Here is a 140,071-nt window from a genome sequence, read left to right on the forward strand (position 1 = left end):
ATCATTGTGTAGATATATTAAAATAATAGAATTTTATAGAAATACTAATATTTTACTTTATAATATTTAAAGATGATGAATTACTTCTATTAACATACTCGGTATAATTTTACGAAACACAAATCTTTCTCTTATCTTATGAAAGTAGTGATATTATTGTCGATATATCCTCAATTCAATAAAACATTTCAAAGTAGATTTAAAAAGAAAATACGATAATGTAAAAAATAAACGATAATATTAAATAATACGATAATTAAAAAAAGGAATAAACATATATAATATTAATAAGTTATATGTGTGATCAAATATGACAAGCAGATTAGGTTTTTGCCAGAGTAGGTTTAATATTAAAGACCTATGTGGTCTAACGCAATTGGTTGTCAGATAATTAAGTGTTAAATATTTTTAATTTAATAAACTTTATGTGATAACCTGGAAAGGAAAAAAAAGAAAGATGGTTAGTGCCTCCAAGCTGGGATCAATCAGAACACAAATTAATCTTTGCTAATGATTTCATTAAAAACATATTCATGGAATATGCCCAAAAAGTTTTTAATTCATCATTTTATGTTTTAAAATTCTCTAAGTGCCTAAGTTTATATAAGTTAAAAAATTGCATTGAAATAATTCATATTTTACATTAAAGTCTTGATAAGTTAATTCTTTGATCTCGATGTTTATTGAAGTGGTCCTGAATTTTTTTACCGTAAAATTACATAATGTATAAGCAAAAAATATTGTTATATATAAATAGTTCAATTTTTAAAATTTTGTTTCCGACACTATTATTTAAAAAAGCCTTTTGTTGAAAATTATAAGAATGGTAAACTAGTTTTATATATTGTTTGGTATTCATACTTGTCAATTCAAGTTATTAAACCTTTGAAGCCTTTGTATTTGTAAGAAGAAAAAGCAAATTGAATAACTATTTACCATTTCTACAAGTTATTGATTTCTAGAAAAGCCTTATCTAACAAAATAGTTTTCTAATAAATGTAATCTATAAACTTAAAACTCTAATATTTATTTTTTTAAAAAAAATTGCTATGTTTTTAGTTGTTTGACTCAAATCTTGTCAAGTAGACCGTTATAAATTTCCACTTTGAATTTGTTGACCTACTTTATTTTGATTTATTTTATTAATTTTCTTTTGTTACATTGACCCTTTAAAGTTTGTAACTAATCGAATTGGCAACACTCAATTCAAAATTAATTAAGTTGATTATGGACAGAGATAAAGCTAAAATTTAAATTTAATAGATTCAACTTTACCACTCAATTTTTAGATTTTGAATTCAAGTTAATATATCGAACGAATTTTTAGTTGAGCTTTATATTTATATTAAGTAAGTCGTCTATGTGCGGGTTGTTCATGGTTATGGTTAAAAAACTAAATCGAACCGCAATTCGAACTAAATCGATTAAAAAAACTGATATTTAGTTTGATATTGTTATGTTTGATTTTACATTTGAAAAACCGATACTATTTGGTTTGGTTTTGGTTTTACTAAAAAAATAACTGCAAAAATAACCAAACTGAACCGATAAATTAGACATATAAATTTTATAAATTTTTATATATTATTCATAAATAAAATATAAATATTTTGTTAAATTTCAAGTAACTTAAGTTGTTATTTTTACCATTTTCTCAAGCCCAACACGTAAATTTTAATCCATCTATTACAATCATAAGTCCAAGTCCATCAAAATTCATTACTTTAGACTTTACCTACCATATCTTTCATAAGATAGTTACAACTTCTCTTAATTGAATCACTTTGTTCGTGTAATGATAACTTTAGTATTGTTTAATTGTTTAATTGCTTAATTGAACCAACAATAGCTTTTCAGTTGATTGTTCATGTACTAGGTGTTTGAGTCTATCAAAATATGTATGTCTTCAAAAATTTATTACTTTCAAACTGAAAAAACCAGAAAAATTGAACCAAACCGAACCAAACCGTCATTAACCAAACTGACGGTTATTTTTTTCGTTTAGTTTGGTTTGGGTTTAGAAATTTAAAAAGCCAACTAGATTAATTTGATTTTGGTTTTAACCAATAACCGATTCAAACCGAACCACAAACACTCCTAATGTGCATAGATAGATTTAAAATTTGGAACTTATGGATTTAATTTCAGAGCTAAATTTTAGTCAATTTTCATATTTATATCAACTAGTTATTTTCTCAACATATATATCGCACGTGTATGTTGAATCGTGTGAGTCACATAAATTTTTATAACATATTTAAGACTACAAATTTCCATAGAAATATAATCAATTTCATACTGGTTATTCATATTTAACTAATAAATACAATTTATATTTAATGAAATCTTATCGAATTTTTATGTTTACATTAACTAGTTTCTCGATATGCGTGTTACATGTGTATGTCGAACCACGTTAGTCACACAAAATTTATAGCACATTTTAAACTATAAATTTGAAACTAACTTCTTCAAATCGTGTGAAAGGAAAAATCATATAAGTTTGATGTAATTAAAATTAACTATTCAATTACGTGAAAGAAAAAAATAGATAAGTTCGATGTAATTGAAATTAACTATTCAACAGTGTGAAAGGTAAAATCATATAAGTTTGAAGTAATTGAAACTAACTAATCTAATCAATGACTGAAAAATAATTAGCTCAACCGTGTAAAAATATTATATTTTAATTAAATAAATATTTAGTAATTAAAAATTTATTAACTCAATCGTATGATATATACTTTCTCCATTTCTATTTACTTTTCAAATTGCGTGAAAATAAATTTGATGTAATTAAAATTTACCATTCAACGGCATGAGAATTAAAACGCAATAAATCATAAATTTTATGATCATCAGATAAGTTTAAAATAACTGAAAAACACTATTTTTCATTGCGTGAAAAATAAGTAGATAAATTCAACATAATTGAAATTGACTATTCAACCGCGTGAGCGATAAAATCCAAAATTTCATAAATGTGAATTTCAGTCAAATAAATTTACAGTAATTGAAAATTAATTAGCTCAACCGTATGAAAATATTATATTTTTATTAAATAAATATTAAGTAATTAAAAAATTATTAACTCAATCGTATGAGATATACTTTCTCTGTTTCTATTTACTGTCAAATCGCGGGAAAATAAATTTGATGTAATTAAAATTTACCATTCAACGGCATGAGAATTAAAACACAATAAATCATAAATTTGATCGATAAGTTTGAAATAACTGAAATCAAATATTTTACATTGCATGAAAAATAAGTAGATAAATTTGACATACTTGAAATTGACTATTTAACCGCGTGAGCGATAAAATTCAAAATTTCATAAATGTGAATTTTAGTCAAATAATTTAAAGTAATTGAAAATTAATTAGCTCAATCGTATAAAAATATTATATTTTTATTAAATAAATATTAAGTAATTAAAAATTTATTAACTCAATTGTATGAGATATACTTTTTCCGTTTCTATTTACTTATCAAATCGCGTGAAAATAAAATTAGTTAAATTTGATGTAATTAAAATTTACCATTCAACGGTGTGATAATTAAAACACAATAAATCATAAATTTTATGATCATCATATAAGTTTGAAATAACTGAAATCAACTATTTTACATTGCGTGTAAAATAGGTAGATAAATTCGACATAATTTAAATTGACTATTCAACCGTGTGAGCGATAAAATCCAGAATTTCATAAATGTGAATTTTAGTCAAATAAATTTACAGTAATTGAAAATTAATTAGCTCAATCGTATAAAAATATTATATGTTTATTAAATAAATATTAAGTAATTAAAATTTTATTAACTCAATCATATGAGATATACTCTCTACGTTTTTATTTACTTGTCAAATCGCATGAAAAATAAAATTAGTTAAATTTGATGTAATTAAAATTTACCATTCAACGATATGAGAATTAAAACGCAATAAATCATAAATTTTATGATCATCAGATAAGTTTGAAATAACTTAAATCAACTATTTTACATTGCGTGAAAAATAGGTCGATAAATTCAACATAATTGAAATTGACTATTCAACCGCGTGAGCGATAAAATCCAAAATTTCATAAATGTGAATTTTAGACAAATAAATTTACAGTAATTGAAAATTAATGCTCAACCGTATAAATAGTATTATATTTTTATTAAATAAATATTAAGTAATTATAAATTTATTAACTCAATCGCATGAGATATACTCTCTCCGTTTCTATTTACTTGTCAAATCGCGTAAAAAATAAAATTATATAAATTTGAAATAATTATAATTTACCATTCAATGGCATGCAAATTAAAACGCAACAAATCATAAATTTTATGATCATCAGATAAGTTTGAAATAACTTAAATCAACTATTTTACATTGCGTGAAAAATAAGTAGATAGATTCGACGTAATTGAAATTGACTATTCAACCGCGTGAGCGATAAAATCCAAAATTTCATAAATGTGAATTTTAGTCAAATAAATTTACAGTAATTGAATATTAATGCTCAACCGTATAAATATTACAATATTTTTATTAAATAAATATTAAATAATTTAAAATTTATTAACTCAATCGTATAAGATATACTCTCTCCGTTTCTATTTACTTGTCAAATCGTGTAAAAAATAAAATTAGATAAATTTGACATAATTATAATTTACCATTCAACGACATGAAAATTAAAACGCAACAAATCATAAATTTTATGATCATCAGATAAGTTTGAAATAACAGAAATCAACTATTTTACATTGCGTGAAAAATAAGCAGATAAATTCGACATAATTTAAATTGACTATTCAACCGCATGAGCGATAAAATCCAAAAATTCATAATTGCGAAGTTCAGTCAAATAAATTTACAATAATTGAAAATTAATGCTCAACCGTATAGATATTATTATATGTTTATTAAATAAATATTAAGTAATTAAAAATTTGTTAACTTAATCGTGTGAGATATACTCTCTCCCTTTCTATTTACTTGTCAAATCGCGTTAAAAATAAAATTAGATAAATTTGATGTTGTTATAATTTACCATTCAATGCATCAAAAACAAAACACAACAAATCATAAATTGTATGATCATCACATAAGTTTGAAATAACTGAAATCAACTATTTAAAATTTTGTGAAAAATAAGAGGATAAATTCGACGTAATTGAAATTGATTATTCAACCGCGTGAGCGATAAAATTAAAAAATTCATAAATGTGAAGTTCAGTCAGATAAATTTACAATAATTGAAAATTAATTAGCTCAACTGTATAAAAAAAATATTACATTTTTTATTAAATAAATATTAAGTAATAAAAAAATATTAACACAATTGTATGAGACATACTCTCTCTGTTTCTATTTACTTGTCAAATAGCGTGAAAAATAAAATTAGATAAGTTTGATGTAATAAAAATTTGCTATTCGTAATTAGAACGCAATAACTCATAAATTTCATAATCACTAGACAAGTTTGAAATAATTGAAATTAACTACTTCTAACCGCATAAAAGGTAAATTAGATAAGCTCAACTTAATTTAAATTGACTATCAACTGCGTGATTGATAATATTAAAAATTTTCATAAATGTTAAATTCAGTCAAATAAATTTGGAGTTACTGAAAATTAATTAGGTCAATCGTATAAAAAACAAACTCAATAATTTAGATTTTTTAATTAAATAAATATTAACTAATTAAAAATTAATTAACTCAATCGTATGAAATATACTTCCTCTGCTCCTATTTATTTATCAAATCACGTTAAAAATAAAATTAGATAAATTTGATGTAATTAAAATTTACCATTCAACAACATAAGAATTACATGCAATAAATTATAAATTTTATAATCATCAGATAAGTTTGAAATAATTGAAAATAATTACTTCAAACCGCGTAAAAAGTAAATCAGATAAGCTCGACATAATTGAAATTGACTATTCTATTGTTTGAGCGATAAAATCCAAAATTTCATAAATGTTAAATTCAGTGAAATAAATTTGGAGTTACTGAAAATTACTTTAACTCAACCGTAGAAAAAATAAACTCAATAATTAAAATTTTTTATTAAATAAATAATAACTAATTAATAATCAATTAACTCAATCGTGTGAAATATATTTAATAATTTATAAACTTCATATTTAAACAAATAAATTGTAAAAAATTGTAAACTAATCCAACCCAAGCAATCGTGTGTGAGTGATAAAACCCAACAAACAGTCAAATAGTTGTGTAAATTCAAGAAAAGTATTCTTTGCTTGGGAGTTGAGACCTTTGAAATCACCCTTATTTTTCCTATTTTTAATTTTTATACCATTCCCAATATATTTCAACCACGTGTTAAAGCTCACTAATTTTTGTAACTTTCACTTTTCTTTCTCCACTCCCAACTTGTCCCATCATCAAAGTAACAAAAGCTCACACAGTTAAAAAGGAGATCAAGTTTGTTCACCCATACATATCACACTTCTTCAGTTAAAGATAAAAACAATATGTTAACTAAAAACATAATCGAGTAAATTAAAAAAAAATTTCCTGTTTTGTTTCATCCCAAATGTTTGTTTAGTTAGATTTGATTAATCAGATTTCACGAAAAATCTCATTTTATTAGATAATAAAAGACCTTTAAGTCAAATCGACTCTCAAAACTCACATACAACATGATAAATATCGTTTACCTTCAATCTTACGATAATGAATTCGAGCCACTAAAAGAGAACATCACGTTATTCTAATGACTTTTACTTGGGCAAAAAAAAAACCTTACTGCTTTGCCTCCTCCTCTTCACGGTGTTCAAGATGGCACGAGTTCCTTCCGTCACCCCCCTGCAGTCTCGTCTTCCCAAAAAATATTTTTCTCATATCAACAAAAATATTTAGAGTTAGGAAATATAGATTGTTCCCTTGTTAGGAAACATATTGATATGCATTATTTTTGAGGAAATTTAACCATATCAAAAGAGTGAAAAGACAGTAATGATAATTTGTTTCTCTATTTTCTTCTTTTTTTTGGCATTTTGGAAAATTATTACAGCAATGGATAGTTCTAGATTTTCTTATTACAGATCCTTGCTAGGCAGAACTAAAATGGAAAGACGGTGAACGGAAAAAGGGAAAAAAGGGTTTCCGATCTAGAATCAGAAACTCCGATCATCCTTCTCTATATTTTTATATTTTTATATTTTGTACTACTACTACTAGATTTCTTTCTTTTCAAGTTAGAAAAAGAAAACAAAATTTCTTAGGGCTTTTCCCTGAGAAGGGAAGCCAATCCGGGGACAATGACTTTGTTTCCTCTCTCACAATTTTTGGGCTTCAATGCGGGAGGTTCCCATGTCATCATTACCGGCTGTACCGGCTTCTCTTCCTCGCTGCCGGAAAATTTCACCGGCGGCGGCGGTGATGAAAGCAACGTACACGAATTGGAATCGTAAGACGATTGCCCACCAAAGATCATCTCTAATTCTCCAAATTCAGAATCAGATAATTGTTTACTCTCAAATTCTTCAAGAAGCTTTTCCTTGACCTCACTCTTCACTGTGGCTTCGGCGGTTCGGATGTGTGGGCTAAGCCATTTGGCTTTTATATACTCAGCTTTACGCCATGGAGCGATATGCATGCCTTTCTTCTTCAAACTCTGCCGAGCGGCTTCTGAGGCAATTGACACAATTTGCAGCAGGCGGTCGGAATTTCCGACGAAGATGAAAGGCAGCAATTGAAGAACCGCCTTGTAACTGCTAGTTGATCGGGCAACTTCAAACTCCGATCGAAAATCTACATCAATCAACACTCTTTCTCCCTCCTCAATCACATCAATGTACTCATATTCACCTGAATATTTTCAATAATTTAAAAAATAAAATCAGTACAAAAGTTGACCAAAATTGAACACATCAATAATGTCTAAGGAAGATCATGTACCTGGAGGAACAGAAGGAGCCTTTTCCCATTTGGATTTGCAAATGGAAGCATTGTAGCCAAGTTTCAAGAGTTCATCGGTGACGATTTTTCTCAAATCGTTCTTACTCTTGCAAGCTTTGTTTTTCTCAACGATTTGTGAGATATCAGCTAACAGATTTCTCTCGACAACAGTTGCACACGGAATTAAGCTCTGAATTACAGTGAAAAAAAGAACAATCAGATTAAATTAACGGAAAATTCAAAGGAAATTGCTCAGAGTTAAAGCTGTGCTTTTTTACCTTGAGAGCATCAGCAGAATCGCTAAAGGAGGAGTGTGCTGAGTCAGCAAAATCAAACTCGTCATCGGAGCTATCATTGTTGGTTCCGTTGAAGCAATTGCAACGATTCCGACCACATTTAGCAGGTGAAGGCTTTTCATTGTTCTCCTCAATGAAATTCTGAACCATCTTAGCCAAACAAACAGAGCTAGGCTCGAATTCAGGCACTGCTCCATCTTTTCCATTTGCCAATTCATTACTGGCGCCGGCAGCATTCGGCTTCTCTGTCGCCGACGAAATCCGTAAGACGCTGGGGAACGGCCGGTCAAAAAACCTTTTGAGTCGCGATTTCACCACAGGCTTAGTGGTGTCGCTTTGGATCGATTCTCTGTCTGTCGGAGAATCGATCGGCTGAATTTTCGTCGGAGGCATCCTCTATCACAATCAAAACGGTGCGCACACACACAAACTCTCTCTCTATCTAAAGCCTAATTATACTCCCTCTGTCAGTTCTGCTCAATTTTCAGAGCTTTGAATACCTACTCGCTTAGCGTGATGATGTCAATAAAATCAGAATTCTGCATCTAAAATCACTCAACCAAAAGCAGCCCTAAATCCTCACAGACAACTTTGCCTTTTTCGCAGGAAAATCACGGAAAAAAACTCACAGATACCAAAAAATTAATATCAAAATTTACCTAAATCTATTATCAAAAAGTATGACTCTCTTCCTTTACCAAAAACAGTTGCACATAAATATCTCACCGAATCAATCAAAGAGTTGCTATATAGTTTTACTCAAAAACAAAGGAAAAATTAAAACCGATGGAACTTTGGATACCTTAACTCTCTTCAGAACTGAGGAAAAGAAACGAATGAGTGTGCTTTTGGGGAAGATTTTTCATGAAAAACGTGACGGTAATGAACTGAAACACAAACATTGCATTTGCGAAGAAAGGAACAAGTCGCCGGAATATTCATTTTCCGACGAGGTTATCGTTATCTCCGGAAAGGGAAAACTATGTGAGGAAGAAATATGAATGACTTTTTATTTTCTCTTTCTTTTCTTTTTCAAGTTTTAAGTTAATTAAAATGAGAAAATTTGAGCTGCCTTATATAGCAGTGAAACGTGGGTGAAGTGAAGAAGTGGGGTAGGGGGTGAGGGACCTGACTAGAATATGAATTTCCACGTCAGAAATTACGTGCACGGATAATTTTTAAAAATTTACGGGTTGTTTTGCTAAGTGACGACGTTTTAGGCGAGGTAAAGTTGAGTGTGTTAAGATCACGTAGTGCAAGGCTGTTACGTGGACGGTGGAGATTAAATGAAAATGCCTATGTGAAGTGTGTGATCCTGTTTTTGTGGAAATAATCTAATCATGGCACTATGTGAGTGACTAGAAATTAGAAACGGAAACATGATATAGAGAATATAATTTGGGAGTAAGGGAAGGAGAATTACAATTTAAATCTTCATCAACATCGTGAAAAAATTAATTTAGCTACTAAAACTATATATATTTTTTTGAGTAGAACTAATTTGTGTCTTGCTATTTTTAAAATTTATTTTAAATTTCGTCTCTGTTTTAGTTTTTATTTTAATTGCATATGAAAAATATGAAAAAATAAAAAGTATTAAGAGATGTTTCTACAATCAGTTTCGTAATTTTGTAGGTTATTTATAAAATAAAAAAAAAAATTCCTTTTTTATTTTATAAGATTTATTTTATTTTTATCGGTAAGAAAATTGAAGAAGTCGTTTTCTGGTAAGAGGTCAAATTTTTCTAATTTTATTCACCTTTTTCCTCTCATGATACTTATATATAATTTTATGGGTATACTATTTCTTGGTTTGACATTATTAAATTTCGATTTGATTTTCAATTAAGAAAAATAATATTATTCAATCATTTTTCCTTAACGACATTTATATGTGGAGTTATGCTAAGACTTTTCCATTCAATACATTTTAAGGAGCTAACCCATTTCATATGTTAATTAGTAATTAAAATTACGATTTTTATATGCGGAGTTATGATTTGTACGATCGTTAAAAAAATAGTTAATAACAGTATAATTATGACCTTTGACTGAAACAATAAACTCGTAAAAAATAATTAATTACATTAACTTCAATTACGACTTTTTACTAAAAGAATAAACTCGTAAAAAATAATTAATGTCTCATTAGTACGATATTTATTTCGACAAAATCTGTTAGTTCAATTCATTTTTTATTGATATTTTATTTTGCAATATATATTTGTTGATTATATCACAATCATAAAATTAATGATATTACGTTAATTAGTAATTATAATTACGACTTTTTATATGTTGAGTTATGATTTGTACGATCGTCAAAAAAATGGTTAATTACAGTAACAATAATTATGTCTTTTGACTGAAAGAATAAACTAGTAAAAAATAATTAATTACATTAACTTCAACTACGACTTTTTTACTGAAAAAATAAACTCATAAAAAATAATTAATTCCTCATTAGTATGATATTTATTTAAATTAAATCTGTTAGTTCAATTCATTTTTTATTGATATTTTATTTTACAATATATATTTGTTGATTATATCACAATCATAAAATAAATGATAGTATGTTAATTAGTAATTATAATTACGACTTTTTATATGTGGAGTTATAATTTGTACGATCGTCAAAAAGTTAGTTAATTACAGTAACTATAATTATGACTTTTGACTGAAATAATAAACTCTTAAAAAACAATTAATTACATTAACTTCAACTACGACTTTTTACTGAAAGAATAAACTCTTAAAAAATAATTAATGTCTCATTAGTACGATATTTATTTCGATTAAATCTGTTAGTTCAATTCATTTTTTATTGATATTTTATTTTACAATATATATTTGTTTATTATATCACAATCATAAAATAAATGATATTATGTTAATTAGTAGGTATAATTACAACTTTTTATATGTGAAGTTATAATTTGTACGATCGTTAAAAAGTTAGTTAATTACAGTAACTATAATTATGACTTTTGACTGAAATAATAAACTCGTAAAAACAATTAATTACATTAACTTCAACTACGACTTTTTACTGAAAGAATAAACTCTTAAAAACTAATTAGTGTCTCATTAGTACGATATTTATTTCAATTAAATCTGTTGGTTCAATTCATTTTTATTGATATTTTATTTTGCAATATATATTTGTCGATTACATCACAATCATAAAATAAATGATATTAACTTAGGTACAAGTTTTAATTAAAATTATAAAGTTATTTACAAGATAATCAATGTATCTTTCATACGATAAATTATTTGGATCGAATTTGTTACTTCAACTTCTCTTTTTATTCATATATTTTGCATTAGATGTTCGTTGATATTAGCACAATCATCAAAAAAAAAAAAACGATATCAACTATAAGTGCAATTTTTTTTATTGAAATGATAAATATATCTAAAAAGATTATAAATGCATTTTTAATACGATAAATTATTTGGGTCAAATTTTTAAGTTTAACTCCTTATTTGTTTTTGTTTTATGTTTTGCGATAGATGTTTATTGTTTTTAGCACGATCATTAAAATGTGTGTGTGCGCGCGTACATGCATGTGTGTGTGTGTTTTCCGATAGATATTTATTGATATACAAGTAACACGAGAATAGCACGACCTTTATTGAAATGATAGATTTATTAAAAAAGATAACTAATGCATTCTTAATATGATAAATTATTTGGGTTAATTTGTTTGTTTCACTCTTAATTTTCTTAGTTTGATTTTATTATTTTTCGCTAAATAACACAAGTGACACGAGAATAGCACATAAAAAGTTGCAATGTCATAATTTTAGATTTAAATTATAAGTAAATTATTGTGTTCACTCGTTTATTCAAATAAAATAAAGTTTATAAGTAAATGATTGTGTTCGCTAATTTCATATGTTAATTAGTAAATATAACTACGACTTTATACATGTAGAGTTATTATTTAGTAAGACCAAAAGATAGTTAATTACAATATTTAAATTACGACTTTTTATATGTAGAGTTATAATACGACCATAAAAAATAGTTATTCACAGAAACTATATTTATAATTACGATTTTTTATATGTGGAGTTGTGATTTGTACAATCGTAAAAAAATAGTTTACTACAGTAACTGTAATTATGAATTTTGATTGAAAGAATACACTCATAAAAAACAATTAATGACATTAACTTCAACTACGACTTTTTACTGAAAGAATAAACTCGTAAAAAATAAATAATGCCTCATTAATATGATATTTATTTCGATTAAATCAGTTAGTTCAATTAATATTTTATTTTGCAATATATACTTGTTGATTATTTACAATCATAAAATAAAGGGAAAATGGTCTGAAAAATACTCCAACTTTGGCCGATATTATTGTTACGATATCAAACTTTATAGAGGACCTTTTACCCCGCTGCACTATTTAATAGTGTATTTTAAAGGTATATATGTGCCACGTGGAAACATTACTATTTAAAATGATGCAATAGTTATGATGTCCACGTGAACATATATACCTTTAAAATACACTATTAAATAGTGCAGGGGGTAAAAGGTCCTTTCCAAAGTTCAGTATCGTTACAACAATTTCGATCAAAGTTCGAATATATTTCACACATTTTTCCCTAAAATAAATGATAATATGTTAATTAGTAATTATAATTACGACTTTTTATATGTGGAGTTATGATTTGTATGATCGTCAAAAAGTTAGTTAATTACAATAACTATAATTATGACTTTAGACTGAAAGAATAAACGCATAAAAATCAAATTAATTACTTTAACTTCAACTACGACTTTTTACTAAAGTATAAACTCGTAAAAAGTAATTAATGTTTCATTAGTACGATATTTAATTAGATTAAATCTATTAGTTCAATTCGTTTTTATTGATATTTTATTTTGCAATATATATTTGTTGATTAATTACAATCATAAAGTAAATGATGGTATGTTAATTAGTAATAATTATAATTACGACTTTTTATATGTGGAGTTATGATTTGTACAATCGTAAAAAAAATAGTTAACTACAGTAACTATAATTATGACTTTTGACTGAAAGAATAAATTCGTAAAAAAAATATTAATTACATTAACTTCAATTACGACTTTTTACTGAAAAAAATAAACTCATAAAAAATACTTAATGCCTCATTAGTATGATATTTATTTTGATTAAATCTGTTAGTTCAATTCGTTTTTTATTGACATTTTATTTTGCAATATATATTTGTTGATTATATCACAATCATAAAATAAGTGATAGTCTATTAATTAGTAATTATAATTACGACTTTTTATATGTGGAGTTATAATTTGTACGATCGTCAAAAAGTTAGTTAATTACAGTAACTATATTTATGACTTTTGACTGAAATAATAAACTCGTAAAAAATAATTAATTACATTAACTTCAACTGTGACCTTTTATTGAAAGAATAAACTCTTAAAAAATAATTAATGCCTCATTAGTACGATATTTATTTCGATTAAATCTGTTAGTTCAATTCATTTTTTATTGATATTTTATGTTGCAATATATAATTGTTGATTATATCACAATCATAAAGTAAAAGATATTATGTTAATAGTAATTATAATTACGACTTTTTATATGTGGAGTTATAATTTGTACGATCGTCAAAAAGTTAGATAATTTTAGTAACTATAATTATGACTTTTGACTGAAATAATAAACTCATAAAAAACAATTAATTACATTAACTTCAACTACGACTTTTTAATGAAAGATTAAAATAATTAATGTCTCATTAGTACGATATTTATTTCGATTAAATTTGTTGGTTCAATTCATTTTTATTGATATTTTATTTTGCAATATACATTTGTTGATTATAACACAATCATAAAATAAATGATATTAACTTAAGTACAAGTTTTAATTAAAATTATTAAGTTACAAGATAATCAATGTATCTTTCATAATATAAATTATTTGGATCAAATTTGTTACTTCAACTTCTTTTTTTATACATATATTTTGCATTAGATGTTTGTTGATATCACCATGATCATAAAAAAAATTAAAAAAATAACGACATCATCTATAAGTGCAATTTTTTTTATTGAAATGATAAATATATCTAAAAAGATTATAAATGCATTCTTAATACGATAAATTATTTGGGTCAAATTTGTAAGTTCAACTCCTTATTTATTTTTGTTTGATGTTTTATTTGGCGATAGATGTTTATTGTTTTTAGCACGATCATTAAAATGTGTGTGTGCGCGCGTGTGTGTTTTTTGATAGATATTTATTGATATACAAGTAACATGAGAATAGCGCGACCTTTATTGAAATAAGAGATTTATTAAAAAAGATAACTAATGCATTCTTAATACGATAAATTATTTGGGTTAATTTGTTTGTTCTACTCCTAATTTTCTTAGTTTGATGATATTATTTTTCGCTAAATAACACAAGTGACACGAGAATAGCACATAAAAAGTTGCAATGCCATTATTTTAGACTTAAATTATAAGTAAATTATTGTGTTCACTCGTTTATTCAAATAAAATAAAGTTTATAAGTAAATGATTGTGTTCGCTATTTTCATATGTTAATTAGTAAATATAACTACGACTTTATATATGTACATTTATGATTTAGTAAGATCGAAAAAATAGTTAATTACAACAATTACAATTATGACTTTTTATATGTAGAGTTATAATTCGACCGTCAAAAAAATAGTTATTCACAGAAACTATAATTATAATTACGATTTTTTATATGTGGAGTTATGATTTGTACGATCATAAAAAAAAATAGTTAACTACAGTAACTAAAATTATGACTTGAAAGAATAAACTCATAAAAAATAATTAATGACATTAACTTCAACTACGACTTTTTACTGAAATAATAAACTCGTAAAAAATAATTAATGCCTCATTAGTATGATATTTATTTTAATTAAATCGGTTAGTTCAATTCATTTTTTATTGATATTTTATTTTACAATATATATTTGTTGATTATTCACAATCATAAAATAAATGATAGTATGTTAATTAGTAATTATAATTATGTCTTTTTATATGTGGAGTTATGATTTGTATGATCGTCAAAAAGTTAGTTAATTACAGTAACTATAATTAATAAACGCGTAAAAAATAATTAATTACATTAACTTCAACTACGACTTTTTACTGAAAGAATAAACTCTTAAAAACTAATTAGTGTCTCATTAGTACGATATTTATTTCAATTAAATCTGTTGGTTCAATTCATTTTTATTGATATTTTATTTTGCAATATATATTTGTCGATTACATCACAATCATAAAATAAATGATATTAACTTAGGTACAAGTTTTAATTAAAATTATAAAGTTATTTACAAGATAATCAATGTATCTTTCATACGATAAATTATTTGGATCGAATTTGTTACTTCAACTTCTCTTTTTATTCATATATTTTGCATTAGATGTTCGTTGATATTAGCACAATCATAAAAAAAAAAAAAACGATATCAACTATAAGTGCAATTTTTTTTATTGAAATGATAAATATATCTAAAAAGATTATAAATGCATTTTTAATACGATAAATTATTTGGGTCAAATTTTTAAGTTTAACTCCTTATTTGTTTTTGTTTTATGTTTTGCGATAGATGTTTATTGTTTTTAGCACGATCATTAAAATGTGTGTGTGCGCGCGTACATGCATGTGTGTGTGTGTTTTCCGATAGATATTTATTGATATACAAGTAACACGAGAATAGCACGACCTTTATTGAAATGATAGATTTATTAAAAAAGATAACTAATGCATTCTTAATATGATAAATTATTTGGGTTAATTTGTTTGTTTCACTCTTAATTTTCTTAGTTTGATTTTATTATTTTTCGCTAAATAACACAAGTGACACGAGAATAGCACATAAAAAGTTGCAATGTCATTATTTTAGATTTAAATTATAAGTAAATTATTGTGTTCACTCGTTTATTCAAATAAAATAAAGTTTATAAGTAAATGATTGTGTTCGCTAATTTCATATGTTAATTAGTAAATATAACTACGACTTTATACATGTAGAGTTATTATTTAGTAAGACCAAAAGATAGTTAATTACAGTAATTACAATTACGACTTTTTATATGTAGAGTTATAATACGACCATAAAAAAATAGTTATTCACAGAAACTATATTTATAATTACGATTTTTTATATGTGGAGTTGTGATTTGTACAATCGTAAAAAAATAGTTTACTACAGTAACTGTAATTATGAATTTTGATTGAAAGAATACACTCATAAAAAACAATTAATGACATTAACTTCAACTACGACTTTTTACTGAAAGAATAAACTCGTAAAAAATAAATAATGCCTCATTAATATGATATTTATTTCGATTAAATCAGTTAGTTCAATTCATATTTTCTTCATATTTTATTTTGCAATATATACTTGTTGATTATTCACAATCATAAAATAAAGGGAAAATGGTCTGAAAAATACTCCAACTTTGGCCGATATTGTTGTTACGATATCAATATTTATAGAGGACCTTTTACCCCCCTGCACTATTTAATAGTGTATTTTAAAGGTATATATGTGTCACGTGGACACGTTACTATTTAAAATGATGCAATATTTATGATGTCCACATGACCATATATATACCTTTAAAATACACTATTAAATAGTGCAGGGGGTAAAAGGTCCTTTTCCAAAGTTCAGTATCATTACAACAATTTCGATCAAAGTTCGAATATATTTCACACCTTTTTCCCTAAAATAAATGATAATATGTTAATTAGTCATTATAATTACGACTTTTTATATGTGGAGTTATGATTTGTATGATCGTCAAAAAGTTAGTTAATTACAATAGCTATAATTATGACTTTAGACTGAAAGAATAAACGCGTAAAAATCAAATAATTACATTAATTTCAACTACGACCTTTTACTAAAGTATAAACTCGTAAAAACTAATTAATGTTTCATTAGTACGATATTTAATTAGATTAAATCTGTTAGTTCAATTCGTTTTTATTGATATTTTATTTTGCAATATGTATTTGTTGATTAATTACAATCATAAATTAAATGATAGTATGTTAATTAGTAATAATTATATTACGACTTTTTATATGTGGAGTTATGATTTGTACAATCGTAAAAAAAAAAGTTAACTGCAGTAACTATAATTATGACTTTTGATTGAAAGAATAAATTCGTAAAAAAAATATTAATTACATTACCTTCAATTGCGACTTTTTACTGAAAAAAATAAAATCGTAAAAAATACTTAATGCCTCATTAGTATGATATTTATTTCGATTAAATCGGTTAGTTCAATTCTTTTTTTATTGATATTTTATTTTGCAATATATATTTGTTGATTATATCACAATCATAAAATAAATGATAGTATATTAATTAGTAATTATAATTACGACTTTTTATATGTGGAGTTATAATTTGTACGATCGTCAAAAAGTTAGTCAATTACAATAACTATATTTATGACTTTTGACTGAAATAATAAACTCGTAAAAAATAATTAATTACATTAACTTCAACTGTGACTTTTTATTGAAAGAATAAACTCTTAAAAACTAATTAATGCCTCATTAGTACGACATTTATTTCGATTAAATCTGTTAGTTCAATTCAATTTTTATTGTTATTTTATTTTGCAATATATAATTGTTGATTATATCACAATCATAAAGTAAAAGATATTATGTTAATAGTAATTATAATTACGACTTTTTATATGTGGAGTTATAATTTGTACGATCGTCAAAAAGTTAGTTAATTACAGTATGGAAAATGCATAAGTACCCCTCAGCCTATGCCCGAAATCCCGAGACACACCTAACCTTTACTAAGGTCCTATTACCCCCCCCCCCCCGGCGAATTTAATTTATCTATAATATTCTATCCCTTTTCGGCCTACGTGGCACTGTCCTTGAAAAAATTGTCAACATGCACTGGACCCACAAGATAGTGCCACGTAGGCCAAAAATGGGTAGAATATTACATATAAAATAAGTTCGGGGGGTAATAGGACCTTAGTAAAGGTTAGGTGTGTCTCTGTGATTTCGGGCATAGGCTGGGGGGGTACTTATGCATTTTCCCATTACAGTAACTATAATTATGACTTTTGACTGAAATAATAAACTCATAAAAAACAATTAATTACATTAACTTCAACTACGACTTTTTAATGAAAGATTAAAATAATTAATGTCTCATTAGTACGATATTTATTTCGATTAAATTTGTTGGTTCAATTCATTTTTATTGATATTTTATTTTGCAATATACATTTGTTGATTATAACACAATCATAAAATAAATGATATTAACTTAAGTACAAGTTTTAATTAAAATTATTAAGTTACAAGATAATCAATGTATCTTTCATAAGATAAATTATTTGGATCGAATTTGTTACTTCAACTTCTTATTTTATACATATATTTTGCATTAGATGTTTGTTGATATCACCACGATCATAAAAAAAAAAATTAAAAAAAATGACATCAACTATAAGTGCAATTTTTTTTATAGAAGTGATAAATATATCAAAAAGATTATAAATGCATTCTTAATACGATAAATTATTTGGGTCAAATTTTTAAGTTCAACTCCTTATTTATATTTGTTTGATGTTTTATTTGGCGATAGATGTTTACTGTTTTTAGCACGATCATTAAAATGTGTGTGCGCACGTGAATGTTTTTTGATAGATATTTATTGATATACAAGTAACACGAGAATAGCACGACCTTTATTGAAATAAGAGATTTATTAAAAGAGATAACTAATGCATTCTTAATACGATAAATTATTTGGGTTAATTTGTTTGTTCTACTCCTAATTTTCTTAGTTTGATGATATTATTTTTCGCTAAATAACACAAGTGACACGAGAATAGCACATAAAAAGTTGCAATGCCATTATTTTAGACTTAAATTATAAGTAAATTATTGTGTTCACTCGTTTATTCAAATAAAATAAAGTTTATAAGTAAATGATTGTGTTCGCTATTTTCATATGTTAATTAGTAAATATAACTACGACTTTATATATGTACATTTATGATTTAGTAAGATCGAAAAAATAGTTAATTACAACAATTACAATTATGACTTTTTATATGTAGAGTTATAATTCGACCGTCAAAAAAATAGTTATTCACAGAAACTATAATTATAATTACGATTTTTTATATGTGGAGTTATGATTTGTACGATCATAAAAAAATAGTTAACTACAGTAACTAAAATTATGACTTTTGATTGAAAGAATAAACTCATAAAAAATAATTAATGACATTAACTTCAACTACGACTTTTTACTGAAATAATAAACTCGTAAAAAATAATTAATGCCTCATTAGTATGTATTTATTTTGATTAAATCGGTTAGTTCAATTCATTTTTTATTGATATTTTATTTTACAATATATATTTGTTGATTATTCACAATCATAAAATAAATGATAGTATGTTAATTAGTAATTATAATTACGTCTTTTTATATGTGGAGTTATGATTTGTATGATCGTCAAAAAGTTAGTTAATTACAGTAACTATAATTAATAAACGCGTAAAAAATAATTAATTACATTAACATCGACTACGACCTTTTACTAAAAGTATAAACTCGTCAAAAATAATTAATGTCTCATTAGTACGATATTTAATTCGATTAAATCTGTTAGGTCAATTCGTTTTTATTGATATTTAATTTTGCAATATATATTTGTTAATTAATCACAATCATAAAATAAATGATAGTATGTTAATTAGTAATTATAATAAAGAATTTTTATATGTGGAGTTATGAATTGTACAATCGTCAAAAAAATAGTTAACTATAGTAACTATAATTATGCCTTTTGACTAAAAGAATAAATTCGTAAAAACACAATTAATTACATTAACATCAATTACGACTTTTTACTTAAAGAATAAATTCATAAAAATAATTAATGCCTCACTAGTACGATATTTATTTCGATAAAATCTGTTAGATTTATTCGTTTTTATTGATATTTTATTTTGCAATATATATTTGTTGATTGTATCACAATCATAAAATCAATGATAGTATGTTAATTAGTAATTATAATTACGTCTTTTTATATGTGGAGTTATAATTTGTACGATCGTCAAAAAATTAGTTAATTACAGTAACTATAATTATGACTTTAGATTGAAATAATAAACTCGTAAAAAAATAATTAATTACATTAATTTAAACAATGACTTTTTATTGAAAGAATAAACTCTTAAAAACTAATTAATGCCTCAATAGTACGATATTTATTTCGATTAAATATGTTAGTTCAATTCATTTTTGATTGATATTTTATTTTGCAATATATATTTTTTGATTATATCACAATCATAAAACAAATGATACTATGTTAATTAGTAATTATAGTTACGACCTTTTATATGTGAAGTTATAATTTGTAGGATCGTCAAAAAATTAGTTAATTACAGTAAGTATAATTATGACTTTTGACTGAAAGAATAAACTCATAAAAAATAATTAATGTCTCATTAGTACGATATTTATTTCTATTAAATCTGTTGGTTCAATGCATTTTTATTGTAATTTTATTTTGCAATATATATTTGTTGATTATATCACAATAATAAAATAAATGATATTAACTTAAGTACAAGTTTTAATTAAAATTATAAAGTCAGTTACAAGATAATCAATGTATCTATCATACGATAAATTATTTGTATCGAATTTGTTACTTCAACTTCTTTTTTTTATACATATATTTTGCATTAAATGTTTGTTGATATCAGCCCGATCACCCAAAAAAAAAAAAAAAACTACATCAACTATAAGTGCAACTTCATTTTTATTGAAATGATAAATATATCTAAAAAGATTATAAATGAATTCTTAATACGATAAATTATTTGGGTCAAATTTGTAAGTTCAACTCCTTATTTGTTTTTGTTTGATGTTTTATTTTGCGATAGATGTATATTGTTTTTCGCACGATCATTCAAATGTGTGTGTGCGTGCGTGCGTGTATTTTTCGATAGATATTTATTGATATACACAAGTAACACGAGAATAGCATGACCTTTATTGAAATGATAGATTTATTAAAAAAGATAACTAATGCATTCTTAATACGATAAATTATTTGGTTTAATTTGTTTGTTCCACTCTTAATTTTCTTAGTTTGATGTTATAATTTTTCGCTAAATAACACAAGGGACACGAGAATAGCACATAAAAAGTTGAAATGTCATTATTTTAGATTTAAATTATAAGTAAATTATTGTGTTCGCTCGTTTATTCAAATAAAATAAAGTTTATAAGTAAATGATTGTGTTCGCTATTTTCACATGTTATTTAGTAACTATAACTACAACTTTATATATGTAGAGTTATGATTTAGTAAGACCGAAAAAATAGTTAATTACAATAATTATAATTACGACTTTTTATATGTAGAGTTATAATACGACCATAAAAAAATAGTTAGTCACAGTAAATAAAATTATAATTACGACTTTTTATATGTGGAGTTATGATTTGTACGATCGTAAAAAAATAGTTAATTACAATAACTATAATTATGACTTTTGATTGAAAGAAGAAACTCGTAAAAAATAATTAATGATATTAACTTCAACTACGAATTTTTACTGAAAGAATAAACTCGTAAAAAATAATTAATGTCTCATTAGTATGATATTTATTTCGATTAAATTGGTTAATTCAATTCATTTTTTATTAATATTTTATTTTGCAATATATATTTGTTGATTATTCACAATCATAAAATAAATGATAGTATGTTAGTTAGTAATTATAATTACGATTTTTTATATGTTGAGTTATGATTTGTATGATCGTTAAAAAGTTAGTTAATTACAGTAACTATAATTGTGACTTTTGACTGAAAGAATAAACGTGTAAAAAACAATTAATTACATTAACTTCAACTACCACTTTGTACTGAAAGTATAAACTCGTAAAAAATAATTAATGTCTCATTAGTACGATTTATTTTGATATTTTATTGATATTTTATTTTACAACATATATTTGTTGATTATATCACAATCATAAAATAAATGATATTATGTTAATTAGTAATAATAATTATGACGTTTTATATGCGGAGTTATAATTTATACAATCGTCAAAAAGTTAGTTAATTACAGTAACCATAATTATGACTTTTGACTGAAATAATAAACTCGTAAAACAATTAATCACATTAACTTCAACTACGATTTTTTACAGAAAGAATAAACTCTTAAAAAATAATTAATGTCTAATTAGTAAGATATTTATTTCGATTAAATCTGTTGGTTCAATTCATTTTTATTGATATTTTATTTTGCAACAATTTGTTGATTATATCACAATCATAAAATAAATTATATTAACTTAAGTACAAGTTTTAATTAAAATTATAAAGTTATTTACAAGATAATCAATGTATTTTTCATACGATAAATTATGGATCGAATTTGTTACTTTAACTTCTTTTTTTATATATATATTTTGCATTAGGTGTTCGTTGATATCAGCACGACCATAAAAAAAAAATAACGACATCAACTATAAGTGTAATTTTTTTTATTGAAATGACATATATATCTAAAAAGATTATAAATGCATTCTTAATACGATAAATTATTTTAATCAAATTTGTAAGTTCAACTCCTTATTTGTTTTTGTTTGATGTTTTATTTTGCGATAGATGTTTTTTTGTTTTTAGCACGATCATTAAAATGTGTGTGTGCGCGTGGGTGCGTGCATGCTTGCGTGTGTGTGTTTTTCGATAGATATTTATTGATATACATAAGTAACACGAGAATAGCACGACCTTTATGATAGATTTTTTTTAAAAGATAACTAATGCATTCTTAATACAATAAATTATTTGGGTTAATTTGTTTGTTCCACTCTGAATTTTCTTAGTTTAATGTAATTATTTTTCGCTAAATAACACACGTGACACAAGAATAGCACATAAAAAGTTGCAATGTCATTATTTTAAATTTGAATCATAAGTAAATTATTGTGTTTTCTCGTTTATTCAAATAAAATATAGTTTATAAGTAAATGATTGTGTTCGCTATTTTCATATGTTAATTAGTAACTATAACTACGACTTTATATATGTAGAGTTATGATTTAGTAAGACCGAAAAAATAGTTAATTACAGTAATTACAATTACGACTTTTTATATGTAGAGTTATAATACGATCGTCAAAAAAATAGTTATTCACAGTAAGTATAATTATAATTACGACTTTGTAACATCTCGCAATTTGAAATAATTAGGAAGAAGCTAATAATTGGAAACAGTCATTTTGGGAAAGAATGAAAATATGGAAATTTTAAGTTAGAATAAGTTGAGTTTTGGCCAACTTCAAATGGCCATAAATTCTATCGTAGGATGAGTTCGAGGTACTTACATATATGGTAGAAAAGCTATTGGAATGATCTTTCCAACGCCGTTGAGTTTGCGCGATTCCGAGTTCATATGAGTGAGTTATCCCCTTTCGAAGTTGGGTTGTTGGAATAAGGAAAGTCCAATCCTGATTTTAAAAGGGTAGTTTGGTCTTTTCCATGTCCAATTATTTTATTTTGTTTTTGGTAATTAAGTTAGGGTCTAATCATAAATAGATCAGTTTACGCTTTTACCAAAATACGCTAGGGTTTGGAGAAAAGAGAAAAGAAAAGGAGAAAGGAGAAGAGAAGCAAAATTCGTCAAAATCGTTGAGTTTAGCTTGCAGATTTCGTTGGGGGTGATCCCTACAAGGTATGTCAGATCACATAGTGTTTAGTTAGTTAACCCGCGCCCCAATCATGATTCAATTCAGCGAAATATATTTGATTTGAAAGTAAATCCTTTGAGTTCTTGATGAAATTCGTTTGAATTCTTCTGGGTTGTTTTGTTGAAGTTTCCTGGTGTAATTTCGGTTTGAATCTAGTATATATTGAGGGTATAAATGATTTTAAGTGTTTGGGGAAAGAACCATTGAAGTTTATAGGGTTTAGAGATGAAAAACGAGCAAGAAAAGTTGTCAAACACTTGGGGAAGAGGGTGGGGTGGGGCGTCGCGCCAGCGAGCGCCCCCCAAAAAGGTTTCTGAAGTTTCACCCTTAGGGCGCTGCGCCAGCCAGCGCGGCCCAACTTGTTCTCTGAAGTCTGAGGGCTAGCGCCCCGTGCCTATCAGAGCGCCAGGAACGCCAGATCTCCCCATTCGTTCCCCATCTTTTAGTACTTGTTCCTTAGCAATGTACTTATGTTTTCTAGTTGATTCCAACACTCTAAGATACATCTAAACATCATGAAATCATCTATAAACATGAGATCATGAACCTTGAATCCATAATCCAATTCAAGGAAAGTTAAGATCAAAGTCAAGAAAAGTAAGAGCCAAGTCAAGATAAGTTCTTAGAGTTTTCCAAAAGTCTTTTCCAAATGTTTTAACTTTGTTTTAAGACTTGAAGTTCAAGTTGAGTAAAGATTAAAGAGTAAAGTTTGAAGTTCATTTCTTCAAAAGTATACGGGGACTATTATTCCCAAAGGGTTTAAAACGTTTTCACATTTAAACAAGAAAGGAAACCTCGATTTCCAAAGAGCCTTAGGGCTAGTTTTCAGAAAAGAGTAATCGCTTTGTAAATAAAGCAAGAGAGGAAACTTTGATTTTCAAGATAACCTTTGAGATAAGTTTTTGAGCACTAATCTCAAATCATAGAAAGAAATATGTTTTTAAACATAAGAGCTAATATTATATTTTTGGGAGTAGTATTGAGCACCGATATGGGGGAGAGTTCAGACAACTCACAGCCCCCATAAACCATGTAACCATCATGGGTAGAAAAGGGTCATATTTTTTAGATGATTTTTTTAGTGTTTTTTAGCATAGACTAGTGGATCCACTTAGTAGTTCAGGTTCTATACCCTCGGCAAGGTATAGGATGGCCCTGGCAGCGTGAGGCAAGATGTTGTATCATCACAATAGCTCTTACGTGATAGTTGTCGGTTCGAGAAACTCCCACATAAGTAATTGTATTCTTAAATACACAATTTATTTGTATTTTTTACAAACATCTCAGAGTTATATGTATCTTTGCATACACACAGAGTTGACATCATGTTTTAAACAACTTTTCGTTATATTGCACTTGTTTTAAACTGCTTTATATTGATATGAGTTGAGCCAAGTAAGTTCTTCAGATTCCTTTCAAGCTTAAGTTGTGTTTAGCAATCCAACTCGTATACTCGTACATTCAATATACTGATGTCAGTTGCCTGCATCTTATTATGATGCAGACGTAGGTAACCATGATTAGCATCCAACGCCTCGTTGATCCAGTTTGAGCACCCAGAGTCTTGTGGTGAGCCTCCTTGCTTTCGGAGGATCCCTTTTGTTGCTTTCAGTTTTATTATTATTTCATTAGGATGTTATGGGCCTGTCTCGAGATCCATCTTAGTTGTTTAGAGGCTTCATAGACAGACAATCAGTTAGTTAAATTCATTTGTCATTACTTTATTATTGGCTTATGTTTTTGAGACTTGAGGTTACCATTTTGGCTAAGTTTGAATGTTTATTTAAAGACATTCTAAGTTATTTCACAAGTTCCTTTTTAGACTATTTCTTGTGTTTAAGTCTTCCACGGAGTAAGTAAGCCAGACCAAGGGTTCGCTTAGGGCCAGCAATGGTTCTCGAGTGCCGGCCATGTCCAAGGGGTAGGCTCGGGGCTTGACTGGCTTTTTATATGTGGAGTTATGATTTGTACGATTGTAAAAAAATAGTTAATTACAGTAACTATAATTATGATTTTTGATTGAAAGAATAAACTCGTAACAAACAATTAATGACATTAAGTTCAACTACGACTTTTTACCGAAAGAATAAACTCGTAAAAAATAATTAATGCCTCATTAGTATGATATTTATTTTGATTAAATCGGTTAGTTCAATTCATTTTTTATTGATATTTTGTTTTGCAATATATATTTGTTGATTATTCTTAATGATAAAATAAATGATAGTATGTTAATTAGTCATTATAATTACGACTTTTTATATGTGGAGTTACGATTTGTATGATCGTCAAAAAGTTAGTTAATTACAGTAACTATAACTATGACTTTTGACTGAAAGAATAAACGCGTAAAAAACAGTTAATTATATTAACTTCAACTACGACTTTTTACTGAAAGTATAAACTCGTAAAAAATAATTTATGTCTCATTAGTACGATATTTAATTCTATTAAATTTGTTAGTTCAATTCGTTTTTATTGATATTTTATTTTGCAATATATATTTGTTGATTATTCACAATCATAAAATAAATGATAGTATGTTAGTTAGTAATTATAATTACGATTTTTTATATGTTGAGTTATGATTTGTATGATCGTTAAAAAGTTAGTTAATTACAGTAACTATAATTGTGACTTTTGACTGAAAGAATAAACGTGTAAAAAACAATTAATTACATTAACTTCAACTACCACTTTGTACTGAAAGTATAAACTCGTAAAAAATAATTAATGTCTCATTAGTACGATATTTAATTTGATTAAATCTGTTAGTTCAATTTGTTTTTATTAATATTTTATTTTGCAATATATATTTGTTGATTAATCACAATCATAAAATAAATGATAGTATGTTAATTAGTAATTATAATTACGACTGTTTATATGTAGATTTATGATTTGTACAATCGTAAAAATATATACAACTACAGTAACTATAATTATGCCTTTTGACTGAAAGAATAAATTCGTAAAAAAATAATTGATTACATTAATTTCAATTACGACTTTTAAATTAAAGAATAAACTCGTAAAAAGTAATTAATGCCTCATTAGTATGATATTTATTTCAATTAAATCTGTTAGTTCAAATCATTTTTTATTGATATTTTATTTTGCAATATATATTTGTTGATTATATCACAATCATAAAATAAATGAATGTGAATTAGTAATTATAATTACTACTGTTTATATGTGGAGTTATAATTTGTACGATCGTCAAAAAGTTAGTTAATTACAGTAACTATAATTATGACTTTTTACTGAAATTATAAACTCGTAGAACAAAAATAAATTATATTTACTTCACCTACAACTTTTTACTGAAAGAATTAACTCTTAAAAAATAATTAATGTCACATTAGTACGATTTATTTTGATATTTTATTGATATTTTATTTTACAACATATATTTGTTGATTATATCACAATCATAAAATAAATGATATTATGTTAATTAGTAATAATAATTATGACGTTTTATATGCGGAGTTATAATTTATACAATCGTCAAAAAGTTAGTTAATTACAGTAACCATAATTATGACTTTTGACTGAAATAATAAACTCGTAAAACAATTAATCACATTAACTTCAACTACGATTTTTTACAGAAAGAATAAACTCTTAAAAAATAATTAATGTCTAATTAGTAAGATATTTATTTCGATTAAATCTATTGGTTCAATTCATTTTTATTGATATTTTATTTTGCAACAATTTGTTGATTATATCACAATCATAAAATAAATTATATTAACTTAAGTACAAGTTTTAATTAAAATTATAAAGTTATTTACAAGATAATCAATGTATTTTTCATACGATAAATTATGGATCGAATTTGTTACTTTAACTTCTTTTTTTATATATATATTTTGCATTAGGTGTTCGTTGATATCAGCACGATCATATAAAAAAAAATAACGACATCAACTATAAGTGTAATTTTTTTTTTATTGAAATGATAAATATATCTAAAAAGATTATAAATGCATTCTTAATACGATAAATTATTTTAGTCAAATTTGTAAGTTCAACTCCTTATTTGTTTTTGTTTGATGTTTTATTTTGCGATAGATGTTTTTTGTTTTTAGCACAATCATTAAAATGTGTATGTGCGTGTCGGTGCGTGCATGCGTGCGTGTGTGTGTTTTTCGATAGATATTTATTAATATACATAAGTAACACGAGAATAGCACGACCTTTATGATAGATTTTTTTAAAAAGATAACTAATGCATTCTTAATACAATAAATTATTTGGGTTAATTTGTTTGTTCCACTCTGAATTTTCTTAGTTTAATGTTATTATTTTTCGCTAAATAACACAAGTGACACAAGAATAGCACATAAAAAGTTGCAATGTCATTATTTCAAATTTGAATATAAGTAAATTATTGTGTTTTCTCGTTTATTCAAATAAAATATAGTTTATAAGTTAATGATTGTGTTCGCTATTTTCATATGTTAATTAGTAACTATAACTACAACTTTATATATGTAAAGTTATGATTTAGTAAGACCAAAAAAATAGTTAATTACAGTAATTACAATTACGACTTTTTATATGTAGAGTTATAATACGATCGTCAAAAAATAGTTATTCACAGTAAGTATAATTATAATTACGACTTTGTAACATCTCGCAATTTGAAATAATTAGGAAGAAGCTAATAATTGGAAACAGTCATTTTTGGAAAGAATGAAAATCTGGAAATTTTAAGTTAGAATAAGTTGAGTTTTGGCCAACTTCAAATGGCCATAAATTCTATCATAGGATGAGTTAGAGGTACTTCCATATATGGTAGGAAAGCTCTTGGAATGATCTTTCCAACGCCGTTGAGCTTGCGCGATTTCGAGTTCGTATGAGTGAGTTATCCCCTTTCGAAGTTGGGTTGTTGGAATAAAGAAAGTCCAATCATGATTTTAAAAGGGTAGTTTGGTCTTTTCCTTATCCAATTATTTTATTTCATTTTTGGTAATTAAGTTAGGGTCTAATCATAATTAGAACAGTTTACGCTTTTACCAAAATACGCTAGGGCTTGGAGAAAAGAGAAAAGAAAAGGAAAAAGGAGAAGAAAAGCAATATTCGTCAAGATCGTCGAGTTTAACTTGCAGATTTCGTCGGGGGTGATCCCTACAAGGTATGTGAGATCACATAGCATTGGGTTAGTTAGTCCACGCCCCAATCATGATTCAATTCAGCGAAATATATTTGATTTGAAAGTAAATCCTTTGAGTTCTTGATGAAATTCGTTTGAATTCTTCTGGGTTGTTTTGTTGAAGTTTCTTGCGCTTTGATTCATGTTTCCGGGTGTAATTTCGGTTTGAATCTAGTATATATTGAGGGTATAAATGATTTTAAGTGTTTGGGGAAAGAACCTTTGAAGTTTATAGGTTTTAGAGATGAAAACGAGCAAGTAAAGTCGTCAAACACTTGGGGAAGGGGGTGGGGCATCGCACCAGCCAGCCCCCCCCAAAAGGGTTTCTGAAGTTTCACCCTTAGGGCGCCGCGCCAGCCAGCGCGCCCCAACTTGTTCTCTGAAGTCTGAGGGCTAGTGCCCCGTGCCTATCAGAGCGCCATGAACGCCAGATCTCCTCATTCGTTCCCCACCTTTTAGTACTTGTTCCTTAGCAATGTACCTATGTTTTCTAGTTGATTCCAACATTCTAAGGTACATCTAAACATCATGAAATCATCCATAAACACGAGATCATGAACCTTGAATCCATAATCCAATTCAAGGAAAGTTAAGATCAAAGTCAAGAGAAGTAAGAGCCAAGTCAAGATAAGTTCTTAGAGTTTTCCAAAAGTCTTTTCCAAATGTTTTAACTTTGTTTTAAGACTTAAAGTTCAAGTTGAGTATAGCTTAAAGAGTAAAGTTTGAAGTTCATTTCTTCAAAAGTATATGGGACTACGTATTCCCTAAGGGTTTAAAATGTTTTCATATTTAAACAAGAAAGGAAACCTCGATTTCCAAAGAGCCTTAGGGCTAGTTTTCAGAAAAGAGTAGTCGCTTTCTAAATGAAGCAAGAGAGGAAACTTTGATTTCCAAGATAGCCTTTGAGCTAAGATTTTTAGCACTAATCTCAAATCACAGAAAGAAATATGTTTTTAAGCATAAAAGCTAATATTATATTTTTGGGAGTAGTATTGAGCACCGATATGGGGGAGAGTTCAGAGAACTCACAGCCCCCATAATCCATGTAGCCATCATGGGTAGAAAAGGGTCATACTTTTTAGATGATTTTTTTAGTGCTTTTTACCATAAACTAATGGATCGACTTAGTAGTTCAGGTTCTATACCCTCGACAAAGTATAGAACGGCCCTGGCAACGTGAGGCAAGATGTTATATCATCACAATAGCTCTTACGTGATGGTTGTCGGTTAGAGAAACTCCCACATAAGTAATTGTATTCTTAAATACACAATTTATATGTATTTTTTACATACATCTCATAGTTCTATGTATCTTTGCATACACACAGAGTTGACATCATGTTTTAAACAACTTTTCTTTATATTGCACTTGTTTTAAACTACTTTATATTGAAATGAGTTCAGTTATGTTGAGTTAAGTTGAGCTAGGTAAGTTCTTTTGATTCCTTTCAAGCTTAAGTTGTGTTTAGCAATCCAACTCGCATACTCGTACATTCAATGTACTGATGCCAGTTGTCTGCATCTTATTATGATGCAAACGCAGGTAACCATGATTAGCATCCAGCCCCTCGTTGATCCAGTTTGAGCACTCAGAGTCTTGTGGTGAGTCTTCTTACTTCCGGAGGATCCCTTTTGTTGCTTTCAATTTTATTATTGGTTCATTAGGATGTTGTGGGTCTGTCTCGAGATCCATCTTAGTTGTTTAGAGGCTTCATAGACAGACAATCAGTTAGTTAAATTCATTTGTCATTACTTTATTATTGGCTTATGTTTTTGAGACTTGAGGTTACCATTTTGGCTAAGTTTGAATGTTTATTTAAAGACATTCTAAGTTATTTCACAAGTTCCTTTTTAGACTATTTCTTGTGTTTAAGTCTTCCGCTGAGTAAGTAAGCCAGACCAAGGGTTCACTTAGGGCCAACAATGGTTCTCGAGTGCCGGCCAAGTCCAAGGGGGTAGGCTCAGGGTGTGACCGGCTTTTTATATGTGGAGTTATGATTTGTACGATCGTAAAAAAATAGTTAATTACAGTAACTATAATTATGATTTTTGATTGAAAGAATAAACTCGTAACAAACAATTAATGACATTAAGTTCAACTACGACTTTTTACTGAAAGTATAAACTCGTAAAAAATAATTTATGTCTCATTTGTACGATATTTAATTCGATTAAATTTGTTAGTTCAATTAGTTTTTATTGATATTTTATTTTGCAATGTATATTTGTTGATTAATCACAATCATAAAATAAATTATAGTATGTTAATTAGTAATTATAATTACGACTTTTTATATGTGGAGTTATGATTTGTACGATCGTAAAAAAGTAGTTACCTACAATAACTATAAATATGCCTTTTTGTCTGAAAGAATAAATTTGTAAAAAAAATAATTATCTACATTAACTTCTATTACGACTTTTTACTGAAAGAATAAACTCATAAAAAATAATTAATTCCTCATTAGTACAAATTTATTTCAATTAAATCTGTTAGTTCAATTCATATTTTATTGATATTTTATTTTGCAATATATATATTTGTTGATTATATCACAATCATAAAATAAATGATAGTATGTTAATTAGTAATTATAATTACGACCTTTTATATGTGGTGTTATAATTTGTACGATCGTCAAAAAAATAGTTAATTATAGTAACTATGATTATGACTTTTTACTAAAATAATAAACTCATAAAAGATAATTAATTACATTAACTTCAATTACGAATTTTTATTGAAAGAATAAACTCTTAAATGTCGCAGTCAACTGTCACATCAACATTTTCAAACAAATGATTTTGATCATATTTTTGCTGGAAATTAGCTTATTTTGTCAATTTTAAGTGCGTCATGGACATTACATTCTCTCTGTTTTTGTTATTAGTAACAAAAGAAGCCCTACAAAACCCTACACTCCTACTAGTATAATTATTGGGACCATATTCTATATAGAATTATTGCATTATAACCCCATCATTGTTAATGAACATTTAACTTGACCTTGACCAAATGGATAGAATTTTGTTCCTACACACACATGTACGTATAAAATACAACATATATATCTCTGTGTATGAATAATTGCGCGTGTATATGTTACATGTATACATTATATATATACTATTTTTTAATCCCGATAAGATTTAATGTCGAAATTATACAAAACCAAAGAAAGATATATATTTCTTTTATTTCAGACGTGAATCAAGAGTTATAGAATTATTTGGAAGTAGAATCACAAATAATATATATTGAGGTATGAACTAGTTTGTTTAAAAAGGCTCGTGGTTTGAGTATAGAGAGTTAAAAGTGAATTTCGACACAAAATTATTACGAAAAAAATGCATTTACTTTATTATTATTGATTTTTAAAACAAAGATTAAAACATCATAAGATTTCTCAATGTTTTGTTATGTTAAACCTTTTTTCACAAATTTATGTCAACAAAATAAAAAGAAAAATTAGTTGTAAATTGATATTCATCATATCGTTGATTGAAAAATATTAGCACAATAACATATCGAGTATGATCTCACAAGAGAAGTTTAAGGAAGATAAAATGATTGTTTTCGATGGACCTAGGCTGATGAGAAATTACTATTAGTGACATATTATATTTTTTTAAAAAAGTAGTTGTAAGATTGATATTCTTCATATTTCACTCACCTATTTTTTCTTTTTTGAAGACCTTTGAATTTAATGAATGTAGTATACTACAATTAATTTGCAGTGCATTATTGGTCAAGTTAAAACCCAAAAGGACTTAATTTGGCATTGATTGAGTTTTGGTTAAAATAAAATAAAAATTGTTGAATAGATACCTTGACCATTGCATTGGTTGCTTGACAATAGAGGTAATGTTTAAATTTAAATTTAAATTTAAATTTTATTTTTGATTCCAATTTTTGTTGGGGTCCATGGCTAAAAGTTAAAGGTCATTCCAAGTACATTGCACTTTACTCAATTACAAAAGCCAAATACTAACAACATTATTTTATAATGGTGTATTTTACATGTGATAATTCATCTCTTCATATAAAAAGATGATTCCTCAAGAATACCACTTTGTTAACGAAGAATAAATTGTTGTTTACGCAATTCAGAGGATATATCAAAAACAATTTATACCTTCAGAAGAAAATAAAAGTAAGACTGAATAAATAGTATTTTTTTAAAATTTATTTTATTATATATTTCTCGAAGAGAATTTCTTTGACTTTCCAAATATTAAAAATATTTTACTTATTTTCAAATAAAATGTTAAGCCGATAGACCAATTATCTTGAAACTACGAGAATATATTGACCGGCAAGTCACCTTCCAAAATGTTTTTATAATTAAAAACATAGAGTAAACCGGAAATTATGCAAATTATTGGAACACTATTGTTAAATGGTAGCATTTACGATATTATTTTATTTCTGACGTCTCAAAATAATTTATATTTTTTTGTGTTAAAATATTACTGTATTTGTGTGTTGCGTGTGTGTATTTTACAAATTTTAAACTATTTTTAGTTATTCAAATTAGATTTGATGAGTAGTTCTATAGACTTATAACATACAAAAACTCTTTTAATATTTTTGACATACCACTTCCCTTATCTAAGGATAGTATCAATATCTTGAAGTTTTTTTTAATAATACTTTTATGATTTGTACGAAATTAAATTGTCTCCCATTCAATATGATTTAACTTTTTCCAAAAAATAAGTAAATAAATTAAGAATGAGATTTTCCAATTTTCCCATACTTTGTTAGTTAACTTTTTGAAAAATATTTTTTCGCAGAGAAAACAAGCTTCAAATAGATTTTCACAATGATTACTGTTCGGCCACCAATGGCGTAGCCAAAAATTTCATAAATGATATTCAAAATTTAGATAGTAAAATTAAAAAAAATTGATAATTTAATGTATCAAAAAAAGATCAAACTAAGCAATATATAACTAAATATAAAAACATTTTAATAGAATTAACAAGTGTATGATTCAAAACTAACATAAAGGCGATATAAACTACTATTAAAAGCATAATTTAAAGTAAAAATGTAAAAATAAGGAAATCACAAAAAAACTATCTACATGACTCCATGAATTAAACCTAGGCATCGTGTAGTTTTGTGACCGCCCTAGCCACTTCACTACAATTTTCTTTATTTTTAAAGGTGTTCATAATAGTATATATATAAATACAGTAAAATTTATATATATAGTAATTTTCTTACGAAGGATATCCAACTGGTGAATTGGACACTTCGACACAACTATTGCTCTGTCCTTGTCGGCAACACTCCAGCATATTTCATCTTCATTCTCACTCCTGTAGTCTCCATTCCTATCTCCCTTACCCCTACGTTCCACCTCCGTAATACTTATTTAGATTATATATAACTATTCTTTTTGTTTATATATCAAACATAAAAAATAAGTAAAAGGCAAAATATTTTCCTTCGTACCGAACACATTCTAAAATATTTGAATGTGGGGTCCACTGCCGACCAACAAAGAAGAAAAGAGGGTCCACAAGGCACTTTCTTTTTTATGATTGTTCTCTTATAAAGAAAACATGACTGGCAGGCAAAGTTAACTTCCAAAAAATACAAAATCAGAAAAGTTAAAATTTGTGTACAATTTATTCAGTAAGAAAATAAAAGAGTTAAAAAAGAAAAAGATTGATAAAGATATAATAATTTGTTGCCAAATGTCCATTTATTAATAACTTTAAAAGGACCACCCCTTTACCTTTTCTAGCTGTTTTTATTTTTATTTTTCCTTTTTCTCAGTGTGCTATAAAACTCATTTAATTTCGTTTGGTCCAATCTACATCATTTAATTAAATTAAATATGTAAAAATAAATTAGTATATCAAGTGATAAGATTTTAAATCATTGGTCCATTCATTATATATATTCTTGTGGTAATAGGTGTCCATAATCCATTCATTGTTTTCTTTATTTGAAATAAATTTATTTATATATACAACTCATCAAACACAGAGGAACACTCTTTTGACAGAATTTTAAATGACAAAAGTCTTTAGTATTTCGAAACATCTGAAATTAAGACGAATCAAGATAACTTGCTTGCCAGATTAATAAACGAAATATTAAAGGATGAAGTGTGTGAAACGGACTGTGCACCTTTTATGTTGGTTGTTTGTCTTAATAATAATGTCTTCGTGTAAAATTACTTATATGAATCAGTTACATACGAGTAATTGAGTTTAATTATACGAATTATCGTCGATCTTGTTACTCCATATAATGTTATCTTAGGTCAATAAATACTATACAAAATAAAATGAACAGTATTGAAAGTCTAACCAACTCTTAGAAAGAAAGGACTTCCAATAAAAATGATATTTTTTTTATAAACTTTAAATTATGAATCAGTCTATGACGTTTCTTCGTAAGATCAAAAAGTCCTTTGGTAATAGGTATTTTTATTAATCTGACATCTGCCCCTAGTTTCACCTATGCATGGGTCATGGGTGTTTGCATTTAATTTCGAGAAAATTGATTTTAAAATTGGTAATTGAAGAAAAAAAAAGATTTAAATAGTTATATGGGCCATGAGTATTAGTGGATGACGTTTGGGCCCAACAATTTGTTGATGTACTCCAATTTCAGATAAGGCTATGGGGCCCATAATGTGGGAGCTACATGTGACTTAAACTATTACTTCCGTTACAATTTATTTGTCCGATTTTGATTCCATACGAAATAAAAAATAAAGAATTAAAAAAATTATGATCTTAAATTAATGACAAGTGGAATGTATCAAAATATTCTGTAATCTTATGATATTAAATATATTATATAGAAAATTGAAATTATTTTCCATATAATATTAAATGTATCAAAATATTCTATAAAAAAAATATGATCTTAAATTAATGAACATGTGATTCTCTTTGTTAATTTTTATTTATCCAATGTTTAAAAAAATATTCATTTTATTTATTAGTTTTAGTATATTATATATTAATTGAATAGGAGTACATTATTATGATGAGATGTTTAATTTCATTATTAGAGTATCTTTTTAGAAAAATGTGATAAATAAAAATGAATCAAAGAAATATGTTCTAATAAGCCAACGTACGATTTTGTGGCAACAAAAGTTATTAATTACTACGTGTGAATTGTGAATAGAAACCTATCATTTCAAACATCAGTGTGGTTCCCACATGGCTACCAATGACAATATTTTCACACACTAAACCACACGTGTAAGTTGTAACACGTGCTAATAATATTTTAAAGAGTCGTTTGATTTGCAAAAAAATTAATCTCGAAATTATAATTTTAGAAAAAAAATAATTTCATATAAAGGTGGATAAAATAGTATAAAGTTGATGAAATAATATGGGATATTCAAAAATAAATTTATATTTTGATTGATTGAAGATACAAATTTATCTAGAGATGAATTTATTCCTTTAAACAATTACAAAGTAATTTAATTTCAAAATTTGAAATATTATAGCAAGCACATATGTTGTATAATGTGAGATATTTCAATAATTCACTTTATATGGTATAATGTGATGCTCCTAACAAAGAACTGGGTTGTTGAGGATGAGTCAAGTAGGACTAACAAATTCTGGGCCGATAAATATTTAAAGAAAAGAAGCACATGACATTTTACACAAATTTCAGATTAAATAAGAAGAAAGTGAAGAGCTTTAGAGCTTGTACTCCCTTAATATGAGTAGTCATGCAAAATATGGTATTAGAGCTTGTACTCCCTTAATATGGCGATGGAGAAAACTTCAGTGAGGACGTTGAGTGCCTAAATGGGATTATACGTGCGCTCCAAACTAAGAGGCCAATGTGATGAGGGCGGCTTAAGTGAGATTAATTGGCTTCTATGTTGAAAAGCTTTTGAAGATGAGTTGCACATGATACCTTGGGCAAATTGACATCAGAATAAGAGATGAATTAAAGTGAAAAAAATTATAAGACATAACTCAAGTTTACATGCAGGATACACACTTTTGGAGCTCAATATAAAACAAACTAAAATAAAAATTCATACAAATCTAGATCCAAAACAGACAATCTATATCATAAACTTAAATCGTGATACATAATGTAGTTTTCAACTATTAGTGTGATGCCCAAACTTAAGATTAGAAGTTCCACATCGACAAAACACAAGAGAGATGTTGAGTATTTAAGCAAGCAAATCTTACCAACTAGTGACGCATTTTAAAGTCGTGCGAGCTTAGGCCCAAAATGGACAATATCACTAGCGGGCTGGACCATTACAAATGGTATGAGAGTCACTCTTGTGTCAGCCTTATCAATGTGGGCCAGAGTTCAACTGAGTTTCGGCAAATCCCATTCGGTGGGGTAAACCCTAGTGTTGAGTCTAGGCAAATCCCATTCGGTGGGGCAAACCTCAACGAGGACGCTGAGTCTATAAAGGGGGTGTATGTGACACCTCAACCTAAGATCAGAAGTCCCACATCGACAAAACATAGGAGAGATGTTGGTATTTAAGTAAGTAGGTCTTACCAACTAGTGACGCATTTTAAAACCGTACAGGGCTAGGCCCAAAGCAGACAATATCATTAGTGGGATGAGCTGTCACAATTAGACAGGCCCTTTTTGACATTGGTATTTAAACTAAAAATAAACTTTAATGAATTTGGCGATGAAATGAGGTGTAATTTAAGAATCACGACAAGGTTAAATAATAAAGGGAAAATTATGCAGAATAACAAACATTTAAGGGAAAAGACATAAATTCTCCTTTGAACTTGTCCCAAAAAGTCAGTTACACGCTTAAACTATCATAGTGACCTATTACACACCTATACTATTCAAAAGTGAATTTTCTAACCCCCTAAAACTGAAGTGGCAAAAAAAAAAAATAGGCGCGTCAGTTTGAAAAAAAAGTAAAAAAAAGAAATTAAAATCCTCTTTCCTACCCCCACCCCCACACCTCTTCTTCTTCACACCCCACCCATTGTCTTCTTCTTCTTCTTCTTCATTCTTTATTTTTATCACACTTCTTTATTTTTTTTATCACAATCTAAAAGCACAAATTTTTTTATTCGCAATCAGGTTAATTCCCATAGATTTGTTAGTGAATAATAATATTTTATCTAGAAAAGTTTCGGTTGATTGTTTCTATCTTTTTCAATTTTTTTGACTTTGTTAAAGAAATTTTGGTTGTTAATCAATTTTTGGGTTTGGTGGTGATGGGTGGCGGGTGGCAAAAATTAAAATAGGTAATTGAAGGTGGTGAAGAAGAAAAAATCGATATTGATAATGGTGGTGGTGATATTTGGTGTTGGGTGACAATGGGTGGGATTTAGTGATGAAGGCGATATAATTATTAAAGAATTAAAATAATTAATTTGTGATTAATTAGAGTAAAATATAGTTAATAAAAGAAAAGTTAATTAATAAAGAAAACAAAATTAAAAAAATATAATTTATGACATGGTGCTAACGTAGCGCTGATGTGGCAGCGAGTGTAATACACCACATAATGTGAGAGTGGTGTTACATGTCTCAGGGTGGTAATAAATTCACTTTTGAATAGTATAGGTGCGTAATAGGTCACCGTGATAGTTTAAACGTGTAACTGACTTTTTGAGACAAGTTCAAGGGGGAATCTATACCTTTTCCCAACATTTAACCTATATTAGGTACTATAGCTACAATTTAAGAAAATCGTAATTAGCGGCTACAATTTTCCTTGCTATTCGTTTGATTTGTATGATTCGTCNCAAATTGACATCAGAATAAGAGATGAATTAAAGTGAAAAAAATTATAAGACATAACTCAAGTTTACATGCAGGATACACACTTTTGGAGCTCAATATAAAACAAACTAAAATAAAAATTCATACAAATCTAGATCCAAAACAGACAATCTATATCATAAACTTAAATCGTGATACATAATGTAGTTTTCAACTATTAGTGTGATGCCCAAACTTAAGATTAGAAGTTCCACATCGACAAAACACAAGAGAGATGTTGAGTATTTAAGCAAGCAAATCTTACCAACTAGTGACGCATTTTAAAGTCGTGCGAGCTTAGGCCCAAAATGGACAATATCACTAGCGGGCTGGACCATTACAAATGGTATGAGAGTCACTCTTGTGTCAGCCTTATCAATGTGGGCCAGAGTTCAACTGAGTTTCGGCAAATCCCATTCGGTGGGGTAAACCCTAGTGTTGAGTCTAGGCAAATCCCATTCGGTGGGGCAAACCTCAACGAGGACGCTGAGTCTATAAAGGGGGTGTATGTGACACCTCAACCTAAGATCAGAAGTCCCACATCGACAAAACATAGGAGAGATGTTGGTATTTAAGTAAGTAGGTCTTACCAACTAGTGACGCATTTTAAAACCGTACAGGGCTAGGCCCAAAGCAGACAATATCATTAGTGGGATGAGCTGTCACAATTAGACAGGCCCTTTTTGACATTGGTATTTAAACTAAAAATAAACTTTAATGAATTTGGTGATGAAATGAGGTGTAATTTAAGAATCACGACAAGGTTAAATAATAAAGGGAAAGTTATGCAGAATAACAAGCATTTAAGGGAAAAGACATAAATTCCCCTTTCAACTTGTCCCGAAAAGTCAGTTACACGCTTAAACTATCATAGTGACCTATTACACACCTATACTATTCAAAAGTGAATTTCTAACCCCCTAAAACTGACGTGACAAAAAAAATAAAAAATAGGCGCGTCAGTAAAAAAATAAATTAGAATCCTCTTTTCTACCCCCACCCCCACACCTCTTCTTCTTCACACCCCACCCATTGTCTTCTTCTTCTTCATTCTTTATTTTTATCACACTTCTTTATTTTTTTATCACAATCTAAAAGCACAATTTTTTTTTATTCGCAATCAGGTTAATTTCCATAGATTTGTTAGTGAATAATAATATTTTATCTAGACAAGTTTCGGTTGATTGTTTCTATCTTTTTCTATTTTTTTGACTTTGTTAAAGAAATTTTGGTTGTTAATCGATCAATTTTTGGGATTGGTGGTGATAACAACTTTATGGGTTTGGTGGTGATGGGTGGCGGGTGGCAAAAATTAAAATAGGTAATTGAAGGTGGTGAAAAAGAAAAAATCGATATTGATAATAGTGGTGGTGATATTTGGTGTTGGGTGACAATGGGTGGGATTTAGTGATGAAGACGATATAATTATTAAAGAATTAAAATAATTAATTTGTGATTAATTAGAGTAAAATATAGTTAATAAAAGAAAAGTTAATTAATAAAGAAAACAAAATTAAAAAAATATAATTTATGACATGGCGCTAACGTAGCGTTGATGTGGCAGCGAGTGTAATACACCACATAATATGAGAGTGGTGTTACACGTCTCAGGGTAGTAATAAATTCACTTTTGAATAGTAAAGGTGCATAATAGGTCACCATGATAGTTTAAACGTGTAACTGACTTTTCGAGACAAGTTCAAGGGGGAATCTATGCCTTTTCCCAACATTTAACCTATATTAGGTACTATAGCTACAGTTTAAGAAAATTGTAATTCGCGGCTACAGTTTTCCTTGCTATTCGTTTGATTTGTATGATTCGCCTGTCAGAATTTGTATAATTAGGTTCCTGATTGTATAAATCAGGAATTTCATATATGCTTACAGTAGTTATTTGTATATGATTTATGATATATTCATAATAAATTATCTTGTTTGTATATTGGCAAGCAAAGTATACAAATGAAGTTCTAAAAAATTCCTAAACGTATAAATACAGAATTCGCATATATTTATCCTATTTGTATATTCGCAAGCGAAATATGTAAACAAGCCAAAATATACTACCACATTCTCTATAGCAAAGAAAACTATAGTTATGAAGCGTAATTATCAAAACTATAGTTATGAAGCATAATTATCAAAACTATAGCTATAAAACCTTATTATGTCTATTATATTTGTTATTTCTAAAACTTTCTCAATAATAAATTTATTTTTATTAGAATAAAGTCAATTTGTTTTTCTTAATAAAAAATAAAAGATGGTAGGTGCGTACAAGACTATTTGACAACTAATTAGTCAATCTCTAAAATTCGAAGACCTTGACTTGACTTAATAATAGGCAAATAAATCCGTTATAATATTTGATATTTATTTAGGACTCACTAAATTCATTTCATGCTAAAAAGCAAGAAATTGAACAATTACTCCTAAAATAGGCTAGTCTTTAAGTTTATTATAAAAAATAACTTAATTTTCAAAATTCAAAATCAAACTTGAAGATAAAAAGAATGAAAGACTTGTAAAAAATGTAACTTGGACCACAGAGATTTGTTAGCAATGTATAATTGTAAAGCCATCAAAAGCCTAAAGTTTGCAACAGTAAACCACCCATTAAAACAAAATTAGACCCCAAAAGTAACATATAAAATAAAGTTTTTTTTTAAAAAAATGCAAAAATAAAAATTGTAACTAGTCATTATTGGTAGTAATAATAAAAATAAAAATGGTGGTTTCTCTTTCTATGTAGGAACTTTAAAGAGACAATAGTATTGATAACACTATTTTTTATGATTGTTTCTTGAAATGATAGAACCTCTTTCTTTATCTCTACTCATCATATCATTTTTTTTTCTTTATAGACTTTTAAGAACATGGGATTGTAATTAAATAGACTACTACTTGTATTTGTCAATATTATTTGTATTCATATATGATCGAGATTCTTTCATTTTTAATTATGGTGTCCACTTCAAGTTCATAAGAATACAAAAAAATAATATTAAAATTATTGTCTTAAAAATAAATCTTGTAATGCACGAATCTAAAATTAATTAAATTTTAATATGAATATCAGATAGAATAAAAAGAAGTACTACTGGCTTTAATTCACCTTGTTTTACCTTATGTTCGTTAAGGTAAAGTTGCACACTTTATGTATAGGGAAAAAACGAACAATAATGAAATTATTGGGACCCAAATTTCATAATTAGATCTAAGGAAATCAATCCCCTCGAAATCCTAATCTCATAATTATGCATTTAAATGTTGATATATGTTAGTACTATCTTCTTTATCCAAGCATAAATTAATCTTGAATATTTGTTCCACTACTTTGTTCATAATTGAAATCTTATTATATTGTTGCATTACAGAGAAAAAAAAATTAACAGGTCAAATTGAAATCTTACTATATGATCCTTTTATTGGTAAAATTCGGATATTATATGTTATCGATATAAAAGTCGACATTTGGAAAGCATCACCAAGTTAATCAAGTTCATCTAGTTTGAAAATCATAAAAACCATTCAATTTCTATTTATATTATCATATAATTAATATAATACGTTATAAAATGATACGTAACAATCACTAAAACACGTTATTACCGGCTATCAATCATTTTCCACCTAGGAATATGACCTTATCGAGTCTAATTAGTGTCTAGTGATTGATATTTTTGTGAAAAGTAGATTGACAATTCATGGAGACATATTGCAGTTGAAATATCATGGCCATAGAAGAAAATTAAAATGTGGAAATCCTACATTTTAAGGATATTAAAAAAAAAATAATAATAATAATAATAAAAAAAAATATATATATATACAGGACCCAACTGTAGTTTCAAGAACTTGGAGGATGTGTTGCACCAGAAATGGTTTAGAGTTAGGACGGTTTTGTAAAGGGATGCAATCGCTATTATATTTGTTTCACTTTAGATGACCGTTTTTTCTTACCCCTCTATAAAAGCTTTCATTTTTATTGTTCTTTTGGTGATTCAAGCTCACTTCGTATTTAAGTAATTATAAACAGTATTCACGTTGAATGTTTACTTTAAATTGTGTAAAATTTATTTGACTAAATAATTTTAAAAGTGAGAATATATAAAAATTAATAATAATTAAATGCTAAAAATCTATGAACACTACAAAAACTTATTTTGCATGTATAAACTTTGATGTAAATGTAGTACATATAATTTTTTACCCAAAATTATTGCAATTGAAGGAGGTTTTGTAAATGAAAATTTGCATGTGGGGTCCTCTTAATTTCCTTTATTTCCTTTTTTCATACCCCTCATTTCCAACAAGTTAGTTGAGGCATCAAAATCCAAGTATAGTATTTTGATGGTACTATATAGTTTTGTACAATATTTACACATCCCAACATAATTATAGAGTTTACTCATGGGTCCCAAATTGTTCGTCTTATCACTTATCACAATTATTTGAGTTTCTATATATTTAAAGTTTATAATCGATTTTTTTTTATTCGATGTTTGATATTGTATTTCAATTTACATTATTGAGCTCATTTCTAAAGAGACGTTCTCAACCAAAAAAACTTCCATTCCAAAGCTTATGGTATGTAAAAATTGGTTTCTCCTTTGTAAAATACCAAAATTTACCAATTGGAATGTTTTGATTTCTAGACAAGAATGCAATGTTTAATGGTGTGTTAAAAAAGATAGAAATGCAACACAATTATTCATCAAAATTTAAATCGTGCATTATTAACTTTTGAAATTTCTTGATTACTAATTTTTTTTAATAAAGGGCAATCCACTTATACGTAAACAAAAACAACTTAACGTTTATTTGTAGACATATGTTTATTGTGTTGTTAGACATTTTTTATTTTGTAATTTTTATCTCTGGATCATTGGGAGGATATCTTCATTGTATAATTAAGGATCTCTTTTTTTGGATTAGTAACCAATTTCTTTTTAGATATTTAAATTTTTTTCAACATTTTTGCCAAATGGAAAAAATAAATTGGGGACCATTGATGCAAACATATCACTTTGTCCTCTTATGATACATCAATAGATAATAATAATAATAATTAGAGGTTTGAATTTTTCAAAAGGTCGAAATCAAATTTATTATTTTCTAGCTACTAATAATTATAATCATTACTCTCTTCGTCTTAAATTATCTGTCATGTTTCTTTTTTTACATATTAAGAAAATACTAACTAAAAGATATTTTTGATTATTTTACCCTCATTTTTATGTTATAAACTATAATTTGTCTTCATTAAATATTTACTCGACTGACATAACAATTTTAGAAATCATGATAGATAATTTGATATCGGAGTGTATCTCACAAGTTCTTGTCTGTCCCTTTCCTTTTATTTTGAACTTTTCTCCTGCCCAAAGTTTTTTTTGTTTTTAAAAAATATCCTCTCTTTTTTTTCTTCTCATAAATCTTTCTAAAATATTAGATCAATATCTTAGTTGCTTGACTTGCAGGCTAATTTTGGTTTTCTCCTGGCAAAATGCCAAAGTTTGGTGACAACCTTTGATAATCTACATTTGTGAAATCCCACACTAATCTATTCCTATATTTTTTTGTTTTATAAAATATTATTTCAACATCATCCAAATAAACCATAGGCTAAACAATCTTATGAATAAAAAATACCCTAATTCTGGTCAAACTTTTAAAAATTTGCTTGTTGAAAAGTAACGTTTTTGTTAGAATTGTTTTCGGAAAGTAACAATTTGTGTTTGATTAATCAATTTTTAAAAATACTTTTAGCAAGTGTTTGATCAAATTTCGAAAAAAAATGTTTAATTATGAGAATTGAGGAGAAATTATTTCTTTTTAACTTCTGAAAAACAGTTTCTTTACAAATCAAAAACTTTTTTTCTTAAAAAAGAACTTGATATATTGAACATTTGAACCCTCTCAAATAAATATTTTTTAGAAAATTACTTTTAATTTTTTAAAACTCGACCAAACAGATTATTAATAACTCGACTTGCAAGCTAAATTTATTTTTCTCCTGGCATAAGTGCCAAAGTTTGGTGACAGCGTTTGTGAAGCTACATTCTTAATTTTAAAATTCACACTAATCTCTTCTTTTTATTTATTTATTAATTTAATTTTAAATTATTTCAATATCTTATCCAAAATAAACTATAGGCTACGTCAAATTTATAAAATAAAATACAAGAGGACCCCACCTCAAACATTATTTTGTTGGCCAACCAATCCCTAAATATTACACATAGTCAAAACCTATCAAACCCCACACCCTTTGTTTTAATTAAATTTTTCTTCAAATTTTTCCTTATCTATAGGGACAAGACAACTAGAGGCAAATGCACCAATATGTGTCAATTTTGTGCCATGTTAGTCTAATTTAGTATATATGTCCTTTTACTTTGTTCAACTTGTTTTATATATAATTCAAGTCAAAAGTAATTATGATTCTGTCGATTTTTTTTAATTAAAAGTATCAAGATACAATAAATTTAGAATTGATAATACAAATTTAGGTTAGTGCACATTTTGATACTTTAAAAAATTCAGTATTACAATTCAATATTGTATAAATAATATATGCATACGTTATGTATAATTTTGCATACGTATCATTTTAATGTATATATTATAAAATCCATCCTAATAATGACCCCTAATTGTTCATTTTCTCTTGCCCATACGTATAACGTAGTAGAATTAATAATAGAGATTCAAGATTATCTTAGATGTGTGTAGGTACATATATTATTTAGCTTATAATTAACTTATGTTTGGAACGATGTGATCCAAAAAAGGTCGTGTCAACAGTCAATGTGTTGGGGAAACTTTTATATGTCCAAATTGATTCCAAAATATTAAATCTTGATTAACTATAGATAAAGGATGTCCCACATGAAATGAAGAACTTTTTTTGGTACTTACGCCTTGTAATTCACAATGTTTTCAAAGCTCGATTTATGATGAAGCGATAAATATTTTTTTATTTTTAATTAGGGATTTGATCAGATTCGAACTATGTTGGATACGAAATTGTTTTGGTTAAAAAGAGAGATTTTAAATTTAATCGAACCTGTACAAGTATCAAAACACTGGATAAAAATAAAACAAAAAGGTTTTTATCAAGATCTCAAGAAAATTAAAATAATTCAAACTGTCTTTTTGCTGTCATTCTATATTTTTAAAAATTACCATATTTTTCTAATATGATACTAGTATTTTATTTTTCGATCATTTTATTAAAACAGAGAAGTGTATTTTTATATTCATTAGTGTGCCGTTACATGAAGGGGCAGAGGTAAATGGTTGCAAGGGAATCCAATCGAATTCCATTGGCTAAAACTTTGTAGGAAAAAACGAATTCTTTATAATTATATATTTACTTGAATTCTCTCAACTTTAAAAAAAAATGTTTATTAATTTTAACTTCGTCACGAACTATATGACATTAAATTTATTAAATTTCAAATTATAATAAGCTCAGTTGATTGATTATTTAAATTTTAACTTTTTTAGTGAGAGTTTGATTTCTCTGTTATAATTCTCTTTTTCTATCCAAAATTTTATAATTATTTTTTTAAGAAAAAAGTAATGAGTTGTAGGCATATCGATCCTGTATTCCTATATGGATAATTTTAAAAATCAAACTTTTATGTTATGTTTGTACCTAATGCAACAAAAGGAAGTGTAAATAAACTCAAGGGTGTGTACGTTTGGCACAGAGAAAAATGTTTTTCTTGGTAAATATAATAATCTAGACAAATACGATAAATATAGAAGAGAAGGAGGTGGGTTGGGGTTAATTAGGGGGTGAGGAGGGTATGGGCGGAGTCAGGGAAGACAATCAACATGAGATGTTTTTTATGAATTTTTTTTCTATTTTCATTAGGAAAATCGTGTTATTGCCTATATAAAAAACTCGTTTTCTTAAAAAAAAAATGAAAGATTTTGAAAGCAAACGTAGCCTTTCACCTCTTTTAACTCGATAATTAATTTAGAGAAAAGAGAAATTATAGCAAAGCTTTCATAGGTAAACCCAGCGAAAAAATCATTATCAAAACCTACTAAGCAGAATAACTCGTAAACTAGTTTAAACACCGGGGGAGTTGCGCAATTAAAATGATAATTTTTCTTTTTATTTTGCATTGAGATATTTTGGAGCAATTGCATTGTGAAGAATTATTTTTTTTTTACATAAAAGAAATCAAAGTGGGCATGTTCTTATGTTGTTGGAAAGAAAGAAGAAAATAGGGTATCAATTATTTCACAAGAAAAATAATGATTTTTTTTTAAAGTGAGAAAGTGACTGAAGAAGACATGATTTTTTTTTTTCTGATAATAAAATAAACTACTATGTAAGATGCAAGACATTGTTTTTTGTTTATTTCTGTTTATCAATACTATATATACTTCTCATCACATTCATCATAGTTGTTTTTGGATTCTTGCTTTTGGTTTATTTTCTCTTCTTTGGCCAAAAAAAAAACTAAAAATCATAGTATCCTTAAAAAATATTAATATTTGTGACACTTATAAATCTTTAAATTTTTAAATCAGGTTGCAAAGCTCAAAATATAATGATTAAATCGTTGATTTATTTTATAGCATATTACTGTGATTTCTGGAAAAAAATTTGCATAACTCAATTATTTTAAATGATGTTTGCTATCTCTCAACATTACCGAAAACTCTGTTAACCAAGGGTTAAATTGATATAAAGAGATCACTCGACGTCCAAAGTTTCATCTACTTCATTAATCGTTAGGCATACTGATGTAAGTTGGTCTAATAATTAATTAGTGTAAAATCAAGCATTGTCTTAGTTTAGTGTCTTTGAAAAAAGATATAAACATCTAAAAAAAATCACCTAAAATTATTGCAAATAACAATTTGGTTTACCTAAAGACATCTGAATAGTTTCTCTCCAAAAGTTATAATTAATGAAAGAATTATTTGACTTATCAAATATTAATACCATCATATAAAATAAGATAACAATATTTCTAAATTCACCTTTTCTTTTTCTTTCAAGTTCATGTTACACTATTTTTATTCCTTTTCTTATAGCCTATAGGTATGACTTGGTCCATGATCACTAGAAAAGGGCCCTTATGAATGTTACTTGTGAAAATGCCGAGTTAATTACTCATATCATATGATCACTTAATTAATATTAATTATTATTTTTAAAAAGTCATTTTCTTCTTAACATCAATAGATTAATAGAGAAAATAATTTTTTGAGATTTAAATTATTAATTGAATAATTATCTCAAAAATTGAAAAGTAAAGAACATAGTAAAATTAAGTGATAGTATGTCAAATAGAATTGTCATCAAAATTGATGGTACTACACTAGTGTAGCAGGTGATGATAGGCTTTCAAGTCACATCAAAAATTTAAAAATTTATTTTATTTATTTATTGTCATAAAAAATATAGTAATAAAAAAAAGCAAGTGAAGGGTCCCACTTTGAAATTATAGAACTTGATAGTTTTGTGGCCATGGTTGTGACTTGTGCACAAAAAAATTAATAACTTGGTGGTTGGTTATGAATCATTTGCCCATTCAACCTAATTCAATTATTATTATTTTCAGTAAAAAAACAAAAGAAAGAAAATAATTATATTCTGTATATCATTCAGGAATATACTTCCAATTGGCTAACTTCTTAAAAACACTCAATGTTTCCCTGTCTTGTACATACCATATACAACTTACCACTATACTTTACATGTGAAAAAAAAAATATAAGATCAATAAAGTATAGTCCATAGATAAATATCTTGATCTATTGAGATCTCAAATTTAGTTTCTAAGTTTTCCAATGAAGTATAACAATTAACAACACATAACCACAGAGGAATGTGGTGCAGCGTATGAGGTTGCTCTTTCCTTAATTAGAAGTCTCGAGTTTGAGCTCTGGGTATGATGGAATCTCTCCTCCGAACGGAGCCTTGCGCGGTGCGAATCCAATTAATGAGAAATTAAAAAAAAATAACAGCACACCCAGTATAATTTCACAAGTAAATCGGGAGAAGATAGAGAGATGCAAATCATATTTTCCTTTTTTGATTTCATTGATGTCCAATATTTATTTTGGGGCTCGGATTGATTTGAGATCACTTTGTGTAAGATTTACTAAAGTGAAAAATGCTCATTGTTATAATATTTTATGTTCCCAAGACTTAAAACCAAAGATAACTAATTAAGATTGGAGGAATCTTATCTAGCTCACGTGAATTCTTAGAGGTAATTCTTTTCTCTACTAATTTGAATCTATTTCGCCCCTTATTAGCCTTTTTGGTGCAATAAAAAAGGTAGTTAAATTTATCAGTTTTTTATCTATTTTGGATTCTAATCTTGTTAAGTACGAAGTCATTTTTACTAAAAGCGCTTTATCCTCAATATAAAATTTTTCTATACGAATTTAAATATAGTCGAACTTCCATAAAAAAAAACTAAACATCATTTAAAATCAAACTCTCCATAGGGACAAGAATGACTTTCAACACAACAATAAAAAAATAATAGACAACTAATAAATAGGATGATGACAACTCATTTAAAATTAAATGCCATCAATTTTTTAGATACCTTTCAGACATTTCAATTTTGGGGACAATTTTTTTACTATTTTAGAAGAACAAATCTGAACCTAGTATCTCAGATCTCTTATTCCTTCGTTCCACTCTTTATCATTCTTTTTTTAAAAAAATAAATAAAATAAATCAATACATTATCCCAAAAAATTAAAATTACCAAAATCCTATCCAGCTTAATATATACAATAATAAACATATTCAATGTAATTTTATAAATGGGGTCTGAAAAAAATAGTGTATATTGCTAGGCAATTTTCAATAGATCCTCTACTCAACGACCTGTCTGAGTGTATAGTGATGCAAGAAATGAAATAAATAAATGTAAAAAAGGAAAATCCTACAAATGATTGTTTTTCCTGTATCTACATCTTGCCAGCTATTTTTTCTTATTTTATATTTTATTTTCTATTTATTAAAATGCAATTTACCTGTCAATTAATGTTCCTTTTATTGTGGAGTCTATCATATTCTATGTTTGTTTCAATTATATGCTTAATTATTGATTGTAGTAGCTTTGGAAACATTAATTGTTAAATAAATACCTAGAAACTACTAAAGAACCTTGAATTATTAGATAACCTCATACATGCACCACTCTATATTAATATTATTAAGCAATAAGATGATAAACTATATTTTATAATAAATCGACTAATAGTCCATGAAAAGTACTGAAATATTTTCAGTATAGTTATTAAGATAAATATATCTCAGTCTGAGGATTGAGATGGTTACGTTAGCTTTTTTCAGTTATGAAAAATAACAATGTCTAGACTAATTTATGCATACCCCGGTTATTACACTCTTCACCTGACAAATACATGTTACCTTTCAGTAACACATAAACTCGAGACTGAATAATGCATAATTCGAAGCCCAGCTACCGATCCAAGGGGGAATCACTTGACATTTCTTATTTGAGCAATAGTGATATTTCTCCCCCAACTAATTCAGTCTTCATCAGAGGCAAGAGGCAGAGTCAGAGTCAGATGGGAACAAGGAAATTCATCCGAACCCCCTACATCAAAAAAATTATATTGTATATTCAAAGTTTTTTGTTTTTTTTTATGTATATATTAGATGTTGAATCCCCTTGACTTCTTCTCGTGAAGTAGTGAAAATCCCGACTCCACTACTGAACGTCATCCTGCTAGAAACAAAAGCTCCTTTGTCATACATGACTACTTTCAAATGCACCTTCTTCACGAGAGGCCCAGTATTATATACACATACATTTAACCTAATTATGAGGCTCATAATTTCCCATTGTACTGCTCTTTCTTTTGAAAAATAAAGACAGGCAAGGTCCTCTCAATCAGACAATCAGATAAACATTATTAATAGAGACAAATGTTATTAAATCCAAATTGATAGATAGTAAAAGCAAACCAATGGCAACACACTCATAGCAGTTGTAAGAACATAATTCATAATATTCGCGATTATTTCTAAGGGAAACTGACACATCTAACTCAAAATAACTCAAGTAGAGGCTACATCTGCGGAATCCTAGGAAAACAGGGGAGTACACAATCTACTTTGGTACCATGTTGCAACATATCCATGTTGACTACAAGTGCAAGGCAACTCAGTAACATCAAATGTCGTCGAGATCCATCCACCTGAAATGGGGACACACTCGGGAAAGGATGAGGCTCATTGTTGTTTTCTCCCTAGCAGTACCAAATTGTTGAACTTTCTAATAGTTTAATATTGGCATATAATTGAAGTTGCCAAAGCTCAAAACTCAAGTACAGAACTAAGTTGTGCACTCATGGGACATTCATAACTTGAATGGACTGCAGCATATCGGAAACAGCAATGATGAGGTCACCTGACTTGATCATGCCCCGAGCTTTTAGTAGCGAGAAAGTTTTGTTTAGGTTGCTTTCCATATCATCAGAGTAATTCAAGCGGAAAGGCATTAGACCCCATTGCAGGTTCAAGCGTCTACGTACAGATGTTGCCGTTGTAAATGCAAATATTGGGCAATCAGGGCGGCAGCGTGACAAGAGAGATGCCATGTGCCCATTCTTGGTGTAAACAAAAAGAGCATCAACTTCCAAATTGTTAGCTGCAGAGATCACAATGGAAATAGTCACTAGACCAAATAGTAAGAGATTAGAAAACAGAATACCATGATTCAAATTAGGGTATGTTTCAACAAGTACCCTTATAAATTATAAGCTCAGAACAAATGACTTGTGACTTGTCCCACAGAACCGAAACGTACGACTTCTAGAAAAAAATAGACTTGGCTCCCCACATTCAAAAAAAAATAAAAGTTATTTTGAGAAGCGCTTTCACTTTCAAATAACATTCGCTTCTTCCTGCTGGGAGGAAATGGAGGCTTGGCTTAGTTAATTTTTGCATCCTCCTCTTCCTCGTTCTGCATCTCTCTAAAGAGTTCTTTCATGAAGATAAACATTAAAAAGCTAATCCCATTTCGTAACCAAATAGTAGAAGGACCTAGTTCATTATTTAAGAACATCAAATTTAGATGATCACTAATCATATTGCTATTACTAAGGTTCAGGTTATTTCTTAGAAAAAGCATAAGAAACTTTGGGTTTATGTTAGATCGCTGTCCAACCTAACTGGGCACCACCATTACTTTGGGAAAAAAAAGATATCCAAAGAAGGTATATTCACTAACTGAGCTTGGCCTTCTTTTAATGGAATCCATTTGCATTACTGGTATGAGGGCAAATTGGGTATCAACGGTAGTTTGGGAATGAAAAGGTATCAACATTAGTTTTGGGAAGAAAAGGAATCTGCACTAGCTGAATTAAGGTATATCTATACTGTTGTTCATTCGCATTACTTGGAATGAGGACAAAGAAAGTTCCACAAACAGTAAACAAGATAAGAAAAGGTACACTGGCCAAAATGATACTTGAGCGTGATCAGTCCAAAGACTTTTCTCAACAATGAAAAAAAAAATCAGCAGCAGGAAAAAGCAGCTCATATGGATGGATTGTCCAGAAGGCAGTATCATGGAAGGCAATTACAAGAGAAGTGGAGAAGACTATGGTCATTTTATTCAGAACTCCCTTCTTTTATAAACATGTGTAGTATTTAGCCAAAAAAAAAAACATGTGTAGTATTTCAGGACTCTTAAGTTTAGATGAAGTGTATTATTTTTGAGAATTTTTTTTTTTTTTTTTGAGAATGAAGAAGTGTATTATTGAAGACACTCCTAAAGTGTTTGATGACTATTAGGGTTGAAATGTGCTTTTGGTTTGATTCCCACTATCCATTTCATTAGTATTTGGAAAAGGTAGTAAACATTTTCCCGTTGCTTGAATAAAAGTTTAGTTCTGAACTCGGAGATGACATGTTTGAATGAAAGACATAAAGAGAAATAGGCATCTATGGTTAGTTTTACTTTTACATACAGTCAACACTCAACCATATTCTTATACAATAAATAGCATAAAACAAGTATATTTATTATATATCATTTGTAAAACTAAAAAAAGATTCATCATATCTACTTATCATGTTTGTAGCATGACATGAAGGACTAAAGTGTAAAGGATTGTAAAATATCAGGAAACTAATAGTTTTGTGATCAAATAACATTCTGACAAATGATGATCAAACAAGTTCTCTAGCCTTCTGTCCTTATATTGTCATATCAATGTTAGACACTCATGGATGACATGCACATTTGGTACATGCCCCCCTAAAAGTAGATTGCAGAACATACTAAAACTGTATAAGACTCTCTAGTATATACTGTATAAATATATTACTTGGGAAGAAGCTATATCCTTACTGCATTTGACCGATATCAAAAGACACACACAGTCAACATGACTTCTATAAACTACATTAAGGTACAACAATTGTTTACATAGGCATCCTTTTGGAAGAATTTATATCCTTGTTATATTTGACATTTTAACAGACAACAAAAGAGGCACACAGCCAAATGACTTGATCATAAGGTGTATAATGAGTCTTTACCTAAAGAACCAAGGATACTCTCCCTCCCACCCCCCACCCCCAGTTCCAATTGTCCACACTCGTTTATCACTTATGTTCTCATCATAGAAGCAAAAGATAACTGCATATAGACAAAGATGCATAGCATGTGTGTGATAGCTAAAAGAGCTACTCTCTATGAGACGATAGAAATAATGTGTGAGTCCTTTTCCTTCTGAACATTTTAAGGCATCTAGATCTGAACCATTTGTAGAATTGGAGTGTTTACATGAATAAACTGACTAGTTATGATATCCCAAAAATTAGCAGTCTAATGGTTACTTCAATAACTCAAGAAACTGTTCTTGTACATTTTCCATCTGCAGTTAAAATCTTCTGTAGTTTTCCTTTGTTGACTAAGCATTATCAAATGATCACCTATTTAGTGACAAAACAACCCTATTACTTTCATTTGCTTGTAGCTGAGAATTGGACTAACTTATGGTGGATAATAAAAACCCTCTTGCTGTCATCCTAAAAGACCAACTAGAAGTTGACACAAGAACACAACAAGGACGGAAGCGCACATACATGCATACACCAAGAGTAGCATGTTATGACATATAAGTTACTATTGCAGAATATGACAATCTGCAAAAGCTTAAAAATGGGCAAAACTCATCAAAAAGGGAATGGAATTTCCAGCTTGCACTTAATTGCATTTATACATGAATCCTTCAAATCTTGATAAAAAACATGTATAAGTCCATGTCTGTAATAAAAGCCAAAAAAAGAAGTGTGTTTACTCTATGTTCATGCAGCCAGAAAATTCATGTTCAAAGTCATAAGGTGGTATATCAATTCTGAAATGTATCCAAATGCTACATTTTTCAGAGAAAAGTTAACATGCTGCAAGGATGAGGTCCATTAACTATACACTTTGCAGCATTCCCCACATAGAACCATAAATAGAACTTAATTGTTGTTTTATCCGGATTTAGCAATAATGCATTAAATAACAGGGATATCCTGTCTCAGTAAAATGCATGGTATAATAGCTGCGCATCAGAACCAATATTTCTTAAATTTATGATAGCTCATCACTTTGACATGATTATGAGGATTTTACTATTTCCACTTCTAATTGTTTTTAATGACGTAGAAAATTGAACAGAAAAATTCCTCATAGCATGCAAATTTCAGATAATACTTAGTTTTTCAGGTTTATATCTTGCTAGTTTATAAAGCAAAAAACATGCCCAGTTTCCTTAGGTTATTTACTAACTTTAGCAAATATTGGGCAAGTGCTAAAAGAGCATTACATGCAGAATGTCAAAGTTCACGATTTTGCTATTTCACCATTTACTTGTCCAGTCCACAGACCACACAACAACAACAGAAACAAAGTAGTTTTACATCTGCAGGCTATATAACAAATAAAAAGCAATAAAAATCAAATCAATCAGTATTCAAAAAGATAGAATTTTACCCATCTTGGCGGCAGAGTTGCAAATCTCTTCTGAAATACTATCGGAAAATGAAGATGCTATGGATGGCAATTCAATAACTTCGCGGCGTTTCTGTTCTCTCCACCTTCTTTCAATTCTCAAGCTAACAGTTCTTAGGACAGTCAATGCCTTCTCAGGAAACTGTCCCATGGCCGACTCACCAGAAAGCATCAAAGCATCCCCCCGTTGCCTAACTGCTTCGGAAACATCAGCAACTTCAGCTCTAGTTGGAATAGGGTATTCAATCATAGATTCCAGCAACTGGGAAGCTACTATGACAGGCCTATTCAGCTGCCTGCATAGCTGAACAATTTTTTGCTGCTCTGATGGAACCTGTTCTAATGGAATTTGAGCACCAAGATCTCCTCTTGCCACCATAGCACCATCTGATGCCTGAATTATTTCTTCTAGGTTCCTCAACGAGTCAATGCTCTCTATCTTTGCAATTACAGCAATATCACTGTGCAGCACATCAAACCAGATAAATGTATAATTTGATTGCTGAGAATCAACTTCTTAAATATATTCGGAAGTAAAGGTGTGTTCTGCTAAATGCAGCTTTACTTGCTAAAAAAGGTTCTTACCCATCCCGGGCCCTGGCTTTAATGTAGCTCTTAAGATGCTTAATGACTTCAGCAGACTTGACAAATGATACAGCAATAAAATCTACACCCTCGGCAATCCCGAAGTCAATGTCTAGCCAATCCTGCAGCAGTGAAATACTTCAAACAGTGACCATCTAAATATACTAAATTTCAGCAGTTGAAAAAATTAAGGGTGTGTAAACAACTGTCTGCCTGGATCCTGCAAAAGTTTAGTGGAAGTAGAACGCCAGGTATATCCTAATAGCTGTTGTGCTATGCTAGAATTGACTATACATACTCTTTGTGAAACATAAATGTTAAGTCCTTAGATCCAGGGAACAAGAGTTCTTAGTTCCCTTTAAAGTGAGAATCTGGAAATTTTAGCTGATATAAAAGGTACTGTTTGATAATGGTGGTGACTGGGCCACAACTTTGCATCCCTCAACTATTTCACTGGGTACCTACTACCTCCACCTATACAGGTATACCATGTAACTTAGCCAACCAAAGTTTATCATTTTGTGTTCTTTTTGGACTTTGTCCTTCTTGTGGCAGTTTGTCACCTATATTGGCATGCCTCTTTTATTCGATCTTTTGCAATCTTGAATTAAGATTTGTTGATCGTCTTAATTATGCAACTTGTTCATATTAAGTATGAATTAGAAATTTATTTTTAATATGGTTCTTAGTTCTGTTGATATTGGGTTTCTACCCTACTTGATTTAGGCTTCAATCCGTCTTGATATTTGATTATGCTTGATGTGTTGATGTGAACACGTGTGGGGGGAAATTTGTTATTTGACAAACTTCCTTGAAATAATTTTATGAGCTTTCTTGACACTTGAGCCTTTCTATATTGATATTGATATTTGGAAACACTTTAAGATTTGATATTTAATACTTTTTATATATTATTTGTTACTTGATTATGTTTATGCTCCATTTGAGCTACCTATAACTTAAAAGGGAATTGGAGAATCTAATGGCTTCAAGTCTAAAGTTTATGTACCACTAAGTTTTATGCATAGCAATAGTATGCTCGGGAAGAGATTTGAAGATGGCCATTTGAAGTAGACTTTTTGGAATCTTTTATGAAGAGCATATTTGCATAGAATCTATGTTTTGTATGGATTTGGGACTTGTACACGATCCGTATATCACACTTATATGTAATTTTGGAGGCTTGTTGGATCATATAGCGATCAAATTGTAACTTGAATTTGGTGATTTGTTTGGCTATTGCAGAGTGTGCAAATCCAAGTCTTTGTAATGTACTAAACTTACATTTTGATTTGTAATATATTTCTCACAAGTACAAAGGAGAAAACTAATTTATCTTTTGATACTCACAAGTTTGAAATTCATGTGTAGTATTAACCTGGAGTGGTGTTTGAATGAAAAAAATAATTTTGTTAGGTACTTGCTTCAATGGGAATATTATTGGTCCGAGTTATTGACTTTACTAATTTTGACAACATTAAGGGGCAATATAACTGAACAATATAAAAGGTGCAACAATAAGGCAAAAGGTTCATACCAGAAACAGTTTCAACCAAAATATAGATCTCAATTTTTGATTATGTAAACCAAGCTCATAAATTATTTTCAAAGGAGCTGGAAAGGAATATAGGTGCAAACCTTTGAGGAAATTGTTGGCAGCATAGCATTGCGTTCCCTTACTAATTTACCATCCCGCCAAAATGTCAGATTAGCCCGAGGTAAAAGAAGTCCAGGATCCGTGCAAAGACACTTAACATCTGGGCCAATTTTCTCAATCACTTCAAATCTCACCATTCCACCATCTACTAGTAGATCATCACCCACTTTTACATCTGCAGCGAAACAGTTAAGCCAATAAATTAATCAAAATTGAACATATTTATCAAATCGCAAGGAATGACACCGAAAACATATTTCTTTGCAAAAATGATCATTTTTATTTATAGCAGTCTATAGGGCAAACCTTCAGCAAAACCATCATAGTTAACAGTGATGGTGCGTTCCGGAAGTGGTGGATCAAATGCACGAACAGTGAAATTCCAAATTTCACCATCCTGTATAAAGAGAATAGTTAGATGTTACATCTTTATTCAGCATAACAGATAATGATATATATCCAGTGTTATCCATAGACCACCAACCCCCACCCCCCCAAAGCAAAATTTCATAGATTATTGTTGGTGTTCAATATTTCTTTCTGATTCTACTATGCAGAGAATATCAAGCAGATATAAATGCCAAGAACACAGTAATGCAGTAAAACAGACAAGTTACACAACAATCACTCAGATTATTCCCTCCAAAGATATCGGTGGGAAAAACAGTTTTTAGTTCATATCTGTAGCAAGATCCAACATCTTTTCCAACCAACCCCACTTCAGACTTCTGACAAGTGCTCAGCCTTATTCTCGCTTACCTCCTTTCTCCATCCAAAGTAAATAGTCTCAAATGCCACTAAGATTGACGTAGTTAGCTTACCTCAGCTAGAATTAAGCGACAGCCACAAGCAATTCAGACAAGAACAAGCAAACACAGAAAGGAAGGTACAAAAGAAAACTTCAAACCGAGACCATCCCTGCCCAACATATTCCTGTAGAAAATGAGCACAATTTCCCCACCCAACAGCCCCACCCCCCACCCCCACCCCCCACCCCCCACCTCATCCCACCCCAACCAAAATAAGTATCCTGAACTTAGCTTTATCCGCCCACCTCAAAGTTTTATCCAAATCTGAATTTATGTTTGCTGACACCATAAAGAGAATAACTGTTATTTGCATCACTATCTATCAGGCTACATCTACATCCCATCAAGTATTTGTAATATTTGTAAAGTTACTTTTAGTTTTGCTGATTTAGGCAAAAAAACACTTATAGAGGAATTTGCAGATTCAAATGTAGGTGACATTTTGGATGGAAGTTTTCCCACTTTCAAATTAAAGCACAAACCTTCGCTGATGAAATTAATTTTATCAAAAGACAATATACTTGCTTCCTCAAATTCCTGTACAAACACTTGAGCTTGAAAAGTATTTATTGCAAAGAAGACAAGAAAAGTAAAAGTACTTCAAAGCTATTGAAATGATATTTCTTTTTAAAAAGTAGTAGATAACTTCGGAGAAACTGCAGAACACCCAATAGGGACCTTAGTCAGTTAAGCAAATACACATAAATGGAAAGGTTGCACCTTCCAGAAGCATTCCAATTCTACTCATACCACAACATAAACAACAACAAATTTTGTTAATTCCAACGAACAGCTACATTGGTAAACACAAATTCTCTTATGAAAATACCACAAGAAATTAACTTGTCCATAAAGCAGAATATGGTACTAATTTCCTGCTCACAATTTCTTAAAATGAATAGTTGCACCAAATTCAAGCCAAATATATACCTCAGCTAGGGTAGATGAACCGCAGCCAATCCCAATTAATTCGGTATTTGGTATATTCAAATGACAACTTCCCATTGTCAAGGTAAAAAAGTTGCTGAGAGTAATATTATCAATTGGATGACAGGTTTTTTTCCAAGATTCATGTACAAAAGACTTAACAAAGTGCCTAAAAGTAGTTCTGCAAAGAAGCAGTAGGTGCTTAACTAAAGCTACTTGAAATAGTACTTCAAAATAGGACTAGAAAAATTACTTCAAAGCTACTGTACACTCCCAAACGAAACCTCAGTTTATTATAGCAAAAACTGCACCAAATTTCGAAAGGTTGCAACTTCCCCAAGAATGCTTTTTTTTTCCTAACTGACAAATCTATATGTTTCCGAGTACCAAACTCTATGGATATGGGCAGCCCATCTACCCTTCTCGAGTTCACTTAAATACTAGACTTGAATAACCAACATGATTCAAACTAAGCAAAGCATCCCAATTCTTGTCATACAACAACAAAGGGAAGTATTAAAGAAACAAATTTTGCTAGTTCCAAGGCACTTAAGACTTAACTTATCATAAACCAAACTACAGTATAAAAGATATAAACGTTAAATTTCACGCGATTTTGTAAAAGGGGTTGCTATACCAAATTCAAACTAAATATGTACCTCAGCTTTAGCAGATGAAGCCCCGCCAAGGTCTCCCATATGAATCTCACTACCTTCAGTATCCATCATGATGGCAACAGCAAACCCTTTCTCCTCATTCAACCTCCGAACTCTCTCAATTACCATACGATGCCAATCACGTGTTCCATGACACATATTTATCCTAGCAACATTCATTCCTTCCACAGCCAAAGCCTCCAGCTGCTCAAACCCACAAGTAGCAGGACCAATTGTACAAATCAACTTCGTCCTACGTGTACTCCGAAACCCATTCTCCTTCAGCTCCGCCTCTGTTACAGTATCCACTTCAATCGAACTCGAATCCGCTGACGGTGCGACCGCATTATTACGACCATACTCCTTCGTCACACTTGATAACACCCCTCCCGAACCATTTTCCGACACTAACACCGGAGATGACTGTGACTCATCGAGATCTGACGCTGCCGACGCTTTCACAACTAAACTCCTTAACGATTTCTTCACCGGTACACGTAAACTACCGGTTGATACAAACACCGACGGCCTTGAGATTGTGAAAGTTGCAGGCGAATGTGAAGACGATGAAGCAAAGAAGTTAATAGCGTGCGACATTGTTTTTCTCACTGGAGATTTCGCAAAATTAAGGATATTTCCGGTGATCGGGGGAGATGATACGGTGATTCAACGGAAATTGGAGTCGCCGGCGGACGGCGGAGGTAGTTAACGACGGGAGTTGAGAGGGAAATGGAGTGAGCAGTTTAAATATGGAGAAAAGGAAGGCGGAGATAGCGAGGCTGGTGAACTTTGTTATTATCGTTGAACAAAACATTAACAAGGACAAAAGGATTTAGGAGGGATCTGCTAAGAAAAAATAAACAAAGCCAGCCCCTCCCGTTTGGGTAGGTTTAAAATGGTCCAACAAATATATTTTCTACCACTTTTAAGCCTCGTATAAGACGTTTGAATCTGAATAAACATAAGGTTGCATATCAATAGGTTCAATTTTGAAGTTTATCGGTTATTGATTTATAGATATGCTAAACCATTAAAAATCATTAAGATATTGGCTTATCTGTTATTTGTATAGTAGTTATTAATCGTTATATGTTCGATTATCGATCTATCCATTAAGATTTGATCCAAAAAAAATATATATACACATGAGTTGACAAATTGCATCTTGCTTAAAAGCAAACAATGTCACATTGTAGAATAACCGAGAAATTGAAAGGGACGGAAATAAAAGTATGAGACTTAACTCTAAGTCAAGAACTTTATATACCAAATGGTATAAATATAATTATTTTAATTTACTATCGGGTTATCGATTAACCCGTTAAGAAAAAAACTTCAAACTGTTAAGAATCGATAACCCGATAATAAAGAAAAGTTAAAATTGTTATCAAAACTGCTAAATCAATAACCCATTACCGATAAATTAATAAAAAATTTTGATTCAAATTATCGATTTCAATTAGATTTTGAACAATTTTAATCTAAATATTAAGATGTGCATTAAGATCTACATGTCTAGATTTGAACACACAACATTAAGTTTATCAAAAATAAGTACCTTTTTGGTCTTCCTTAAATATATACTCCTTTTCATTTTAATTTACTAGAAAACCATGGCCCGTGCTAGCACATGCCCAACATATGTTTAGAGTATTCTGAAATTATATAAATTGTAAAATTTGATGTCAATAAGAAGTTGGATTACAAGTATATACCAAAAGATGACATTGAACCAAGTTTTACATAGTTATGTAAACTTATTTTACATAATAACAAAATATGATGCTCGTACAAAATAGTTGAGATTAGCTTTAGTTGTTCTGATTTTAAATCATAGGATTGAGACATGTTACACAAGTAGATAAGGTGAAGAATTAATACTCATAAAAAGTAGAAAAGGTGAGAAAAAGAGCCAAATCACAGTTGCATATACATGGAAGGAAGTATACAATTACTTCAATAATAATATGACTTAAAAGTGCTAAACAAAAGGCTGATGAGGCTAGCTCGATAGCAATTGTTTCGATGTCACTAAAACAGAGACAAATTAACACATACAAATACAAGTAAAGATTATCAATTTGTTGTCAATTTCACAAGAAAAACACGCACAAATGCAATAAGCTGTGGAAAGATGAAAAGAAATTAGATGTGTGTCCTTAACATAAGCAAAATATTTTTTTTGGCAGCGCATGTAACATAGACAAATTCTAGTATTTATAAATCCTAAATGTGTTTGAACTTATCAATTCTTCTTATTTTGTTGATTCAAAAATGTGTTTGAGCTTATCAATTTCCTTCAAGACAGTTAAATAATCACAACTCCCCTTACCTCCTTCTTCAATTTTTTCCTCTATTTTTGTTTTAAAACACAACTAAATAATTTTTTCTGATGAAAAACTCAACTTGTAATAGCCATGTTCCATATACCAATTTCTCTTTCTGAAATTTGCTTCACCCAGGTTCATACTAATCTCTAGCCTTTTTCTTAAAACCCCATCACAAAAATAAAAAGAAAAATTCTTATTTAAACAACGGTAACTTGAGTTTTCTTTTTGCTAAGTTTTACATAGATAGAAGAAAGAAAAGACAAGTGATAGAGACAATTTTAGGCAACATAAAATTGGGGTCTGCTACGTGTCTATTGAATGGTAATAGTAAGATACGTAGCTTATAGATATTAGTTTTTTATTAGTTCAATGACCAAAATACCCATATTTGAAAAATAAATAAATTGACAACTAAGGAACCATGTTGAAACTATCTTCTACTATATAGAAATTTGTGCGATTCTAATTCGACGGAATGTCAAAAAGTTAAAGAGCTAATTATTAATTTATTATTTTAAATTAAAAATGTGGAAAATTAAATTTTAAAAATTACCAAAATATATATTGTTTTTTAAATAGAGAAAAAGAAAGCAAGACAAACAAATTGAAACAAAAGGAGTAATATAAGAACTTCTGATTGCAAATTTAACAAAATCGTAAGAATTTAATTTTTAATCAAAAAGAAAACATTAAAAAAAAAAAACATCCGATAGAGTTCCACAAGTGGAATGTGCGAAGGGTGGATTTTTTCATAACTATATTTTTTACCTATGTAAGATAGAGAGACAATTTTCGATGGACCCTCGAATTTTCATAACATGATATGAAAGAAATGCAAGAGTAAAAATTATAATGAAATTATTGAAGAAAATAATAAAGATCAACAAAGTAAAAAATAATAATAGTATTAATAAAATCGAAGAATAAGATGCTAGCATAATAATAAAATGGTAAGAGAACTGATAGATGCTCCCTCTGCTCTACCATTGGAACATAGAAAATACTCAACTAACTACAAATTGTCAACATCAATTTTTTTTATCTTCAAGCTCTCCTATTTAAAGTCATGCCTTCGATAAAATAAGAATGTGTTATGACATTTCTAATCATTTCTTCCTAATTCTTTTTTGATCGATCTATACATCTCCTGAAACTCATCATTGTTAACCTTTCACATTTTCCCATGGTACATTTGTGGTCCTTTTTATTCATATGTCTAGATCATTCCAGTCTCAATTCTTGTATCACGTCCGCTATGTCCATTATGTAGGTTATTCCCACCTTGTCCATATATCTTCGTGCATGATCTTATTTATTCCACATGCTCACACATTCATCTAAGCATCCTCATTTATATTAACTTCATCTTTTGATCGCACGAATTTTTGACTAGCCAATAATACACTTCTTACAATATAGTCAGTTCAATAGTTATTCTATAAAATTTAATTTTAAGTCTCGGTAGCATATTCTTCCCACATATGACATCAAATTATTTTATCCACTTTGTTCCAATACAATGTGTGGCATTCTTATTGATCATCCAATTTTCATAAATTATAGACTCAAAATACTTAACACTTCTTTCTTGAGAATAATTTGTGTATCAATTCTCACTTTTCTATTTGCCTCCGGTGATGCCATATCAAATTTTAATTGTGTCTTAGTCTTGCTCAAACTAAAGTTTTTAGACTAAGGTCTTGTTTTCAAATCTTTAGTCTATGATTGACTTCATCATGTGTCTCATCAATTAATATCATATCGTTTGCAAATAACATACACCATATACTTCTTGAATATGTCGTGTCAATTTATCTATCACCACCACAAAATAGTATATATGATTGAGAAGACATTTGTGCTCGAAATAGAGTTTTGGGCTAAAATCTCCCTCAAGTTCAACCCAAACTCAAAGGACATCCTTATGATATAATTATGAATAAAAGACATCCTTCAACTATCCTAAACATTGCAATAAACATCCTTCTTGGGAGTAAACACATACACAATCTCTCAAACTTGTCCTCATTTTTCATTTTGGCACTCCATTTTAGTCTTGTTCCATTTTAACCCTTAAGCTCTTTTTTTTATGTACCATTTAAACACAAAATACCTTTTTTATGATTTTTTTTATTCATGATCTTCAACTATAGTTTCTTATTTTAAAAATCGACGTGTGCCAATTAATTTTCATAAGAAATATTAAAAATTAATGAACAAATATTAATTTTTTTAAAACAATATTTTTTTTGAGAAATTTTATGTATTTTTGCATGAAAAATAACATCCTAAATTGTGTTGGTTTTCTTTCTTAAAAAATTGTTAACAGCCCGACGAAATTTGTCAAGTTTTAGTATTTTTTTAGTAGTGTTATTAGCAATGAACAAGAGCTTTATTTTGTTTCACTCGTATTGAAGGTGAGTTTTTTAATTCATATTAAATTAAATTAAAAATTGCAAAGCAAGTATTTGCGTTAAATTCAGATAGCCGGGATAATATGAAAAAAATAAAATATACGATATTATTTAATTTAATTGAACGTTTAAGAAAGAAAATCAAACACTTTCATCAATTTATTTTCATGCAAAAATATAGAGATAATCTCGAAAAAACAATATTATTATTATTTCAAAAAAATTGATGTTCATTCGTAAATTTTCAATTTTATTCACAAAAATTAACGAACGCATATCGAGTTTTAAAATAAGAAATTGCAATTGAAGAACATAAATAAAAATAAAGAAATCATAAAAATTAGTATTTCGCTTTTTAGATGGTACATAAAAAATGGAGTCTAAGAGTAAAAATAGAACAAGGCCAAAATGGAGTGCCAAAAATAAAAAATGAGGGCAAATTTGAGAGGTTATGTATCGATTTGGCCCTAAAAAGGATGTATATTGCAAAGTTTGGAATAGTTAAAGGATGTTTTTTGTTCATAATTATACCATAAGGAATGTACTCTAACTTTGGATTATACTTGAGGAATGATTTTAGCCCAAAACTCTCGAAACTACGTATGTATACATAGGATATGAATAATTCCGTTAGTTTGGCGAATCCTTTACCCATGGTACATATTTATTATGAATCCTTGCTAGCAATTATGTTATGTATATTACATATCCAACAAAATTGAGTGATAGTTTAGATATAAAACTAAAAAAAAAGCTAATTTAAGTGTGTTTTTGACACTTCATTTGGCTTCATAGATAGACGGATCCATGATATTATGAGTAGGTGAAAAACGATATAATAATCTATCCAAATATTATATTTATCGAAACACTGCAACACAAATGAACATACCACACTACATCATGAAACAACCATCCAACCAGATAGAAGTAGAATTACATATATATATATATATACCAGTAGAATACTTCATAGAAGAAACTCAAAAACAGCTGAATTAACATAATTCATCATATCATTAGAGGAGTAATCCATTGAAAATGAACAAGCTTTATATACAAAATACACCTTCTTCAAACATTAAAAACAACACAAGATTGGTTACCCATTAGTGTAGAGAACTTCATCCAGTAAGAAACATCAGCATCAATATTCACTGTAATTGCTGTAATCATCCCTGGCTGTTATGTTGTTTTCAACTCTCTCTGCAATCTTGGCTTCTTCATACTTCAATCCTTCCCCCAATGTCAATCCTCCCAGTGTACCAGCCACTGCTCCAACCGCCAATCCGGTGCCTACCCCCATCCCCATTTTCCCACTACGCTTCTGATCGTAAGGAGGATAATAATCAACAGGGGCGCTTGGCCTCGAACCCAAACTGCCATAGCTAGATTGCCGCTCTACAAATGGTCGTGGAGGAGGGGGAGGTTGAGAGTAATACCCAGGGAAGTAAGTAGAGTAAGGATCAGAGAATCCACTGTAAGGAAAAGAATGTTGCTGCGGAGGAGGAGGTGGTGGTGATGGAGAAGCAGGCGGCGGCGGTGCTACTACAGGCGACGGAGGAGGATGAGGGTGTGAGGGGTATGGGGAAGAAGGAAATGTTCTATAGGAAGGGGGAGGAGGAGGAGGGGCAGTAGAGTAATAATAGCTAGATGGAGGGGGTATTTGGTAATCTAGGGTTGGAGATAATTCACGAATAGCAAGCTTGAGTCGGATCTTACCATGAGGACGACCGGAAGGTCGCCGGAGCTCAAAAGTTCTGATTTTGTTGTAATCGTCGACGTTAACCAGTTCCTTCAACGGAACCCTAAGTGTACCGACTAAAGGTTTGGGAGTTTCCGAAGGTTTTGAATGGAAGATCTCAAGAGTAAGAACAGCATCGTGAGGAGGAGATTGAGATTGGGGAAGATGGAGGACGAATCGTTCGTTCCAAACGGGTTGGGTATTGCCGGAATCATCAGCTTGTGTGGCGCGACGTTGATCCGGGTCGACCCAAAAAATAACATAGGGCTTGAGATCGCCGTGATGCCAATTGACATTTTTCAGATGCTTGGCGGAGACGATGGTGATTTCGAGATCGTAGGTTTTCTGGGGAGGACGAGAAGAACCAGTTGCCATTTCTGATTTTTGGGGAATGGAAGAAATGGAGAAGGTGTTTTATATGGGTCGGATAAAAGTGGATTTTGTGGGATACCAATTTTAAATTTTTTAAAAAACTTTCGAAAATCTGACGAGCTAATTATTTAGATACATTTTAATTTATAATATTACGAATCTTAACAGATATATGTTTACATAATGTGTTTTGAAATATAAATAGTCAAAATTAGGTGTAATTTATTTTAGATATACAGTAAGTGTATTTGTATGTATCTGGAATATATAGACAAATCTCGCTCGCCTCCCTCCCATCTAGTCACTCTCCCATGTATCTAAGACAAATCTCGCTCGCTTCCCTCTTATTCAAGATACATGTGAATCACACGAGATACAAACAAATACATATATATTGTGTGTATCTAGTATGTTGATTCACATGTATCTGAAATACATAGACAAATCTCACTTAATTCCCTCATGTTTTCGCTCACCTCTCTCCCTATTTTAATGTATTTATCTGCTAGCAAAAATATATGTATCTAGATGTATCTTCCTCAATATATGATAGAAAACTCTTAATTAGTGATAAAATACGTAATTATTTTGAAAATATATGTACAATTGGCATATATGGTATAGATGTAGTATGTCTAATAGTTTTCCCTAAATCTTATTACTTTCTTCGTCTCAAATTAAGTGTCGTATTAGCAAAATTATTGTATACTTATTTTGCGCTCATGTTTCTGGATAACTACTTTCTACTATTCTATATATACACATCGTAAAGAAAGGTTTTTGAGATGAAATGCACAATTGCTTATTTAGCTCTAGATCAAACAACTACGCCGCAGTCTCGAATAGGTTGGGATTGGCTATATGAATCCTCGGTATTTTATTTATGTTCAACTCATGTCAAGCTCCAAAATAAACGTTGAAACAAATAACATACAGTGCTTCTTGGTTGAAGGTTTAGCAACTAAGACAGGTATTATGAATCATTTCTAAACACAAGCAAATACTTGTTATGATGTTACAATAGAAATTAGAAAATGTCATCTGCACAATGCTGCGTGACCTAGCAATAAAGATTAGAAATCTTGAATTTCCACTCTTAAGGGATATAAAAAAAATGTCATTTCTGCACATAAGACCTCTGTATAAGGCAAGCAACTGTGAATACAAACACTTCAACTTCCTCTCCAATCAGTAGAACTTCCAAAATCAGCGGAGGGTCATCACAAATTCACAATATCCAGCACCTGCAACCTGATGCGTCTTGTGCTCCTTCAAACCATCGATCCCAGGAAGGATTTGTTGGACCGTGTGTTCTGGTGGAGGAAATATCATAAAATTTAGCGAAATATGACACTCATAAGACGCTGCGATAAATGAAGAGTAATTCTTACACTGGTAGTAATGGATCTGGCCTTGTTTCCACATTACTTAGCATCCTAAGCCCATGTAAGAGAATCAAGTTAGATAACCATAACATGCACTGAACAGAATGTATGTCATCTAGCCAATGCTTTTATGCAGGTCATGCTACAAAAAGGGGCCTTGGGGTCTGCACGATCGGCTCCATACCCAGAGAAGGAGTGGAATGATCTACGGTCTCAAGGCTTTACAGATATCAAGTTAAATATATTATGTTTGTACTTACTCCTTGCAAGCAGCTGATGCCTTTTCCATTTTGTCAAGCAATTCAAGTTCTTCCTGCACATGTTACATCATCAGCAATTTTGTAGTATGTATGGTCGGTAAACTACAGAAGAAGGCTTAATAAACAGGTAACAATTTTCCCAGGGGGTTTGGTCAGTGGCAAGAGAGTAATTAGTGGGTTAGGTGCACATCACGGGTTAGATCCCAACCACAAACAAAAGTCGGGTACTTGAGAGAGGAGAATGGTAGATGAGTGGATCCATTATCCACCAAGTTTTGAACTGTAGGCCACTAGCCCTCATGGATTTGTTGGTTTATTATAAATAAAACAAAACAAGTAACAACTGAGATCAACCACACCTAGCCTTAAGCCCTTGCGAAGAAGATTGAGGCAATGCCACCAGATATGGCACGACATGTGGAAGATAACTTTCCAAATAACGGAAAGCACAGCAGCTGTCAAATTAAGGGCTTAAAGAAGGAAGGAAGACCCTGGGAAAGAAACACAACATCAAAAGGAGTCGAAGGATATTCCATTAATATATAAGGTCCATATTCACAGTATGTTGTTGGACTTTGTGCAACTAAAATTTGTTCAAGGATTCTAGACCATAGGAGCTTTGCTATAATATAGAAGAAAAAAGAAGTGCAACTTGTAACCCGGATCACATCCATAGCACATATCTTTTTCGTTTTCCTTTTTAATAATTCAGGAGTATTTAATGTTACACCACATTGGTCTCAGACGTATCCTGTACATATATAATACAACACACATTAAGCCCCCCAAAATGTCTTTGCCTATCATCTATACATGCTGGACACGCTATCACCAAGTATTAGCTCAATTAAGATTGCCAGTACTGGATGAACAGATAGAAGTATTCACTATTATTTACTAACCACATTGGAGATACTCAAGCACAGCCTAATGGTTGCACGAATCTCATTTGCGTTGGTGCACAAACATTCATAGAAACAACAAGAAGTAGAGGGAGAAACAATTAGGAAGAGTATTGAGTTCCACACAGTACATATCTAAGTAACAGAAAAAATCTTGTAATTTCCTAACTGCAACTCACATATGTAATATTTAGGTTACTGAGCAATCAGAATCTATCAACTGATCAGCCTGGTTTACACAACTCAAGTCTTATAAAGTGAAAAACTCAGTGACTGTGATGTTCAACCTGCATCACATTCTTCCCTCATTAAAGTTCTAGAATCCTTAGAGAGCCCAAGAATGAAATTTTTGGATCTAATCAGGTCATATGGAATTGATAATTCCTTAATGGAAGGCCTTCTCTTACCAATTCAAATCAGCTTGTATACTAAACATTTATCTCTAGGTGTAAAGAACATTTTACAGATCATCTAAATTCTATGTGGCAATGTGTGATGGGACATCACATATCTAGTGGATACGAGTACATAATTTAAATAGAGAAAGATTTGATTCTCCCATTAGCAAAGGGGGTACATAAGATATACCACAAAGCTCATGCCATTTCTAGTTCTCTATTATGTGATGAATTTAGCTGTATATATGACTGATCACTGTAAATGAGCTTCCTTTCGCAGATAATGAGTCAGGAGAAACTTGGGAAAAAATATGTTCTGAAGAATCACATGCATATGTAGAGAAATTGCAAATATTGTAAATGTGCTTTTTAAATGATATGTTTGACACTAATAAAGTGTTTTCATGAAGAAGATTCATAATTCATTTAAGGCAAGACTTTCAGTAGCCATTATTTTGTGGCTTCACTTATTAGGAGTGTTATCTGAACTTTTGCAGCAAGGAGTCAAGGACAAAACATCCTTCTCTCTCCTAGAAACTCCTTTACATGAAGATAATTGTAAGAACTCCTTTCTCAGGTTGCTTTGCATGAACCGGATCACTTGAACTGGTTGAAGTCCTTCGAAGTAACTCTAGCCAATAAAGTTCTTCTTGCTCAGAGGATAGAACATTTTAGAATATAAAAACCAAACGAGCACGAGGTGCTGTGTTTCTCTCAACATGTTCTATTTCCCAAGTTTGATGTGTAAGATCACAGGGACGTAAAGATAATTTAAGCAACTATGAACCAAGACTAGGTCAAATATTTATAAAGGTAACACCTTTTAGCTCACAAAAGCATCAGCGTAAGTTCACATTTTATTTTTTATAGTGGTGGTAATTGGTATCCTGGACAGATTTGTGCGCACATCAACACCAGATACCTACAACCCNCCCCCCCCCCCCCCCCCCAATTGGCACAAATATTAGATACCTACACCCCCAACAATGCTTAAAGAGATGTAAATAAATTTTCTGACCTTTTCCTATGCTGACATCTGAGTGCATTGTATACTCCGTGTCTTTAACTGAATACCTCTTTTTATAAGTTTAACTAAATACATTTTTCCTGGTAGTGGATTACTAATTTCAGCCTCCCAATATCACAAGTCAAGTTGCTTTTCATGGGATCCATGAATAATCATTTGATAAGATTGGATCAATTTCTAAAGAAAAAGCTTCCAAAGTCAATATATACGAATGCACATCAAAATGCTATTTGTGAGTGATAATTTAATCCCTCTACAAACTAATAGTTTTAAACATTACAAGACATTTAAGTTCAAATTATTACTCTATCTTACTCATTCTTATGACGTCTAATCATGATTGATACCATTCTGTTTCTGTACAGCTTTCACAATTTTCAAGAATTCAAATTGATAAAGTGGTTCAAATTTTAAACTTTGATGTAATGTTTTTTCTATTAGATTCATGTTTTCTCCACAAGCAGAAATATATTTGTAAGTCAAAATTAACACCGTATTTGCAATGTTCAATCAAATACTTCCATATAAAAAGGGATGAAGCCTGAAGGAGTATAATATTCTAGCCCTTTTCTCAGGGATAATGAAATGATAAAAGGAGTGAAGCTAAGAACTAATGTCAAGAAGCAAAGTCAAAAAACAAAGATTCTAATTGCACAGTCAGAGAAGATTCTAATATCTTTTTTTTTTTTTATGACAAGGGAAACCCACAGCCGCTACCCTTTGGGTGCGCACAGGGTAAAACCCCCGCTCCTATGCAATAGCTCGCAAACCACATAGGAGAGGTAACCCGCACTAGGCAAGCCCGGTGCGACGAGCTCAACCCAGAAGACAAACCCCTTGCTTCCGCTGGCAAGGGGTTTTGAACTTGAGACCTCCAACATGGAAGTCCCAAGCCCAAACCACTGGGCCACCCCGAAGGGTAGAAGATTCTAATATCTGTCTCCTTCCATATATCCGATAACCATGAAAATTTGTCTGCTTTAGAAATCCTCACAGCCAGATACCCCCAACCAACACAAAATCTTCAAATATTTGCATTTATATCTCGGAATCTCCTCCACATGTATTCCAGGGGGACGAAGAAGAAGATTCCACTGTGTAGCTAGGTAAAAAATTCTTTTTTATGTATATATAGTACATATTGACTCCCCTTGACTTCTTCGTAGGTTTACTCCTTCAGAATTTTGACACCCCTTATTGCTTCCCATGATGAACAACAAAATCCACAATAAGGAAAAGCCAAAATAACAGAACAGCTTATTTTGTTTTCTGGCAGTGAAGCAACTCAGTTTAATCAATTTGATTGGTTTGTGGTCCAATGATACTTTTCCTACTCCAGGTTTTCTATTTCCCCTTGTATCCCCCCCCGCCCACTCTTCTCTACCGTCTCTTTCTTCCTCCCACTCCAACATCAAATAAGTAAGGGCTTCCGATGTTCAACTAACAGCTCCTTAATGGAGAGAAACAATGTCCACTATATTCTTTCTGATTTCAGATGTTTAGAGGAAGGGATACCTGTTAATGCCTCATCAGATACTATATCAACAGTCTATTTTATATATAGTTACAAATCAAGCCTTCATAATCTTTTAAGCAACACAAATAAAAAAGCATTTCAAACAATAACATGTAATATTTTGCATTCAGTGCAGTAGTTTTTTAGAACAGAGGTGTATACACACATATATAAGCAAACTCTGAACCAACTTCCAAAACCTAAAACAACTGACTTGTGGATTCGAGCATCTAAATATGAATGAAGAAGAACTAAAGCTTAAAGACGGCCAGAATTCATGGTTGAAGTTCAATACAGGTCTCCAATGAAACATCAGTGAGCCCTATATGTCATATTTTCAACAGGTTTCAAGGCTCTCGGTAAAACTCCATGCCAAGTCCAAAACATACTCAAATAATTATTATTCAAACTCTCAAAAACATTAAGATTTCACTTCAAAACTCAAATGAACTCCCCCTACTACATCGAAAATGAAACAAAAGGGGACATACACCCTCACACTTCCACAACTCAAGAACTTTAATCAGATATGAAACATGAAATAGCTCATTTTTTATGACATGGGAACCCGCAACCACTACCCCTTGGGTGACCACGGGGCAAACCTGGCTCTTGTGCAACAGCTCGCAAACCACAAAGGAGAGGTAAACCACACTAGGCAAGTGCGTGCGAGAAGATGAAATAGCTCATTAGCACATTAATTCAACCAAAAAGGTTAAAAAACCCCTCTTTACAGAATTGAAGTAAAGAAAAGCTCTCTTTTTTTTCAGTTGATGATCAACCCATTTCACATATTACCAAACACATAGAACAATAGCTCCCTTTTTTCAACATCATTCATTACTCCCATCTGCACTGTGTACCAATACAACACAAGTCCCCCCTTGAAGAAAGATTCAAACTTTTCCTCATATTTATCAAATTCACAACAACCATATTCAGCAAACCAGAAAAAACAGATAAAATTTCGAAGCAACAAAACAAAAAGTCAATAAGAGACATCAGAAGAACCTCTAAAAAACGAGTTTCTTGCTCAAGTCTCTTCAATTCAGCAGATATCCGATGCTTCCCTCTAGTATCAGCTGCTGCCACAACCGATCTCACCTGTTCTGAGCTCTCTGATTGCATTTCTCACAATTAATCAAAACCCAAATACCTAGAGAATCAGAAAAGTTCAAAAACCCAAAAAAGGAAAGAACATTTTATACGAAAAACAAGAAACCAAATCCCTAAAGAATCAAAATCATGCAAATGAAACTAGAGATTCTGAAACTGTTCAGAGACTAAAAACAAAAACCCCCATTTGGAAAAAGAATCAAGAAAGCACTCAATTTTCATTAAAAATAAAAAAAACTTGAGATTCTGGAACTGTTCAAGAAACCAGATAAAGGGTTTTAGCAGTTTCTGCAGAACAAGAAATGGACAATTGAAGAGACAATGCAGAGTGCTTGAAGGTGGGGGTAGTAGAAGTCGGGTGCTTGGGGTGAGGGGGTGGTTTACTTTTGTTTTGTTGGTCTACAAAGTGAATTGAAATGTTCCAAGAGATAGGCAAAGCAGAAAGAACAAAGAAGAAAGATGAAACCAAAAAGAAGAAAAAAAACAAAAAGGAAAGTTGGCTTTTTTGGTTTTAAATTTATTTTTCTTTTTGAATAATGAGAAAGTTGGTAATCTTTTTTCACTTATTTTACTTTACAAGATATTCTTCCTTTTTTGTCTCTTTTTTCTTTTTTGCTTCTGTGTTTGGGTTTTTGGGGTGTTGGGGTTTGGGTGGGGGTCGTGGGGGTGGAAACGAAATCAAAGTTTTAATTTTATGAGTTTTGAATTTTTATAATAATAATTTCAAGTGTTAGTATACGGCTAAACTCTAAATTTAATATACTTCTTAATACAAATATATAATTTGAGAAATTTGATTTAATGGTCGAATTCGTACTCAAACTTCTAACTCCGACTCTAAAAGGGTTAAGGGGGATAAGCGGAAGTCTCCTACGAAATTAGAGTTTTAATTTTATTAATTTTAAATTTTTATAACATTTTATGTGTTAATAACTAAATTTTAAATTTAATATACTCTTTAATATAAATTATATCATTTGAATAAAAATAATTAAGTTTGATCGAATTCGTATTCGAGCACTCGCCCAGAGTGAGTGTTGAGGGGATTAAGGGGAAGTTTCCCACTGTTGAGTTCAGCTGCTGAGCAGTGAGCACTTGGAAGTTGGAACACTGATTTTGTCACCCTCAACAGTAAGCTCCAATATATATCAATATCAGTACCATCTATATTACCTTTTGTTTCAATTTATATAATATTATTTAATTAATTAAATATATGATACTAATAAATATTAGCTGGCTTGCTCCCAATTTTTAATCTATTTCTACATAGAATAGAATGTCAACAACCTTGAAATTAGCAGTCGAATTTAGGGAGTTGTGATCCATCTCAATACATATAATTTAACTGATTTCCTATAATTATATTATAATGAAAGCCAGATCATTTTGAGTTGGTGTTGAATTCATTTTTTTTTATAACAACGGTTTTCAGGTCAACTATAGCACATCTCAATTAATTTAACGGAATATCTGTCACCTCTCACCAAAGTAATTTTGTCCACCAAAGCTAGGACAAATAAAAAAAATCACTTAATATTTTTTTATCAACATTGAATTTTGAACATGAGATCTCATAATTCTTTTAACACTTTCTTAGATTGTAAGCCAATGGAATTTATTGCTAATCACGCTAACCACGCCATATTAATAAACTAGATCAACTTTTTTAAGTTTGATTTTTTTGGTTGTTGTATAATTGTTTTGTATACAAGTATAAAGTAAATAGTTGCAAAGGAGGAGTCAGGTTTGAAGTTTTTCAATGCTAGAGCTAAACTTTAAATAATTTTTAAAAATAGATTATGTTTTAAATGACGTTGTGCACATATACTCTATTTCAAGATTTCTATATAAGTTGTAGCTGAATTTTTTTTAAATTAACTTCAGGTGCGTGCGTTTGAAGTTTAGACATACACGTAATATGTTTGAAGTTTGATCTGTCAATAATGCTTAACTTCAGACAATTTGAAAATAAGTAAACTCATATATTTTTGTGTAAAATTTAGATATATATAATTAATCTTTAGATATTTGCAATATCTCATCTCTCAAATATCCTTCTTCATGTAGTACAACAAAATATCAAAGACGTTAATAATATCAGTTTGAGATTAGTTTAAATAATCAATTGTCATCTCTTACCATATTTTAAATTTTTTGTAACAACAACCACTTGATTATTTTAAACACACTTTTCATCAAATCAACTTCTTCAAGCTTGCAACAAAAGTAATTTTTTAGATGTATAAATTTACTCCTTAAATGTTGTAAATAAAAGCTATCGGAAGAAGAAAACAAGTTTTAATCAAACAACACCGTCTTAATTTAAATTTACTCTCATATTCGATATTCAAAACCACTTATTCATGCAAATAGTGATTTCAATATTGAAAATCTTTACGGGTTATTATGAATGCTAGGTTTTTTAAAAGGTAACTACACCCTAAATAGCGTTGTGCAAAAAGGCTGATTTTTCTAAAGAAAAATGTTTTAAATGGTTCCATAACAACTATAATCGATGAAGATATGACTCAATTTAAAGTTATCGAGGACATAATTTTAAATAGGAGGGTGTGAAGTACGTATTAGGGTAGAAAGTAATAAGTAGTGGAGTGTTATCTTGCTTTTCAAGGGTTTAGGTGTTTGTCGCTATTGTAGTTGGTTGTTTAGTGTGTTTTGATTGTCGCACTATCCGTTGTTCTTGTCCTGTAGGATTTGCACTACTTTCTTTTTTCTCACTGCTTTCTTGTTTTTTATTCTCTGTAGTTGGATTTGCTACACTTGAGCCGATCAGAGTCTTTTACAAACAACCTCCTTATCTCTACGAGGTAGTGATAAATCTGAGTAAATCACACCTTTCCCAAACCTTACTCATGAAAATCTACTGAATATGTTATTGTCTTTGATCACAGAGCAAACAAAAGTCAAAAGTTTAAAGTTGCTAAACTGAAAGTTATATTAATAGAGAAAGTGAGGTTAAAAATTTAAGACCACCTACCTCTGAAGGCTATTTTTGTGAATCATTCCTTATGATCTACCAGGCCCAAATATTATTCTTGTACCAGATGCTGGGCCGCTTCACCCAATGCAGGCCCAACATGATCCCATCACCAATAATTTACTAGCAGCTATTTGACCATGAATTTTTTTTGAGCAACTTTCACATATAGCAAACATAAAAATTATATTTGTATGTTATATCTATAATTTGCATAATTGCGCTCCATAACAAACTTTATGTTTGCTATGGCTATTAATATGTATATTTCGCTATACATATACAAAAGAAGCAATTGTATAATCTGTTTCAGTATACATATACAAAAGAATCAATTGTATAATCTGTGTTTGTGTTTGTATAAAGTGAGAAAGAGAGAAAGACAAAAGAAAACTGGGCAGAGGAAGATCTGTATTTGTATAATTATAAGTGTATAGGACGAAATTTTATGTATTTGTATTTGTATATACAATTTTCTCTCGCTTTATACAAACACAAACGCAATTTATACATTTGTGTTTGTATAAAGTGAGAGAGGCGAGTGAGAGTGGCGAGCGAGATCTGGAAGAGGGGAGAGAGAGGAACGAAAATATATGTATATATACAATTTCCTCTCGCTTTATACAAACACATTACATTTTATACATTTGTGTTTGTATAAAGTGATAGAGGCGAAGAGAGACTGCCCAACGAGAAACGAGAGTGGCGAGCGAGAAATTCAGGAAGAGAGGCGAAATGACAACAGTTTGCTACGGGTTACAATTAAATTAAACTGTGGTTATAACATTTAATTTGAATTAATAATTTGCTATTTCATACAATTTTTCCATTTTTTTTCTTAATTAAAATACTTTTTTCACTTTATTTAAAAATGCATGCTTGATTATGAAATAACCAATGATCTTTTAAAAACAATTTTTCTGTCTTTAAGAGAAAGTAGTAAAATTTGTATATATTCTATTGTTCCTTCATTATAAAATATTGAGATTGAGTTTAAAATTTGAAAAAAAATGTTGTATTCCAACTCTACTTTTGTAAATTTCCCTACAAATATAACTAAGCATAAACTCCACCAACTTCATAAATTTTAAATATATAAAATCTACTACACCAGACTTCTCAATTGCTTTTTTTCATTAAAAAGGGAAAAGAAGGTGAAAGTTATATTTTGCATGGCATTCTAACTTTTTTGTATTTTTATTGGTGTATACTTATAAGAAGGGAAGTTTTTTTTATTTTTTTATGGGAAGGCAAATGGGAAAAATTTGAAATTGGTTGGCTCATTTGTCAAATTTCAAATTTAGTACTAATTGATATTGAGTTAATCTCATTTAATAATTGGAGTTGTGTGAAATTTGTCTCTCGTTATCTAAGCTTGATAATTGATATGATAGCGATTCATTTTTCGTCATTGTTCTTGCACGTTTTTTGAAATATATTAACAAAAATTAATATAAATATTAATTGAAACCAAATCGATCGATTAGTAAATATATGAAGATCAATAACTAAGTGCATGTCAATTTAATTTTAAATATTATTAGAACTATTATCATTTTAAATATTATCTCAACAAAAATCAATGCAACTTTTTGGAAGATTATTATATTAACAATAAATTAAATTTCACTAAATAAGATTCGAAAAGTAGAATCTTATTATTATTTAATCAAGGTAGAAAGACTTGTTTTAAAAATTAAAATATTTTAATTTATAATACATAAATAAAAATAAATATTTCATGAAAATATATAATTTTAAAATATAGTAGTAAATAACAAAAATAAAATAATTTTTCTAATTACTCCCTCTGTTTAAAAAAGAATGACCTCCTTTTTTTTTAGTCAATTTAAAAAAAAGACATTTTTTTTTGTAACATTTTAATTTCAGTTTTCCACGTTGCATGTTTAAAGGCCACAAGATTAAATGTAATTTTGTACATTTAACATAACTTTAGTTTAGGACCACAAAATTCAAAAGTCTACTTTATTTTCTTAAATTTTGTGTCAAGTCAAACTAGTCATTCTTTGTGAAACGAAAGGAGTAATAGTTTTTAAAATATACATTTCTCAAGTCTAATACGTGTCAACTCAAAGTCCATTTTTGTGCCACGTACATGCAAACACTACTTTATTTTCCCTTCTCGATAAATCCAGACGTTCCTCGTTGCTTCGATCTCCCCTACGAAAAGCTCTCGTAAAAAAAAAAAAAAATGAATCCAATTAATACTTTCCCTAAAAGCTTCTCACAATTATCTTCACTTACTAATCTCCATAAACTCTCACAAATTCGTATTGCTTCAATTCAATTAATACAGCACCACAGTGGATCCCGCAAATATTCCTCCGATGATCATCCACCGGAAAAGCCACCGCCGGAATTTCCTGCGGCTCCGCAACCAGACAAGCCTTCCGAGTCGTCCGAAATCCCTAGCGCTCCGAACGACGACCCGACTCCAAAGACAACACAATACCGGGGCGGCCCGTATGGTTCCGGGGCAGCTATACCTCAGCAAAGTTCCAAGTCAAAAGTGCGACAACCTCATGGTGCTGAAGTGAAAACACCTGTTCCACCGGAGTCCGATGATATGGTTTCCTCTTAATTGTTAATGGCGATGTGCAAATATCTACTGCAGTTAAAAGCGCTCAAATTCGCAAAAAATAGCAAGTTTTGTTATATTTTCAAAAAAATAATAATAATGTAGCAGTATTTTAATTTTAAAATGTTGCGGAAATTATGTTGATATAATAGTAACTGTAGTCTGTATGTGTACTGAAATTTGTGGAATAAGTATTTGTAGGTTTTTGTATATATAGTAGTTTAAAAGAGATTTTTACATAAAAAGTTCGTCCAATTCATAGTTTTACACTTTTTTAATCGATATATAGATAGATAGATATTATACCCTTGTTATATATTCAAATAGTATATATAATGTTATATAATATTATATTGAGATACATGACTTAATATTTTATGTTGAACGGCATAATGTTGAACGGCATATTTTGAAAATTTTAAATTTTGAAAATTTTAACTTGTTCTTTAATCGCATTCGAGGAAAGCGTTTTATTCATTATCAGTGATTTCTTTGTTTTCTCCCTTAATAGCATTAACTAAACTAGTAAGTAACATATATTTTCTATCATTACACGAAAATTTCACTTTATTGCATATATTTTCATCACTTTATTAAAAATTAATTGTTCTCACATAGATACACATATCTATAACATCTACTTAACGGTACAAATTTGAGATTATAACATCTACTTAATGGTACAAATTTGAGATTATTAAATTATGTGAATTTATAAACACATCAGTTAGTATATATTTCTTTATACAAATATTTATTTAAATTTGAGAGAATAGAGTGGTAACAAAATTAGGTAAGATGACCATAAACCATCTTTACAAAAAACAATAACTAGAATAAAAATATATAAAATTTTATCAAATAAATTTAAGGCATCTCATAGAGGTTTGACTTTAGGTCACCTGTTTTTTTGAGCCGCTCTTGTGTATGTTCAAAGTTAAAGAGCATAGATACAAGTTAAAACCAAGTTAAATGACACATTTATATATTATGCACTATTTATTAGACGACAAAATATATATGTACCATTTTTTAACAAAAGATATCTCCGCTCTACATTGCAAAGTTTAGAAGAATATTTGCCTATTTTCCCTTTTTTTTTTAACATTCTCTACCTTGGGGTGTCAACAGAAACACCCGTTTGGCCATACGATATGAAATCATGATATATATGATGTCATAATATGAAATTATGAGATGAAGTTGAAGTTTTGTTTGGACATGCGATATGAATTTTTTTTGTGTTGTATATTTTCTCATAAGTTGTAAAACTATTAAAATAGCCCCAATTGTTTATTCAATCTTACCACATAAACAAAAAATTATAAAATCGCATAATAAATTATTACAAAGCTATTTGTTCCAACTTAAGTAACTGTTTTATCTAACTTTAATTCAATTAAAAAAATTGAACATAAATTATAGTGTACTAGTCTTTAATATAATCCTCCCACATAGTACAAACAATCTTCTCACGTTGAACTAGCATTTCTCGATCATATAACCGAGAAGATGAACCAACATTATTACTTTGAGCCATTTGTTGGTTAGTATCATTTACAACTATATTTTCATGTTCATAGACCATAAATATTTCATCACTCCTTTCGTATTCTCGCAAAATATTTATGTAACACTGTACAAGTTATGACAATTTTTACTTGTGCATGTGTCAATAATGATTCATGCCTTGTTTCACTTGTGTGCAATTACACATTTTCAGTGGATTAGTTTCGTACTAAAATCAAACATATTGAAAGTAGTGATTATCAAACATACATCAAACTATTTTGTCTTTTTTCATATTAAATTGCTTCAAACATTTTAAAGAGAATTTTTTTATTATGAAAAAACAAAAAAAATATTAGTTCCTCCGTTCTTATTTATATTCACTAAATCATTCCCTACTTTATCATCTGTATTCACCAAATTTAAAGTAATAACAAATTTTATGTTGGTGATAATAAGAACTTTTAAAAAGTAATAATATGATTATTAATTTTATTTAATTTACATATGAAATAAATGGTTAGTAGATATAAATGTCGATTTATTTTAACAAAATATAAACTTGTGGGTCAATTTTTGTTTTTAAAAATTCTCAAATCATGATATGAATACACAAAGCATATTTTTTGGAGAATATGTGATTCCATCTCATGATATGAAATCATGAGATGGAATCAGCGTAAAATCGCATGTCTAAATGTTGATTTCATCTCACGATTCCATATCGTGATATAATATCGCATGGCCAACCACCTACTTAATTTTACACAATCAATAACCGATGATGGTAAATATTGTTTTACACAATGAATAACTGTGAAGCCTATTACATGCAATCAATCTGTTAGTACTTTCTCTGTTACTATGCTTGTTCATTTTTGACTTGACATACATATTAAGAAATTAATAATTAATATAGTAAATTTACTATTTTACCCATATTAATTGATAGAATTTCAAAATCAATTCACTATCTTTTAAAAAAAATATATTAATTCTCTAAATAAACTGAGAATATAATAGGTAAACCATATTGTCTTTTTAAAAACACAAATAAAAAATCAAAATTGAACAAGTAAAAGAAACAAAGAAAGTATCCACCATTGTGGAAACTATTTTTTATACAAACAAGCACTTTAGAACTTATTATATGTAAGTTTTAATTATTTTTACTTTCTAATATTCAAATTATAAATACGGAAAATAGTTATAGAAGACAACTAGGACTGTATTTACTCTACTATTTTATTTAGAGTTTAATCTCTTTCAATCTTTTGTGTGCAGCGTACTTAATTTGAGTATTTTTTTTGGTTCTTCGGTCTGCAGTGAACTGAATTAGAGTTTTTTTTTTTTGAATTTTCGGAGGAATTTGAGTATCGCCGTCCTTACTGCAATGGCTGATTTATTGCCTCAATGTCTTATTCATAAAATACTGTGTCTGCATAGTTTTAAGAGAGCAGCCCAGTTGAGTATTCTTTCTAAAACATGGCTGCAAGCGTGGTTGACTATTCCCAACTTGAGTTATTCACACGGTTATCTCGAGCACAATATGAAAAAAGTAATGGATAATATCATGGAGAGATATCGAGATGGAAAAATCCCTATTGAAAAGTTAGATTTATCATACTCTGTCGATTCTAATGAAGTTTTTCCTTTGTTTAATAAGTGGCTAGATATTGCACTTCAGAATGGTGTAAAAGATCTTGTCTTTCGAATTCCTAGCCACCTTACGTCATACCCGTTGCCTATGTTAACAATCTTGGCAACAAAATCTTTAAGAGAATTAGTATTAACAGGTTGTGATTTGTACTGTGTTTCATTATCTAGTGGTGTGGTTAATTGCTATTCGTTGAGAAAGCTTTCTCTAACTCAGGTAGGTTTAGGTGATAACACGCTTCAGATTCTACTTAATAGTTGTCCTTTTATTGACAACTTAATTTTAGATTACTGTTCTTGGTTGAAAAAGATTGAGATACTGAATAATCTTCCAAAGATCAAGTCCGTTTTTATTCGGAAATCTGGCACAGAGCTTGTTAAAATTCAAGCACCAACTCTTGAACACTTATCTTATTTTACTGGTGGGGAAGAGTTTGCTATGTTCGATATTGATGCTCCAAATTTGGTGTCATTGGAGTATAAGGGATTTAAATTTCCTGCAACTTTTATGGATGCTAATTTGCAATGGAGTTGTTATCCTACGAGATTCGTCCTTGATTCAACTAGCGAAACAATTGCTAGTTTCATGGACGTTTTAATGCATATGATGAGCTCGAGTCATTCTACTTCTCATGGAAGCAACAAGCCTTTGCATCGTCAATTAAAAGAAGTTAAAGCCGATAAATTTGATTGGGAAAACCAGAGATGGCATTGTGATCCTGTGGAACTTGGAAGTGAAAGGATGGCAATAAGGGACCTTAAGGATAAGTTTTGCTTTTTATTATATTGGTCATGCAATTAATTTATCTCTATTCCAAATTGTAATGCATAAGTTCATTAATATGGAGAATAGGACTGCATTTATCACCTGTAATCGTCCTGCATAGGACAGAGTTTGAGCATATGCACTAGTAATTCGACTTGTCAATCTTATTCACCAGCTGATGATAATTCATGACCAGCACAAAGAGTAAGGGAGACATAGGGGGTCACCTTACCTCCATAGCCTCTTCCCTTCAAAGTAACCAAAGTTATCACAATTAGCTTTGATGGAAGTCACACAAGCCATCACAATTCCAATAAAGGAAACTGGAAACCCATAACCCTTCAGAGCTTCCTCTATGAACTCTCAACTCACCATATGTCCATATCGTATGCCTTCCTTAGGTCGATCTTTATCATGTACCGAGGGTGGTTTTCCAATTGTAATGTCGTAGCAGATCATGGCAAATCAGAATGTTATGTACTAGTGATCTCCCGTGAAGATATGAAACTTGAGCTCCTTTGTTTTCAACAGTTATTACCAGACTTCTGGCCCTACTGATAGCATGAAATTTGACAGATAAAGATAGTTGCAGGTTCTTGTGGTTGTGGAGACTTTGCATTGTTATGGAAAAGTTAGAATTATCGAACTTTGGTTCCCCTACAATTGTTGATAAGTGGCTTGACATTGCACTGCATAATGGTGTAAAAGATCTCGTCTTTAAAGTTCCTAGCTTTTCATAGTACCCCTTGCCTATTTTTCACAATCTTGACAGCAAAATCTTCAAAAGATCTGGTTTTGTGGGGTTTTAATTTGAAGCACGTTTCGTTTTCATGTGGTATAGTAAACTGCCAATCATTGTGAAAGCTTTATCTAACTGCTGTCCATTTATATGAAAACATGCTTCAAACTCTACTTAAGACTGTTAGTTTCATCTTTAAGTATTGTTCAGGGTTGGAAAAGATTGAGTTGTTGAATCTTCAAAAGATCAAGTCAACTTTAATTTGGAAAGATAGAAACCAGCTTATTAAAACTCAAGCACCAACGCTCGAGCACTGAACTTATTTTTGTGTTTTGAAAGAGTCTAGTCTTATGTTGGATACTATTGATTATCCAAATTTGGTATCACTAGGGGATAAAATTCCTGAGACTTTTATGGTAACCATGTAAACATTACCATTACGAGAACAAAAACATACACTCAAAGAGGCCCTTGAGTCTCCAACAAAACACAAATACTAATTACACTTGCAGCGTTTGCAAGAAACCACAACATTTACAAGCTTTCTTGATGAACTAAGTATGTCTATTCTATCTAAAATCACCCTCTTAATTTGTATGTATATCTCAGCTGTCTGTACATGTACTCCAAATACATTCAGCAATGGTTGATCTGCTATGGTGCCCTCTGAGATCAATATAGCTCCTTGTGATTGAGTATTCACATCCCATAGTCATTCTGTATCTATCTTGCGCATGCCAGCTTTACATTTTTACTTTCATGGAGTGGATCTTCCTCCAGTACCATCTGCTATCTACAGGAGCATCATGTCTCCTGACATATTCTCCCTCTTTCATATACATGCCATGCACTGACTTAACCCGTAGTGAGTCCTTATTAACAATTACTTGCCAAAGCAACTTATCAACAAGATGCAAGGTTCCATAAGCTGCATTCCTTGGTATTTAGCCCTCAATGTACTCTATGAAACTACTGACATCTTCTTCTTAACATCAGACCCACCCCATAGGTACTCTTTACATCTAAGTTCTCCCGTTTAGTACCTTATTAGTATTTTTCTTAAGAATAGTCATGTCAAGTGTGATTAAAGTTGGAAACATCAAGACACTAAGAAACTATGTTTGGTGAATAAATGATGCGTTTGTCATCGATAATTGCCTGTTAAAAGCTTTTTCTGACACTTGGATTTGATATACTAGTCTGAGGCCGGCTTATAGGTGTTATATATGTTGTACTTCAAAATCACAGAATCAATTGAGATATACTCAAATAAGAGATCTCACAGTGTCCTGTCTTCTAAAAGTTGTCGCGTGCGTATGCAACTGATAAGAGTGATAGGTCTATTAAAGTCTTCTTGAGGCCTCTGAAGTATGTACCTTGTTGAAAAGAGAAAATTATGCTGCGTATAGATCTAACTTCTAGACTTCTGATATCAGAGGTTCTTTCACATTCGTAAAACTTGATTTTGTTGACGTTAGCTAGGCCATAGCACATGCAAGAGGAAAGAATTTCACTATAGAATGGTGAGAAAGACAGAATAAAGAATCTTATGCTTCAACTTCAACACAATTTTAGACAATGGTGAGAAAGTGCAAGAATTTAAAGCTAGACATAAAACAGATTAATAAAGTTTAGGAATGAACAAGTGCATTCGTTTTGAAATACCGATAAATTAATTACATTGCCAATCTAATAAAAAATAAACTTCCTTCCTGTCCTCTGAAAGGGTGCTTATCACCAGTTCCCCACTTACAAGTTGCAGCTCTTGATTTTTCCCATCAAAAACTTTTATTTCTTTCAATTGACTATGCCAAGGGTTGCTTCTTTCCGAAGAAGAATGACTCAGATTCTTCATATACATCAAACGACTGACGAAACATGTAATCATTTCAACCGTTGATGATAGGTTGAGTCTCCTAGGATTACAACTCCATAGCAAAGCATCCACAAATGTTGGACACTCCCCATATGACCTTGTAATGTTGACATTTAAAACGTCCATTTGGGAGCTAGCAACTCCGTGGTGCTGCTGCAAATCTTTAATCTTGATGTCATTGTATTCGGGAAAACAAAGGAGAACTTGGGACCAAGGGGCCGAATTCGATAGAAGCTTCCTCAACTTACTAAACCACGCAGCATCTAAATTGTTGTTGCCATGAAGAACGATTTTTGAATGCTTCAATTGACTTGAAGCTTTCGCAATTTTAAATTCAGGAATTTGATATCCTATATACTCAAGTGATACCAAATTCGAAGTTTCAATCTGTCTTATGCCCACACAATACTGAATCTTCAATACTTCTAGGGATTGCGATCTAGAAATAAGGTTATGGAGAAATCCAATACATATCTTCACATATGATAGCTCTAAAGATTTTAGATTCTGACATCCAACGACAACCAAATTTCCCGATAAATAACCATTATAAAACAAGTGTTCAAGAGTTGGTGCTTGGATTTTCACATGTTGGTTTCTATTTATTGATACGGAAACTGACTTGATCTTTTGAAGATTCATAAGCTCAATCTTTACCAAACCCGAACAATGATCAAGGTTGAAAGAGACAATGAAAGGACAACTATTAAGTAAAGTCTGAAGCAAATTTTTGCTTAAAATTATATAAGATAGAGAAAGCTTTCTCAAAGAATGACAATTCGCGAACCCACTAGATGACGAAACATGCATAAGGTTACAACCTTTCAGAACCAATTCTCTTAGAGAATTTGCTGCCAAGACTTTAGAAATAGGAAAAGGATATAATCGTACCGAGTAGAGAAGATCTACATAGACTAAATCTCTTGCGCCATTTTGAAGAGCTGTGTCAAGCCACTTATCAATCAGAGGGAAAACTTGATGACGACGATTGAATTTCGAACAATTTGAAAATCCAAACTTGTCAATGGGGATTTTGTTTTCCCTGTATGTCTCCATAATTGCGTCCACTATTTTTGTTTCTTCGAAATATTCAACTAAGAATTCCAAGTTGGGAAGAGTAGACCAAGCTTGTAGCCATGTTTTAGATAGAATTCTCATCCGGGATGCTTGGCCATAGCTAAGATAACAGAGTATTTTGTGAATCACACATTCCGAGAATATGTCAGCGGTGGCGGCCATGTTTTAGGCTTGAAAGGGGAATTGACAAATACGGTGGAAAAAAGGTAAAATAAAGCCCTATATATACTTAACAAACCCTAATTAATTTCTAACGACTTTTCCCTTTTTCTTAATTACTTTTAGACTATCTCCAACTTCACTCTATTTTACTCTCCATTCTCTATATTTGGAGAGTAAAATAGAGAATTGGGTCTCCAACCACTCTCTAAAAAACTCTTTATTCTCTATTTATATAGAGGCGGATAGTAATTCTCCAAATTTTCCATTTCACTTTTTCATTATTTTAATATTATTTCTATTGTTTGTAACTAACATATTATTTTTCATATAAGGCCTATTAAATAAATTTCTAATATTCGTATTTCTTTTTAAATATAGTACAACACTTTAAAAAATATGTTATTTAAAATATACTACTTTCATCCCGAATTAACAATATTTTAAATATATTTTTTCAATTTTCGTCACTTTAAGAGATAATTTGATATTATTATTGATTTTCACTACGAAGAATGCACAAAATTTAAATGATAAAATGAAAATTTTAATTTAAAAATACAATACATGGCATAATAATTTAAATACAAGATAACAATACAATACAATATATAACATAATGTTTTTCACAACAATAATTTAGTAATCCGGCAGGTCATTTTTAGATTTAACAATATTCGGAAAAAAGAGTGTATCATCTAGAAAATTGTTGTCTTTGTGATTGCGGTTGTGCTTGTTGATTTCTTTTCTCAATTTTTCGTAGTTGTTCTTTAAAATTTACAATAAAATATAATTTTATATTAAATAAAGAATTAAAAAAATAATAATTTATATTACATGAAAATTATATAGGGTGATTATTTTGAAAAAAGAAAGAACGGATTTATATTATGAAATAAGAAAATGAAATAGAAATAGAAATAAAAATATAATATTGAGGAGAGAGAAGAAGATTTTTTTTTAGAGAGTAAAATAGAGAATTGATTATCTGAAAAAATAGAGTACTCTATATTTGGAGAGTAAAATAGAGTGTAGGATTGGAGATGCCCTTACAAGACGTTCCATAACTTTATAGTTTATACGGGGAAAACTATAATCTCTCTGTCCCAATTTATGTGACACATTTCGCTTTTTGAGAGTCAAACAATTTAAGTTTGACCGAGAATTTGCTCGTGAAATCTTCAATTTTTTAAAAATGAAATTTATATAATTGTAAACTACATAAAAAATACTATAAGTCTCAATAATTGATAATTCAAAATGCCTAAAAAATATAGGAAAAATTTACGGTCAAAGATAGACTTATTTGAATCTCAAAATCCGAAATGTGTCACATAAATTGGGACAAAGGGAGTAATACATAAATATGCCCTTTAACTTTGCTTTAATTTACATTTATGCTCTTCAACTTTGAGTGTGCACAAACAAACACTTAAACTTGAATAAAATTGAACAAATAAATACACACATTTTATATGTCATCTTACATGACAATTTGCATTTTATGCGGTGTCCCTACGTATATTATGTCACGTAGAACTCATGTATTTATTTGTTCAACTTTATACAAGTTTAAGTCTATCTATGCACACTTAAAGTTGGAGGACATATCACTTGTATATGTTATGCCTTTTTTTAACTTTGAAAGATAAAGAGTAGGTTTGAAATTGTTTTCATAAAAATAAACAAATTAGCTAGTACGAAATAAATTTAAATAAGAAAAAGGAAGTAAATATGAAATGGTAAAAAGAGACCAAGTATGTAGGCTATACAAAAAATAAAAAAAAAAGTGGTCAAGTATTTATAGAAGACAAAAAATCTCCAAGTGAATAAAAAAAATTAAAGATAAAAATAAAATTAAGTGCTAATAGTAAAAAAGATTCAAACTTTAAATGTAACATATTTGGATTTTGTATAATAATATATTTTTATTATTATATTAGTAAATTATTTAAATTTGTTATAATTGTGGTATAAGTGCGGATAAATTTACTAGTGTAACAGTATACTGTTCCTATAATATATAGGGTTTTGATTTACTCTTCCACTGTCAGTTGTTATAACAACCGCAGTTTGTCAATTCCCCTGCAACTTCCATGCCAGGGGGACAGGCTCAGCTGACATGTTGTCTGTATGCCTCATTCGCAAAATACTCTGTTATCTTAGTTATGGCGAAGCAACGCGGATGAGAATTCTCTCGAAAACATGGTTACAAGCCTGGTTAGATCTTCCCAACTTGGAATTCGAAGTCAATTCAGGCAAAAGCATAACAATAGTGGATGAAGTCACTAAGAAATATACGAGTTAATATCTCAAAAGGTCACTCAACTTTGAGTATTTATCTAGTAAAGTCATTAAACATTATTTTGTATCAATAAAATCACTTAACTTAGACATCTATATCAATAAAATCACTCAACTTATCGTTTGTATCAATAAAATCACTCAAATAAATTTATTATTAAAAAAATATTGACATCATAAAATAAATTATTTTTTTATATGGAATTAATAAATTAAAGATAATGGAGATTCATGCTACAAAGATTAATTGGTGTTATTTTCAACTAGAAAAAGCGTAAGTGTTTGGATGATGTCGGCCTGTTCGGTGGAATTGTGATTCAGGCTACAGAGATTGGTAGCGGTAGAAGCAAACATTAAATTTTTTCCTTTTTAACTCCACCGTATAGTTAGCTTATGTTGAAACTTGAAAAATAATAATTCAAACTTGTGTTTAAAAATAATTTCTGAAATTTGATTTTTTTTTGAATATAAAGTAATATCATAAAAGTTTTTTCCGTAAAAATCTCTTAATGAATTTTGTATCATGGCATTAAAAAATAATTTATTTTGTCAAGTCAATATTTTTTTATAATAAATTTGATAGAGTGATTTTTTTGATATAAATATCTAAGTTGAATGATTTTATTGATACAAAACAAAGTTTAATGACTTTACTAGATAAATTGACAAAATTGAGTTACCTTTTGAGATATTAACTCCAGATATAGGGACGGAAATATTCCTATTGACAAGTTTGAATTTCACAACTTTACAAAGCTTGATCATATTTACCCTCTGATTGATAGGTGGCTCAACATTGTTCTTCAAAATGGTGTAAGACATCTTGTGTATAGAGATGTTAGATATTCAACATCATACTCCTTCCCTATTTTTAAATTCGTGGAATCGAATTTTTTACGAGAACTAATCCTGACGGGTTGTGATCTGATGCATATTTCATTATCTAGTATTAGTTCTATGGCCATTTCTCATTCTTTGAGAAAGCTTTCTCTATCTTGTGTTCGGTTAGATATGAACATGCTTCAAACTCTACTGAATAGTTGTCCCTTTATTGTCGATTTAATCATTGAGCATTGTACTGGGCTGATAAATATTGAGCTTTTGAATCTTCGTAATATCAGGTCACTTACCATTCGTATTCACCAACCCGTTACAATCCAAGCACCAGGTCTTGAACACTTGTCTTATTCTAGTTATTGTTTGAAACAGTTGCATATTATTGACTATGAGAATCTGAAATCTTTAGAGATATCGAATACAGATGTATCTTATAGATATCTCAACAACCTTATTTCAATACCTTACTGTCTTGATAGATTGATATTAGCTAACAATACTGTAAGTAAGTTTGACGTTTGCAGGAGTCAATCCCTAAGGGTCTTAAAGATTCGGAATTGTAAGATCATCGGAGCTATTGATGCTCCAAATTTGCGATTATTTGAGTATAAAGGACGTGTTATTCCTCAGCTTAAATTTGTACAAGAATCAAGACAATTGAAGCACTCACAAATCATTCTTGATCCCTTGTACAATTTAGATGCAGCATGGTTTTGTGAGTTGAGGAAATTTCTATCAGATTCGACTTCTTGGTCTCACGTTACCCTTTGTTTCCTCAAATGCAATGTGATCAACCTGAAAAGTTTTCAGCTGCAGTGTAGAGCTGTTACACCCAAAGTGGACGTTTTAGATGAAAAATTTTTAATGCCGACTGGGGAGTGCCCCACGTTTGTTGATGCCTTGCTGTGGAGTTGTCGTCCTAGGAAACTCAATCTACAATCAACAAGTGAAATGTTTACATGTTTTGTGAATTGTTTGAGGGAGATGAAGAATTTGAGTCATGGCCGATTAAAAGAAGCAAAAGTCTATAAATTTGATCAGAAAAGTCAGAGTTGGCATTGTGTAGAACACAAAAGAGGAGGAGAGCTCTCAATAAGGACTGTTAGCAAGTTGGAAAAATATTTCTTTTTATTAGATTGGTGATGCAGTTTATTTTATTGCAAATTGAATGCCCTTATTCTTAGAAGTAACAAACTGCAATTCAATTTTTTCGCAGCAAATTGGTTTTCATCAAATAAATACAGAGAGCTTTACTTCTGTTTTATCTTCTATCGGAGGTTCTTTTGCAGTAGTAAATTTTGATTTGTTAACGTTAGCTTGATACTTCTATTTGATATGTTAGTCACAGAATCTATTGAGCTATACTCAAATAAGAGATCCCAGTGTAATACTTGAATCACACTCAAATCTGCTGGTGCATAGTAACAATTTTGTCTTAGTACTCACTTTGGTATTTTTGGTTAACCGTGGTACCCAGGCCAACTTGAACGCACCTAGACAAATTCCACGGGATATCTCTCACCTCTCACTAACAACAGATACTACATAACCCTGCCAATCAAGGCTAGAATAAACTGGAAGAAATCAAAAGTTAACTCTGTCCGCTAAGACTAGAAATCATTGTGTTTTTGTGTCCGTTGGGATTTGAATTTGAAACCTCATTGTGCTTAACATAGTAATTTGACCACTAGATCACACCATTGAGTGCGTTTTGGTACTTAAGTAGTGCAAACTAGTACTAAGACGATTAAACGTAGTTTAGCATCGTATATATCTCTTTTTAGCACCCAACAAAGTCCAAGGTACTCTGCTTTCCCTCTTCTTAGATGTAATCAGATTAGTTTCTTCACCAGTATTCATTTTCCTTTGAGGGCGCTTTCGTTCTCCATTTTCATTTCATAATAATCCAACGCAGTTTGCTAGTATGAAATAAATTTAAGGATTTAAAGGTAAAAAGAAAAAGTATGTGGCTATACTAAAAAAAATTAGGCGAAATATTTATAAAAGAAAAAGAATCCCAAAGTGATAAAATATTAACATAAAAATAAAATCAAGTGTTGATAATTAAAAAAGATTCAATCTTGAAATCTTAGGATTTTGTTTGTTATAATGATATATTTTTATTATTATATTTGTAACCAATTGTTTAAGTTTGTTATAACTGTTCTAAAAGTGCGGATAAGTTTACTAGTATTACCATATATTGGGGTTTCTTGAATATATATATAGGGTTTGATTTACTTTTCCACTGTCACATCCCCTGCAACTTCCAAACCATGGGGACAGCTGACATGTTGCCTGTATGCCTCATTCGCAAAATACTCTGTTATCTTAGTTATGAAGAAGCATCTCGGATGAGAATTCTCTCCAAAACATGGCTACTAGCCTGGTTGGATCATCCCAACTTGGAATTCACAGTCTCGTCGGGCAAAACCATAACAATAGTGGATCATGTCATGGAGAGATATAAGAACGGAAATATTCCTATTGACAAGTTTGAATTACACAACTCTACAAAGTCTGATCATATTTTTCCTCTAATTGATAGGTGGCTCGGTATTGCTCTTCAAAGTGGTGTAAGACATCTAGAGTACATAGATGTTGAACTTTCAACATCATACCCCTTCCCTATTTTTAAATTCTTGGAAGCAAATTTTTTACGAGAACTGGTCCTGACGGGTTGTGATCTGATGCATGTTTCGTTATCTAGTGCTAGTCAAGCGGTGACGTGTCATTCTTTGAGAAATCTTTCTCTATCTCTTGTACACTTAGACAATAACATGCTTCAGACTATACTCAGTAGTTGTCCGTTCATTGTTGATTTAATCATTGGGTATTGTAGTAGGCTGAAAAATATTGAGATCCGGAATCTTCCAAATATCAGGTCTCTTGTCATTGGTAATGACCAACACGTTAAAATCCAAGCACCGTCTCTTGAACACTTGTATTATAGTAGTTCTTGTTTGAATAAATTGAATATTGTTGAACATAAGAATCTGAAAACTTTAGATATATCATGTACAGAGATATCTGATGTATATCTCAACCACCTTATCTCCATACCTTACTGCCTGGAGAAACTGATATTAGCTAACATTGCTTTTGGAAGATTCGACATTTGCAGGAGTCAATCCCTAAAGGTGTTAAAGATTCATAATTGCAAGATCATAGGAGCAATTGATGCTCCAAATTTGGTTTTGCTTGAGTATAAAGGACAAGATATTCCTCAGCTTAAATTTGCTCAAGAATCAAGACAATTGAGGCAATCACAAATGATTCTTTATCCCTTGTTCAATGTAGATTCGGCATGGTTTTGTCAGTTGAGGAAATCTTTATCAGATTCGACGATCTCTTGGTCTCAAGTTACCATTTACTTTCACAAATGCGAGGAGATCAACATGATAGATTTGCTACTGCAACCTAGAGTTGCTATCCCCAAAGTGGACATTTTAGATGTAAATTTTTCAAGGCCGAATTGGGAGTTTCCGACATTTGTGGATTCCTTGCTGAGGAGTTGTCGTCCCAGGAAACTTAATCTACAATCAACAACTACAATTTTTACATGTTTCATGAATCGTTTCACGCAGATGAAGAGTTTGCGTCATGGTCAATTAAAAGAAGCAAAAGCCTACAAATTTGATCAGAAAAGTCAGAGTTGGCATCCTGTAGAACACAAAAGAGGAAGAGATTTCCCAATAAGGACCAGTAGCAAGTCGAAGAAATATTTCTTCTTATTAGATTGGTGATGGAGTATATTCTATTGCAAATCGAATGCCTTCAATTTTTCGCAGCAAAAAGTAATAAATGCAGAGAGATTTACTTCTTTTTTGTCTTCCATTAGAGGTTTTTTCCCAGTCGTAAAAATTTGATTTTGTTAATGTTAGCTTGATACTTGGAGCATTTTCTGATATTTGGATATGATATGCTAGTCTGAGGCCAACTTATAGTTGTTATGTTGTACTTCAAAATCACAGAATCAATTGAGATATACTCAAATAAGAGATCTCACTGTGTTTGTCTTATAATTCTAAAAGTAGTTTCGCTTGTATGCAACTTATAGGCCTATTAATTTCATCTCGAGACCTCTGAAGTATGTACTTTGTTGAAAAGAGAAAGCTATGCTGCATATAAATCTAATTTAGACTTGTGATATCTGTGATCTTTGCATCTTTTCTTATTTGGTTGCAGTATAGAACCATTTAGCACCTTTTTTTGGGCTAACTTGAGATAACCTAGACTAATTCCATGAGATATTTGTCGACTCTCACTAACAACAGGTACCAGGGAACCTGTCCATCAAGGATAGAATAAACTGGAAGAAATCACCAGTTAACTCTATCTGCTAAGACTAGACATCACAGTGTTTTTGTCTCTGTTGAGATTTGAATTCGAGACCTCATGGTACTTAACACAGTTTATTGACCACTAAATCACACCCTTGGGTGCGTTTTCATACTCAAACTTAGTAGTGCATACTAGTACTAAGACAATTAAATGTAGTTATAGCACCCAACAAAGACCAAGGAACTCTGCTTTCCTTCTTCGTAGATGCAATCAGATTAGTTTCTTCAGCTGTGTTCATTTTCCTTTAAGGGCGTTTTCGTTCTCCATTTTCATTTCTTAATAATCCCACTCATACGATCACATTGAGGTACTTACACTGACATCGGTTTCCTTTCAATAGTTTTCTTAACATTCTAGACCGTGTGATGCCTCAGGAAAATATATCCACTCTCGTTTATACCTATCTTGTCAAGTACTGTGAACGCAGCCCACTTCCAGTTCTAACTTCTTGCTGCTGGAAGCTAAATGTCATTGCGAAATCTATTTAAAATAAATAAAGCACAGAGCCAACTTTCCTACCTTTGAGTTCTGTTTGAAAATGTTTTCATAAAAATGAACAAGTTAGCTAGTATGGAATAGGTAAAAGAGACCAAATATGTAGGCTTATACTAAAAAAGAAAAAGTCCCAAGTATTTAAAAAAGACAAAAAATCCCCGAGTGATAAAAAAATTAAAGATAACAATAAAATCAAGTGTTAATAATAAAAAAGATTCAAACTTGAAATGTAACATATTTGAATTTTCTATAATAATATATTTTTATCATTATATTAGTAAGCTGTTATTTAAGTTTGTTATAACTGTTTGTTCTAAAAGCGTGGATAAATTTGGTAAGCTATTATTTAAGTTTGTTACAACAGTTCTAAAAGTGCGGATAAATTTAATAGTGCTAACAGTATAATAGGGTTCCTAGAATATGTAGGGTTTTGATTTACTTTTTCACTGTCACTTACCCTGCAACTTCCAAGCCATGGGGACTGCTGACATGTTGCCTGTATGCCTCATTCGCAAAATACTCTGTTATCTTAGTTATCGAGAAGCATCCCGGATGAGAATTCTCTCCAAAACATGGCTACTAGCCTGGTTGGATCTTCCCAACTTGGAATTCTCGGGGAAAAGCATAGCAATAGTGGATAATATCATGGAGAGATATAGGGACGGAAATATTCCTATTGACAAGTTTGAATTTGACAACTCTAAAAAGCCTGATCGTATTTCCGCTCTGATTGATAAATGGCTCGGTATTGCTCTTCAAAATGGAGTAAGACATCTAGTGTATAGAGATGTTACACATTCAAAAATATACCCCTTTCCTATTTTTAAATTCTTGGAAGCAAATTTTTTAGGAGAACTAGTCCTGATGGGTTGTGATCTGATGCATGTTTCATTATCTAATACTAGTAATGTGGTGATCTGTTGTTCTTTGAGAAAGCTTTCTCTATCTCGTGTACGCTTAGATAAGAACATGCTTCAGACTATACTCACTAGTTGTCCCTTCATTGTTGATTTAATCATCAGGAATTGTACTCGGCTGAAAAATGTTGAGCTCCGGAATCTTCCTAAGATCAAGTCACTTGCCATTGATATTGACCATCCCATTAAAATCGAAGCACCAACTCTTGAAAACTTGTATTATTCTAGTTTTTGTTTGAATAAATTGAATATTGATAAATATAAGAATCTGAAATCTTTAGAGATATCATGTACGAAGATATCTGATATATATCTCAACCGCCTTATCTTCAGACCTTACTGCCTCGAGAAATTGGTATTAGCTAACATTTCTTTAGGAAGGTTTAACGTTTGCAGGAGTCGATCCCTAAAGGTCTTAAAGATTCATAATTGCAGGAAAATCGGAGCAATTTATGCTCCAAACTTGGTTTTGCTGGAGTATAAAGGACATGATATTCCTCAGCTTAAATTTGCACAAGAATCAAGACAATTGAAGCAGTCACAAATGATTCTTTATCCCTTGTTCAATGTAGACGCGGCATGGTTTTGTCAGCTGAGGCAATCTCTATCAGATTCGATCTCTTGGTCTCAAGTTACCATTTATTTTCACAAATACGAGGAGATCAACATGAATGATTTGCAGCTGCACTGTAGAGATGCTATCCCCAAAGTGGACGTTTTAGATGTAAATTTTTTAAGGCCTACTGGAGAGTGCTCGAAGTTTGTGGATGCCTTGCTGTGGAGTTGTCGTCCCAGGAAACTCAACCTACAATCAACAAGTGAAATGTTTACATGTTTCATGGATCGTTTGATGCATATGAAGAGTTTGAGACGCTCTCTTTCTCATGAAATGGGTTGTTTGATGCATATGAAGAATTGGAGACGCGCTATTTTTCATGAAAGGCATGGTCAATTAAAAGAGGCAAAAGTCTACAAATTTGATCAGAGAAATCAGAGTTGGCATCCTGTAGAACACAAAAGAGGAGAGCTCTCAATAAGGACCGTTAGCACGTTGGAGAAATATTTCTTTTTATTAGATTGGTGAAGCAGTTTATTCGCAATTTGAACTCCCTTATTCTCTTAGAAGTAACGAAATGCACTTCAATTTTTCGCAGCAAAAACTGTTTTTTTTTATCAGATAAATGCAGAGAGCTTTACTTTTTTTAATCTTCTATCGGAGGTTTTTTCTTAGTCGTAAAATTTGATTTTGTTTATGTTAGTTTGATACTTGGATTTCTTTTAAGGGAAGGCAATATGAATTATTAGTTTTTGTGTAATCATTGGTTTAACTTGCCTAAGATCAGAATAGAGAAATATGATGTGAAACAGTATATTTCCTCAACTTATAGCAACGGTATAGTTGTCTCTGTGTGACCTATAGGTCATAGATTTAAACAGTAGATTTAACTTGCCTAACATCAGAATAGAAAAACGAGAGGATCACTATAAACACGATCTACTACACCATTCTGAAGAGCAATGCCAAGACACTTATAAATCAGACACAAAACTTCATAGTCTGAAACGTTGCATAATTTAAACTTATCGATAGGGACTTCTCCGTGATTCTATCCTTGTAAATGGGAGAATCATCTGTATTAACCCTAATGTGCAAGAGAATCTCCAAAATATAAAGGGCCATACAAAATTTATTTTAGTATAGTTTGTTAACCTGAAATCCTTGTGAAACCAATATCATTTTTTACTTAATACAGATGAAAATAATTGATCATATAAAACACTCAGAATGGAGGGAGAATCACATAAGCCTAATTATGTATTAGTTTTAACAACACAAAGTCCCATTGATACCTGCAACTATCTTTATCTGTCGAATTTCATGCTATCAATAGGAGTTGAATCAACAAATCATATAGACTGATTCAATGCAAAAACCACAAGTCTGGTAAAATTGACCTCGAGTTTCATGTTATCAATAGCAGATGCATAAGCATCAATGCAGTTAAGTTGTTCAAAGGTTTCATACCGAACAACTAGTCCCTTTTTGACAAACAAGAGGATCTATAACAAAAGCAGGTAATCACTGAGGCAATACGTGCCATAGTAAATGGTCAGAGAGACAACTTATACTCGATTTTGCCTTTGTCAAGCTGCCACAGGAACATATGAATCCTTATTGTGGAGTTCATACACTAAACGTCTCAGAACGAAGTACTACAACTTCTATTTATATCTAAAAGCCAGGTCCATAGACATCTATTTAACGCGACATTATATTAGTCTAAAAAAAGAAAGGTGCTTAGTGGTTCGATAGACGATACTCCCACCAAACAAGAACAGATGCACAGACCACAGAAAGCAGAAGTCTAAAACACAACTGTATACCACATAAGTTTTTCTTTTCAACACAGTAATAGTTTGCAATAACTAAAATATCTAATACAAGTGTCTCAAAATTGAAACAGAGAAGTACTTACAAGAGATAAAAATTAACTGTATCACCAATCTAATAAAAAACGAAATCTATTCCTCTCGGTATAGTACCTTATTGCCTCCTTTCCCCTTCCGAGTTCCACAAATTGCCATCTCACTTCTCCCCAATCAAATCTATAGAGTTTTAGTTCTTTTAATTGACTCGAACTCTTCATGTACATTAAACGGTCCATGACATATGCAATCGTTGTACCATTTGACTCGAGGAGGAGTCTCCTAGGATGACAACTCCATGGCAATTTATCATCCACGAAAATCGTGGGCACTAGATTTCCCTCATACACAAGTGACACCAAATTTGGAGCATCAACAATATCCAACTTAGGAGAAGTTTCCGGTTGAGTAACATAAGACAAGTGTTCAAGAGTTGGTGCTTGAATTTTAACGAGCTGGTTTCCAGCTTTCCAAATTAAAACCAACTTGATCTTTTGAAGATTATTCAGTAGCTCAATCTTTTTCAACCCGTAACAATTATCAAAGATGAAATTGAAAATAAACGGACAACTATTAAGTAGAGTCTGAAGCATGTTTTCATCTAAAACTACATCAGATAGAGTAAGCTTTCTCAACGAATTGCACTTCACCACACCACTAGATAATGAAACATGCTTTAAATTACTACCCCTTAGAACCAATTCTCTTAAAGATTTTGATGCAAAGATTTTGAAAATAGGCAAGGGGTACGACGTATAGCTAGGAACACCGAAGACAATATGTTGTACACGGTTCTGAAGTGCAATGTCAAGCCATTTATCAAACATAGGGAAAACTAAACGCAAATAACTAAAGTCTGATAATTCAAACTTTTCAATAGGGATTTTTTCATCCCGATATCTCTCCATGATATTATCCACTATTTTCAAATTGTTGCGATACTTAACTGTGAATTCCAAGTTGGGAAGAGTCGAACATGCTTGCAACCATGTTTTCGAGAGAATACTCAACCGAGTTGCTTCTGTTAAACTAAGGTAAGAAAGTATTTTATGAATGAGACATTCAGGCAATAGATCAGCCATGGTAGGGAGAAGTTGCAACGATATAAATTAGAATAACCTATACACAACCCCTAATTATATAATGATGGTTTTTGAAAAAAAAAAAAAAAGGATGGTAAATTTTTTAAATTTATTTTTTTAAAAGAATTTTTTTCCATCCAAAAGCAAAAATACCATAAAAGAAATACCACATCTTTCTCTCACTGTACGTATTCAAAATTATTCCAACTAATATTTTTATCTCTACGACACGAGTGAGTATATATTATTTATTTTAATATTACTTCTCACACGCATGTGCTTATATTTTGTGACGGAGTCAAATTATTATTATTAAATAAAAATTATTATATATGTATGATTTTTTAAAAATATACATGATGTAAGTTTTTATTTTATATCTAAATGTACCATATATTTTATGGCAAAAGTGGAAGTAGTTTTATGTTTGAAAAAATTGGTTATTTTATGTCATAATTGATAATAGCGATGAAGGTGGAGAAGGAAAAAAAACATATTAACGAACAATGATATATAAAAATACTAGAAAGCATTCTCTGGCCCCTTCTTTACCACTAAACATCAGTCAATAGTTTTGATAGGATGTTCATAAGTTCATATACATATATATTTATTTTATTTTTTAATATAAATACAGGTCTACGGAGAAGCTATGGATTCCATCAAACCCTCACTTATCTCCACCATTCAAGACTCCACTTTATTACATAAGTTTTTGCTACTTCCATGCCAATTGAAACAGTTCTTCATGTCCAATTTGATCCATATATAGTCCTATAGTGAAATCGGGACAAGTCGTAGAGGACGTAATTTGCCTACTATAAGACCACTTTTCTCCTCCACATCTAAATAATCGCCGCCTTCAACAACCCAATCAAATGAATTCAACAACGAACCCAACATTATGGGAACGGTCCTCATAGCCAAAGATATGGCAGGACACATTCTACGACCAACACCAAAAGGAACAAGCTTAAAATCATCTTGACCACGAATATCCATAACATTAGAACCCCAAAACCTTTCAGGTTTAAATACCAAAGGATCCTCCCAAATAGTAGGGTCACGACCAATTGACCATATATTTATTATCACTTGTGAATCCTTTGGGACAAAGTAGCCACAAAGTTCAAATTCTTGCTCGGCCTTGCGAGACAAAAGAGGAACAGGCGGGTGGATCCGCAATGTCTCTTTCAAAATGCAATGCAAATAAGGAAGTCGAACAAGATCGGCTTCCTTTATTGCCTCTTTTTTGCCAACAACTCGTGCGAGTTCCGCTTTAGCCTTTTTCATTGCGTGTGGATTTTTCATCAGCTCTAGCATTGCCCATTCTAATGTAGCGGAACTCGAATCAGTTCCTGCAATGAAAAGATCCTGCAGCCACTCGAAAACAGAAAATATGCTGAAGAAATATTCAAAAACGTAATAATCTCTCTGTTTCAATTTTATGTATGATATAGTTGGACTTGGGACGTATAGAACATGAAATTTTAATTGAAGAAGAAAAAGGAAATTTTTGAAGTATGTAAATGCTAACAGCTAAGTGATCTAACTTCATATATTCTAGATAAGTTATCTAAATGGAAGGAATGAAAAAACATCTAAATTAAAAGGTGACATATTGCTTATTAGTGCTTTTTTACCTTTAGCGTCAAAACTTGGATCGATTAGCTATATAAATACGTATATCAAGTTTACTTTATTATATTAATCAAAATCACTTTAATGCTTATTTTTAGTTGACTTTTTTCACAATAGAATGTTATGAATCCAATGAAGATAAAATGGAGATAAGGTTAGTAAATAGTTGTCAAATGTGACTTCTTTTTTAGACCCAACTATAATTGGATATATGGATAGAATAGGGTGGTGGATGACGTAAGAAGGGAAGGACCACCCTGTGCTTTCGAGACTTAAAAAATGGGGGAAACTATATAAATTGGACCCATCAAGTAAAGTATTTGGCTAAATTGGACCCAATTCAATATATTTATCCTGATTGGAGGTCCAAACCATTTACCCGACTGCTCCTTGTTCAATTCAAGGAACCACTACTTCTTCATCCTTAATACCATCAGAGTATATATATATATATATATATCTTCCTCTTTCATATCAGATGGTATCGAACACTAAATGCACATTAGTAGTTAAACACATAGAGTATGAAACTAAGGAACAACAACTTGTAAATAGTTTTGCTTATTAGGATACAACGTTCTTTTCCCAAAAAAGAAAGAGTATTGGGACATATGAAGTCAAACATATTCCCTCTATTTTAAAGTAAGTGAATTATTAAATCATTTTTCATAATTCAAAATAAGTGAATTGTTCAAAATTTAAGAGAGTTGTTGGAATTTATGTTTACCATTTTTGCTCCTCATTAATTTCAAGAGAGTTAATTGCTTTTTAGAATTTTACTTTGAATTATTTATATTTTTTTTGAAGAATAGTTTTGAGAGTATCTAAAAAGGTAGAAGTAAAAAGTGGTATTCATTTTATGTCCTAAATTTTTTCTCTCAATTGAATGTGTATTATCTCAACAATTCACTTATTTCAAAATAAGTGACGGAGTAAGTAATGTCCTGATTTTAAAAAAAAAATACTAGTTCAAACCATTTAATTAGCAATAAACTAAAACTGGAATAGTATAGACGATGCATGCATGAATTAATTACCAGACAGAGGTGTTCGATTTGATTTCTATCCATAGCAATATTGCCATTGCCATTGCCATCGTTTTCTTCACTCATATTTAGCAAAATATCCAAAACGTCTTTGATTTTCTGGTTCTTTTTCCTTTGCTCCAACCTTTCATCAATAAAATCCCCAAAAATCCGAAACAGTTTAGTAAAACCAGCGCAAGTGTTTCCATTAATCCCTTGAGGATCGATCCATTTCAGCACAGGGAAGTAATCCACCATGTTAAACTTTCCGATCTGGAACGTAATACTCCGGATCACATCCTTAAATTTCTTCTCCGATTTCTCACACAAATCCACTAAATCCGCGGAAAAAATTGTATTCGATAAAACATTAATCGCGATATCAGAAGCAGCTATACCAAAATCCACGGCATCACCAGTTTGGCTGCACCGATGACAGTAAGCAATAAGCTCTGACATCTTCGTGGATCGGATATTCTGGTTCGCGTCGAGCTTGTTTGCAGAGAAGATACACGAATTCAATATTGTCCGGAGACTTTTCCGGCGACTGCTGTCGACCGGTAGCCATACGATGGAGAATTTATGGTGGTTATGAGCTTCGACTGCATCTTTGGGTGTTTTACTTGAAAAGGCGGAATCGTGTTTTTTGACGGCTTCTTTAGCCACGGCTGATGAAGATATAACGATGGTGGGTAATCGGCCCAATTTGAGACTTATTATTGGGCCGTATTTGTTAGCAAGCCGTTCCATCGACTTATGGGGCGGAGCACCGAATATGTTGTGGAGATTTCCGATTAAAGGTAGAGGGATTGGTCCTGGTGGAAGTTTCTTCTTATTACGACCATGGATCAAAGTCCATGCAAGTAATAATAATCCACATATAATGCCTATGTAATACATATCAATTGACATCATATCATAAAAAAGTACCTTGACGTGCTCAGAAATACTTTTTGTACTTTATATATAGAGAGAGATGTTTTTTTGCACTTGATGACTTTTTTTCCCTAATAGACACTCCAATATATATAAACACTCGAAAAATGCAATATGACAATTAAAAATGGAGTGAGAGAGAGAGTAGGTTTTAAACAAATTACGCTTCTTAATTAGGTAGACTAGGGATCAAAACTTGGATAAGCCTAGTAGTGTCAAGTGTGTAAAGATATTTAGTCCCTAAACTAGTTTCGAATCGGGTTGATTAGATGATTCTTTTTAATTGAATTTGAATTTATTCAATTAAAAATAAAAAATAAAAAAGTAAAAGGTTATTAACCATCAAATTTGGATTTGGATTGGGTCAGGTAAGGTCAGTTTGTTTACTTGAATTTGTATTAGTATTAGATATTAAAAAAATACCTACTTCAAGTTAAATTTTTCGGTATATGTGATTCTTATGTTAGTAGGTATAAAGTTTTTTGATTTTTATGTTAGAAAATGTAGTTAAATAACTTTGATGAATGAAGAAAAAATTATAATCATGCGTTGCTGTTGTAGTTAGTATATATCTTGTATATTTGATCCTTACTTCCCAATTCCCCTTCTAAAGTTCCCCACAAACTTTCAAAACATTAGTCGAATGATGGATAATATCAAGCCTAAATTCGACATCAACCATGTCATCTGGAGTAAACCTAACCAAGCCTAACCATGGAGAATACACGCTTAATATTGACGATTGCTCTAAAGATAATCGAGAAATTAGTGTCCGTGGTGGAGGTATTCTGAGAAAACGTATGGGTCATATATATAATCATGATACATTTTGATCATTTTCTTCTATATAATTTGGCTGAGGATCGGGCTATCAAGAAGATTGGATTGAGATGGTGTATTGATCACAATTTCAATGTTCTTGCTATACAATTTGACTCCTTGATTGTGATTAACATAATCAACAAAACCACAACTATAGCTTGGAGCTTTAAGGAGGAAATTAATGGCATCCATAATATTATTTTGCAATATAACAACTGGCTCTACTTTATTACATAAGTTTTCATCAAATTTAGTCCTATAGTGAAATTGGGACAAGTCGTAGAGGACGTAATTTGCCTAATATAAGACCACTTTTCTCTTTCGCATCCAAATCATCGTTTCCTTCAGCAACCCAATCAAATGAATTCAACAACGAACCCAACATAGTGGTAAGGGTCCTCATAGCCAAAGATGTCGCAGGACACATTCTTCTACCAACGCCAAAGGGAATGAGCTCAAAATCATCTTGACCATGAATATCCATATTATTCAAACCCCAAAACCTTTCAGGTTTAAACACCAAAGGATCCTCCCAAATAACAGGGTCCCGACCAATTGACCATATCTTCACTATCACTTGTGAACCCTTTGGGACAAAGTAGCCACAAAGTTCAAATTCTTGCTCGGCCTTGTGAGACAAAAGAGGAACAGGCGGATGTATCTGCAAGGTCTCTTTCAAAATGCAGTGCAAATGTTCGATTTGATTATAATCCATTGCAATCTTATTATTATTGACATCTTTTTCTTGCTCATATTTAACAAAATATCCAAACGTCTTCGGTTTTCTTCTGCAACTTGTTTTTCCTTTGCTTCAATCTTTCCTCAATAAAACCCCGAAAAATTCGAAACATTTTATCAACACTATCACAATTGCTTCTTTTTATCCCTTGAGGATCGATCAATTTCAGCACAGGGAAGTAATCCACCATGTTAAACTTTCCGATCTGGTACGTAACGCTCCGGATCACATCCTTGAATTTCTTCTCCGATTTCTCACACAAATCGACTAAATCAGCGGAGAAAATCGCATTCGATAAAACATTTATCGCGATATCAGAAGCGGCTAAACCAAAATCCACGGCCTCACCGGTTTGGCTGCACCGATGACAGTAAGCAATAAGCTCTGAGATCTTCGTGGACCGGAGATTCTGGTTCGCATCGAGCTTCTTCGTCGAGAAAATACATGAATTCACTACTGCCCGGAGATTTTTCCGGCGAATGCTGTCGACCGGTAGCCATACGACGGAGAATTTATGGTGGTTATGGGCTTCGACTGCATCTTTGGGTGTTTTACTGGAAAAGGCTGAGTCGTGTTTTTTGACGGCTTCTTTAGCCACGGCTGATGAAGATATAACTACGGTGGGTAATCGGCTCAATTTGAGGCTCATTATTGGGCCGTATTTGTTACCAAGCCGTTCTATCGACTTATGGGGTGGAGCACCGAATAAGTTGTGGAGATTTCCGATTAAAGGTAGAGGGATTGGTCCTGGTGGAAGTTTCTTCTTGTTACGACCATGGATCAAATTCCATGCAAGTAATAATAATCCACAAATAATGCCTATGTAATACATGTGGATCGTCATAAAAAAATATAGCTCAAGGTGCTCAGAAATGCTCTGTGTATTTTATTTATTTTGACATTTAAATTTTAACTCCGCCACTAAAAGTACCTTTTTCCCTATTAGATACTCCAGTATATATAAATATATATATACCTATTAAATATTTCGTGCTACATGACATAGAAAGTGATATGTACATTAATAGGGCACACACTTAATTTGTTAACATTGGAGTGTCTAATAAAAGAAAAAAAGAGAGTCTATTGTTTATTTATTCAACATATTACTAGGCCCTCCTAATATGTAAGATAGTAAACAAATCACGTTTCTTAATTAGGTAGACTAGGGATCAAAGCTTGGATAGGCTAGTAGTGTGTAAGAATATTTATATTCGATTAAAAATAAAAAAAAAAAAAAAAGTAAAAGACTGTTAATCATCACTTTTGGATTTGGATTTGGTCAGGTAAGGTCAGTTTGTTTAATTGAATTTGACTTATTAGATATTAAAAAAATGACCTATTGGAAGTTAAAAATTTTGTGGTATATGTGATTCTTATGTTTGTAAAGGAGCAAAGCTTGTGATTTTTATGTTAGAAAATATAGTTAAAAAACGTCGATCAAAAAAATTATAATTAATGTGATCATGTATGAAATTTTATGTTGTTGTAGTTAGTATCTTGCATATTTGTGTTCGAAGCAGAAGAGCAAAACAAACGAAGCATGCTCAAAAGTAAACCAACCCTTTGGACTGCTACGAAAAAACACACTATAATAATAAAGACATTTTTCGTACACATAAATCTTTGAACTCCAATATGCATTGTGATTTTAAGACTCATAAATTCCTTGTCATGTAGCAGGGAATAACTAGCAGACACCATTGATTGATATGAGATACACGTGCACCAAGACTCGGTGTTTAGTTGATATATGAAAAGAAAATAGACTATTATTACAATCAAAGGCAGCTAAGCTATGCAAAATATTGTAACAAACCAAAAGAGGAGAAAACAAAACAGGAAGTATAACTTATAGTCATCACTCAGAAATTCGCGGGCTAGCTCACTTTCACACACTTTTTTCAGCATCTTACAGATTATACATGTTCTTAACACTCCATTGTGATGAACAATGCCACATGAAAATATGTTTAATATGGTGAAAAAATCAATCAATCGAAAAAAGAAATAAATCAAAAACATAACACAAATATCTTGTTGAGTCTGTTCAATAATGTGTGGCTGCTGTGCAACATATGCAAGTGGTGAAGAAAGATGGTCTAGGCTTGCGTTTTCCGCTCCCTTTTGGTGAAGTTAGACAAGTTTCCTTTTCTTGTGATGCATGAAAGTCCTCTCTTTTTGTAACAGCAACATGGTTCTGTTGTGTTTCAGATGTAACCTTCAGATCGCCGTTTTCTCCTTTGTTTGATAAGCCTAAAAGAGGAGTACTGGATATGTCTGAATCACTTCTTTCTACTCGAATAGTCTTTTCTTCGACTGTCACTGCCTCGTAGTCTAGTGAGGTTCGGTTGTATCCAGTTCTCGTGATTGAGTTTGAGAACTTTGCATTGGAGCCAACTGATAAGCTTCTTGTAGGAGTCTTTTCAGGACAGAGAAGTGGAGTTTGATCTGATTCTGAAGATCTTCTGTGAACACCAAAATCGAAGCTTGGAGACTTTCGAAGCTCAGTTCCGTTGCTTGATCTCTCTGGGATCGTTTCGAGACTTAACCTTCCAATACTCTCTGGTGCTTTGGAAGGAGTTTCATAGTGAAAATTTGGCACCTTTTGATCAAAATCACATTTTCCATTGGAAAAAGCTAATGCTTCAAGTCTTGTCTGAACATTCTGTGCATTTTCTGTCTCTTTTTCTGATATATTGAGTTCAAAAACACCAGAGTCCTCAGTGACAATAAATTCACAGTTATCATGTTCAGTCAAGTCTGCATTGCGTTCTTTCTGATCTTCAACAGACTCAAACCCCTGCACTCTTCCATCTCCATATGCTATATTGATGCCATTTTCCGGTTTTGATGGCCCCAAATGCAATATGCACTCCTCCCTTATTTCCTCTCTACTAGGCTTCTCAACTTCAACCTTTTCTTTTTCAAGAAAACCATTTTCTTCTGTAGTTGTTACAATGAATTTGGTAGGGAGTACTCCAATTTCAGGCACCATTTCAAATGTTTCTTCAAAATTCACGTGTTGTTCTTCTGGTGGCGCGTGATCATGATAAAGAATATCAGGTTGAACATTTATGTTGCCCCTCGCCTTATCCTCCTCAATTGAGTAATCCATGACACTATCAGTGTTAGTGTTGTTTCCTGATAGTTTTTCCTCTGTAACCTCTATGGGGTGTGATTCGACTGAAGGAGCTGAATTGTCATTCTGCATTTCATTCACTTCCTGCATAAATGACTCAGTTCCCTTCGGATCACATTTCTTTACCACGTTTTCTGATTCACTTGATGTCAATTCAGTCTCTGGTGTATGAATCATGGATTTTTCTTGTGGCTCAACAACTGATGCAAATGAACTCGATGGAGTAATCCGTGGACTATCTGCCAACAGTGAGCCTGTAGCATCACTTGGACTGGACTCCACTTTAGGAGTTTCATCCAAATCAACCTGATTTTCTGCACTCGTATTCTCATGTTTCTCCTCATTTGACATATCTCCTGTGGCATCCAGTTCTCCCACCAAGCATTCATCTTGTTGAGTGATAACGTTTTCATCATTGCCATCAGCAACAATAGTCTTATCAGCAAGTGAAATTTCAGAGCTGATCAACTGAGTTTTATCCTGATTCTGTCCTGATCTTCCCTTCTCTGGAGTTTCTAGTTCCTCACTTGGCAATGAATTGAAGTGTTCTTCTACTGTATCAGTAGCAACACTCGAGAATTCAACTGGATTGAACTTCAACACTTCATCATTTGATAAACTTCCTCCTGCCTCACCTGATATAAGTTTTTACCAATTAGAAAGAAACTCAAGAAGGTTTCATTTCTTGATTACTTATCTATTGATGTCTACATGACTATTCCATTATCAAAACATAAGTTACAATCATAAACTTAACGTCTGCTTGCTATTATACATGCAGCTTGAATATAGTGACCGGTATAATTAGGTCTATGATGACAAAAAGATTCTGACCTTTCTTGTTACATGTTTGATCATGAACTTCATCATTTTCCTCCAGAAGTTGAACAACTTTTTGCCCATATTGAGAAGTATGTGTTTCAATATTAGTTTGAACTTCAGAACATTGATAAAGCTGCTTAATTTGTGTGTCTCCCTTATCTTCATCTGCATAAGAAATTCGATTCAAAAGCCAACTGCCATAAAACAGATAGTACTAATGAAGAAAAGCTAATTCAAAAATCAAGAAAACAGTATAAAAAAAAACCTGTTTTGTCATCTTCAGAGTTCTTAAGCTGAGGTTCTTTATCTGTTGAAGTGTCAAAAGTAGGCAAAGCTGCATCTTTCTCATGATTATCTTTACTTTCACCTTCAGGAGTTATGTTGTTTTCTTCTTTAACACCATCTACATTGCCAGTAGCTTCGCCTTTTTGTTGAACGTCAACTGCAGCATTCTCTGCTCAACATAGATCATTAAACACATCAAACAAACAGAATCTTGATATTCTAAACGAAAAACAACAATCTTGAACTTCAATCAATCATCAAACACATCAAACAAACAGAATCTTGAAATTCTAAACAAAAAAGAAACAATCTTGAACTTTAATCAATCATGAAACACATCAAACAAACAGAATCTTGAAATTCGAAACAAAAAAGAAACAATCTTGAACTTCAATCAATCATCAAACACATCAAACAAACAGAATCTTGAAATTCTAAACGTAAAAGAAACAGTCTTGAACTTTAATCAATCATCAAACACATAAAACAAACAGATTCTTGAACTTCTAAACGAAAAAGAAACAATCTTGAACAGCGAAAAGAAACAATCTTGAACTTCAATTAATCATCAAACACATCAAACAAACAGAATCTTGAAATTCGAAACGAAAAAGAAACAATCTTGAACTATAGAGCAGTTCTGTTTATACCTTGATCTACTGATGAATTTGTGTTCCCCATCTCATTTACCATAATCTAACTAACAATCCAAATCCTGCAATAAAACAGTGTTTTAATTATACTCTAAGACAAGTGTCAAAGATTATAGTATGATTAAAATTAAAAAAATTAGGGGTCCAAAAAACATTAATACCATGATGATGATGATGAAAACAGTGATATTCACATGCTAATAGCTAATATTAGAGGACAGCTTAGACCTTTTTAAACATGCCAGTGTGTTAATAGTTGATTAGTGTGGACTCCTCCATTAATATTTGCTTCAACAATAAGCCTTTAACAAAGATGAGCCACAAAAACAAAAAAATAATACAAGAAAGCAATTTTTGACTTAAAAAAGGGAACATTTTAACTAAAGAATGTTCTCTTTTGGGGACACAAGATGCTTCATTTACTAATTTTTTTAGCCTGTTTTCTTTTTCAAAGTAAAGTTTTTTATTAATTTGCATTTTAATCTTAAATATAGAGTTTGGCAATTCAATATTAGTACCTATGCCAAACCAAGTACAAAATTGCATTATGCGGCTTGATGCTTGGGTTTTATGGGACACTAGCTTATTTGTTAGCTAATATTACATCAAAACATCACATTCCTTGTGTTATTAATGTTTAGTTCTGGCATGATCATTAAACATAAACAAAGTAATGTATTCATGTAATGATATATGTTATTCTACTGTTTCAATTTATTTGTCCTACTTTTCTTTTTAGTCCATTTCAAAGAGAATGTCTCTGTTCTTTTTTGTCAACTTTCATCTTTCCACATAACATGTTTAAGACTGTAAGATTAAAGAGCATTTAGACACATTTGGCATATCTTTAATTTAAGACCAAAAAATCTAAAAAAAATCTTTTCTTTATTAGACAAAGTTGGACAATGTGATAAATAAGGTTTTCGAAACATTAGTAAGATCCAAGACAACTTACATTCCTACATTAAGATGGCAAGTCTAAGGTGGATTCTCCGAGTTCAACTGAACATATTTCTTTTGACTCAAAATATGTCTAAATATGCAACAAAAAAAACTAAAACATTTACATATAATAAGATCACACTCATTCTGAATCCATTTACTCTGAATGATCATGTGTCCCCCTCCTTTCTTACAGCACATGGAAGGACCACCATTTTATATTAACAAATCAATAACTTAGAAGTTGATTAAGAGTATGAAATTCATGAATGAAATGATTGATTGGGTCATTCTTTTTGGCCTAAACAAACTCATTGTGGTGGACTTGTTTGAAGGGTGGAGCCAAATAAAGCTTGTTGCTTTGCTAATTAATCTCATCAACAACTTCTTTATTGGATAAGGAATAATGGCTCCATTAAGGTCTAATTTTCAAAGTTTTCTTGGTGTTAAAGCTTTAATCCAATCTAAAGATGGCCATGTTTAGAATGTTTAGTGCTAAACTCATCATCATTTCCTTTGGAATTTTGGGCACTTTTGGACCATTTAATGCCTTTGATAAATTGTATTACCTTTTAAAAAGAGGGTTGGTGGAAGCCTATTATGTGAATGTCTTTGAAGAATAAAATTATTATTTTTTACAAAAGAATTTAAGATGCATACGATTGAAATTTTAGCCAATTTTAACATGTGTTTCAAGCAAGCATAAATGAAAAAAATTAAATTAAAGGGTGTTAAATGAGTTTGTTTGATTTATTATTGTTTTGACAATTGATGATGAAACTTATATTTCAAATTTGAGTTTATTTGGAGTAGATTGACCGTTGAAATTCGAATAACAAAATTATTACTTATTATTTTGGCAAAAGAATTTCAGATGCACACGACTAATTTTTTTTAGCCAATTTTAACATTTGTTTCAGTCATTATAAGTTATAACTGTAACCCATGCATATATACATGAAAATTTTAAAGGCTATTACATTTGTTGATGTTTTGTTAAATTGATGATTGAAAGTTATTCTTTATGATATATGAAACTTATGTATTAAATTTGAGCTTATTTGAAGGTTAATATGAAAGCTTATTTGTTGAAATTCAAAATAAAAAATAAAAAATGCCATACCCAATAACTCATGCAGGTCCAACAATCAATGGCCCAAGTAAAAAGCACCTCATAGAACACAAAATGTCAAGTGTAGGACGTATGTACTATCTATTTGTTCAACATTATATAAATTTTAGTGTACATTTATGCAGATCCAAAATTACAAAACATAAATATATTAAATAATTTTCTTCCTGACCAACAACCAGCTATCCTAGAAGTTTTGTTCCCCTACAAAAGAACACATCTAGAAGTTCTCTTGATCTAGAACAAATAGCAAAATTGCATTTTTAACATTGTCCAGGTCAACCAATGCAGTTGTTTGTCATAAATTACACTTAGATTACGAGAGGAAAAGTAACTACTCTATTTTTTTTGTTGTATATAACCTTACGAGTTACGAGGGGAGCTTCTGATTTTTTTAAATTTCCAGCAAACACACTAGCAACAACTAAAGAGACATTCAGTGATAATAAATTTTCCTTTACTGCAAAAATATTTATCGGTAATTAAGTTATTGTTATTGGATTCACAATTGCTAAAGCCTTTAGCGTATTTATATAGAATCATGATTACAAACATTCACGTTATATTATTGTCGCTAACTAAAATATAACAGTAATTATATTATCATGGAAAAATTATCTAAGTACACAACTTATTTTATCATATTCTCTATAATTTGAAAAAATTACAAAATATGGTACTCTCTCCTATTCTCGGATACGTCACTTTACGTGATGTATCAAGATGTTAATTGAGTGATGTATCCAAAACCGAGACACAATGTATCGGGACATTGAGGGATATATCCGAAATCAAGATGCAATGTATCGAGATGTTGAAAGATGTATGTTGGAATGTATGCGTCCACCAGTGACCACGGGACCAGGTCCCTCAGCAGAATAACAGTGCAGAAAGTAAATATCACAACATAAAACAAACACAAAATTTTTACGTGGAAACCTCCTTGCTCAAGGGAGTAAAACCACGACCTGTCTCACAAGATTTTCCAAACTATTTTTACTAATCTTCTCAAGCAAAAGTAAAACACAGTTTACACCACAATAATGAGATTAACCTCCTAATCTCACACTAAGTAATACAACGATTACTTAACCGAGCCTAAGCAGATACCACACTGCCCACTAAGTTACCTACCTCTAGATAACTTAGACTTCAACTAAGCAAATACAACATTGCCAACTAAATCACCTATCACTAGATGACTTAGAATTTTGTCTAAGCAGCAACAATGTTGCCCACTAAATCAGTTGGCCTTAACTGACTTAGACTTTTGGTAGAACAGAATGAAGATCTAATTCCTTTATAGATTAGGAATAGATCTACAATATAAGCACATGAGACACAAAACTCTAAATACAACAAAGACTATTCAATACTCCATTTGGTCCCTTGTTGATATGAGCAATGTTCTTTCCTGAAGATGGCCTTCTTTTCAAGCTTATAAATTTTCAGAGAAAATCCAAGTTTTTGTTTGCCAAATCTTAAGTTTGTGTTTTGTTGGAAGAGACTATATTAAAATGAACACAAACTCCTTGGGACTGCCCATTGTCTGAGAGCCTGCCTCTATGGAAGGACGCGCACCTACCACATCAGAAGTGACAACTTTTCTGACAGTTGTCTTGTCGTCCTTTCACATACGCAGTCTTGCAAGGACCAGGTCCCTTGCAAACATTTCTTCGTGAGTTCTTGAGAAGACTTGTTGGCTCTCTCTCCTTTTGAATTAATGAATTAATTTGTTGTTTGTCATGTTGACTAAGTCAACCATAAAGAGTTATTGACCGTTGGACAAACAACTTTGTCCATTCTGATTGGTGTAGTACGCTGACGCCTCACCAACCTCTGACACGACAGCTTTACAACTGTACCCCATTATAGATCTGGACGAGAGAACTCAGCCAGGGACCAGGTCCCTGCATTTGTGAGGATAATCAAAACACCTAGAATATAACATTTCCCCCCTTTTTGATAATGACACACAAATATTCCTCACACTGAGTTTATTCATTCATTTCACTGTCAGCAGTCCCAATAACAAGGATCTGATTCCTTGTTAGATCTTTGAGTTTGTTAAATCATCAAAACTTAACATCAACTCCAAAATAACAATGTATCCGAAATTAGGACGCAATGTATTGAGACGTTTTGGGATGTATCCGAATTCCACCAAATTTAAGGAATTTTATGATTTGGAAAAGAGTAAGAATATGATATAATTAGCTTTTAATATTATGAATTTTGTGTAAAACTCTCATAGTATTATTATTATTAGTTATTACTACATAATTATCATAAAATTCTCTATTTGTTATAGTAACATCCAATAGGTCATGTATTTGTCTACTCAGAAACTATGTTGCATTTGCAAAAAAGACTCAACTTTGATGTTGGGTTATTCAATATTAATCATGTTACTATATGACATACGACCAATTCAAAATAAAAATTGACTGGGGTTGACGATGAGTGTGACTCTTTTTTCTTATCCACAAGACTTCCAAAGTTCTCTATGTGTGTTTTATTATAATAGGAAGGTACACGTTTTGTTTTAATTTATTATCAGGTTTTGATTTGATACGGAGTTTTAAAAAATAAAAATAAAAATAATTTTTGAATTTTATGATTTCAACTAAAGATATGTAGAATGTATCAATGCCTTTTAATCGTATGATCTGAAACATGTCAAATACAAAGGTAAAACTGAAGAATTGCAAAAAACTGAAAAACGACACTATTCTTTTTTAAACGGACTACTACTTGAGGACTTTCCAAAGAATGTGTTGTTGTGTCTATCATTTCTCATTTTAATAATAAAAGTCGATTGTTTACTTGAACAAAATGTTTCATATTGCTAGTGAAAGTGTACTATCTAATAAAATTGTATGGTAAGATATTAATCCTCATCAAAATTTTCTTTCCCATTTTCCTCTATATTAGGTCTTCATTTTCTTCCCAAAAATCAAAATGCACTCTTAAATACCTAACATTGACAAAGGAAAAATAAAGAATATATTTTTTTTTTACCCTCCCTAGGAGCTTCCACCCCTTTTTTCTCCCTTGGTGACTCGAACTCGCAACCTTCGAGTTGGAAGTGAGAGGTGCTTACCATCCGAGCAACTCCCTCTCGTCGAATATCATAACAAGTAGAATTCCCTTTTAATTATTAAGCTTCTTGGAAAGACTTATCAAGGAACTTGAGAGACCCTTTGCAACAAACTTCATAAATAGGCTTATTGAAAAAATGAAATGCACTTTTCTTTCTAGTCGGTTTCGAAAAAAATACTCTATGTTTTTATATTTAGTAATAATTTAACTTTAAAATGTCTATATATAGTCGCACAAACATTTATGACTTGTTTTAAACCATAAGTTTCAAAAGTCAACTTTTCTTTCTTAAATTTCATGTCAAATCAAATAATATCACATAAATTGAGACGGAGAAAATTTCAATTATGAGGTAGGCAGTTTGACATCATAATAATATCATCATTTGAAACTTAATATCTTACGTAAGGGAGGTTAGATATTAGAATTATTCAAATTGTTAGAGGACTTTGTCCATCATTTAATGTACTCTTTATATAAGTAGATATACATGAGATTTGAGAATGACATATTCAAAACTGTAGACTTAATTTTATAATTTGATCAAAAAGTATTTTCACGCAATTAGTTTTCTTTAAAATGAAATTTATAATCTTAAAAATAGAATAAATTATGTATTACAATAAATAAAAATAACAAAATAATATAAAAAATATTTATACTGATAATGTAGAAAACATATATAAGCTCTTTATTATTACATCTTAATTTTGAGTTTAAGCCACAATAGAAATTTACCTGCACCAAGCATTCGCACCAAACTAATGCATGCTAGGCATGTGTCTTTGGTATGTACATTTTGTACTTAACTATGATCACCTCTAATATGTATTTTCACATTACCTTTTAAATACTAAAATTAATTTTATTGGTTTAATCAGTAATCACCCATTACGGATAAATATTTTAGTAAACTAACTTGAACGGCGAAACAAAAATAAAACATAGAACAACGTAACTATAATGTCACTATATTAAAGCTCCATAGTGAAATTGGGTAACACATGTATGACCTAATCGTTAAGGAAATGGATAACTAAGGCGCATGCAAGTTAATACATCAATTTTATTACAAAAAATAAAAAGAAATGTCGTACTTAACAAGAAAGCAAAAATAATAAAACACTGTCCTTGAAAACTTGGAACAAATTCAAAATTTTCAATATTATATTGTTTGTCATTTAATTTTATGCCCAACCCTAACTGTCCTAGGTTTGTGATAGAAAATAAATGGAATAAATTGGCTGTAGCATTTTTTTATTAATAAAATACACGGATAAAAATTGTCGACATTTGAAGTAGCTGCATAAGAATGAAATAATCTTAAGACCTAAGTTATTAAATATATAGTTGACCATATAGCTGCTAATTAATTTGTCATTTCTTTATCATCAAAAAAACACAGCAGTAGCAGTTTTTTTAAAAAAGAATATTAATTTACTATATGTCCATGATAAATTGGTTAATTGAAAAGATTATTAAACGTACGTTTTACTTGCCTTAGACTCTAACAAAAACTTAAGACTATCATAATAATGTTATATTCAGTGAGATATTCTAAAATCCTTGACNCAAACTCTTAGGACGCGAGCAGAGGAGCGACTTCTACCACAATCAAACCACACCCCTATCAGAAGGCATGTGGGTTTATCTTTGGGTTTGTTGGTTTCAGTTTCGCATCCGAAAATTTTTTGGTCTCTACCGGAAGCGGCTTTCCAATCCGAGTGACAAATGTGCCAAGAGCTTTGAAAATTATGTCCATGTAAATTCTTAATTATGGGCGTGAAGTGCACCACATTCATGACAAAGGGGTTGCAAGCCTCCTTTTCATACTTGAATTACTTGTCACTCCTCCAGAACCAAAGGTCATCTTGCATAATAGATTTCCTTTTCAACCGATTGAGTTGAACTACAAGAAGCTTGATTCCCTAGGTTGAGGGATATGTAGGCAGAACCGATGCTGAAACTTGGTTGTATTCCAACATCCTTCCTTAAATCTTATTCCCAAGCATTCTGGTCCTTTCATAATTCGATATCAGGATAGCTTTTGAACTCTTTCAGAGTCGTGTGTTAAATCAAGCCTATAGCACTACAAGTGTCCCGAATTCTCATATAGCATGAGATATGTAGGAAACCCACTCCTGAAGTTCGGCCATAATTTCTAAAGTCCGTACCAAAATCCCTTTCCTAAAGATGAAGATGTGGTCGGTCAAAATTGGACTCGTCAATTTCATTTGCCTCGGATTTCTTTCATCAATCCAAGCCAAACGAGGGACAGTTGTTGACACCCAATTTTGGACCTCCACAATATAAATTAATCATCGAGCTTCTTAAATTCTAAATGATTTGAAATAATTTACTTTATAAAATTCAATTTATTTATTTATTTATTTTTCTTTCTTTTCATTTCAAGTAATTTTGTCATTTTCATAAATGTTAAAATAATAAATATGATATTTTATACAATTATGTGTCTAATGGGTATATTCTACGAATATTCAAAAAAAATTTCCCAAAAAATATTTTAGTTTTATTTAAATATTTGGTTAATTAGTTTAATTAATTAATAGCTCATATTTTGAGGTAGTTAGTTTATAATTAAGTTAATTATTTTATCTTTATTAAGATTAAAAAGCTCGTTAATTAATTTGTAAATACATCTTGTTTAAATTTCGACCGAACTCATTGATTAAATTCGATTTGGTCACAATTGAAGTTTATTTGAGCTTTTATTCCTAGTCCATGTATTTCCAACTATTGAAGAGTCAATTTTGGGCCAGCAGGCCCAACTCCAGTAAGCCCAATCCTCATCCTCTCTTCAGCAGCCCCAAAGCCCCTTTTCTTCAACTAATTACTTCCAGCAACCCCACTCTTTGGGCCAATTCCCAGTCCATTCCCAAGTAATTCTCCAGCCCACACCCTTAGCTCCAAATCCCAGCCCATTTCTTCCAATCAGCCCAGCCCACTAACAATACCAAAAAAAAACCCATCGGTAATAAGACATTTCTTTCAATAGCAATACATCAAGCAGCGTGCAACATCAACTTCCAAACATCCACAATACAATACATCATCCCATACATATATACACAGTATCCCACCGCCCAACTTCGTCTTCCTCACTGCAAATCAGCGATTCCAACAACACCCCGACCCCACTGCCCATGCTCGTTTTCTTCTTCCAGACGAAACCCAGAAGGCTAGTAAACGTCAACATCGACAGTCGCTCAGACCGGAAATCCCGCAGCAAATCGCGTCCTCCACTTCCCCTCTCCCCTCTTTTCCGTTGAAAATTGGTACAATGGAAGATTTTTTCTGATCTCTTCGAGATTTTGATTTTTCAAATTGGATTCGGATCCATCTTTTCAACCCGATTTCCCCTCTAAATCGACCCCAAATTCCCCTATATATAAACCCCCACTGCCTTCATCAGAAAGGGGGTTAGGAGAAAATATTGAGACTTAGCAGGTATTTGAGAGAAAGAAATACACTTGAACCAAAAGTTTTTGAAAGTTACAGAGAGACCGAAATTGAGATTTCGATCAGTCTTTATTCTCGTTGTTTTGTTTTGATTCATTCGCGGTTCTTCGAGTCGTGCTTTGGTGGTGAAAACTCATTACTTTCCGGCTCGTTTGGTTCCCGGAACGCTGCTCCGAAAAAGGTAAACCCAATTCTCTTTATTTCCTCACACTGTCCTGTTTTTATTAGGCTTTATATATGCCCGGACTTTCGTATTTTTGAAGTCTTGCAATGCTTCTATTTATGTTGTACTGTGGCCAGTTGACGAGGTGTTTTGCATAATGAAATTATTCACATACAGTGGATTGCAAAGATTCATGATTGGTTTTTTTTTAATCCTTATTTTAGCTCTAGTTAGTTACTGTAGTTATTAGTTCTCTCTTGTATGCTAATCATGCTGATTTTTTTTTATATATTTGTTTGCACAGATTCATTAGTATTTATGCTTTCAATATCATGGATTGGAGATTTTGGGTTAGTTTTGGGTTTAATATAAGTTAGTGATTTTGTTTTATTTGAGTTTCGAGTACCCCTTGTGTATTAATCTTTGCGTTGAAAGATTATGTTGTCTTATGGTGATGTCCGTATTTGTTTTAGCTTATGATAGAGTCAAGTGTTCCTTCACCTCTCCATTTAGTTCACGCGAGTTGTTTTTTTTTCTCTTGTTTCATATTTGAATCACTTGTTTTGTTGCCACCGGCAGTGATAAGTTAACAATAGCTAAAAATCTATGTTTAATTTTATCCTAGTTTGGACATTGGTTGAGCATGTTACTTCTGGGTTTGCATTTTCGTTGGTTTTGAAGCTCGCCAATTTTTGATATATTATATCGTATGTATTATAATTTTCAGCATGCTTCCATCTTCCTGTGTCTCCGTCTTGTCTTCATTTTTGAATGTCATTCCATTATTAATTTGATTTCTGGGAATTTGGAAGTTGAAGGATTTTTTTTTATTTATTTATTTATTTTATTATTATTTTGTTATAATGCTAATCATCCGTAATGCTCATGGCATAGTAGGTTAATTAGTTAATTTATTTATATTATTAGGAGTCATTTTTTATACGGAACAGTAGCTTGGATGTGCATTACTTTGCTTATTAGCCTGATTTGAGGCCACTAGATTTTTATTTTTTCTCATGAATTTGTCCCCCTTCATTTAGATCTTCAGTATTTAGTTTGATTGAGCTCATTTTGCTATAACATTCTAAGAGTCAACGTGATACTTAGATATGTTATTTTATTTTATTATTATTATTTTTTTTCTTTTTGTTATTTCGAGGTTCTAACTCCTCATTATTATTTTTGGTTGCANCCATAAAGAGTTATTGACCGTTGGACAAACAACTTTGTCCATTCTGATTGGTGTAGTACGCTGACGCCTCACCAACCTCTGACACGACAGCTTTACAACTGTACCCCATTATAGATCTGGACGAGAGAACTCAGCCAGGGACCAGGTCCCTGCATTTGTGAGGATAATCAAAACACCTAGAATATAACATTTCCCCCCTTTTTGATAATGACACACAAATATTCCTCACACTGAGTTTATTCATTCATTTCACTGTCAGCAGTCCCAATAACAAGGATCTGATTCCTTGTTAGATCTTTGAGTTTGTTAAATCATCAAAACTTAACATCAACTCCAAAATAACAATGTATCCGAAATTAGGACGCAATGTATTGAGACGTTTTGGGATGTATCCGAATTCCACCAAATTTAAGGAATTTTATGATTTGGAAAAGAGTAAGAATATGATATAATTAGCTTTTAATATTATGAATTTTGTGTAAAACTCTCATATTCTTATTATTATTAGTTATTACTACATAATTATCATAAAATTCTCTATTTGTTATAGTAACATCCAATAGGTCATGTATTTGTCTACTCAGAAACTATGTTGCATTTGCAAAAAAGACTCAACTTTGATGTTGGGTCTTATTCAATATTAATCATGTTACTATATGACATACGACCAATTCAAAATAAAAATTGACTGGGGTTGACGATGAGTGTGCCTCTTTTTTCTTTTCCACAAGACTTCCAAAGTTCTTTATGTGTGTTTTATTATAATAGGAAGGTACACATTTTGTTTTAATTTATTATCAGGTTTTGATTTGATACGGAGTTTTAAAAAATAAAAATATTTTGAATTTTATGATTGTCAACTACAGATATGTAGAATGTATCAATGTTTTTTAATTGTATGGTTTGAAACATGTCAAATGCAAAGTTAACATTGAAGAATTGCAAAAAATGAAAAACGACACTATTCTTTTTTAAAGTTAAAAATGAAGAATTGCAATAAATGAAAAACGACACTATTCTTTATTAAACGGACTACTACTTGAGGACTTTCCAAAGAATGTGTTGTTGTGTCTATCATTTCTCATTTTAATAATAAAAGTCGATTGTTTACTTGAACAAAATGTTTCATATTGATAGTGAAAGTGTACTATCTTAGAAAATTGTATGGTAAGATATTAATCCTTATCAAAATTTTCTTTCACCTTCGAGTTGGAAGTGAGAGGTGATTACCATCCGAGCAACTCCCTCTCGTCGAATATCATAACAAGTAGAATTCCCTTTTATTAAGCTTCTTGGAAAGACTTATCAAGGAACTTGAGAGACCCTTTGCAACAAACTTCATATATAGGCTTATTGAAAAAATGAAATGCATTTTTCTTTTTAGTCAGTTCCGAAAAGAATACTTTATGTTTCTATATTTAGTACTCCCTCCGTCCCTTTTTAGTTGTCCACTTTAGAAATGACACACAGATTAAGGCAACAATGATTAGCACAGTGAAGTTACAATTTTACCCTTATGACAATTTTTCACTTCAAAATTACAACCACTTATTTGAATTCAAGTGAAATAAATTGGAGGGAAACAACATACACTTTTACAATTTTCAAGAAGTGTAAATAAGGGTATAATATGAAAAAAATTGTTGTCCTTTCTTGATTTGTCAAAATGGACAATTAAATAGGGACAACTAAAAAAGGAAATATGGACAAGTAAATAGGGACGGAGGGAGTAATATTTAACTTGAAAATGTCTATATATAGTCAGACAAACATTTATGACTTGTTTTAAACCATAAGTTTCAAATGTCAACTTTTTTTTCTTAAACTTCGTGTCAAATCAAATAATATCACATAAATTGAGATGGAGAAAGTTTCAATTATGAGGTAGGCAATCCGACATCATAATAATATCATCATTTGAAACTTGATATCTTACGTAAGGGAGGTTAGAAATTAGAATCATTCAAATTGTTAGAGGACTTTGTCCATCATTTGATGTACTCTTTATATAAGTAGATATACATGAGAATGACATATTCAAAACTATAGACTTAATTTTATAATTTGATCAAAAAATATTTTCACGCAATTAGTTTTCTTTGAAAATGAAATTTATAATCTTAAAAATAGAATAAATTATGTATTACAATAAATAAAAATAACAAAATAATATAAAAGAATATTTATACTGATAATGTAGAAAACATATATAAGCTCTTTATTATTACATCTTAATTTAGAGTTTAAGCCGCAATAGAAATTTACCTGCACCAAACTAATGCATGCTAGGCATGTGTCTTTGGTATGCACATTTTGTACTTAACTATGATCAACTCTAATATGTATTTTCACATTACCTTTTAAATACTAAAATTAATTTTATTGGTTTAATCAGTAATCACCCATTACGGATAAATATTTAAGTAAACTAACTTGAACGGCGAAACAAAAACAAAACATAGAACAACGTAACTATAATGCCACTATATATTAATGAATTAATTTGTTGTTTGTCATGTTGACTAAGTCAACCATAAAGAGTTATTGACCGTTGGACAAACAACTTCATCCATTCTGATTGGTGTAGTACGCTGACGTCTTACCAACCTCTGACTCGACAGCTTTACAGTTGTACCCCATTATAGATCTGGACGAGAGAACTTAGCCAGGGACCAGGTCCCTGCATTTGTGAGGATAATTAAAACACCTAAGAAAATAACATTTTCCCCCTTTTTTGATGATGACTCACAAATATTCCTCACACTGAGTTTATTCATTCATTTCAATGTCAGCAGTCCCAATAACAAGGATCTGATTCCTTGCTAGATCTTTAAGTTTGTTAAATTTTCAAAACTTGACATCAACTCCAAAATAACTTTTTCCCCCATTTTGATGATAACATACTTATTCACCAGTTCCCCTTATCAACAAGAATTCTTCAGGTAACTGGAGTTTCATTATCCCCGAAGTTTGTCAAATCATCAAAACATCAAAATAACATTTTCCCCCTTTTTGATTATGACAAACAACTTCTTCCCCCTATCGGCATGACCAGGTCCTCTTCAAGTAGCTAGCATTGATTCCCCCTATCGCCATGACCATGTCTTTTTCAAATAGCTAGCATTTATTCCCCTTATCGGCATGACTATGACTTCTTCAAGTAGCTAGCATTTATTCCCCCTATCGGCTTGACCCTGTCTTCTTCAAGGTAGCTAACATCATTGATCTCATACCTTTAACATTTCATTGATCTCATACCTTCAACAATTATTTTCCCCCATTTGACATCATAAAAAAGGGTTAAAACAGTAAACCAAGTTGACAGAAATGCAGTCTAAGCAAATTCATGGCCACTTGGGCAACATTGAGCATGAGTAAAAATACATAAAGTAATGAGACAAGTCAGTAGAAGCAAGACATATTTCATTCAGAAATAAAAGATCAGCCACTAAAGCATTGCACATAATATTACAAATGAGAACCAAAACAATGCCCACTGAGTTTCGATAGAGAAGGGAAGAATGAGGATTGATATGAGATTTAGGAAGAGAGGGGATGACTTAGGAGCAAGGGATTGAAAGAATAGAATTAATGGAGCATATCCCTTAGCATGGTACTTTTAGAAGCCTCTATTGAAGTTCACATTCTTCACTGCCCAGACTTCATGTTGAATCTTCAAAGCTGCCAATTTTTTTTTTCAACCTGGTCCCTCTGATAATGATGTGTTAGAAGCTGTGCCTTCAGGCAAACCATTTCAGTATCCTTGTTAGCAAGATCAATTGTCATAGCTTCTAACACTAGCCTGGGTTTCTCATAACATAAAGATTGGTAAAATCAAATTTACCCAAAGCCTCCGCGATGAATAGATCAATAATTGAGGAACCAAAAAGAAAATTTCATTTCATTTTTTTTAAATCAGACACCCTCCTATTCAGAATACTTTCAGTTCTTAGAATATCAACTTCCCCCTTTTGAACAACATCTTTTCCACATCTTCCTTTTGCTAGGTGGACCTGGTCCCCCTTTTCACTTAAACCATCTTCATCATAAAAATCTCCAGTAAGAACAAAGAGTTTAACCATTTGAAGTGTTTTTTAAAGAGGAGAAAATAGGATTTTAAAAACTTCTGATCTTGGAAGGGGATTTGAAAAAAAATATGGAGTATAAAGGAAGTGAAATGGTGTATTATGTGAAAGAGGATGTCATTTAGGTATTCAAAAGATGGGACAACGATCAGATACCTAAATGACAGACATGTGGCAAATGTAACGGTTCACATGCATAATTCAAACTGCAATGTTAAGAGTGCTAACCTTCGAGAACGGACCAGATCCCTCTCTGTAGTTTGAATGTGATTGCATATATCTGTCCTGACCTCTCCTTTCCTTTAGCCCTTTTTCCAAGTGTGTATACCTATAAAAGGTATGAAACTGAATTTGCTAAACATACATAACTGAAAAGCAAAGATACCTTCATGAGGGAGTTGATTGCTTCAGACAGGATCCATTCAAAAAAGTTTTAGCATTCCCAACATTAGTTTGATTATTTCAGCTAGATCTTTAAGAGCTTCAAGATGCTGCTTGATCCACATGAGTTGAGCCCATCAAGCTGCACTTGCTACACTCTCTGCCTCAGTTGTTGAAAGAGCAACCGAATCTTGCCTTTTAGTTTCCCATGAGTGAGAGATCAGCCGATAACATAAGCCACTCCTAAGGTACTCTTTCCATCAACTTGATACCCAGCATAATCAACATCACATGTTCTTCCAAATCAAAAAGTCTCCTGATGAATAGAATATAACCAGGTCCCTGTTATCTTCAAATGTCTTCGAATTCTCTTAGCAGCCCTCAAATGTGATTCATTTGTACAAAAATGAAGTCAATGAACCAGGTTCATCAGCATCTAGCTTCAAGTTAGTGCCCATGAGAGTATGAATTGTCTAGGCATCCATAACATGAAATTTTTTCCGCAGCTTTTTTGAACTGGTACCAGGTCCATGTCTTTGATTAGACATCAATTGCCCTGAATGTTGTGCTAACTTCTTCTCTGTAGCTAAGGTCCTATGAGAGTATACAACTGGTCCTTGCCTAGGGCTTCAATGAAGATGTCGGCCACTTGATCTTCCATTTTACAAAACTTCATGATGACATTACCCCTCTTTATCATTGTTTTGACTTCAAGTATGTTAAGCCATTTGAGCAGCTCCTTGATGACCTTTTCTTGACAAACAAGGGTATTTTTAGAGATTTTATGAATTTGTAGCTCTAAGAAGAAATCTCCCATCATGCTCATTTAAAACTCACTATCTATGAATGCGGCAAACTTTTCACACGACTCAAAATGTTGCTCCAAAGATGACATCATCGATATACACTTGAATGATCAGCAGTTTATTTCCTTGTGATTTCAAAAAGAGAATTTTATCAATTTTACCTCTTTTGAAACCATTGTTGAGAGGAACTTGGACAACCTGTCAGCTGGTTGGGAAACCAAGTGTCATACTTTGCTTCTTTCAAATTGAGCTTTATTAGCTTCTTCATAATCATCTCCAGAATTCACATTATCAGTTTGAACTGCATTATCTTTGTTCAGCACTATCCACAGGACCGGGTCCCTTGTTAGGTTCATCATATGCATCAGCTTCCTTGGGACTTGTGAAGAGGATATTATTTAGCAAGCCCACTGTTTAGACCGTCTCTCTGAATCTGAAGTATCTCTTCCATCTCTGAATCTTCTTTGTTTTGCAACTTACTTCTCAATTCTTCCAGGCTTATCAAAAATAACATGAACATCTTTTTTTCAATGCACACATTTTTATACACCGGATAAGCCTTGCTGGAGGATGAATATCCCACATATACTCTTCGAACTTCATTGAGATTAAGCTTCTCAATGTCATAATTTTGGTCACAAAACATGTAACATTCATCACTTCAGCCTGAAGGTTCTTTGAAATATTAAAAGCCTGCATATTTCACCTGAACGATGGTCTGATCTGGTTCTCTTTAACACTAGTGTCACAACCTTTGTCATCTGCAAATTTCATTTTGTGCAGATTGGGGACCAGGTCCTTTGACACAAGTTTGTGTAGTAGAGAAACATTCACAAGAGCACGTCTCTCATGTCATATCTCAGCATTCTCACTTTGAGAACTAAGGCAAGTGAGACTGTCTCAACGAGCAATAATCAGATCAGCAATATACATGTTCTTGCATCTTTTTTCTTTCAAAATCATCGCTTGAGAAAGCAAGTTTGTGACTATATGTTCTTTCTGATAAGAACTTAACTTTATTTCATTCATCACACATCTATGAAACACTTGAAAGATTGTACTTCAACCATTGACATAGTACACATCCTCAAAAGTGTGTTCCATAGATTTCCCAAACATATCTGCCCCAAAAAAATATATCCTTTCTTGCCATCGCCAAATGAGACACCTCCACCTTGAAGTGCCCTGAGAGAGAGGAAAATTTGTAATTTTCACAGTCGTGTGCTTTGAGCATCCACTTATTCATAAACCAACATTGACTGTTACTACCTCCTCTCACTTGCATAGCAAATCACTTGTTAGCCTTGTGAATCCACTTGAGATGGAGTTCCCAAAAACTATCAAGAGGCTTAATAAGAAACCTTCCAGTTCATGGTGGCAAAATATTCTTACTGAATCAGTATCTGGGACTAAGTACCTTCTTTTTGTCAACTTTACAAAACATTACTTGATTTTCTTTAGTCTTTCTCAAGGATTCACAATTTCTCTTCAGGTGGCCATTTCTTCCACAGCGGGTGCATAACAAGTTATTGGACACAAACACATACTTGCTATGAAGATTATATGGAGGTTCTATCTTTCGACACCCCAAGCCTTTCCCACTGTTAAATTTTCTGATTTTCCAATTTTGAAAGAATCATTGAGGAGTCAGTCAATTTCAAGGACTGATTTAGCTCTTCTTTAACTTTACTGAGATCTTTTGCTAACTGTGAGTTTCTTTCGAATGCTGCAACTAGCTTAGACTCAGAAATTTTAAGACTTCCCTCTAAATTAAGTTCAAAGCGACTTCCCTCTAAATTAAGTTCAAAGCTACTAAGTTTTATTTTTCCACTCTTAGAGGTATCAGATCCCTCTTTAGTTTGACGACTTTTCGTCTCTAGAATACTTAGCCTCACATTCATTTCAAACAGCTGTGAAGTAAGGGTGGTTTTTTCATCTTCACTTCGGTTTAGATTTTCACTCAAAAGTAAATTTTCAGTTGTTAACTTATTAACAGAGTCAATCAAAACAGCAACAAGTTTTCTCAATCTTTTAATTGACAAGGTATCTAAATCACTTTTAAGATCGAAGAAAGTTACCTCATCTTTGTCATCTTCATCATCAGATTTAGCCATCAATGAGAATATTGAGTTGAATACATTTTCTTCATCCTTGACAACCATCATAGAAACATTTCCATGATGTTTAGACTCCTCAGAGTCGCTGGAAGGATTTCCCCATACAACAAAGGCCTTTTTCACCACCTGATTAGCATTGGCCTTTCGCCCAACATAGTTAGGGACCTGGTCCCTATGCTTATCTTTGTCTCCTCTGGCATAGTCTTGAAACTCATGTTTGGGTTTTGGACAGTCTTTCATGAAATGTCCTGGCTTTCCACACTTGTGGCAAAGAACATTTGCATTTGTTGTTCTGCTAGAGTTGCCCTTTCTCTGAAATCCTCCATGCTTTTTGACTATTTTTGAAACCTTCTAGTAAAAAAAACAATCTCTTCTTCATCTACAAAAGCATCATTTTGAGATGCCTTCAGTGCAACAAATTTGTCTTTCTTTCCTTCCTTCTTGGATGAATTCTGTAGTTTGTTCAACTCATAGGTTTGCAAGTTGCCTATCAAATCATCCATTGTAAGGGTCTTCAGATCTCTTGCTCCAGTGATGGCATTCACTTTGCTCTCCTATGATTTGGGAATAACTTGAAGGATTTTTTAAACTTTCTTGCTTGGATGAATGGGTTCACCAAGACAACAAAGTTCATTTGTGATAGACGTGTAAATCTGGAGTGCATCTCATGAATGTTTTCACATTCCTTCATGATAAAGTTCTCATACTGAGTTGTCAACATGTCAACCTTGGGCTCCTTAACTTGAGTAGTCCCTTCGTGGGCTGTCTTCAAGAAGGCCCATATTTACTTGGCCGTTTCACAAGCCGAAATTCTGTTGTATTCGTCTGCTCCTATTTCACATTCCAGCAACTTCTTGGCTTTATAATTTTTCTCGATCTTCTTTCTGTCTATATTATCATATTCTCTTCTAGACTTAGGAACCACCCGAGTTAGATCTCCCTCTTTTACGTCCTTAGTAGGAACATAAGGACCATCAAGCACCACATCCCAGAGCTCGCTGTCTTCTGCCATAATATAATCGTGCATTCTATTCTTCCACAACCTATAGAAGTGGTCGTTGAAACGAGGAGGACGTGTGGTAGATTGACCTTCTTCCAGACTTGGAGTGTATGTGTCCACTAGTGACCACGGGACCAGGTCCCAGCAGAATAACAGTGCAGAAAGTAAATATCACAATATAAAACAGCACAAGATTTTTACGTGGAAACCTCTTTGATCAAGGGAGTAAAACCATGACCTGTCTCACCAAGATTTTCCAAACTGTTTTTACTAATCTTCTCAAGCAAAAGTAAAACATAGTTTACACCACAACAATGAGATTAACCTCATAATCTCACACTAAGTAATACAACGATTACTTAACCGAGCCTAAGCAGATACCACACTGCCCACTAAGCTACCTACCTCTAGATAACTTAGACTTCAACTAAGCAAATACAACATTGCCAACTAAATCACCTACCACTAGATGAGTTAGAATTTTGACTAAGCAGCAACAATGTTACCCACTAAATCAGTTGACCTTAACTGACTTAGACTTTTGGTAGAACAGAATGAAGGTCTAATTCCTTTATAGATTAGGAGTAGATTTACAATATAAGCACATGAGACACAAAACTCTAAATACAACAAAGACTATTCAATACTCCATTTGGTCCTTTGTTGATATGAGCAATGTTCTTCCTTGAAGATGACCTTCTTTTCAAGCTTATAAATTTTTAGAGAAAATCCAAGTTTTTGTTTGCCAAATCTTAAGTTTGTGTTTTGTTGGTAGACTATATTAAAATGAACACAAACTCCTTGGGACCGCCCATTGGCTGAGAGCCTGCCTCTATGGAAGGATGTGCACCTACCACATCAGAAGTGGCAGCTTTTCTGACAGCTATCTTGTCGTCCTTTCACATACGCAGTCTTGCAGGGACCAGGTCCCTTGCAAACTTTTCTTCGTGAGTTCTTGAGAAGACTTGCTGGCTCTCTCTCCTTTTGAATTAATGAATTAATTTGTTGTTTGTCATGTTGACTAAGTCAACCATAAAGAGTTATTGACCATTGGACAAACAACTTCGTCCATTCTGATTGGTGTAGTACGTTGACGCTTCACCAACCTCTGACATGACAGTTTTACAGTTGTACCCCATTATAGATCTGGACGAGAGAACTCAGCCAGGGACCAGGTCCCTGCATTTGTGAGGATCATCAAAACACCTAGAATATAACATTTTTCCCTTTTTTGATGATGACAGTCAAATATTCCTCACACTGAGTTTATTCATTCATTTCATTGTCAGCAACCCCAATAACAAGGATATGATTCCTTGTTGGATCTTTAAGTTTGTTAAATCATGAAAACTTAACATCAACTCCAAAATAACAATGTATCCGAAATTAGGATGCAATGTATTGAGACGTTTTGGGATGTATCCGGATTCCATCAAATTTAAGGAATTTTGTGATTTGGAAAACAGTAAGAATATGATATAATTAGCTTTTAATATTATGAATTTTGTGTAAAACTCTCATATTATTATTATTATTATTATTATTATTATTATTAGTTATTACTACATAATTATCATAAAATTCTCTATTTGTTATAGTAACATCCAATAGGTCATGTAATTGTCTACTCAGAAACTATGTTGCATTTGCAAAAAAGACTCAACCTTGATGTTGGGTCTTATTCAATATTAATTATGTTACTATATGACATACGACCAATTCAAAATAAAAATTGACTGGGGTTGACGATGAGTGTGCCTCTTTTTTCTTATCCACAAGACTTCCAAAGTTCTTTATGTGTGTTTTATTATAATAGGAAGGTACATGTTTTAATTTATTATCAGGTTTTGATTTGATACGGAGTTTTAAAAAATAAAAATTTTGAATTTTATGGTTTCAACTAAAGATATGTAGAATGTATCAATACTTTTTTATCGTATGGTCTGAAACATGTCAAATACAAAGTTAAAATTAAAGAATTGCAAAAAATGAAAAACGACACTATTCTTTTTTAAACGGACTACTACTTGAGGACTTTCCAAAGAATGTGTTGTTGTGTCTATTATTTCTCATTTTAATAATAAAAGTTGATTGTTTACTTGAACAAAATATTTCATATTGATAGAGAAAGTGTACTATCTTAGAAAATTGTATGGTAAGATATTAATCCTTATCAAAATTTTCTTTCACATTTTCCTCTATATTAGGTCTTCATTTTCTTCCCAAAAGTCAAAATGCACTCTTAAATACCTAACATTGACAAAGGAAAAATAAAGAGTATTTTTTTTTAACCCTCCATAGGAGCTCCCACCCCCTTTTGCTCCCTTGGTGACTCGAACTCGCAACATTCGAGTTGGAAGTGAGGGGTGCTTACCATCCGAGCAACTCCCTCTCGTCGAATATCATATCAAGTAGAATTCCCTTTTATTAAGCTTCTTGGAAAGACTTATCAAGGAACTTGAGAGACCCTTTGCAACAAACTTCATATATAGGCTTATTGAAAATATGAAATGCACTTTTCTTTTTAGTCAGTTCCGAAAAGAATACTCTATGTTTTTAGATTTAGTAATAATTTAACTTTAAAATGTCTATATATAGTCACACAAACATTTATGACTTGTTTTAAATCATAAGTTTCAAAAGTCAACTTTTCTTTCTTAAATTTCTTGTCAAATCAAATAATATCACATAAATTGAGACATAAAAAGTTTCAATTATGAGGTAGGCAATCTGACATAATAATAATATCATCATTTGAAACTTATTATCTTACGTAAGGAAGGTTAGAAATTAGAATTATTCAATTGTTAGAGGACTTTGTCCATCATTTAATGTAGTCTTTATAAAAGTAGATATACATGAGAATGACATATTCAAAACTGTAGACTTAATTTTATAATTTGATCAAAAAAATATTTTCACGCAATTAGTTTTCTTTAAAAATGAAATTTATAATCTTAAAAATAGAATAAATTATGTATTACAATAAATAAAAATAACAAAATGATATAAAAGAATATTTATACTGATAATGTAGAAAACATATATAAGCTCTTTATTATTACATCTTAATTTAGAGTTTAAGCCGCAATAAAAATTTACCTGCACCAAGCATTCACACCAAACTAATGCATGCTAGGCATGCGTCTTTGGTATGTATATTTGGTACTTAACTATGATCGACTCTAATATGTATTTTCACATTACCTTTTAAATACTAAAATTAATTTTATTGGTTTAATCAGTAATCACCCATTACGGATAAATATTTAAGTAAACTAACTTGAACGGCAAAACAAAAATAAAACATAGAACAACGTAACTATAATGCCACTATATATTAAAGCTCCATAGTGAAATTGGGTAACACATGTATGATCTAATCGTTAATGAAATGGATAAGGTGCACGCAAGTTAATACATCAATTTTATTATAAAAAAATAAAAAGAAATTTCGTACTTAACAAGAAAGCAAAAATAATAAAACACTGTCGTTGAAAACTTGGAACAAATTCAAAATTTTCAATATTATATTGTTTGCCATTTAATTTTCTGCCCAACCCTAACTGTCCTAGGTTTGTGATAGAAAATAAATGGAATAAATTGGCTTTAGCATTTATTAATAAAATACAGGGATAAAAATTGTCGACATTAGAAGTTGCTGCATAAGAATGAAATAATCTTAAGACTTAAGTTATTAAATATATAGTTGACCATATAGCTGCTAATTAATTTGTCATTTCTTTATCATCAAAAAAACACAGCAGTAGCAGTTTTTTTTTAAAAAGAATATTAATTTACTATATGTCCATGATAAATTGGTTAATTGAAAAGATTATTAAACGTACGTTTTACTTGCCTTAGACTCTAACAAAAACTTAAGACTATCATAATAATGTTATATTCAGTGTAATCTCATAAATGAGATATTCTAAAATCTTCGACTCAAGTAATAACATATCCAATGTAATCTCACAAATGAGATATCTATGTAATTTTTGCTCATACCTTATATGAAAATAAAAAATTATTTCTAATAGATCCTCGATTTAATATAATAACATATCGAATATAATCTTGCATATGTGATAATATTCTAACAAAAATGATATGTACATAATCTTGTTTCAACTTTATGAAGATGAAGAAGTTATTTACGATAGATCCTTCGCTGACCCACAACTATTATTTTAAAAATGTGAAGACTATATGAAAAATCCTACATCATATTAGGAAACCACATAGAAGGGACTAGAAAGTGGATGAATCAATGCAAAAGAATACTAATCCCCAAAGTTATGGGGAAAAGGGAACATCAATTACACCTCCACGCAAACTTAAGAAGACAGCAAATTCAAGCACCTTTTTAGGTTGTTTACATGTGAAAATGTTTTTCACGAAATATCTTTTTTTTGGATAATATTTTTTCTGGAAAATAAATGAGACATTTATTTATTTTCAGTGTTCAGTAAAGAAGCATCAAATAATATTATCTCATAAATATTTTATATAATCTAGATAAATATTATAGAATAAGAATTGAAGGGTACGTAGGTGTATGAGGTGGTGCGGCTCTTGGAGGGTGATGGTGGCCGCAAGCAGAGGCGGAGCTAGGTGGGGTTCATGAGTTCGGACGAATTCACTAGCTTTTCGTAGACTTTATATTTGTATTAGAAAATTATAAAAAATTATGTATATTAACTTGTGAATCCCAAACAAATTGATTTAGCACCCCCAAATTTTTAACTTTGGCTCCGCCTCTGGCCGCAAGCCGGTGTGTTGAAGGGTGGGGAGGAGACAATTAGTAGAAAGCTATTTAGAAAGTTTATTTTCACTTCCATTGAAAAAATAATTTTTCACATTTAAAAAAAAATATTTTCGCAAAAAATTGATCAACTAAACATAAAAAAAAAAAAATTTAAAATATTTTTCTCTGTAGCAGACATAAATAATATGTTCAAACAGTAGAAAATTCGAGGTACATACTTAGATCAATAGATAATATATAGTATGTGTACGTATTTATGTTGAAATTGTAAAAGCAAAGTTGTTAACGCGCAAAGAACATATTCAGATAATGTTGTTTTACTGCACTGAAATTCCTGGAAACTCCCAGTAGTAATTATTGATTCGAATTAAAATAAAAAATTCAAATCTGAAAATATTGTTCTTCCTTTTAGATTTGTTTTGCGTTTTCACCTCTTTTATAGATTCTATAATACAACTCATTTTCACATTTCTTAGAATTTGTGTAGAGACAAATTCATGATATAAGTTTTATAGGTGATCTTTAAGAATTTTCAGCCATATACTTTTAAAGTTATGTATGGAGTAATATTTATTATTTATAACAAGTTTACTAAATTTCTTAATATAAATTTATGCTCCATATTGAAAGTAGTTAATTTAGATGTATTCGATCCTCTGGATTAATTTATTGAGTAGTGAATTTCTATATAGATGGATAGAGATAATTTAGTAGAAAACATGAAATGATAATTCTTGCAAGTTTAGCAGGGAAAAATGTTTAACACGACACAATTAAGACAAGGCGAGCATAGAGGGGCAGATGAGTGTTCATTTAAATTTTGAGTCACTTTGATTACGAATGATATATTAATTTTAAATGACAAAATTAAGAAGTATATCAGACTTTTTTTTCTTTTATTTATGTAGTAAATGATGAGTTCTTTAGTAACAATTATAACTCTGCTATTAAACTAGACCGACCAGGTTTGGATTTCAAATTTGTCGGAAAGATTAGGTATGTTTGATAGTTCAATATATGAGAAAAAAGCTCGATTTATTTGAATACAAATCTTACTAGGCCCTATGCTTTAAAATTGTGGTCCCACTTTTTATTTCAAAGTTTTCATTGATATGTTTTTATTATTGTACACCCTTAAGATGATCATGTTCCCCGCAAAAAACAACGAAATAGTGCTCACTAGCCATTTTTTCGACCTCATCTCTAAGAAAAATAATCATTTTTTAAAATTCGACAAGTAAAACTTCATGACAATATCCTGGAACTTTACATGTGAAATTTGAAACTTCAGAACAATAGCTATTTACAAACACTAAAACGTTAACTATTTGTAACTTTACCAAAAATAAATTCATCCAAATAGTGTGGAAGGAAGCTGGAAATGCTTGGACATTACAAAAAAACACATCACCTCCAATGGATACATAATTAAAGTCAATAAATTGCCGTTATAACGTCTTACGCGGGGCATACTTTAGCTTCACTATAAAAGGATCGTCCATGAAACAAATTTGTTCATCCAATTCCAAACACAATTGAATCTTTTCTCTCGTATATCAATTAACTACATCTCAATCCTGAACTAGTTAAGTTTCGTCGATCGCCATACATACTACAAACATTAATTTCATTAACCTCGCATTTTCCACCTTTACATAGTCAAAGAAAGACTTGTCCATGATGTTTCAAGCAAACTTGCATTATCTCTGCATGAACATTACACTTGATTTGCCATCTGAAGTTGATTTCTCCAGCAAAAAAAGATGGCACTTAGCTTTTGCTACAATCTATTGTTCCAGAGCTTTTAAAATTAAGACCAGCACTAAAGCACTACATGGAGCTGCCTACAATCCAAAAAAAGCACTTCATGAATCGACTGATACAATCGCGATTGATGTAGTTCAAGACCACCCTTTTTTCTCAGGCATTGATCAGTCAAGTCTATCTAAGCTTGTCAAGGATAAAAGCGTTGACGAACTTGCTAACCTTGGAGGTGTACAAGGTGTTGCTGCTTCTCTCAAAAGTGATACAACTGATGGTGTAAGCGGAGATCAAGAAGATGTAGCACGTAGACATGAGGCTTTTGGAAGCAACACGTATCGTAAGCCACCTAGTAAAAGTTTCTTCATCTTTGTTTGGGAATCATTCAAAGATCCTACTATCATTATACTTTTGCTCTGTGCTGCTCTGTCTCTTGGGTTTGGAATTAAGGAGCACGGACTGAAAGAAGGATGGTATGATGGAGGGAGTATTTATGTCGCGGTGTTTCTTGTCATTGCTGTTTCGTCTATTAGTAATTTTAGACAAAACAGACAGTTTGATAAGCTATCCAAAGTGAGCAAAAATATTCCAGTAGAAGCTGTTAGAAATGGAAGGCGCCAACAGATATCAATTTTTGAAATTGTTGTTGGAGATGTCATTTGCTTGAAGATTGGAGATCAAGTCCCTGCTGATGGGATTTTGGTAGAAGGCCATTCTTTACAAGTGGATGAATCTAGCATGACAGGTGAAAGTGATCACGTCGCGATTAATATCAGCCAAAATCCATTCTTGATTTCTGGCACGAAGGTTGTCGATGGCTATGGCATGATGCTTGTGACATCGGTTGGAATGAACACGACCTGGGGTGAAATGATGAGCCAAATCAGCAGTGATTCTAATGAGCAAACTCCTCTCCAAGAACGACTCAACAAGCTTACTACATCGATTGGTAAAGTTGGGTTGCTAGTTGCTTTCTTAGTTCTCGTTGTCCTATTGGTTAGATACTTTACTGGGACGACAAAAGATGAGAATGGGAACAAAGAATTCAACGGGAGCAAGACATCATCTGATGATGTGATCAATGCTGTGGTGGGAATTGTTGCTGCTGCTGTTACCATTGTTGTTGTCGCGATTCCTGAAGGCTTGCCTTTAGCTGTTACACTTACTCTGGCTTATTCCATGAAGAGAATGATGGCTGATCAGGCAATGGTTAGAAAGCTCTCCGCATGCGAGACTATGGGATCTGCCACCACCATCTGTACAGACAAAACAGGTACTCTTACATTAAATAAGATGACCGTAACAAAGTTTTTCTTAGGCAAACAGCACGTGAAGGCAGAATGTCATACATCAATTTCAGCAAAAGTTCTTGAACTATTCCATCAAGGGGTTGGATTAAACACTACAGGTAGTGTTTTCAAGTCCTCCGATCCATCTTCCAGCTTTGAGTTCTCAGGCAGCCCTACTGAAAAAGCTATTCTTTCATGGGCTGTTATGGAACTGAACATGGATATGGATCAAATGAAAAGAAATTTCAACATTCTACATGTGGAAGCTTTCAATTCGGAGAAAAAGAAGAGCGGTGTCCTGATCAAGAACATTACTGATGGCACAATTCATGCACATTGGAAAGGTGCTGCTGAAATGATTTCAAGAATGTGCTCCCACTACTATGATCCAGAAGGGAACGTAAAACCTCTCGACCAATCAGATAAGGAAGAATGTGACAGGATAATTGAAGGAATGGCTGCCAGCAGCCTGAGATGTATCGCATTCGCACACAAGCAAGTGCCAAAAGCTGAGCAGAAGGATAATGAACATATGCACGGAAATGTTCCAGACAACTCTTTCATTCTTTTGGGCTTTGTTGGCCTAAAAGATCCATGTCGTCCAGGCGTGAAGAAAGCAGTGGAAGATTGCCAAAATGCTGGTGTGAACATCAAGATGATCACTGGTGACAACGTGTTCACTGCAAAAGCCATAGCAACAGAATGTGGGATTCTCCATCCTAATCAGGAAGCAGATGAAGGAGCAGTCATAGAAGGTGAAGAATTTCGCAACCTAACAGATGAAGTACGGATGGAGAGAGTGGAGAAGATACGTGTGATGGCAAGATCATCCCCTTTTGACAAACTTCTAATGGTGCAGTGCTTGAGAAAGAAAGGTCATGTGGTCGCAGTGACAGGTGATGGAACGAATGATGCACCAGCTTTAAAGGAAGCAGATATAGGACTTTCTATGGGAATTCAGGGCACTGAAGTAGCTAAAGAGAGTTCTGATATTGTCATCTTGGATGATAATTTTGCTTCAGTTGCCACAGTTTTGAAATGGGGAAGGTGTGTCTATAACAACATCCAGAAATTCATCCAATTTCAGCTCACAGTAAATGTGGCTGCGCTCGTGATCAATTTTGTAGCAGCTGTTTCATCTGGTGAGGTACCACTCACAGCAGTACAGTTGCTGTGGGTAAATTTGATCATGGACACATTAGGGGCATTAGCACTTGCGACAGAGAAGCCAACCGAGGAACTCATGAAGAAGAAACCAGTCGGTAGGACTGCACCGCTTATCACCAACATTATGTGGAGAAATCTAATGGCTCAGGCCTTATATCAGATTGCTGTTTTATTGACCTTACAATTCAGAGGAGAATCAATCTTTGGTGTCAGCAAGAGGGTAAACGATACATTGATCTTCAACACATTTGTTCTTTGCCAAGTGTTCAATGAATTCAACGCACGAAACCAGGAGAAGAAGAATGTCTTTAGGGGAATACACAAGAACAAGTTGTTCATGGCAATCATCGGAATAACATTGGTTCTCCAAGTGGTGATGGTGGAGTTCCTAAAGAAGTTTGCAAATACAGAGAGGCTGAATTGGGGGCAATGGGGAATCTGCATTGGATTTGCAGCTGCATCTTGGCCAATTGGTTGGCTTGTCAAGTGCATTACTGTCCCAGAGAGACCAATCTTCAGTTATCTCAGGTTAAAATAATGTAAATTTAGATGTTCATTTTTGTTGGTCCATAAGCTAGTTTGTTGTGAAATGGTTGATTTATGTTGCATTCATTTATTACTCACTACTTGTATTTCTCTATGGTATGTTTCTAAATAAAGAGTTGTACAGAATTCTTCTACTACAGTTACAAAGCATAGATTTACAGTTAAAAATTGCTAAAATATCAAATTCTGAACTCACATTTTTTAAAACTTAAAAGTGCAATGGAATCACCTTAAGAGTTGAACATATCTAAAGATGTCAAGTCCAGAGTTTCTCCCTTTGCATATCCAAATTTCTCCACCTCTCAGTAGTAAAGACTAAAGATATTCAACAAATAAACTGAATTAACTAAAGTCAATTTTTTGGACCTACAAAAAAAACTTAGATTTTTTATGAAAGCTTCTAGAATGATCTACTCTTAAAGCTAGATCTAAAAGTTCTAGATTCATAGCTAGAAGATGAAGTTATCCAGATTTTTAAATCTACAATAATTTCTAGAAGCATCGAGACAAGTAAAAATAGAGATGACATTAGGCATTCTCTTATCCAAAATCTTCCTTAACGATATTGAACTAGCCGAACTTTTCCCGATTATACTTTTCTTCTGCTATTCTCTACGTAGACAAAGTCCATTTTCCTAATTCAACCCTTGTCAATCATCATAGAATTCAGAATGCAATAAAACTTGTTTTCAGGTTGATCACAGCAGGGTTCAGAAGTGGAAAATGTGTGTAATATGGATCCCAAGGGATGAGAAGAGATGTCAGTTTGTTACCTCTTTCAGTTTATGCAATATAGACTGATCGCCGATCACCGATCGCCGATGCAATGCCTGAGAATTTTCAGTCGGAAGTACTTTCCGGCACCGTTGATTTTGTATCTCTCTTCCTAATTTGACCTACTCAGTCACGCATCAATTTGGGGATTGGAAAGTTGAAAGATGAATGAAATCATGTGACACTGATAGCAGAATTAGAGCCTTCCTTTCCAATTACTTTTCGCGCCACTATGATATATTACAAAGACATTGTTTCTACTATCTGAATTGAAATGTTAACCAGAATTTATTGATTTATCTGTAATGGGTAATTGATTTAGCTGTTTCGATAATGGTTTCTGATTAGTTTCACTATGGATTATCCGTTCTTAATATTTTGATGTTTTTCCTTAACCGGTTAACCTATAATTACATTTATATGTATGTATATAAAATAATTAACTCAGTGTTTAGTTTTGCATACTTTTATTTTTTATTGTCTCAAACTTTTGATTATCCTACAATGTGTCGGTGTTTACTTTTGAACAAGATGCAATCTGTCATACTTTAAATGATTTTCAATTACTATTATTTTGTGTCAAATTGGAACTGTTAAACTGATAACCAAATCAGTAATGATGAGTCACCAATAATCGATAAGCAATATCTTAATGATTCTAAAATTATTTAGCATGTCTATAAATCGATAATCGATAAACTTTAAATTTTAAATAAATCGAATTGATAAACTTTAAATTTGAATAAATCGAATTGATAAACTTTAAATTTAAATCTATACCTTGTTGGACTCGAGCTCCAATATTTTTAGCCTAATTTCTATATAAAACTCTAATTGTGATTGCAAAACACAGAAAAAGAAACACTTGAATATTAAGATTTTGAATAATTAAAATCAAGAAAATAGACAAACTTAATAACTGAAAATAGAATAATTAAGATTCAAATCTTTATTAAATATACAAGCAAATAAGGTGTCTTATTTTTTTTTCTTCAACGATCACAACAGTACTATATCCATTGTGATTCTACAACTAAGATTTTGAGAGAGTGGATATATGCAAAGTCTAAGTATTTTCTTTTTGGAACCTTTTTTCATTCCTAAATTTTGTTTGATGTTCTTGTGCTACCTTATTACTAGTATTTATTATAGTAAGACATCAACCCTTCGGGGTGGCCCAGTGATTTGGGCTTGGGACTTTCATGTTGGAGGTCTTAAGTTCGAAACCCCTGGCCAGCGAAAGCAAGAGGTTTCCTTCTGGGTTGAGCTCGTCGCAAGAGGTTTGCCTTCTGGGTTGAGCTCGTCGCACCAGGCTTGCCTGGTGCGGGTCACCTCTCCTATGTGGTTTGTGAGCTATTACATAGGAGCGGGGGTTTTACCCTGTGCGCACCCAAAGGGTAGCGGCTGCGGGTTTCCCTTGTCATAAAAAAAGAAAATTATTGTCACGCCCCGAGCCTACACCCTGGACGTGGCCGGCACTCGAAGACCATTGCTGGTCCCCAAGCGAACCCTCATCCTGGCTGACTCCAAGCGGAATACTAACTTAAGCATACAAGAGCTTAAAACTGAATAAGAGTTTATAAACTCAACATTACAAATCTTTAACTCAAAAGAAAACTCTGTATAATAGAATATATATACAACTCGCCATAAAAGGCAACTTTAGTCTTCAAAACATTTAACAAAATAAATGAAAAGACTTCTGAAACTCTATTGTCTATCTATGAAGCCTCTAACTGATAAAGATGGAAGCCGGGACAAGACCCACGACCTCCTAACAACTGATACAACTGAAAGGTAAATGAAATCCTCCGGAAGCAAGGAGGCTTGTCATAGCTAACTGGAACTCCCGGATGTATCAACGAATCTCCTGAATACCTGTGTCTGCATCATAAAAAGATGCAGGCCAAATGGCTCAGTACGTGGAATGTACGAGTATGTAAGCTGGAAAGCTAAACAACATAGGCTAGAAGAAAAACTGGAATAAACTGAATAACTTACCTCTTTTCAAACTTTCTCAACTCAAGGAATACTCAAAACTACTCAAACTTACTCAACTCAGAAGATAGATACTGGACTCAGAGACAGATACTCAACTCAAGATATATACTCAACTCAAAGATATATAATTAACTCAAAATATATACTTAACTCAAAGATACTTAACTCAAGGATACTCGACTCTTGAATAACTGAACTCAACCTGACTAACTTCTTTCAATATAAGGCGATTTAAAACAAGTGCGATATAAAGAAAGACTGTTTAAAACATGCTATAAACTCTGTGTGTATACAAGGATACAATAAGCCTGAGATGTATACAGAAATACAATTGAACTGATGTATATAAAATACAATAATTTCTGT

General features: G+C 31.3%; 11 protein-coding genes and 1 pseudogene across 12 annotated transcripts in view; 3 read left to right on the forward strand and 9 right to left on the reverse strand.

The window, feature by feature from the left end:
* Nucleotides 1–6,989: 6,989 nt before the first annotated feature.
* LOC125870679 (uncharacterized) lies at nt 6,990–9,266 on the reverse strand. The gene is made up of 3 exons (XM_049551176.1): nt 8,215–9,266; nt 7,937–8,126; nt 6,990–7,846 (listed from the first exon to the last, which is right to left on the reverse strand). Exons 1-3 carry the CDS (start codon nt 8,623–8,625, stop codon nt 7,257–7,259), a joined length of 1,191 nt encoding a protein of 396 aa, XP_049407133.1. The 5' UTR covers nt 8,626–9,266; the 3' UTR covers nt 6,990–7,256.
* A 41,676-nt stretch (nt 9,267–50,942) lies between these two features.
* On the reverse strand, nt 50,943–60,490 carry LOC125870665 (pyruvate kinase isozyme A, chloroplastic). The gene is made up of 6 exons (XM_049551160.1): nt 59,689–60,490; nt 57,600–57,690; nt 57,275–57,468; nt 55,637–55,758; nt 55,034–55,512; nt 50,943–51,688 (listed from the first exon to the last, which is right to left on the reverse strand). Exons 1-6 carry the CDS (start codon nt 60,280–60,282, stop codon nt 51,387–51,389), a joined length of 1,782 nt encoding a protein of 593 aa, XP_049407117.1. The 5' UTR covers nt 60,283–60,490; the 3' UTR covers nt 50,943–51,386.
* Nucleotides 60,491–65,251: 4,761 nt separating this feature from the next.
* Nucleotides 65,252–66,609, reverse strand: LOC125870683 (formin-like protein 14). Its single transcript, XM_049551179.1, has one exon. It carries the CDS (start codon nt 66,546–66,548, stop codon nt 65,577–65,579), a length of 972 nt encoding a protein of 323 aa, XP_049407136.1. The 5' UTR covers nt 66,549–66,609; the 3' UTR covers nt 65,252–65,576.
* Nucleotides 66,610–67,552: 943 nt separating this feature from the next.
* LOC125870690 (guanine nucleotide-binding protein subunit gamma 1-like) lies at nt 67,553–73,788 on the reverse strand. Its single transcript, XM_049551187.1, has 4 exons — nt 73,045–73,788; nt 68,191–68,243; nt 67,937–67,981; nt 67,553–67,858 (listed from the first exon to the last, which is right to left on the reverse strand). Exons 1-4 carry the CDS (start codon nt 73,159–73,161, stop codon nt 67,774–67,776), a joined length of 300 nt encoding a protein of 99 aa, XP_049407144.1. The 5' UTR covers nt 73,162–73,788; the 3' UTR covers nt 67,553–67,773.
* A 7,860-nt stretch (nt 73,789–81,648) lies between these two features.
* LOC125870097 (FBD-associated F-box protein At3g52670-like) lies at nt 81,649–82,713 on the forward strand. The gene has a single exon (XM_049550455.1). The coding sequence runs from the start codon at nt 81,649–81,651 to the stop codon at nt 82,711–82,713; it is 1,065 nt and encodes a 354-aa protein (XP_049406412.1).
* A 2,328-nt stretch (nt 82,714–85,041) lies between these two features.
* On the reverse strand, nt 85,042–86,560 carry LOC125870670 (probable F-box protein At1g60180). The gene has a single exon (XM_049551164.1). It carries the CDS (start codon nt 86,529–86,531, stop codon nt 85,089–85,091), a length of 1,443 nt encoding a protein of 480 aa, XP_049407121.1. The 5' UTR covers nt 86,532–86,560; the 3' UTR covers nt 85,042–85,088.
* Nucleotides 86,561–94,982: 8,422 nt separating this feature from the next.
* LOC125870099 (putative F-box/LRR-repeat protein At3g44810) lies at nt 94,983–96,509 on the forward strand. Its single transcript, XM_049550456.1, has one exon. It carries the CDS (start codon nt 94,983–94,985, stop codon nt 96,507–96,509), a length of 1,527 nt encoding a protein of 508 aa, XP_049406413.1.
* Nucleotides 96,510–97,333: 824 nt separating this feature from the next.
* Nucleotides 97,334–98,934, reverse strand: LOC125870100 (putative F-box/LRR-repeat protein At5g02700). The gene is made up of 2 exons (XM_049550457.1): nt 97,978–98,934; nt 97,334–97,486 (listed from the first exon to the last, which is right to left on the reverse strand). The coding sequence occupies exons 1-2, from the start codon at nt 98,932–98,934 to the stop codon at nt 97,334–97,336; spliced, it is 1,110 nt and encodes a 369-aa protein (XP_049406414.1).
* Nucleotides 98,935–99,489: 555 nt separating this feature from the next.
* On the reverse strand, nt 99,490–102,538 carry LOC125870669 (geraniol 8-hydroxylase-like). The gene is made up of 2 exons (XM_049551163.1): nt 101,613–102,538; nt 99,490–100,308 (listed from the first exon to the last, which is right to left on the reverse strand). The coding sequence occupies exons 1-2, from the start codon at nt 102,513–102,515 to the stop codon at nt 99,709–99,711; spliced, it is 1,503 nt and encodes a 500-aa protein (XP_049407120.1). The 5' UTR covers nt 102,516–102,538; the 3' UTR covers nt 99,490–99,708.
* Nucleotides 102,539–103,537: 999 nt separating this feature from the next.
* LOC125870674 (geraniol 8-hydroxylase-like) lies at nt 103,538–104,946 on the reverse strand (annotated as a pseudogene).
* Nucleotides 104,947–105,857: 911 nt separating this feature from the next.
* On the reverse strand, nt 105,858–117,118 carry LOC125870101 (uncharacterized). Its single transcript, XM_049550458.1, has 4 exons — nt 117,031–117,118; nt 108,327–108,515; nt 108,074–108,226; nt 105,858–107,874 (listed from the first exon to the last, which is right to left on the reverse strand). Exons 1-4 carry the CDS (start codon nt 117,116–117,118, stop codon nt 106,148–106,150), a joined length of 2,157 nt encoding a protein of 718 aa, XP_049406415.1. The 3' UTR covers nt 105,858–106,147.
* Nucleotides 117,119–133,707: 16,589 nt separating this feature from the next.
* The window catches only part of LOC125870655 (putative calcium-transporting ATPase 13, plasma membrane-type), a 65,912-nt gene continuing 59,548 nt past the window's right edge, over nt 133,708–140,071 (forward strand). The window contains exon 1 of one of the 2 annotated variants that reach the window (XM_049551141.1): nt 133,708–136,092. In XM_049551141.1, coding sequence (XP_049407098.1) covers nt 133,845–136,092 — 2,248 coding nt within the window. In that variant the 5' untranslated portion in view covers nt 133,708–133,844. The remainder of the gene's footprint in view (nt 136,093–140,071) is intronic. The other variant, XM_049551143.1, reaches the window with a different exon arrangement.

The sequence above is a fragment of the Solanum stenotomum genome, chromosome 7, assembly GCF_019186545.1.
Source record: "Solanum stenotomum isolate F172 chromosome 7, ASM1918654v1, whole genome shotgun sequence".
NCBI classification, from domain to species: domain Eukaryota; kingdom Viridiplantae; phylum Streptophyta; class Magnoliopsida; order Solanales; family Solanaceae; genus Solanum; species Solanum stenotomum.

Coding starts and splice junctions, on each gene's coding strand:
- LOC125870679 (XM_049551176.1), bottom strand. CDS start 8,625: ATGCCTCCGACGAAAATTCAGCCGATCGATTCTCCGACAGACAGAGAA. Junction 8,127..8,214: donor ATTCTGCTGATGCTCTCAAG/GTAAAAAAGCAC, acceptor ACTGTAATTCAG/AGCTTAATTCCGTGTGCAAC. Junction 7,847..7,936: donor GGCTCCTTCTGTTCCTCCAG/GTACATGATCTT, acceptor GAAAATATTCAG/GTGAATATGAGTACATTGAT.
- LOC125870665 (XM_049551160.1), bottom strand. CDS start 60,282: ATGTCGCACGCTATTAACTTCTTTGCTTCATCGTCTTCACATTCGCCT. Junction 57,469..57,599: donor CTATGATGGTTTTGCTGAAG/GTTTGCCCTATA, acceptor GTTTCGCTGCAG/ATGTAAAAGTGGGTGATGAT. Junction 51,689..55,033: donor CAACTCTGCCGCCAAGATGG/GTAAAATTCTAT, acceptor TGATCTCTGCAG/CTAACAATTTGGAAGTTGAT.
- LOC125870683 (XM_049551179.1), bottom strand. CDS start 66,548: ATGGCAACTGGTTCTTCTCGTCCTCCCCAGAAAACCTACGATCTCGAA.
- LOC125870690 (XM_049551187.1), bottom strand. CDS start 73,161: ATGCAATCAGAGAGCTCAGAACAGGTGAGATCGGTTGTGGCAGCAGCT. Junction 68,244..73,044: donor AAGAAACTCGTTTTTTAGAG/GTTCTTCTGATG, acceptor TAACATGTGCAG/GAAGAACTTGAATTGCTTGA. Junction 67,859..67,936: donor CCAGATCCATTACTACCAGT/GTAAGAATTACT, acceptor TTCCTCCACCAG/AACACACGGTCCAACAAATC.
- LOC125870097 (XM_049550455.1), top strand. CDS start 81,649: ATGGCTGATTTATTGCCTCAATGTCTTATTCATAAAATACTGTGTCTG.
- LOC125870670 (XM_049551164.1), bottom strand. CDS start 86,531: ATGGCCGCCACCGCTGACATATTCTCGGAATGTGTGATTCACAAAATA.
- LOC125870099 (XM_049550456.1), top strand. CDS start 94,983: ATGGGGACTGCTGACATGTTGCCTGTATGCCTCATTCGCAAAATACTC.
- LOC125870100 (XM_049550457.1), bottom strand. CDS start 98,934: ATGGCTGATCTATTGCCTGAATGTCTCATTCATAAAATACTTTCTTAC. Junction 97,487..97,977: donor AACTCGGAAGGGGAAAGGAG/GCAATAAGGTAC, acceptor CTTTTGTTATAG/ATCCTCTTGTTTGTCAAAAA.
- LOC125870669 (XM_049551163.1), bottom strand. CDS start 102,515: ATGATGTCAATTGATATGTATTACATAGGCATTATATGTGGATTATTA. Junction 100,309..101,612: donor AAATCGAACACCTCTGTCTG/GTAATTAATTCA, acceptor GAGTGGCTGCAG/GATCTTTTCATTGCAGGAAC.
- LOC125870101 (XM_049550458.1), bottom strand. CDS start 117,118: ATGGGCTGGGATTTGGAGCTAAGGGTGTGGGCTGGAGAATTACTTGGG. Junction 108,227..108,326: donor CTCTGAAGATGACAAAACAG/GTTTTTTTTTAT, acceptor TTTCTTATGCAG/ATGAAGATAAGGGAGACACA. Junction 107,875..108,073: donor TCAAACATGTAACAAGAAAG/GTCAGAATCTTT, acceptor AACTTATATCAG/GTGAGGCAGGAGGAAGTTTA.